Source organism: Pinus tabuliformis, chromosome 8 (genome assembly GCF_031772625.1).
Source record: "Pinus tabuliformis cultivar Carrire ecotype Pingquan chromosome 8, CPIR1, whole genome shotgun sequence".
Classification (NCBI taxonomy): domain Eukaryota; kingdom Viridiplantae; phylum Streptophyta; class Pinopsida; order Pinales; family Pinaceae; genus Pinus; species Pinus tabuliformis.
The window spans coordinates 1,738,536,708-1,738,680,886 of NC_142294.1; the positions used below are offsets into that span (position 1 = coordinate 1,738,536,708).

General features: G+C 41.2%; 1 protein-coding gene across 1 annotated transcript; it reads left to right on the forward strand.

Moving 5' to 3' along the window:
* The first annotated feature begins 22,969 nt into the window (after positions 1-22,969).
* On the forward strand, positions 22,970-73,927 carry LOC149243058 (uncharacterized). The gene is made up of 8 exons (XM_089367756.1): positions 22,970-23,517; positions 23,628-23,898; positions 25,546-25,611; positions 26,108-26,247; positions 26,397-26,434; positions 26,564-26,612; positions 44,683-44,847; positions 73,294-73,927. Exons 4-8 carry the CDS (start codon positions 26,139-26,141, stop codon positions 73,431-73,433), a joined length of 501 nt encoding a protein of 166 aa, XP_089223882.1. The 5' UTR covers positions 22,970-23,517; positions 23,628-23,898; positions 25,546-25,611; positions 26,108-26,138; the 3' UTR covers positions 73,434-73,927.
* Positions 73,928-144,179: the final 70,252 nt, after the last annotated feature.

Sequence of the window (144,179 nt, forward strand, 5' to 3'; positions counted from 1 at the left end):
ATTGTAAGATGTAGCATCTACCAAGTTCTTGGTCGGTCAGCACGCATTCCAAGCCAAGCCAACACAATTGTTTTGATTGGGGTGAGGGGTATATGGGTGCACAAGCCTTATGGTCGTCAGAGTTTTAGTTTCATCTCTAGTGTTGCTCCGCTCTCGGCAGGCCTAAACAGTACACCAACGGAGTCATGTAGGAACACAAGCATCGTGCCACTGCCAACGAGCCTGGTCAATACCCCGGCAGAGTTACTTGCATCACCTCTCTGCATAGGAAGCCTTTCTCTTCTTTCACCTTATTCATTTTCATTTTTTCAAAATTTTTCACATTTTCATTTTTTGTTTTCATTTTTCATAATTGTGCATAGTACTTATTCATTTCATAGGCAGAAGATGGATCCCAACTTATTGAGAGCAAAAGACATTATTCCTTCAGAGAAGTAGTTTGTATATACCTCTGATGTGCTTGTTAAGGTTTTCCCCCTCACCTTACTCTACTTGACTGAGCTAACAAGGATTAACCCAAAACAACCGACTAGAGTATGTGACACTAGCGAGCGTGCAAGTGTTGTGTTTTCATCAAGGCTCACTTCGATCAGAACGTATTTTCCATTGATGTATCATGGACTGAAGACAACAATTTCTTCATATAGAGGCATGACAACAGATAACCAAGTATTGATAATTGCATAAGTCATCTTGTACTTTACCCAGCTTGTTTCAAGAGTCGTGCAAAATCCATGCAAAACTATCCTATGAACGTGAACAAGAAAATGAACTACAAAACAAAGCAAAAGAAGAAGTAAATGTGTAAGCAAACAAAGAAGCAAGCAAGAAAACAAACAAGATAAGAAAGAAAACATGCATTCAAGAAAACAAACCAAAAGCAAACACTACTCCTACTCTTAAGCTAACAGGGCATGGGTCTACTCACGTGAAGTGATACTTCCATTGCAACCACCGGTGCATTGGTCGACCCATGTTGGTGAAGGCATGGTTTGCAAACAACACACTTGTGTTAACCAACAAGCATGAAAGATATAACAATGAAGACAAACACACTCCGAGTTTAAATGCATCCACAGAACATAAGTGAGTGCAAGTGCATGACATGCAATCCGTGGACTTACCATGGTGTTGTGTGACACTGCATGCAGATGTTAAGCATACGCATACTCTTGACTGTGACATGTAAGTACACAAAAGAAACAAAGACAACTTGCGTCGCACACGTGTGCTTACTATGTAAGATTCCTCCAATGCATGAGCAATGGGATCACGTAGTTTGAGTAGACTAAGCATAATCTGTGTGTGAGATTGATCTTCAATGCATACAAATGAGTGATGAGGAGCCTTGGGTGTTTCAACAATTTCCTAATCGGAAGTGAAACCAACCTCAGGATAGTGAGGACCTGACATAACCATCAGCTCGGGCTGAAGTGCCTCGACAATCTGCAAGGTTCGACTTCGTTGACAGATAGATCATCATAAACAGGTGGCTTTGAAAAATCAACTGCGATAGAATCATCATCGTGATCGAATACAGGGGTAAATAGATCACGACAACTACGATCAACAAAATCAATGATTTCATCGGCATCCTCATGATCTGATGAATCAAACAGAGGGGTAGATGAGAAACATAAAAATTCACCCTCTGTGTTTTCGGAAAAGGTAGATGAAAAATAAAGGGGATTTTAAAAGAATGATTTGTTATCTCCGTTGTCGGATGATGGACTAACATCTGGTGTGTTTTTGTGAATGATCAACAATGGGTGCATCCATAGACGGAGATACACATGTGAAAGCAAGGATGGCAAATCACCAAAGATGTCAGGGAAAATTGAAGGAGGCGCGGACAAAATGGAATCATCCTTCGTTGCGGGTTGATGTTCAGAACCCCATTCATACTCTTCATGAATGACAACGCGGGTTGGTTGTGCGACACCAACTCTGTCGATAGCCTGATCCTCGTTCAAAACATGTGTAGAGTTTGGAATGGAAGAACACAAGACAGTGCAATTCGTAGGATCAACAGAACACGAAGATGGAGGTTGAGGTAAGACATGCATGTGACAACCCATGGGCTTCACAACCAAGTCTGCACGAAAATTGAGAGAAGTGATGTTAGGATAATGTGACAATTGAACGGACGTGTGTGCATGTTCTCCTACATCACTCTACAGTGGTGAAGTTGTTCGAGGAGAGGGTGGTGGATAGTGACTTGTGACGGCGACTGTGTATGTCTGTGATTGTGCAACACCGTCACTGAAGTATGATGAGTGGGGTTTGAACTTCAAATTCTTCTTGGGATGGACATATTTGGTAAGGAAATATTCAAATATGTCCATGAGATACTGGAATTTCATTGACTTTGCGGAGCTTCAAACTGCAATATACAAAAGCAGTCCCAAAAATCCTTAGGCGATTCTTACAGAGTATTCTTTGTTTTAACAATTTTTGGTCAAGAGGTTCTGGATCAAAATGATGGAAAGTAGATTCAACGAGATAACATAACTGCTCAAGTGAGTGCACGCTGCTAGGTGGCAGACTGCAGCACCATCGTTGTGGGGATTCACAAAGTGTGTGTGTAAGTAGTAGGCTGGCCTCTTTGTAAGAGAATTCATCTACATCATCGAGAAATGCATAGAAGTATTGTAAGAACGTAGGCTAGGCCACTTTGCCTTCACCATCATATGTGAATTCTGACAAGATATCAAAAAATTCCTTTGTGACGTCGAGAGATTTGACATGTGAAAAACATCGTGGAGGGACGAGCTTGACAGTATCCATGACAGATGTGCGAAGATTTAAAATAGGATAAGAGGACACAGCTTGTCATCTGGCCCCCCTTCTAGCGCCAGAAATATTGATGGTGCTAGACCCACCAACGTGTCAGGGGATCTCCCCGGTAAGAAGTCCCAACTAGACCTTAGACCATTCGATGTAGGAGTCCCAGCAGTGGGTCGTACGATATCACCTTGACCGTGGTGGAGCATAGAGGTAAGTAAGATGTCCTTGTTGGTAGCAAGGGTGTGACATGCACAACAAGCCAAGGAAGGTGCATGAACGGTTGTAACACACAGAACTTGGGGTGAGTGTGCCCCTTGGAAACCTGTGGAAACACGCGGCTTGGAAGGGAATAATGAGCAAAGATACATCACAAACTGGAAGGCATGTGAACCAACGATCCAAAGTGATGGTTAAACCAACAACACATCTGAGTAAGATTCATACATACATATACAGAAAGAGTCTATACATACATGTGTAAGCAAACATATACATATATCATTAGAGTAACCAAGACAACTGAATAACAACATATGGATGAAACGTGTTGGTTCTATTATATTAAGAGTGAAAGATCCAATAATACAATACAACCATGACCAACCACTAGTTCCAACAATGGATCGTTAAAGTCACTGTCGCCTGCACCTCCAAAGAGATGTATTAGCTTTGCACTGTGGAGAAGTCAAGGCTCATTACAATGCACTCCAAGCTTTCTCTAAGATACTCCTATCGGAAGCTTGGTTACCCAAAAACCTCTACAATGAATTATGAGGCTCTATAAATAGCAAAGTGTGGGGTGACTCTTAACATTCCCCTTTGTGATTGTTGACCTACCCTCATGAATCTTCAACCACTCTATCACTGTTACATTCAACTGTCGACACTTGGACTTTCAATTTACAAGATGTTACATACAATCTGCACATTTACCCATGTGAGACAAAATAGGCTTAAGCAAGACATCACTAAGACTCAGCCAACTGTGGGAAGACCAACTCTTCGACATCCTCACGATGGTCGACGGTGACGAACTGATGCCAATATTGGTAGTCTATGATGGTGCCTGTGTACTCTTTGGTGACATCTTTCTGGAAACAAACTCTTGCCTCTTTGCATCCGGGTACACTAATTTGGCTCCTCTATCCAACTCATCTGATAACATGCACATCATCATCTTCAGTGTGGCCGAACCAATGACATATTGATGCATGGTGTCTGCATTGATCGCCAAGTCTGCACTGGTGGCTATGCACATCAACTCGCCAAAGTACGTGTCCAGCTCCAGTTGGACTTGATTCTTTGTCTTTGACTCGGTGAGTGTCCCAATAGATGGGATCGCATGCGTGTGCACAACAACATCCATTCTTCTAAGCACCCGTGCATGCGAAGCCTGCAAATTGGTGATGATCTACAAGAGTTCCTCGTAGTTCTGGATCTAGCTCCGGATGCGTGCCTTCAACTCTACCGCCTTGGGCTTCATCAACTTGCACAAGTGTAACGGGGCTTCCTTGTATCTCATTGTCCATGTTTGCATGCAGTCGACAACAGTATGAAGATTTGGCAAGATGCATGTTATCATAACACATCATTGTTGCCAACAGTTGAGATGGACAACTGCCTTATGCATGGTACAAAATCTGCACTGCCTCAAGGGACAATACTTCATCCAGTATTTCCTTCTTCAACTCTGCTCTGGCAGATGTTGTAACTTGTTCTCCTCCTGGCTTGGTCATCTACAACTCCTTAGCCATTCACTCATTCTTTGTTATCAAGAATCGAACACTTGAGCTAGTGTCTTCAACATATGCTCTAGTAGCATCGGCCAATGCTACTGGATGCTTGCGCACGTCAGATACGATCACTTGTTCTTCAAACTATGCAGGAGATGTGTGGAACTCTGGAGTACTCACTCTACATGATCGCACAACTCTATGCTGCGACTTTTCGAATAATATGTTTTGCATCTCTGCTTCTGGATTGTTTTCAAGGATATCAGTATCTCCTTGGTTTCTCTAGACTTTATCTGCTTCCAAATCTGGTGAAGCCAGTGGGTTGACCTCTTGGTTGTAAGGCATGAGGTCAATATCCTTCTCTAACTCTGGCTGCTCCATCTTCGTATCCATCTGCTCAAGTATCTATTCAATCTCTTGAGCGAAGTCCTACTCCTACGATTGCTCACCTTGTCTGCTTTGTTCCAGCTTCTCGGATGAGTCTACAACCTGTATGGGCACAGTTTCATCAATCTGTGCATGTTGTGCCTCCTTCTATGTTGATCCCTACTGTGCTTCCTTCTCCTATCTGCACAACTCTTGTTCTTCTCGGAGTTGCTTCTTCAAATCTTGCAACTCCTTCACTGTTTCCTCCATCCTCTGTTTATCTCTCTGCCTTTACGTGTTCCTCCTTCACATAGTCGCCTCTTTGCCTCAATCTCCAAAGCTGCTTTCTCCACAAGTGGGTCTACTTTGAACTTGCAACTTTTTTTTGCCTCTACACTGTCAACAATCTTTCTCCTACCTTTTTCACGCACAGAAATGTTACCCCCTACTGCTGCTAATGATGGTGCTCTCCTAGATGTTGCTTTGCTAACCATTTCACAACTATGTCAACCAGTTCATTGAGCTAGGAGAAGTTGTCACAATATCTCCATGGGACTTCCTTAGCCTAATGACATGCCCCGTGGACCAAGGAAATTGCACTATTGCACAGTGCTCCTTTACAAAGAAATGTGAGTTGTACGGATTGAAGCTTTTGTGGCCGAAAGTAAATCTTTGAAACTCTTCTGTCTCGACATCAACATGCTTGAGATTCAGTATCTTGTACAACATGATCCGCAATGAAAGAGTGGGCCAGGGTGCCTTCTTCTTCTGATGCAGTCTAGCTGAAAATCGTGTCGAGATGTAGTACGACACTTCTTGCATGACGAGCTTGTCCATGGAAAAATTCGGTAAAACATGCGGAGGCTTCTCTACACTATACATCCGTATGAAGGTGCCAAGAGGTGAGGCATACCAATCCGTTATGTTGATCAGTGCCTTCATTGTTGCCTTCCACATGCAAGGTGGATCCTACTCAAATATCATCTTGTACACCGAAGTGACAAAATGGTCTGACAAATGTGTGATGACTCCACAAAAGTTGCATTCGGAAAACAATCTGCAGTAAGTGTGTATAGAGGTTTCCATTGATGTCCATGCCCAACTCAAGCCTAGGAATTGTTGACGGGCACAAATTGCATCCAGAATGTATGCAGACATGTATATCTCTACTTGCTGACCCTTGGGCAGTTGTCGGGCTCCTGTCACCTGTTCCCTCCGCCTGTGAACCAACATGTCAGACCAGTTGCATGGTTTTCTTTCACTGGCCAGTTGGTCCAACGTGATCACCCAACTCTGTGGGAAGGTCTCCATGCTCTCTTGGTCTTACAAGCAACATGCAAAGATTACCAAGCACCGATATGCCTTCCGTAATATCTTCGTCTTGTAAACCTGGTTGGGTGTCATCCTGAACTTGGCTGGCTCCTTCACCCAACTCTTCAAGATATCCCTAGATTTTTCATTGTTGTTAGGTCTGTTGAAGGGTGTTTTGATTATGATCACCAGCTGCGATAAGTGGTACATCTGCTGATAGTCCTGTGCCCTAAAGGTAGAAATCTCTGTCCTGTTGACACTGCTTAACACCATCGTCTCGGGATCAATGTGTGAGACGATCCAATGTATCATTTCCACATATGGAAACGCAGGATACCTGCATGCAATCCGGTACAAGCCAAACTTATGAATATTCACATAGACCCTGTGGTCTTAAAGACCTTCCCCAAATGTGCCTAAGAATGTGTCATTGATGTCCTGCAATTTCAGCTTGATGTATTTGTCTATGAGCAGCTTGGTGTCTTTGTAAATTGACAAACTCATAAACACTTTCTCAACTGCATCTCCAGTTGCGCTTCCGTCGGTGTCCTTTGACCCTGCTCTCTTGGAGGCCATTGAACCTGAACTACTGAGAGACAGACGAACACCTGCTATACTTGGAGACATGGCGACATTCATGGCAAGCAATCTGTTAGTTGAAAACCAAATCAAACTTGAGGACTAACATGCAACATACCCGGGAGACTAATGGCAAGGATTGCGCAATTTTCATCGAGAGGCTGTGAGACTGACTATTGGAACTGCACAAAAGGCAATCCGGACTATCGGTAGGTTGGTTGACTATTGGAATTGCGTAATGCGAATCCAGGCTAACTTGTTGGGGGCTGAGATTGTGCAATGCACAATTTCAATCAGCAAGGCATGCAAGCCTAGGGATTGCATTGCACAATTTTCTGGGCCAGTAGAGCACTGCCTCTCAGAATTGCGCAAAGAAAGCTTGGAGAACAATTTTTGGCCAGTTTTGTGCATTTTCTGGGAGGAAGGCAGAGTCTTCCCTCTTAGAAATGCACAATGTTGTCCGAGCAAGGCAAGACCCAGGACAAGGTTTCCCAGACGTGCCGATGGGCGACTTAAAATATGTGAAGCTTCAAATGCATGGAAAAACTGAATGTAAGCAAGTGTGAATGATCATGCATGCAAACAACGAATGCAAGATTCAGAAAATGGGAACACATGAATGCATGTGAAACGGGTCGCCGCATCAACGACCGTTGGTGCAAAAGAGTGTCATGAATGTGACAGTAGTGAGATGCAAATGAAAACTGAAGCAGTGCTTGTACATGCTAACATGCATGCAAACGATAGAAAACGTTCATAGAAATCAAGAAGACAACACTCACACAAGGAAAAACACAAAAAGCGACAGAAATGATGCAAAAGGCATGTAAAACGAACTTACCCAGAAATAACTGAGCTAAATGTGCCAAACGCTCCTAGATGTGCTGTGGGATGTCAGAGCTCGAAGATCGATGTGAAGAATGAGCTCTGTAGTGTCGAATAAATAAGTTTGAGGCTCATGAAATGTATGCCATAAATCTAGGAAAAAGTGACACTTGGAGTGTAGTTTCTAAAACGATCTTTTCATGTAACCTTCAGCTGCTAAAAATAGATCCCTAAAATCTAGGGATGATTTTTGCATGTTGTTTATTGCTATTTCAGGAAAAGAGGCCCATTCATGCAAATCAGGTTTGCTAGGTCCCGGAGGGAACTAGTCAACCTAAAGGCACATGCAACAACCTACAAGCCTGGAAGGAAAATTTGCATAGCTTCTGGGCTGAGCTGGGCTAGCTGTCCCTGAGAGATTGCACAATTTCTAGGGTCAGCAGGTGATTGCCTCTCGGAATTGCACAATTTTAGGGCTGAGGCCCAGTGCCATGTCAGATTGCGCAGTTTTCTGTGGGAAGCTTGTCTGGCTGTTCTGCGCAATTTTGGAGCCCAGCACGCTACCCAACAAATTTGTGCAATTTCTAGAGGGAAGGTTGGTTCCCCTCCATAATTGCACAATTTCATGGGGGAGCCTGTCAGCCAACAAATAGTCTAAGTTCGGAATGGCAGCTTGTGAAGGGAGTGAAGTAAACTGACATGCATAGGTTGGCAAGCCACTGAAAATTAGCTGAAGCCTACGTACTTGACAGGGCAAGATATGTTGCTAAGGATGGTTGGAAGGGAGGCTCCAAAACAAAGTTAAGGCAAATTTTTGGAGGGTGGTTGTAGCCACTACAACACTTGGTGACGCACTGGTAGAAATCCAACTCTCTAAAGGGACCTTGTTCATGAAAAACAAGTTTAACACCTCTGGAAGTATTGTTCAGTTCTTTGTTCGTCTTGGTTTCCACACTTGCTTGATTGTAAGATGTAACATCTACCAAGCTCTTTCTCGGTCGACACACATTCCAAGCCAATCCAACACGGTTGTTTCGATTGGGGTGAGGGGTATATTGGTGCACAAGCCTTATGGTCGTCAAAGTTTTAGTTTCATCTCTAGTGTTGCTCCATTGCCAGCAAGCATAGACGGTACCCTGACGGAGTCACGTAGGAACACAAGCATCACTCAGCTTCTAGTGAGCCTGGTCAGTACCCCGGTGGAGTCACTTTCATCACCTCTCTGTGCAAGAAGCCTTTCTCTTCTTTTGCCTTATTCATTTTCATTTTTTCGAAATTTTTCACATTTTCATTTTTCGTAACTATGCATAACACTTATTTATTTCACAGGCGGAAGAGGGATCCCGACTTATTGAGAGTAGAAGAGGTTGTTCCTTTAGAGAAGTTGTTTGTATATACCTCTGACATGCTTGTTAAGGTTTTTTCCCTCACCTTACTCTACTTGACTGAGCTGACAAGGGTTAAATCAAAACAACCGACTAGAGTAGGTGACGCTAGCTAGCACACAAGCATTGTGTTTTCACCAAGGCTCACTTCGATCATAACGTATTTTCCATTGATGTATCATGGACTGAAGACAACAATTTCTTCATACAAAGGTAGGATGATAGATAACCAAGTATTGATAACTGCACAAGTCATCTTGTACTTTACCCAGCTTGTTTCAAGGGTCGTGTATGATCCATGCAAAACTATCCTACGAACGTGAACAAGCAAACAAACAACAAAACAAAGAAAACACAGAAGTAAATGCGTAAGCAAAGCGAGTAAGAAAACAAACAAGTAGACATGCATGCAAGAAAACAAACCAAAAGCAAACACTACTCCTACTCCTAGGCTCACGGTGCATGGGTCAGCTCACGTGAAGTGATACTTCCAAAGCAGCCACCGGCGCATTGGTCAACCCATGTTGGTGAAGGCATGGTTCACGAACAACACAAATGTGCGAACCAGCAAACATGAAAGATATAAAAATGAAGACACACACACTCCGAGTTTAAATGCGTCCACAGAACATAAGTGAGTGTAAGTGCATGACATGTAATCCATGGACTTACCATGGTGTTGTGTGACACTGCATGTAGATGTTAAGCATACGCATACTCTTGATTGTGACATGCAAGCAAAAAAAGGAAACAAATACAACTTGCATCGTGCATGTGTGCTTGTTGTGTAAGATTCGTCCAATGCATGAGTGATGGGATTGCGTAGTCTGAGTGGAGTAAGCATAATCTGTGTGTGAGATTGGTCTTCAATGCATACGGATGAGTGATGAGGAGCCTCAGGTATTTCAACAATTTCCTGATCGAAAGTGAAACCAACCTCAGGATAGCGAGGACCTGACATAACCATCAGCTCAAGCTGAAGTGCCTCGACAGTTTGCGAGGTTTCAACTTCGTCGATAGATAGATCATCATAAACAGGTGGCTTTGAAAAATCAACTATGATATAATCATCATCGTGATCGAATACAGGGGTAAATAAATCAGGACAACTATGATCAACAAAATCAATGATTTCATTGGCATCCTCATGATCTGATGAATCAAACAAAGGGGTAGATGAGAAGCGGAAAAATTCACCCTCTGTGTTTCAGGAAAAGGTAGAAGAAAAATCAAGTAGATTTTCAAAGAATGGTTTGTCCTCTCCGTTGTCGGACAATGGACTGACATCCAGTGTTTTCTGTGAATGATCAACAATGGGTGCATCAGTAAACGGAGATACACATGTGAAATCAAGGATGGCAAAATCACCAAAGATGTCAGGGAAACACGGAGGAGGCGTGGACAGAAGGGAATCATCCTTAGTCACGGGTTGCTATTTAGACTCCCAGTCATACTCTTCATGAATGACAGCGCATGTTGGTTGTGTGACACCAACTCTGTCGATAGTTTGATCCTCGTTCACAACATGTGTAGAGTTAGGAATGGAATAACACAAGACAATGCAATCCAGAGGATCAACGGAACACAAAGACAGAGGTTGAGGTAAGGCATGCATGGGACAACTCATGGGCTTCACAAACAAGTTTGCGCGAAAAATTGAGAGAAGTGATGTTGGGAGGATGTGACAGTTGAACGGACGTGTGTGCATGTTCTCCCACATCACTTTGCGGTGGTGGAGTTGTTTGATGAGAGGATGGTGGACAGTCACTTGTGACAGCGACTGTGTCCGTATGTGATTGTGTAGCTCCATCACCGAAGTATGCTGAGCGGGGTTTGAACTTCAACTTCTTCTTGGGATTGACAGATTTGGTAAGGCAATATTCAAATCTGTCCATGAGATACTGGAATTTCATTTGACTTTTCGGAGCTTCAAACTGCAATATACGGAAGCGGTCCCAAAAATCCTTTGGTGATTCTTGCTGATTCTTTCATTGTTTTAATAGTTTTTGGTCAAGAGGTTCTAGATCAAAATGATGGAAAGTAGATTCCATGAGATAACAGAACTGCTCAAGTGAGTGCACGTTTTTGGATGGTAGACTGCAACACCATCATTTTGGGGATTCGCGAAGTGTTTGTGCAAGCAACAAGTTGGCCTCTTCATCAGAGAAGTCAATTACATCATCGAGAAATGCATAAAAGTCTTGTAAGTACGCAGGCCAAGCCACTTCGCCTTCACCATCATACTTGAATTTCGATAAGAAATCAAAAAAATTCCTCATGTTGTCGAGAGATTCAGCATGTGAAAAACATTGCGAAGGGACGAGCTTGACAGTATCCATGACAGATGTGTGAAGATTCAAAACAGGATGAGAGGACACAACTTGTCATCTAGCCCTCCTTCTAGTGCCAAAAATGTTAAGGGTATTGGACCCACCAACCTATCAGGGGATCTCCCTGGTAAGAAGTGCCAACTAGACCTCAGATTGTTTAATGTAGGAGTCCTAGCAGTGGGTCGTATGGTATTGCCTTGACCGCGGTTGCGTGCAGAGGTAAGTAAGATATCCTTGTTGGTAGCAAGGGTGTGACATGCGCAACAAACCAAGGAAGGTGCGTGAATGGTTCTAACACACAAAAAGTGGGGTGAGTGCACCCCTTGGAAACTAGTGGAAACACGTGGCTTGGAAGGGAACAAACGAGCAAAGATGCATCACAAACTTGAAGCAAGTGAATCAACAATCCAAAGTGATGGTTAAACCAACAACACATCTCAGTAAGATTCATACATACAAATACATAAAGAGTTTATACATACATGCGTAATGTTACACATCATTTTTTCCTGTATTCCCCGTCCACAATCCTGGAGGACCTCTACAGTGAACCCTACATGCTTTCCCATCATGAAGAAACTCCCAGTATGTCCCTTTTCACGAGCAGAATAATTCCCCTTTGCATCATTTCCCAAGAATTTTCCTTTTAACTCAGTTTACAAGACTGGTGCTACTAACTAGTTTCCTCCTCACACCGATTTGCAGAGATTAAAACTAGCACTAGCGACGTATGGAGCAACTGAGTCCTTTTCCAGTCACTCCAATCCTCTTTTGGAAATTTTTTTAAATATGGAGACGAAGCTTCTAGGTCTAGAAGCTTCGTAACAGAAGTCTGGTAGATGGTTGGGTTGGATGGAGCCGAGAAAGTCAGTTTGGGCTCATTTCCCCTATTAGGATGGAACAATCCCAAGAGATAAGGCCTTCTCCCATGATGAGAGGAACCATCTCCCCTCCGTCCAAGCTATATAAACCTCTCTTTTCCCAAGCTAAACTAGTTTTGGAGTGAGTTTGAATGGTCAACAAGATATCTATAGCATGTAGCTTTCTAGTGTATGTTTGAGGGATAATAGTGTGTTTTGGTTTGGTTTGAGACTAAAGGGAAGAGGCCTTAAAACTTCCATTGTTGGGGCTATCCATGAGATGATAGCAGAAGAGTGGGAACCCAGATACGTAATGGAAAATTTTAGGGGCTAATGTTCGCCCAGTGGGCTAATTTTCATTGATTTTTCCAAAAAAAGATTCGCCAATTAACAATTTTTATAAAATATGATTCGCCCAAATTTTAGAATATAAAATTATTTTACCTTAAAAATCGCCAACATTATGTAGAGACTATATATAAAATCACTATAGATTTGAATAATTTCACAAATATATCAATACACATTTTATAGTTTGCATATTAGGGATTAGTGAGATTCGCCAATGTTTTTAAACTTCAAGAAAATTTTCCATCCTTAAAATTTTCCTTGGGACTCATCATACGTTGGAGGAGACCAGCAACATCAAGGCATTGGTTGTAATCTCTTTCTGAATTTATATGAATACAACTATTGATTGATTTCCTACATGAAGTGTTACCTTACATCTTTATGGGTTAATGTTCCTTAACCTGTTAAGTAGGTTGAATACAATATTGTATGCTATCACGTTTTTTGTTGTTTTTTGTTTGCTTGTTTCAGGGATTCGAAGGAAGGAAACAAAAGATAGTTCGAGTAAGGAAGCAGGATCATCACCAAGCGGAATAGCGTTCTAAGAGTTTGACCCTCTTATTTGATTCTAGCTTAAGGCGATTTTCCATATATTTTTTGTTTATGGCTAGACCCGCTCTCTCGGGCTAGAGGAATTGTTTTTGTTTGCATTGAGAATTTACCTGCACCACACGTAAGCAAACAGATACATATGTCATTAGAGTAACCAAGATAACTGAAATGCAATAACAACATATGCATGAAACATGATGGCTCTGTTATATTAAGAGTGAAAGATCCAATCATACAATACAACCATGACCAACCACTAGTTCCAACAGCAGAATGTTACAGTCACTGCCGCTTGCTCCTCCAAAGAGATGTACTAGCTCTGAACTGTGGAGAAGTCAAGGCTTGTTACAATACACTCCAAGATTTCTCTAAGATACTCCTACCGAAATCTTGGCTACCCAAAAGCCTCTACAATGAGTTATGATGTTCTATAAATAACAAAGTGTGGGGTGACCCTTGGCATTCCCCTTTGTGACTATTCACCTACCCTCATGACTCTTCAACTACTCTATGATTGTTACATTCAACTGTCGACACTTGGACTTTCAATTTACAAGATGTTACATGCAATCTGCACATGTACCCATGTGAGACAAAATAGGCTTGAGCAAGCCATGCAAGGCATCACTAAGACTCGAACAACTATGAGAAGACCAACTCTTTAACATCCTTGTGATGGTTGATGGTGGCGGATTGATGCCAAGCTTGGTAGTCCGTGATGGTGTCCGTGTACTCTGTGGTGACATCTTTCTGGAAATGAACTCTTGCCTCTGTTGCATCTGGGTACACTGATTTGGCTCTTTTGTCCAACTCATCTGATAATATGTGCATCATCGTCTTGAGTGTGGACGTACCAACGACATACTGATGCATAACATCTGCACTGATTGCCAAGTCTGCACTGGTGGCTATGCACATCAACTCCTCAAAGTATGTGTCCAGCTCCAGTCAGACTTGATTCTTTGTGTTTTCCTCGGTGAGTGTCCCAATAGATGGGATTGCATGCACACGCACAACAACATCCATGCTTTTGAACACTCGTGCATGTGAAGCCTACAAACATGTGATGAGCTGCGGGAGTTCCTCATAGTTCCAGATCTGATTCCGGATGCGTGCCTTCAACTCTACCGCCTTGGGCTTCATCAACATGGGCAAGTGTAATGGGGCTCCCTTGTATCTCGTTGTCCATGTTTGCATGCAGTTGACAATAGTATGCAGATTTGACAAGGTGCATGCTCTCCTAGCACATTGCTACTGCCAACCGTTGAGATGGACAGCTGCCTTATGCATGGTACCCAATCTGGAACACAACATCTCCATGACTGCCTCAAGGGACAATACTTCATCTAGTATCGCCTTCTTCAACTCTGCTCTAGTGGATGTTGTAACCTGTTTTCCTCCCTGCTTGTCTGTTTGCAACTCCTTAGCCATTCGCTCATTCTCTGCTATCAAGAAGCGAACACTTGAGCTAGTGGCTTCGACATATGCTTTGGTAGCATCGGCCAATGCTGCTAGATTCTTGCATACATCAGATACGATCGCTCATTATTCAAACTATGCAAGAGATGTGTGGACATCCAGAGTAGTCACTTTGTGTGATTGCACAACTCTATGTTATGACGCGTCGAATGATATGTTGTGCATCTATGCTTCCAGATTGTCTTCAAGGATCTCAATATCTCCTTGGTCGCTCAGGACTTGCTCTGCTTTCGGATCTGGTGAAGCCAGTGCGTTGACCTCTTGGTTGTAAGGCATGAGGTAAATATCATGCTCTGACTTTGGCTGCTCCATCTCCGTATCCATCTTCTCAAGTATCTGTTCAATCTCTTGAGCGAAGTCCTGCTCCTGTGACTGCTCACCCTGTCTACTTTGTGCCAGCTGCTCGGATGAGTCTACAACCTGTATGGGTGCAATTTTATCAATCCGTGCATGTTGCACCTCCTGCTGTCTCAATCTTGTTGCGCTTCCTTCTCCTGTCTACGCAACTCTTGTTCTTCCCGGAGTTGTTGCTTCAACTCTTGCAACTCCTTCACTGTTTCCTCCATCCTCTGTTTATCTCTCTGCCTTTACGCATTCCTCCTGTCGCGTTGTTGCCTCTTCGCCTCTATCTCCAAAGTTGCTTTCTCCACAAGTGGGTCTGCTTTGAACTTGTAGCTTTGTTCTGTTTCTGCGCTGTCAACAATATTTCTCTTTCCTTTGTCATGCGCAGGTATGTTACCCCCTACTATTGCTGATGATGGTGCTCTTCTAGATGCTACTTTGCACTACTTCGCTTACCATTCCACAACTATGTGGATCGGTTCATTGAGCCTGGAGAAGTTGTGAAAATATCTCCATGGGTCTTCCTCAGCTCAATGACACACCCTGTGGATCCAAGGAAATTGCACTCTCGCATAGTGGTCCTTTACAAATCAATGCAAGTCGTACGGATTGAAGCTTATGGGGCCGAAAGTAAATCTTTTGAACTCTTCTGTCTCGGCATCAACATGCTTGAGATTCTGTATCTCATACAACTCGATCCACAACGGAAGAGTGGGTCAGGGTGCCTTCTTCTTCTGATGCAGTCTAGCTGACAGTCTTGTCGAAATGTGGTACGACACTTCTTGCATGACGAGCTTTTCCATGGCAAACTTCGGTAAAACATGCAAAGACTTCTTCAAGTTGTACATCCGTATGAAGGTGTCAAGAGGTGAGGCATACCAATCCATTATGTTGATCAATGCCTCCATTGTTGCTTTCGACATGCAAGGTTAATCCTGCTCAAATATAATCTTGTACACCGGGGTGACAAAATGGTCTGACAAATGTGTGATGACTCTGCGGAAGCTAAATTCAGAAAACAATCTGTAGTGAGTGTGTACATAGGTTTTCGCTGATATCCATGCCCAACTCAAGCTTGGGAGCTGTGACGGGCACAGATTGCATCCAAAATGTATGCGGACATGTATATCTCTGCTTGCTGACCTTTGGGCAGCTGCTGGGCTCCTGTCACCTGTTCCTTCAGCCTGTGAGCCAACATGTTGGACCAGTTGCATGGTTTGCCTTCACTGGCCAGTTGGTCCAACGCGATCACCCAACTCTGCGGGAAGGTCTCTGTGCTCTCTTGGTCGTACAAGCGGCATGAAAAGATGACCAAGTACTGATATGCCTTTCGTAGTATCTTCGTCTTGTAAACCTAATTGGGTGTCATCCTGAAATTGGTTGGCTCCTTCACCCAACACTTCAAGATATCCCTGGAGTTTGCACTGCTGCTGGGTCTGCTGAAGGGTGTTTCCATTATGATCATCGATTGCGGTAAGTGGTACGGTACATATGCTGATAGTCCTATGCCCTGAAGGTAGAAATCTCTATCCCATTGACACTACTTACCACCATCATCTCGGGATTAGTGTGCGAGACGATCCAATGTATCATGTCTGTGCATGGAAACGCAGGATACCTGCATGAAATCTGGTACAAGCTAGACTTGTGAATATTCACATAGACCCTACGGTCTTCAAGATCTTCCCCAAATGTGCCTGAGAATGTGTCATTGATGTTCTGCTATTTCAGTTTGATGTCTTTATCTACAAGCAACTTGGTGTCTTCGTAAATTGGCAAACTCATAGACACTTGCTCAACTGCATCTTCAGTTGTGCTTCCATTAGTGTCCTTTGACCCTTCTCTCTTGGAGGCCATTGAACCTGAACTGCTGAGAGACGGACGAACACCTGCTATACCTAGAGACATGGCGACATTCATGGCAAGCAATCTGTTAGTTGAAAACCAAAGCAAACTTGAGGACTGACATGCAACATACTCGGGAGACTGATGGCAAGGATTGCACAATTTTCACCGGGAGGTCGGGAGATTGACTGCTGGAACTGCGCAAAAGGCAGTCTGAACTGTCGAGACGCTGGTTGACTGTTGGAATTGCGCAATGCACAATCCAGACTGACTTGCTAGGGGTTGATATTGCATAATGAACAATTTCTGTCAACAAGGCATGCAAGCCCAGGGACTGCATTGCGCAATTTTCTAGGCCAACAGAGCACTGCCTCTTAGAATTGTGCAGAGCAAGGTTGGAGGATAGTGTCTGGCCAGTTTTGCGCATTTTCCGGGAGGAAGGCAGAGCCTTCCCTCTCAGAAATGCTCAATGTTGTCTGGGCAAGGCAAGGCCCGGGCCAAGGTTGTCCAGACCTATCGATGGGCGACTGATAACATGTGAAGCTTCGAATGCATGGCGAAACTAAATGTAAGCAAGAGTGAATGACCATGCATGCAAACAATGAATGCAATATTCCAAAAACGAGAAAACATGCATGCGTGTGAAATGGGTCACCACATCGGTGACTGTCGGTGCAAAACAGTATCATGCATGCGACAACAATGAGATGCAAATGAAAACTGAAGCGGTGCTTGTATAGGCTAACATGGATGCAAACGACAAAAAACGTTCATAGAAATCAAGCATACAACACTCACACAAGGCAAAACACAAAAAATAACATAAATGTTGCAAAAGACATGTAAAGCAGACTTACCTGGAAATAATTGAGCTGAATGTGTCTAAGACTCCTAGATGTGCTATGGGATGTCAGAGCTCCAAGATCGATATGAAGAATGAGCTTTGTAGAGTCAAATAAATAAGTTTGAGGTTCATGACGCGCATGCCACAAATCTAGGAAAAAGCGACACTTGGAGAGTAGTTTCTGAAACGATCTTTGCATGTAAACTCCAATTGCTAAAAATAGATCCCTGAAATCTAGGGACGCCTTTTTGCATGTTGCTTTTTGCTATTTCGAGAAAAGCAACCCATGCATGCAATTCAGGTTTGCTGGGTCCCGAAGGGAACATGTCAAACTGAAGGCACATGCAACAACTTGCAAGCCTGGAAGGAAAATTTGCGCAGTTTCTGGGCTAAGTTGGGCTGGCTATCCCTGAGGGATTGCGCAATTTCTGGGGTTAGCAAGTCACTACCTCTCAGAATTGCGCAATTTCTAGGTTGAGGCCGAGTGTCAGGTCAGATTGCGCAGTTTTCTATGGGAAACTTCTCTGACTGTTTTGCGCAATTTTGGAGCTCTGCAAGCTGCCCAACAGATTTGCGCAATTTCTAGAGGGAACGTTGGTTCCCCTCCATAATTGCACAATTTTTTTGGGTAGTTTATCAGCCAACAAATAGTCTATGGCCGGAATGGCAGCATGTGAAGGGAGTGAAGCAAACTGACATGCACAGGCTGGAAAGCCACTGAAAATCAGCTGAAGCCTATGTACTTGATAGGGCAAGACATGCTGCTAAGGATGGTTGGTAGGGAGGCTCCAAAATGAAGCTAAGGAAAAATTTTGGATGGTGGTTGTAGCCGCTACAACAAAAAGATAGAGAGGGGCAGGGATAGTGATTTAGAGGAAGATTTTCCAGTTTCGAAGAGTACATTATAGAGAGGCAGAGATAGCCAAAGAGAGGCTCCGCAAGAGCTGCACAGAAGCCTCTTAGAGGTAGTTCGATTTGCAGATTCGGGAAGTCATTTCATAGTTTCGGAGGTAGGAAAATTCACAGAGGCTAGGTTAAAAATTTCCAGAGTCAGTAGCAGGTTGAAGAGGAAACTCAGTGTGAGATCTAGGTAACATGAATTTGTGCCTGCGCAGAGGATGACGCAAGGCAATTCATGGAGGGATTTCAAAGGTCAGTGTTCAATGCTGGATTGCTTGTGGGGTGAGGAAAATTCCTCACTAGATTTCTACCAGTTTTTTTCTATGTAGGATTGCCAAATTTCGGCATCCAGTTGTATTAAGAATTTCTCACAGTTGCTTAATAATAAAAACCCTCAGCTACTACACCGATTTTACCAAGTTGGGTTTTTTCCTGGGACTTTTGTCCAAAAATAACTATGTCAAATTTATTGTGTGTGTGGGCCAGTATTTTCTCAGTTTCCACTTTATTTTCTGCAAAATTTAATTGGTGAATTTTTTTTTTTTCAGAAGAAAAAGCATCATAGATTATATTAAGTCAATATAAAAAACCATGATTGGATACAAAAGGATGACTTGAGCAGCTCCAAATCAAGACATCATTGAGAAGAAGCATATAGGATGGATGACATATAACATAGCTTAATATGAAGACTGTAGAAATAAAAGCGCAGATGAATCTAGATGAAAAGGGACAAAACTCATGGGTACATATGCTTATCATTATAATCATAAGAACAGAGCAAAGACAGGCTTAGCCCGAAGATTTAGGCCTATTTGCTTGAAACAAAGTAAAAAAAAGAGCTGATACAGTGCAAAATGGACTTATAGGGAGCCTTGGAATCTCTAAAGATTTTATGGTTCTGCCACCTCCAAGCACACCAGATCATGATAATAAGAAGAGGGCGCCTTGACTCGCATTGAGTACTCCACCATTGAAAGGCTGCATGAACAGAATCAAAGACATTAAGAGGAAAATCAAATAAAATGGCAAGCTCATACTAGATTTCCTGTGTGGAGTTGCAATGAAAAAACATGTGAAGATTAGTCTCCTCTTCTGACTCCCACATCGAACACCTACTAGGTCCATGCCAATTTCTCTTCCTCAGATTATCCCATGTCAGGTTTCTATTGTTGAATACCAGCCATGCAAAAAAGATCATTCTAGGAGGGCATCCTGTTTTCCATAAAGCCATCGGGAAAATAAAGGCAGAGCTTGAAGCTTTTGAGCAGATGATATCGGAGTAGATGTCTTTAACACTGGCTGGCGCAGGAGTATTTGACATGGACCAAATTAGGTGGTCATTTAGACCCCCACGAATAATCCTGCTTGCCTATAGGGAAGCTTTGACCGCATTCCAAGTAGAAGAGAGTTCAGCCGGCAGACCAATGTCATTAGCATCCTTCCAAATGGGAATAATACCTAACCAATCCGAGATGAGTTTGTCCCAAGTGAAAACATCGATTCTGTGTAGGACAAATATAAGATCTTCTGGAAGATAGAAGCCGCAACTACAAGCGATAGGATCAAGACCAATGATGAGTCTATTTCCAGAGTGGATCCTCCATCTTAGTTTTGACAAGAAGAATTTCTCAACTTTCCTGAAGCTAAGCCAAATAGCCGATCCTTTTTTTATTCCAATTGCATCATTTCTATACCAGAACTCCAGGCATTTACCTTTCAAATATTTCTGTTTAATAGTCTCACTCCATGGCCCGTCCCTGAAAATCCCTCTCCAGAGCGATTTGCACAAAAGTGCCTTGCCAAAAATTTTCAAGTCCTTTAGTCCCCAATCCCCCAAATTCTTTGGTAATGAAATTCTGTCCATTTTAGATAGGTGAAACTTCCTCTGATCAGAACTTCCTCCCCAAATGAAGTTTGCCGTGATCGAGGTCATCTTTTGGATTATGCTTACCGGAAGGAAGAATAGATGAGCCCAGTAGACCGCCATCTGCATTAAAACAGCTTGAGAAAGTGTGACCGTGCCCGCCAAGGATAGACTCTTGAATTCCCATGCAGAGATTTTTTTGAAAAATCTCCCTGTCAACCAGAGCCAGTCATTTTTGGAGTAACCTTTTGTGGGCAAATAGACTCTTATTTAATTTATAGTTAGAAGAGTAACTTCTAATCGCTGCAATAATTCAAATTTCCCCGTAACCTCTTACATGAGGGAAGATGATTTCTAGTTGCTGCAATAATTGAATTTGTCACAGTGACCTCTTACATTATGAAAGATGACAACTAGTTTGGCATTGTTCTTCTATCCAATGCACCCATATTTTGTCTGGTAGGTACTCCATGATCTCTGCAACCATAAAATTAATGGCATGGAATTAATGAGTAGTTAGCACGTAGATCTAGATGCACATAAGAGAGAGCACGACCATTGCCCTATGATTGTGAATCTGGTTACTTATTTAAACGATTGAACGTACGTTTATTGCACTTAACATGCTATTTTACCGTGGCTATTAGTTACAGAAAATCTGCCAGATCCTTGCGCACCTGGTGATGTTAACAATACAATAAATCCAACATAATGCGACGACGCTGATGTCTCAGTGCCAATGTCAGCCCGATGAAATAATCAAACCTAAAGTTCACTTTGCAGAGTGAGATTTTTTTGTTGTACAAATTAAACTACTGAAAAAAAACAGATCATATATCACTCAAGTAGTGACATAATAATATCTATTTTCAATTACAATACAACATATTGTGGAGGAGAAAATTAAATTCCGTTTTTCAAATTTAAAATATATATATCTATATATATATTTTTGTCTAATTATTTATTTTTTATTTTTTTACCGAACTAATAGTTTTTAAGGTGTTAATCCATATATAGAGTGAAAAAAACTAGTTTAAATAACACAAATCAAAATTTCACCTCAAAATTTTCCCCTGGATTCTGGCAGGGAAAGTTCAAAAAGTCACACTTATGGCAACTCCATTTAATAACGAGTCAAAATTTTCCCCTGGATTCTGGCAGGGAAAGTTCAAAAAGTCACACTTATGGCAACTCCATTTAATAACGAGTTGTCTTTAGTGAGACTTTTTGGAAGCTTTTCCAGTAGGGTTTTCCGATCTAATTTCTCTAAAATCCGGCAAGAATTTATTGAAATCACAAATTTGATGGGTAGCCCCTACACAATCGAAGTGCCCTAAGGGTTTATCAGGGTGTTGAATCCATATATATAATAAAAAACGAGTTTAAATAACACAAATCAAAATTTCAACTCAATTTTTTCGGTCAGATTCCAGTATCGGAAAGTCCAAAAAAGCGCACTAAAAACAACTCCATTACATAATAATCGAGTTGTCTTTAGTGAGACTTTTTGGAAGTTTTTCCAGTGGGTTTTTCCGATTTAATTTCTCTAAAATCCAGCAAGAATTTATTGAAATCACAAGTTTGATGGGTATCCCCTCCACAATCGAAGTGCCTTAGGGTTTGTCAGGGTGTTGAATCCATATATATAATCAAAAAACCACTTTAAATAACACAAATCAAGATGTTGAATTGAGGCTTATGTGATCCATATCAAGTTTATGAGAAAAAAAATTTCGGTGTAAATCACATGATAATACATTTGTCGATGCGTTTGGAACCAACGAGTGTAGTTCATCGTTAGGACAAGTTGAAGAATCACATCATGGCTACATATTAAATAGGGAGAGCAGATTTTGTAAATATTCCCTAGATGTAGTATTGTTATCTCAAATCTGGTTAACTTTTTACTTATGATAACACATGATAAGTATTATAATAATATTTGTTTTAGCATAACAATATTATTATAATTAAACAATTTGAATGGTCAAATCTAGTGGTTTCTTGGTCAATTATAGCGGTTTGTCCAATTTGATCTAATATAACCGTTTTTCAATCAAACCTAGCTGTTGGAAGATCTGCTCTCCCTATTTAAATATGAAGCCATGATCTGATTCTTCAACTTGTCGTGACGATGAACCACACTCGTTGGTTCGAAACGCGTCGACAAATGTATTATCATGTGATTTACATCGAAAAACTTTTTCTCATGAACAAATCAAGATTTCAACTCAAATTTTTCCAGTATCTAAAAGTCCAAAAAATCACACTAAAAGCAACTCTATTACATAATAATATCTATTTTCCATTACCATTATTGTCCCGTCAAATTAAAATTCCATTTTTCAAATTTTTAAATATAAATTAAAAATATCTTGCGTAATTTGAAAAAGTTTCTACCAATCAATTTTAAAAATAAAAATGATACCTATCCTTGTAACCACCCCCTTTTGGGGTGACCATAATCAATCGAAAAGAATCCGTTCTTTAGTTGTGAAAGTTACATGTGTTCGTTTTGGTTTTTGAAATCCCTTTTGATCGAATCGAGTACCTGACTTCATCCTTGAACAGCTTTTACATCGCTGAAGTTTTTATAAAAATGCTGAAGAAGTGACACGACGATCTGCGCATCACCTCCATAATGTTTTTGAGCTGGCGAGGGCTCACCATGTCTCCCCAGGAGCTGAGGTGGTATGGACTGGCAAAAAAATATCCATTTTCTCATTGTGAGTGGCTTGGGAGATATGGACGGAAAAGAAAGAAAAGTGTGCTGGCCGGTATTTGCAATGCTCGGAGATGAATTTATCAATAGCATTATCAGATGAAAGGTATTTACTTTCAAACTTGTGTTATCCAAAAACAAATTGGACAGAAGCAATAAGCTGGACCAAGACTGAACACCAGGCTTATAAATTTGGGTACTGTTGGTTATTTTGTGAGTAAGAGTGGAATTGAGATCAAATTTGTAGTTGCAGAGGACTGCTGAAGCACAAAATCTTTTTAAACCTAAAGCCCTCTTATTTCAATTTCTAAACACAAACCCAAATCTCCAACTATGGCCATGAGCTTGACTTTCTCCAACATGATTGTTCATTTTCATTATCTCGACAATGCAAAGCCACAGACTTCATCGGCCCATCTGTTTCAAAAGGTTACTGGTAAGCTCTTTCACAGGACGTATCATTGAGAAAGGTTGTGATATCTCATCAATTGATGATTTTAAATGCCAGTTTCAGCTGACCTTTTAAGTATTTGATACATTTTGCAGCAAATTATGTATTTGGAAAGCTTCTGAAGCCTCTGCATATTAGAAGAATTGGGGTATGTGCTTCATACAATGACCCTAAAAGCGAAGGCGAGCCAGAGAGGCAGCTTTCAAGAACGCCTTCGGGAGATAAAGCTAAAAGATAAGCCGAGCCAGAGAGGCAGCTTTTAAGAACATCTTCCGGAGATAAAGCTTACTATACGGAAGAGTTGGAAATTCTGACCTTGCTAAAGAAGAATGTTCCTTTGACACCCAATGTTGCTGAAGAACTCAAGTAAGTTCAGGTTCTCTGAATATTTGCATTTCCTGTCACTCCCTTTTTTTTTAACTATGTGTTTATTATTGGTTGTACCTCAATAAGATGATTATATATTATTTATTTGGAAATTATAAGTTCAGATCCCCTCACATATATCCATTTTCATAAATTAATCAATTTTTTACGTTAAAAAATTCTTTATTTCATAACTTTCTGTGCTTTAATTTACTATAATTTAAATTATAATAATAATTATCCAATTTATAATCTTAATAATTATTATATATAATTAATTTGAAGAAAATTTGAATTTACCATGATTTGAGTTATAATAAAAATTATCCAATTTATAATCATAAATAATAATTATATTTATATAATATAATTAATTTGAAGAAAATAAAAGTGAAACGGGCTTGTGCGAAAGATCTTTGCTAATTAATTTAGGATCACCCTATGATCTTTTAAACTCATGTCATTTGAGTGGACAATCTGCATTTAATTGGTGATTTTTGTTGGCTAATTTACCGGGTTTTTGCATTTAATAGGTGTGTTTTTTTTTTTTTTGCATTTAATTGGTTTTTTAAACTCATGTCAGTTGAGTGGACAATCTGCATTTAATTGGTTTTTTAAACTCATGTCAGTTGAGTGGACAATCTGCATTTAATTGGTGATTTTTGTGGGCTAATTTACTGGGTTTTTGCTTTTTGCATTTAATAGGTGTATTTTTTTTTTTTTTTTTTTTGCATTTAATTGGTTTATTTTGTTGTAGTGTATTTGTGTAGGTTTTGGAAGATTTTTTTGGGATATTTTTAAATTGTTTAAAATTTTGGAATTATAAATTTGAGTTCTAAATTTTATACAATTTAAATATGGAGGAGGTTGAATTTCAAGGTGCTGAATCTATAATTTTTTGGGTTTTTGTATTTAATAAGTGTATTTTTTGCATTTAATTGGTTTATTTTGTTGTAGTTTATTTGTGTTAGATTTTGGAAATTTTTTTTGGTATATTTTTAAATTGTTTAGAATCTTATGTAGAATTTTTGGAATTATAAATTTGAGTTTTAAACTTTACCAATCCAAATATGTCACAGTTTGAAATTTCAAAGTGCTGAATCTATATAGGTAAATAAAAACTTATTTTAAAATTCCAAAAAATACAAGATTGAAATTTCAAAGTGCTGAATTTATATAGGTAAGTAAAAACTTATTTTAAAATTCCAAAAAATACCAGAGATTTTGAATCGTTGATCTAAAACAGTGCTTTACCAGTATACCCCTTCACCATCGATCGAAAACTTCTTAACTAAAAGTTTTTTAGATTTAACTGGTGTTCTTTTGTTCGCTAATAGTTTTGATCTATCGCAAGGAGTGTTTTACCAGTTTACCCTTTCACCATTAATCGAAAACTTGTTACCTAAATAAATACTTTTATATTTATGCAATAATGTAACAATGTGAATTCAACTCAATGTGAATAGATTAATATACAATAACAATGTGAATTCATCTAAATTTGAATAGACTTATGATACATTTACTACTGTAAACTAATTTTCGACCGATAATTCCACATTTGAGTTGTTTGTAGTTTCAATTGTGTGAATGGATCTGATTTTGGAATCAAAACGAACTCCTATTACTTGAATGTTTATTGCTCAGGAATAGATTTGCGGAAATTCCAGAGGAGCGATGGGATCGTTTATTTGATAAAATTTTGAAGTCAGAGTAAGTAATTTGGTGGTTTGCCATTTTACTAGAAGCAAGTTTTGCAGCAAATATAGTAGGACAGCACCTTAATCGAAGTATAGAGGAAAGGTTAAATTAACAATGAGCTTTAATTAAAGATTCTTGCACAGAAAAGTCCATCATTCATGCATCGATTATTCAAACTGCTTTTTTGGGAGGCGGGGGGAGGAGGGTGATTATTCAAACTGCTTTTTTTGGTTGGAGGTGTGGGGGGCGATTATTCTAACTGCTTTTTTCTTTGAGGGAGGCCGGGGGGCCGCGATTATTCAAACTATTTTTTTTTTTTTTTGGAGTTGGGGGAGAGCGCGATTATTTATGATCTCCGAATCCAAGTTTGGGAATGTGTTGAATATGATAGCAGGAAAAACTTTACTAGTTTGATGTTAATGGGATCACGATCCAAGTTTGGGAATGTGTTGAATATGATAGCAAGAAAAACTTTTCTAGTTTGATGTTCATGGGATCACGATTGCAGACACATTCCAAGAATTTGGGAGATAGCTGGGATGCGGTATAGAGATACAAGTGCAGACACTATTATCAACGCTGCTGTGGTGCTATACGGGGAAAGCAAGCCTCTTTCACCTGTGATTTGGAGTGGAAAGTTCAGTGGAGGTATTGTTGGCGTGAGGGATATTTTCATCTGCCTAATACTGTTATAGCAGACGTTGTTACCTCAGTACAACTCCTAACCTTGAGTAGAATCTATCTAAGTTCTAATTCTAACATTTTCTCATATGCATGGACATGGCTCATTTCAAAAGTGACTTGGCTGGCTCGTTTGACGGGCCATTTTAAAATGGTAATTCACGTCTACATTCTATTCTCATGCTTTAGAGTCTAATTATTAGATAGAATGTGGATCAATCTTTCGAAAGGTAATCTTTGCGTATGCACTTTGTCTGGGACCTAATTCATTTGTATGTGGCAGGCATTTTTCCTTGGCAAAGATGGGCAGGTATACGGTCGAATCATCTCAGGTATAGTTAAATTTACTTTCTGTATTAAGTATTTTCTTTATTTAATGCATTGCTATTGTCATTACCGTGCTAATGGATTATGCTTTTGGTATTAATATGGTTTGTTAAATAGAATTACTTTAGTTTTCCAAATTTACTCTTGAAAATATCTTAAACTACTTATTGCACATTTACAGTGAATTTGTGTAGAATTTTTTGTCCAGGTTATAATTTTATTGACTAGGATGATAGCACCACTTATAGTCTTAAGGGAATCTTTATGGTATGATGTCCCAATTAGGCTTCACATGGTTTGGGATGAGAGCCCCATCTGGTTTATCGACCTAGCTGCCATATTATGCTTTTGTGAATGTGAATATTGAATGAATGATATATGAAAGGTAAACCCAAGGTTACTTGGGAGCGAGAGCGAAAACGGGGAGCGGGAGCAGGAGCGACATTTTCAGAAGTGTTGAAGGAAATGTAACGAGGTTCAGTCTTCATAAATGTACTTTTGAATCTTGATATTTGTATTTATTCAAGAAAAGAAATATTAATTTTATTATATTGGTCAATGAGTTTCTTGTTCATTGAAATAGGTCTAGCACATGTTAAAGTGCTATAGGTGAGTCAAAAGAAATTATGGAAGACCTTAAGGGCATGTTACACTATGTATACTTATGTATTAGAGTCAAAGAATATACCTCCAAGCAAATTCAAGTCTCTTCTAAGCAATGGCACCATGAAAAGAAGCAATCTGAAGCAAAGAAGTCAAGTCGGCCTACAGTCAGCAAGTTGGCCTTCAAGTCGGCCTAAAGTAGGGGCATACCTCTATATATAGAGGCTGTCCACTCCTCCAACATCAAACTCACTCACCTCTGAAATTAGCAAAGGTAGAAGACTGAAAAAGAGTGAACGAAGGACGAAGAAGGAGCCTCTAGTTCAACAAAGAAGGAGAGACACAAATCGAAGTGAACGAGAATTGTTTCTAGAGCAAGTTGCAGTCACACGTGCGAGAAAGGGAGGGCTGCCTGCGGTGATAACAACAGAAACTCACAGTTAACATATCTCACCATTTGGGCAAGTAAACTAGGCCTATAAGGCCTCCTACTCAAGCGAAGAAGAAGGGCACTGAAGCGAAGGAGAAAAGAGCCTATAACATCAAGTAAACCTCCCACACATGCAAGAATTTAGGGCTGCCGTGTTAGTTTTTGGTAGCATCGGATGTGCTATAGCCTTGAAAATTGGTGGAGATGCTAAGGCACATGAGTTCTAAAGAACCCAGAAATCGTTTGGTGAAATTTTGCACAAATTGTATTTTATGAAAATAATTAATATTATTAATGGGGTTCCTAAGTCCAAACTTAGGTAAATTAAAATATTAATGGGTATTAATCAAAATATGGGTGAGTGTTGGCTTAAGGGGTCCTGACCCAGGTTCAAAGTTAGTTGCGCCAACCAACAAAACTCTACATTGGTGGCCCTTTCGGCAACAACCTGCGTAGCGCACGCTGCAGTTTCACCCAAAGCAGTATTGGGGGATGCTAGAACCAGGTTTCTGCATCCAGAGACTTGTGTGATGTGTATTCTGAAACCCTTATAACTCAGATCTGCCTTGGCGTAGATCTACCGTTTTTGCGGAGCTAACTACTCTAATTCAATCGAAAAGGCATTCAGATCTTCGCAAACGAACTGGATTGTACTCTTCATGCATAAAAGATACAGATTCACTACTTCTGCGCAATTAGTTGCACATCCTAAAGCTTTTATGACCTAGATCTACCGTCGCACAGATCTACCCTTCTCCGAGAGTTAACTATATTAGATCTATCTAATAATTTTGCGAAGGCCGTTTATTATACTTATCATGCCTAAACATTAAAGATCCAACAGATCCGCACAGTAAAAACACATTACTTCATAAAAAGCAGTTACAAAGCGAAGATACTTTAACTTAAGCATAAATAAAGAACAAGGCACAGAGGCATTCGATTCAACCCAAAACTGTGTTTATTAGATTCAGTGTTCAAATTACATACCCTTCTACCTTGCTCACTCAGCTGCAGGAGCTTTCCCTTTTCGCCTAAGTACAGGAACTAAAGTTTTCCTGCCTTAGCACCTTGCCCTTACTCTTGTTCTTCACAAAAAGATATATCCTCTAGACTCGCTAAGACTCAAATATTTATATCCTTTCAATTACAATACCATGGCCTGCGGCCCATGGGTGAGTCTCAAAACCCTCCTAGGACCTACCCATACAAGGGTCTAATGCCCCTCTGAATCATACTTAGTTGCACGCTCCACTTCCACATTTTGCGGAGACTTTACATTATTTACAAAATCTATTACAAAAATTCACTTTTTCTAACAAAACTTGACCCCAGGGACCCTATCCTAACAGGCCCCCAACACAAATATGGTGATTGACTCTTGAGTCACTCAGCTCGCTTCTTGACTTTTTGGCGGAGTTCACTGAACTCCATCTTCAAAACTTCAAGATTTGCAATGCTTTGTACTGCAGCCTGCTGCACCTCTTCGACCAACTTTTCCATAGTGGGCCCCTCCATCGTGAGGCGCATGGTCCTTTGGGTCTGCTGAAAATCCTTCAGCTTTTCTTGAATAGTCAGAGAAATCTGGCTTGCCTCCTCTGTCCATGGTTGAAGCCGAGCCTTCAGAACTGACTCTTTGCGTTGTAGCTCCTCAACCTGTGCTTTGTTGATTTGGGGTAGCATTAGATGTGCTCTAGCCACGAAAATTGGTGGAGAGGTTAAGGCACATGAGATCTCCAATACCTAGAAATGGTTTGGGCAGATTCTAAACAATTTGGGAGATATTAAAATAATTAATATTTGGAATTGAAACTGTGTTAGAAGGGTCCAAAAGTCATGGATCAAGCCAGAGTTAATCTTAGCTGTTGATTAGGGACATAATCTCGGTCGTTGATTTGTCAACAGGCTTGAGGGTCACATGGAGAATACACCTAGTTGATCAAGATTTCGATTTTCTAGGGCAGGGCTTGCTGAGGAAATCGAAAGAGTGATCAGAGTAGTAGCTGAGGGGTAGTGAATATAGAAGCAGAGAGGCAGAGATAGTACCGGGAGGATCAGTGTAGAAGCTGGGAGAGAGGGACGTAGAGCCAGCTAGAGGTTCACATAGAGCCAGCTAGGGCTCACGTAGAGGCAGCCAGGAGTTGCGCGGTGCATCAAAGAGCCAGCGTGGGTAACACAGAGGCTCTAAGGGCTGACGCAGTGCCTCTAGAGGCTGACGCAGGGCGAGCTAGGGTGACACTGGGCCAGAAAGGGCTGACGCAGTCCCTAGAGGCTTACGCTGGGGTTTTCGTGTGACAGATTAAAGCTGGGAGCTGGTGGGATCATCATTCGGGGTTTCAACTGAATATTTGTCTTCGAAGGAGAGGTACTACTGCTAAGATTTTTCTCTGTTCGGTGAGCCAGTATTGGCACCCAGATTGTATTCTGAAATTGCTTAATAATTAAAACCCTCATATAGTTGCACCGGTTTTCCCACATTGGGTTTTTCCGGGGACATTAATCCAAAAACAACGGTGTCACTTGTGTGCTTGTTTTGTTTCCTTCATTTGATGATCTGTAATGTGTTGAGCATGTACTCGTATTTATTTTCAGTATTTACATGGTAAATAACTTGTTAATTTAACAGAACAAGTAGGCAGAAATAAATCAGAAAAGTACATGAAGGGTTTCTAACAGTTAGACTTAGAAATTCCGGCATGCTTGTAGCAGCTTCCCTTCCTGTAAGCGCTGGATTGGCGCCAAAGTGTGCAGTCGTCCTGACCTCTTCATACTTCTGCTATGCTTCTTGGATCTCTGTACGAAACTTTTGCAGGTTTGAGTCCTCCTGCAAATTGGTCCACAACTCCATGGTGCTTTCAAAAATATGATGGCAACTTGTTACTGCAGTGTCCAATGTAGACATATGCTCCTTGATGGCTGTGCCACGCTACTCCTTGACCTCTGGCGGAGTAGTCGACTGTGATTTTTGCTGAAGTTCCGATATCTGCATCTGGAAGTCAAAAGTGACTCGGCTTATCTCATCTTTCGATTCTCTCACTGCAGCAACCAATTTCCTAATCTTTGACGCAGCTGCTGCATCCTTTGGAATGTGTAACTCTGGCCCTGACTTACACGACTGTGTAATTGCAACTGCCAGGCTTTGTTCATTGTTCAATTTGACCTCGCTGATCATTGCTAGCGCGCGCTGCTCTCTAATTTGAAGCTCATCCGAGACCCCTTGATGAAGCGCGTGGAGGGTCTAAAGTGGCAGCACAGCTAAGTTTACCCCCACACCCTTGATCCTTCCAGGTTGGGCATGGTCTTCCTCTGTGTCTGTGTGTAATGCTCCTTCTGGCAATGGAATGACTCTGAGGTCCAAATTCCGTTCCACTTGCATCGCACTCTCACTCGCTTGTGGTAGGCTCGCTTGAACTCCGCTCATCTGGCCCATGCTCGCTTGCAACCTAGCTATCTGTATCTGTAACTCATGCAGATCTTTCTACACACTGCCGAGGGATAAAGGAAACTGTTGTTCGAACTATTGCTACAGTTCTGTCGTGGTATCTTTGATATTATCCCCTATTTCGTCGAGGTCCCCCTCCATGTAATATTCCTAATTAGCTATGGCTAATTGGAATATTCAATTTTGTCCATTTTTTGCCTTTTATAGTTATTTGTAAATAAAAAGTGAGGACAGGGGAACATAACTCACTTTAGAATGAAAAGTCACTTCCTAGGTAGCACAACGTTGTGACTTAAAGGGGAGCCAAGGGGGCCAAAGGGGGACGCAGAAATGGGGCCCATGCAGACACATGGAAGGCTTGCGCAGGAGGGAAAAGCACACGTGGCAAGAGGGGAATCATGCAGGAGGAGGTGAGCCTAGGGATTGTGAGAGGCAGAGGCTATAAAATAGATAGGAGCCCCCTCATTTTGATTCATTCAGTTTATGTGCATTTTGAGCTAGTCGTTTCGACTTTCGAGCACGCTGGCTATTTAGCTAGTCTGCAGCACTGTTTAGTGCATTGAGTGTCTCCGTTCGGAGATCTCACCCTTAGCCCCGGGGGACTTTGAGTGCCTGCTTGGGCAAGGTATTTCCTTTGGTGTTTCAGCAGTAGTTTCATTAGCATTCCAGCAGTGGTTTTAGCAGCATTTTGGAGGACTGCGCAACACTGGGAGAGGGACGCAGTTCATTCTGGCAGTTGTTGGGGATGGGGGGTTTGCAGGAGGTTTTATGCTGTGTGAGTGAGCAGGGGACCAACCCTTGCCTATTGGAGGATTTTGGCTCAGTTTTCAGGTGGAGTTCCAGGCAGGATTTAGAGTGGTTTTCAGAGGCAGTGCAGAGCCTTGGAGGAACTGCGCAGATCCCCAGGAGGGTTATTTTCGGGGGTCAGTAATTTCAGGAAAGCTTCCTCGGTTTTTCTGGGTTTCTTGAGTAGAGCCCGAATCTAGAGTTTCAGCTTATTCCGAGGAGGGGAGCAGCCCCAAACCATCAGTTGTTTCCTAGTAGCAGCGGCAGCATAACAACAACATTCACGTAGGGAGGCCATTCGTTGTTATTCTGGGAGTATTTCTTCACTTTCCTTGTGCAAGTCGAGGTGCCATCTGTCTGATCACCTCTTGTACTCATTTTATTGCTCAGAATAATAAAATGGCTTAGCATTTTCTCGCTGTATTTCTTGTATCTGCTTATATTTCCGGTTTACATTATTATATGTTGTTCTTATGTTATTTTATCATTTTGGGTTATTATATCATTGCACATATTTGGTTGGAGTTTTTGCTGGGGTTTGTGGTTTATTCCGGGTTAGGAATATTACACTCCATGAGGACCATTGGGTCAATGTGCACTTACTTATCTGACTTGTGCTTTTTCTTTGGCCTAGTGGTTGTCTCCTTATGACGCTTTGAGATCCTGAAAGTGGTGCTCTCTGCGTCACCACCACCTCCTTCTTGTCTAGACTGTTCTCGCCCTTTGGTGTGCTGGGAAGCAAACTCTTCTACTTCCACGGTGGTTTCTTTGTCAGCGTGCTCCTTCTCAGCACGTTCTTTCTCAGCGCGCTCTTTTTCAGCAGCTGCCTTAGCAACAACGTCTTTCTTCTTTTGGGCAGCCTTCTTGCGTGTTGCTACTTGCTCTGCTTCCTTCTTCTTCTGCTCAGCTGTTGTCTGCGCGGAGGAGCTCTCTCCTCCTTTACTTGTTCCTGCACCAAGGTCTGTGGGCTCCCTCCACTCTGTTGGCCATAGTCCCACCACTTCCTGTACACCAGCCTGTGTAACTAAATAAGGTGTCTTGTGCCATATCTGCTTAGGATCTCGCCTTGCGCGGATTGAGACATTATGGAAATCAACCTTGAACTCTGCGTAGGCCTCCAATTGGGCAAACAAGGTTGGGGACAACCTTGGCCTCTGATTAATAATAGTGCGCAGGTCCATCTCGACTAGCACCTAAAAAATCTTAGTCTCCATGACCCTCTCCAAGTCCTTCGTCGCCCACAACAAAGCAAACTTCGCTGCCTCTGGTATATCTTCATCCTATGGAGGAAATTTGCTTGTCCTCCGGAAGTTTCCATGCAACAAGAAGAATTAGCAATAACAACCATGCATAATGAAAGGTTTTATTGTCATCCTGTGCTTCACGACAGTTCAACAAATATTCCTTGCACAGGTAGCGCACCAAGTGATATTGTACGCCCTTCGTGCACTGTGCAGCGAGCGAGATCATAGGCGCTAGAACCTCGTCCGCACGACATTTCCTCATAACTTTACACGCCAAAATTTGGGCAGCGAACTGTACTGCCTTGTCGGTGATAGAGCAGATAGAGTATTTGCGCGATTTCTTGACCAACTCGAATTCATTCTTCATTCGATCAACCAATTGCTTCTCCTTACTTTTGCCTGCAAACTCTTTGGCTGGATCTTCCCCTTGATAGGGTAGCCCGGTAATGCGATGCACTAACATATCGGTTATGGGGATGGGCTCTACCAGCCAAAGGCGCCCATCGTGCACCAGTGCGAGCAACTGGCGAACACAGATCGTGTTAATTGTGGTCCTGCTGAAGTGGGGTACACATAACATACACATCAATCCTGCTTTCTGCACTCCCGTGACCCACTTTATGGTCTCCAACCACGTGACCCCCGTTTCTTGATAGTATATCTTAGTCATATACTTGCTTGTGGCCAAATGTGGGAATTTTTCGTGATTGGCCAAATCCCAGTCATCCATCTCAACACAGGGATGCGCGCCAAGAGCGCGCCCTCGAAAGGCACTTTCTTTGGCAACAATAGGGTCGAGATAGTAAATTTGGCGTTATCGAGATCCTTGGTGACTTTCGCTTTGCCCTTTCTTGGAGGGATATACTTTGGGAGCCTTGTGAGAAGCTCACCCTCCTTTGTGTCCAACTCCTCAACTCCTCCGCGGAGTTCCTCCTCATCCAAATCTAAAGGCACATAGGGTTTCTTTGCCTTATCCATTTTACCCTTTTGCAACCTCAGTCGGGTTCTTTCTCTGCGACTGCCTCTTTGGTACAACTATTGGCTTCTTTTGCTTTTCCTTAGCAGCAGAGGGCTTTGGCCTACGTGACCTTGGCGTCGTAGGCACAACGGGCGTAGCTTCCATGCTCGTGATTTCAGGGGCTGCTGCGTCAGAGACGACAAATTTAGAACTAGCGACTTCTGCAGGATTTGTTCTGGTCATACTGTCGACAAAGGCTTTGCAAAATGTCTTAGATAAGTTAGATAGCACTGGACGCTTAAAAATTGCCTCCCAATCCTCTCGATTCATAGACGTGCAGTACTTTGTCTGGTAATAATTTCTATAAAAGAAAAGTGTTCTTCTGCAGGCCACTATGCCATATTTATAGGCGCTTTTGAATTCAAATCCGACAGTTCCCTCCATTTCTTGTTTGTAAATGCATCTTTGGTTGCAGATTTCCAAAGATTTGCGCCATAAATGTTGCCTACTTAGATGCTTCAAGTGTGCGGAACTTGGACATTTTGCCACTCAGTGTCCTCGTAAGAAGGGCAAGGAGGAGGTCTTTGACTTGAAGGTTGCTCCAGTGAAAGCTGACAAAGAAGGCGAGGATTGTGCCATGAGTGCTCATGTGCCTCTGGAGAAGAGGTGGGGCGAGATGGAGTTGTAATCGAGAGGACTACATGACAAGGGCAAGATCCTTGAGGTGCCCAAACTCTTGGATAACATACGGCTACGGGAACCCTTAACGACAGTAGCAAAATGATGGGTATCGATTGGAGCGAGGTGTGATGGAGGGACAATGACAGAGCTAGAGTGCCAAAGTCTGAGGTAGCGCAATGGATGTTGTGGCAGTGTGAGAGGCAAGAGTAGGTTGCAGCAGCGCAGTAGCAGCAGAGGGTCAACACAAATTAGCAGCAAAGGTAGCTTCAGCATCCAGACTGACCAACATGTTAGTTTTTGGGTGAAGTTTTAGTTGCTTACTTAAGAGCAACTGAGTTGTAGTGCAGCAGTTAGCAGTGGCAGTGCTATGGGCAGCATGAGGCAGCATATTGAGAGGGATCTGTAGTACAGATGTAGTAGTGATAGTGGCAGTGTTATGGGCAACAGTACAGTAGATAGAGGGCATTAGGCCAAGCATCAGTAGCACAAAGGATCGATGCAGTGGATCAGTGTAGTACCTCTGTTGAGAAGTGTCACTAGAGCACATTCCTTGCTTAGAGGGAGTGTTGATTTTGGGTAGCATCGGATGTGCTCTAGCTCCAAAATTTTGTGGAGGGGCTAGAACACATGAGATCTCCAAGACCCAGAAATCGTTTGGAGAAATTCCATCCGGATGAGGAGTTATTAAAATAATTAATATTTTAATGGGTTCCTAAGGCTAAACTTAGGAAAATAAAAATATTAATGGGTATTAATAAGAATATGGGTGAGAAATTTCTAAATCATAAGGATCAAGTCTGTTTTAATCTTATCCGTTGATTAGGGAGTTAATCGCGACCGTTGATTGATCAACAGGAAAAATATAAGAGGAGGCTTGAGGGTCAGTTGGAGGTACACTTGGGAGATTAGTCACTTCGATTTTTCTGGGGCGAGGTTTGCTGAGAAAATCGAACAAGTGATCTGTTGCAGCAGAGGGGCAGGGATAGTTGAGTTTGGAGGATCTTCTCCGGGACCTCAAAGAGAGGCAGAGAGATGCTAGAGGAGGCAACGCAGACCTAGGGAGGCTGACACTGGGCCAGGAGGGCCCACACATTGCTTGACGCAGTGCTAGTGCAGGGGTAGAGCCACCCTCCAACAGAAGTCCGAATTTAGCCAGGGAGTAGCAGGATCAGCCGAGAAGGGTGACGTCAGAACTCCAAGAGGCAGAGGAGTTAGTGCAGCGCAAACGTAGTGTCCTAGTGTGTTAAAATTGGTAACTAGGGCAAAACTTCATGTGGGTCAGCTTATTCATGGCTGATAATATTTTTATTAGATTCCTCTCGTCGAGAGGTGTAGGATTGATCTAAATATCATCCGATTCCGATAAGTATTTATGGAGATATGAATTTATTTTGATTATGGAATTATTATCAAGCCGACCTACAACTCATGTAGGCTCAGAAGCCCAATAGTCGTATCTTCAAACATCAACAGTTGTGTATAAATACAGGAGGATTTTTCCTCATTTGCACTCACTCATCTCATCACATCTCTCTCTCTCTCCTGCGCAGAAAAGAGGCTCTTCTCTACTGCGCAGAAAAGAGTCTCTCTCTCACACATGTGGAAGGAAGCTGCTGAACTTGAAGCTGCAACTGCAGATCCAAACTTTGACCAGCGTTGACCATCAAACCTCCTCTTTTGAACTGCATTGTAGGTCCATCTGGACCTCCTCTAAAGGCCGCATTTTTTGGTGGTGGAATCAAGCCGATCCGACGGTCAGTTTGCGAGATATCGTCTGCCCTAGTTTTAATGATGAAGCCACTAATGTTGATGCTACTGATCTAGGGTTTTCTATTGTTGATATAAATCAGATTTATTGTACTATTTCTCTTTGCTGAATTATTGAAGATAAAAGAAGATTTGATCAAAGGGTTTCCCCACACATTGTGGGGTTTGTCCCTGGCTAGCTGCCACATCTTGTGTCTCTTGTCTTGGCCTGTTTTCTGTTGATCATTTAATGTTTTATCTGCACTTTACTTATGCACATGTGATTGCTAATCTATGAAAAATAATAAGAAAGAAAAGTAAATTGCTCTAAGCATAGAACATACCATAACTTAACATGGTATCAGAGCTGAGGTGAAGACAAGGCCCGAGCAAGAGCAAGAGCAATCACCGAAGAGAAGATTGGCAAGGCTATCCTAAAAGAACTATGGGGTCCTCAATGCTCTTTCCTGCCGAAGACAAGCTCCGTGAGAAAGCTGACTATCATGGATGGAAGATGTCTATCAATCTAACCCTAGAAGATCAAGGAGTGTTGGACCATGTGAGAGGCAATATTGTTGAGCCTCCATCAAATGCATTTGTTGCTGCCAAGAACAAATGGAAAACCGGAGAAGTCAAAACAAAGAAGGTCATCCTGGACTCTATCAACAAGCACTTGGTGGCCTGCATCTCCAACCTGAACACCTCCAAGGAAATCTACGATAGACTGGTGAGTTTATTTAAAGTAAATGATGCAAATCAAGTTTTGTTTCTTAGAAATAAGTTGAAGGAAATTAAGAAGGGTAAAGTTGAGAGTATGCAAGCATACTTCTTAAGGATCACCGAAATCAGGAACGATCTCCTATCTATTGGGGAGACTATTACTGATAGGGAAATGGCACTCACGACTCTTGGAGGATTACCATCCGAATGGTACGTGTTCAGGACTACTCTTTTGAACAATAATGTAATTCTTGGTTTCGAGGAATTAATGGCTGGATGCATTCAAGAAGAAACAAGGGTAGAAGAGCAAGAAATGCCCATGCCTAAAGGTCCTCCTCTGCCTTTTCTTCTCATGCTAAGAAAAGAAATAATTCCGGGACTAAATCAAAAGGAAAGGTTGGACCTAAGGGTGGAAGAAAAAGACGATGTTACATCTGTGATAAAGCAGGTCACTATGCAAGGGAGTGCCCTGATAGAAAGGACTCACACCGGGACGATGATCAAAATCCCTCTGATGAAGGAATGACAAATTCAATAGCAAAGGTAAGAGGAGAGCTGGGAATCAAGGAAGAGGACAACCATTCAAGAAGTCTAGAAATTCCAGGATGTATTAATTGCACCTAACCTCAAAAGAACTTGGTGTCCATCTCGGCAATGGAAGACAAAGGCTACAAGGTAACCTTCAGCGATGGCAAGGTACATATATAGAAAAATAATGTTAAAGATGCCTTTACTCTTGGGTTTTGTGTTGATTCATTATATCAGGTCGATGGAAGTCCGCTAGGTGTCATGTCTTATGACACATCTCTTCAGTCCGAACTTTGGCATCAGAGGTTTTCCCACCTTCATTACAAATCTCTACCCAGTGTAAGACAAATGGTGATAGGGATGCACGAATTCCGAGTGGAGAAAGAAGGTGTATGTCCAGGATGTGCCGAAGGAAAGCTCAAAAGGGGACCATTCCCCTCAAGCCAAAGCAAGACCTCTGATATATTACAGTTGGTTCACTCAGGCATATCTGAGGCTGGCATTAAGAGGGAGACTACTACACCACATACTCCTGAGTAGAATGGTGTGGCAAAAAGGAAGAACCATACGATTGTGGAAGCTGTCTCTATGGGTAGATGATGTAACAATGCCTGATATGGAGGAACCCATGGATCCTATTTATCCACCTGCGCCTTCCTCTTCTAGGAAGAGGCCTTCATGGATTAGGGGGATACTTGATGATGGTGAAGGAAATGCTGCACCCCGAGGAACCTTCCGTGAAAGTAAGAAACCTAATAGGTATCAGGGATACCTGACCATCATGAGCACGATCATACAAAATGAGGCTTCATCATTCTCAGATGTCGTCGAGCATAAAGTATGGAAAGATGCTATGACCAAAGAATGAGTCTATTATGGAGAATGACGTCTGGGAAGTAGTTCCCAGACCCCAGGACAAGACAATTGTCAATTCTAAATGGCTTTACAAGATAAAGCATGCAGTAGATGGAAGTATGGAAAAGTATAAGGCTTGTTTTGTTGCTCGTGGTTTCTCCCAAAAGGAAGGTATAGACTATGATGTGATATTTGCACCTATTGCCAGATATATGACCATCCGCTCGATCATAGCCCTTGCGGCTTCACAAGGATGGAACCTACATCAGATGGATGTCAAGACCACGTTCTTGCACTGTTCGATCAAAGAAGAGGTGTATGTGGAGCAACCCAAAGGATTTGAGATTTATGATCGAAAATCTCATGTATGCAGGTTGAAGAAGGCTCTCTATGGGCTAAAGCAAGCACCCCGAGCATGGTATGAGAGGATCGATAGCTACTTGATGAAGCTGGGATTCACTAGGAGTGAAGCCAATCCTAACCTTTACTTTAAGGTTGAAGATGAGAAGCCTCTCATATTGGTGTTGTATGTGGATGACCTCTTTCTAATAGGTGTAGACCCTCTCATTCACAAATGTAAGAGGGAGTTGGCTTCTGTATTTGAAATGAAGGACCAAGGACTTGAAGTGTGGCAAAAGCCAAGGGAAATTTTCTTATCTCAAGGAAAATATGTGGTGAAGATTCTAGAAAGATTTGGTATGGTGGACTGCAAACCTATGACTACCTCGAGGATCTTAGCTTTCAGAAGTTATATGGTAGTGATGTTGGACCAGATTTTGGAAATGCCTCTGAGTTTCATAAACTCATTCGCGTTGATGTTCTTGGTGAGCCTCTGTCCGAACATATGTTTTGCAGTTAGCATTGTGAGCTCATATTTGGTTGAGCCTCACTGGATTGATGCCAAGAATCTTCTGAGATGTCTTCAAGGCACAATCTCTCATGTATTAAGATACACTGCCGGAGATGTGAGACTACTTGGATACACTGATGCTGATTGGGCAGGCAATGTGGAGGATTGTAAGAGCACTTCCGGGTGCTGTTTATCCTTGGGATCTGCTTCGATATCCTGGATGAGCAAGAAGCAAAAGTCGGTGGCTTTGAGCACTGCCGAAGCAGAGTATATTGCTGCTAGCATGGCTTCCTGTGAGGCAGTTTGGTTGTGAAAGCTCTCCAGTGAGTTGTTTGGATTTACATTGGATACCACCGTGATCCTATGTGACAACCAGGGTGGGATTCATTTGTCAGAGAATCTCGTATTTCATGATCGCTCCAAGCATATCGATATCAGGTACCATTATATTTGAGATATGGCGCATGGGGAGCTATTAGTCTCCAACATATCGGTACAGATGAACAAGTCGCCAACATTCTGACAAAGCCCCTAGGGAAAGTAAAATTCTTGACTTTCCGAGAACAACTTGGTGTTGTTCAAAGACTCTCTGATGAGGTCCTGTATGATGCATTGATCTCTGGGAGCTCCGGGGGTGCGGGGTACTTCTTGGAGCGACATATGACCACAGGATGATTCACTATCCCCTGGTGGTATACATGTACACCCCATGGCGACTATGTAGCAGGATGATTGGTTCTTCTGTGAGGTCTGGATGATGTGTTCTCCATGACGACTATGTAGCAGGATGATTGGTTCTCCTGTGAGGTCTGGATGATGTGTTCTCCATGACAATTATGTAGTAGGATGATTAGTTCTCCTATGAGGCTTGGATGATGTGTTCTCCATGGCGATTGTGTAGCAAGATGATTAGTTCTCTTGTGAGGACGGGATTGATTAAGTTCTCCTGTCAAGGCATCCTACCCATGCAGTCTGGGACTCATGGGAAGTACCTCTCATTTGATCAATGAGTAGGGAAATGAAGTTAGGGACCATAGTAATACCGATGGACGCATCGTTGTATCTACTGTACTCCCTACGTTAGGATGACCTTCATTGTTCTGGGATCAATGATACTGGTCTGGGACTAGTGGTAGGAGTTGTACCCACTATGACGCTGACTTCGGGTCGGTTGAGACTGGTCTGGGACCAGTGGTACATACTCTGAGACTGACCTCGTGTCAGTGCAGTACTAGTCTGGGACCAGTGAGAGTGGTACATACTATGACACTGACTTCAGGTCGGTTGATACTGGTTTGGGACCAGTGGTACACTCTATGAGACTGAGATACTGGTCTGGGACTAGTGGTAAGAGTGGTACCTACTATGACGCTGACTTCGGCTCGGTTGAGACTGGTCTGGGACTAGTGGTACACACTCTGAGATTGATTTTGAGTTAGTGGAGGATGATACTGGTTTGGGACTAGTGGTAGGAGTTGTACTCACTATGACGCTGACTTCAGGTTGGTTGAGACTGGTCTGGGACCAGTGGTACATACTCTAAGACTGACTTTGAGTCAGTATGATACATCCTCGATCATTTCTTCTTCTTCATAATTCAGACAAAAGCAGAGCAGTACAGATCAGTACAGGGCAGAACAAGACAAAGCAGAACAGGCAGAATAGAGCAGAGCAGGACAAGGGTCAGGCTGTATAGGGCAGTGCATTTTATGGATGAATAGTAGCGACCGACAGACAGATTGCAAATGAAGTTCTCCCTAGTTGAGAGGGAGCGTTAAAATTGGAAACTAGGGCCAAACGTCATGTGGGTCATCTTATTCATGGCTGATAATATTTTTATTAGATTCCTCTCATCGAGAGGTGTAGGATTGATCTAAATATGATCCGATTCCGATAAGTATTTATGGAGATATGAATTTATTTTGATTATGGAATTATTATCAAGCCGACCTACAACTCATGTAGGCTCAGAAGCCCAACAGTCGCATCTATTCAAACATCAACAATTGTGTATAAATACAGGAGGACTTTTCCTCATTTGCACTCACTCATCTCATCACATCTCTCTCTCTCTCCTACGCAGAAAAGAGGCTCTTCTCTACTGTGCAGAAAAGAGTCTCTCTCTCACACATGTGGAAGGAAGCTGCTGAACCTGAAGCTGCAACTGCAGATCCAAACTTTGACCAGCGTTGACCATCAAACCTCCTCTTCTGAACTGCGTTGTAGGTCCATCTGGACCTCCTCTGAAGGCCACATTTTTTGGTGGTGGAATCAAGCCGATCCGATGGTCGGTTTGCGAGATATCGTCTGCCCTAGTTTTGATGATGAAGCTGCTAATGCTGATGCTGCTGATCTAGGGTTTGCTACTGCTGATATAAATCAGATTTATTGTACTATTTCTCTCTGCTGAATTATTGAAGATAAAAGAAGATTTGATCAAAGGGTTTCCCCACACATTGTGGGGTTTGTCCTTGGCTAGCCGCCACATCTTGTGTCTCTTGTCTTGGCTTGTTTTCTGTTGATCGTTTAATGTTCTATCTACACTTTACTTATGCACATGTGATTGCTAATCTATGAATAATAATAAGAAAGAAAAGTAAATTGCTCTAAGCATAGAACATACCATAACTTAACACAGTGTGCTCCACGGAGCCCCACACAACTACTGCGAAGGGGTAGCACAGTTGTAGCCGGGAATAGTTTGTCCAATTGCCGGAACGGAGAGATTTTGCTGGGTGAAGTGGGGTAATCTCACTTAGGTTTCTGGCAGTATATTTTTTATCTCTGTAACTAGATTTTCGAGAGGGCATCCAGAGTTGTATTCAGAACTACTGCTTAATAATAGAAAACCCTCAGAGTTGCTGCACCGATTTTCCCGCATTGCGTTCTTCCGGGGATGTTTGTCCAAGAATAACAGTGTCCCTTATGTATTTGTCTCATTCTATTTTTAGTTCATGATCTGTATGTATGTGTAGTATGCAATAGTGTTTCATCACTGTTTAATACTTAAATAACTTGTTGAATGTAAAAAAAAGTAGGAGATGATACCAGTGTTGCAGTAGGATTTCTGATGTGTAGATTCAAAATTTTTTACACTATATCTTCATTCATACAACTATTCATCAAAAGCAACTACAACGTCCATGAAATGAACCCAACAATGCTTATACTCAAGATCTTGATTCTGAAGCCTGTAATGAACTTTTACTATCTGTGGTCAACTTCCGTACACTGCAGTCACTAAGCGAAATCTTCGGACAACTAAAATTCCATCATTTAGGTCCCGACCACATGGAGGAGGAGTCATGCATGTGATTGGGAAGCTCCCAATCGCTCTTTGGAGCCTACAAGCGAGCGACTGCAGTTTACAATTGAGATTTTGAAACCGTAGATGTCGATTGCATAGAGAACGAGCTGTGCATGCGACTAGGATGCTTCGGTCACACGAATGAGCCTAGTAGCGAGCGACTGTAGTCAAGATCTCTTTGTCTTGTGCCTGCATCTAAGGCCCAAAACCCTAAAACAAATGTGAGCTTCAAACCCTGCAATTTCATCTTCGAGTGAACTTGTTCCTTCGCGAATGAGTGTCAGACCTGTGTGAGCCAAAAACCAAGATAGAAGAGTGTCTCATAATGATATCAAAATGAGGTAGAGGTCACTTGTATTTATAGCCTTCCAAGGGTGTCCACTTTGCTTTAAGGGCTGACCTTATCAAATATGCACATGTGGGCTTTTCTTCATAAGTACACTTTCCTTATCCGTTCTGAGTGATCTTTAAGTCGATTTTGGTCCTCTCGAAAAGAGGAATTCAATGCAATCATCGTCTCCATCAAATGAGCTGTCCAAGGTGGAATTTGACCGCAGTTGCATATTTTAACATTACAGACCAAAATATCTGAAGTTTTTATGAAGAATTGTGACTAGCCGAAAATCTGAAGCAGATTACAATTTGTATCACTGCCGAAATTTCTCTTAAGTAGGTAATAGAACAGTGAACTGATCTTTGCAGCTTGATTGAAGTTTGAAGAATCTTAACTTTGACATTGACTAGAGAGGAGGGCTGACTTGGAGGAAGTGTTTGGTCTTGGGTTGGATATCTCATTTTGACTTGATTCAATAAGAAGATGATTGTTGGGTTTTCCCCATCTATGGGGTTTTTCCTTGGCTTGAAAGATAATTGTTGGGTTTTCCCTATCTATGGGGTTTTTCCTTGGCTTTAAAGCCTAAATTTTGTGTCTCTTGCTTCTTTGTGATCTTGGAAGAATAATTTATGTAATTGCTTGATGAAGAAAGAACAATAAGTAACTAAAGAAAGAAGACTAACTCTCACAAGTAATTACCACGTATGAAAATCTATTTTGTCTTTGAATTTCTAACATTATGCACATTTGGTAGCTCTTCTTCATACTATTTATATCCTTGGCGAACATCCTTTCTTGAGCATCCACATCAGGATTTATATGTAACAAAGGCCTAAATCTGGTATGTAGTCATCATAAATGCAATAAACCTTATTGATTGACAAATTCTTTCACATTGCTTGTATCTAATATAGTTATGATTCCCATGTGCAATAACCACATTTCTGAATGATGAAGATCCAAAATGCATCATCCGACACCACATGCATTTCTTGTTGGTTTATGTTGCTTCCACAAACTAAAGAAATCCTTTAGTTCATCTCCTTGATCTCAAATTTCCATGTATCATTATGATAATAATATATCTCATTTGCAATAGTTGAGTAGGATATATTGTTTCGTGGAACTGGTGCTTGAGCAGGTTTGCATGCTCCTAGAGGTAGTGCCCTAGAAATGAAGCTAAAAAAGAAGACAGAAACTAAGATATCTCAAAACCGAAATCAGTTCTATGGGGGTGGACAAGTTTTGACTCAGATTTTGTAGTTCTGTTTTTTAAAGGAGATACCTTAACCTTTTTTTTTGGTCTATGTGTCTTGGATGGTTGCTAAAGTGTGTTGTTTCATGTGATTGGGGCTAGGTTTAAGTCCTAGGGAGTAGATAATCCCTATTTGTGGCTTCTTAGTCAAAGCGATCCTTCTAGAGTGTTGTAAACTAGCTACATCCCATTGCATTACTTCCAGTTTGAGGAGTGGTATGTTTGCCACACAGGGACAATAGGAAGCATCTTGTCAAAAGAACTTACTTTTAAAAATATTTTTCAATTCTTTTTGAAATACTATGCGTGTTTACATTTTCAATGCATACTTTGCAGGTAAATCCATTGTGAGGAGCATTTCAAACAAAGTCAGGCCATTGTATTTCGCTGTAAAGAATCCTACTGAGGTCCCAGATATTGTACAGCCTTGTGATTTGACCTTTCAATTTGGGGATGGGCAACGGAAACTTCTTGCTCTTCCTGAAGGCTTCCCAAAGCCAGGTAAAAATATCAATTTAAATTTATTTAGTTTTATTTCAATTGGTTGCTTCCCGTTTCAAAAATTGCCTTTTATTTTCCTAATTGCAGCAAACAAGGGCTTTAGATTCAAGTCAATTTTTTTTAATTCTATTTAATGCTGGATTTGGCTATTCAAGAAGTAAACTTTTCACTCATTTCTTATTTAAAAGTTGGTCTATGGTATTTTTAACTTTGTGGAGTTCAGCTTCTTGTTAACTATTTTTAGTTTCAAAATTTCATTGATTCATGTATTGCAACTACCAACTATATGCCATAATAATATCTTTATCCTTTCCCTCCCACTATAATGCATTGAGAGGTGAAACTATGCAGATGTTACCAAGAAATGAACATTGACCACAATTTCAGTACAAAGTTCCTATTTTGTTTCAATGTTCAGATTGCATTTATAGTTTTTATAGAAAAGAGTATGAAGGAGAATTCCGAGGAAAGTACAGTAATTTATATGCTTCTCATGATTTAAAATAATTTCAAAGGACAAAGACAGCCAAATGAATTGAGAAATAATTTGATGATGATGCAGGCTGGTAGTCAACTTGTTGCTTTTAGTGGATCCATAAAGAGGTTTTGTCAGACAATTTGCAAAACACTAACTTTAGGCAAATCAAGTACTTGAATAGAACATAAAATCATTTGAAGAAAATAATAGAGCCTAAAAGTTTTTATTCTTCATTGATAGCAATGAGTGAAACATCCCCTATTTGTCTCTTCTCAGTTTTTGATTGTAAGGATTTTGCGCTAGACTCGGTATCTCATGTCGAGCTTTTGGCATTTTTTGTATTTGTTAAAATTGGCAACTAGGGCCAAATTCCATGTGGGTCATCTTATTTATGGCAGCTGATATTTTTCTTGGATCCCTCTCATCGAGAGGTGTAGGATTGATCTAAAGATCATCCGATTCCGATAAGTATTCATGGAGTTATGAATTTATTTGTGTTATAAGACAATTCGTCAAGGTCGGCCAGCCACCAAATAAACCCCACATGTGCTCAACGTTTTAGTATAAAAGGAGATGACTTGAGAGTCATTTCCTAGACACACTTCTATCTTGATTTCTCTCCACTTGTCTTGGGTTTTAGTGGAAGAGAAACTAGGAGTGGAAGCCCTAGACGTTGGAGGAAAGAAGTCTAAGGGTAGCCCTAAACACTGTCTAAAGGGAGCCCTAAATGCTGTCCAAAAGGCAACCCTAAATGCAGTCTAAGGACAGCCCTAAACGCTGTCTAATGGAAGCCCTAAATGCAGTCTAAAAGGAGCCATAACGCTAACCTACGGTGTCCTAGATGCAGGCCTAATACGGCTGAAAAGGTGGGCAGTAGGTAACCCTCAAAACAGGGGCAGCATGAGAGTTTCTGGCCTCTATCTATATGGAACAACCTACTGGCTTTATACAAACAGACTCCAGCTTTGTATGTTGGCTTAAAAAATCCGTTTATGGTCTCAAGCAAGCCCCTCGGGCTTGGTATGCCAAAATGGATAGCTTTCTTTTAGAAACTAATTTTTCTAGGTGTCATTCTGACAATATTGTCTACACCAAGAAAGTGGGCAAGTCTCTTATCATTATTGTTCTTTATGTTGATGATCTTATCCTTACTGGTAGTGATCCCAGCCTTATAAACCATGTGAAGTCCAGTCTTAAAAAGAAGTTTGAAATGACAGACTTAGGACACTTGCATTATTTTCTTGGTTTTCAAGTCTAGCAATCCAAGGAAGGTATTTCCCTTTCCTAGTCCAAGTATGCCTGTGATCTTCTACGCCATTTTCACACGGAAGACTGTAAGCCATCCCCTTCTCCCTTTCAGTTTGGAGCCAAACTTTCAGTCACTTGTACTTAACCCTGAAGTTGACGCTACGTTATACCGTCAAGTTGTAGGAAAACTTTTGTATCTGACCCATACCCGTCCTGGCCTTTCCTTTGCTGTTGGCCTTATTGCTCGGTTTATGCAAAACCTACATGAAAGTCATTGGAAAGTAGCTAAAAGAATACTTCATTATGTTCGAGGTACAGTTCAGTTTGGGATTCATCATTACAGTGCAGAAGCATCTCCTCTATTGGTTGGTTTCACTGATTCCGATTGTGCTGGTGACCCTAATGATCGGAAGTCTACTGCAGGTTATGTGTTCACTCTTGGTTCAGGACCTATTACATGGGCTTGTAAGAAACAAAGTGCCATTTCTTTTTCTTCAGCAGAAGCAGAGTATCGTGGTGTCGTAGAAGTTAGTAAGGAAGCCCTGTGACTTCGTTAGATCTTGTCAGAGTTTGGCTTTCAACAACAACATCCGACTACACTTTGGTGTGATAATCAAAGTGTCATTCAACTATGCAAAGGTCCAGTCGTACATCAGAGCAGCAAACACATTGAACTGCACATGCTCTTCATCAGAAAGCTCCTTCATGACCATGTTCTTGAAGTGCGATATTGTTCAATAGATGATCAAGTTGCAGACATCTTTACAAAGGCTCTCACAGAGGCGAAGTTTACTAAACTTCGATTTATGGTTTGAGTTTAGGAAGTTGTCACTAAGGGGGGATATGCTTTAATGCCTCCTTCCTTCTCCTATTGTGTCATATTTGTACATCCTTCAATCCTATCCCAAGTTGTTCTTAAGGGGGGATGTTAGGATATTCCGACACACATGAAATAGTTAAGTATAACTTGTTCTAGTGTAGAGTTAGGTAAAGTGTGTTTCTTTACTATGTACTTTTGTAACTTACAATTTGCGGTCACGATATGTAGTGATCCGACGGTTCATTCTCTGCTTGGTATTACCGACACTTGATTCGTGGCTTAACACCCGATTGGTCCATGATCTCTATTTAAAGAGCATGGAGGGTCATTTGTAGTGTAACCATTCATGAGAGAAGCTTATGTAAATTTTCATTCTTTTATTAATAAATTTCCTGAAGTGGCCGCGTTGGCTCAGGCCGTGGATTGTTTCCCTCTTTGAGGGTTTTAACCATGTCAAGAATACTGGTGTATTGATCTTTGATATGTTTGTGAGCGGTGTCTTTTGGTGTTCTGTCTGAGGAACTTACCCTGTGAATTCCTACACATCTCTATCAATGTTAATTTCCTCCCATGATTCACCGCACACCATATTAGTTAAATCCTGTCTCACCTTCACTAGCCGCCTAAAGGTGAGGTAATAACTGGCAAATCTTGTTTTTGCAAGTTTAAGCAACTGCAACTTGGAGTAAGTGCCATAGAAGTAGTTCACCCTTGTATGCTTTGTGATGAATTTAATGAGTTGCTTCCCTCTCCTATAAATCTCATTAATCCACCCACATTCTTTATGCTTCACAATATCATGCATCAAGAGGTTCAATGTGTGAACTAGGCACCCAGACCAAAAGATGTGGGGATGAGTACACTCAATAACTTTTCCTGCTGCCTTTCAATTTGCTGCATTATCTGTGATCACTTGAAACACATTATTCAGACCAACATATCTGGTTGGTTGCAATAGGAGATTTGCAATGTTTTGGGAAGATGCACTAATGGAGGAGTCATGACATGTAATAAATACTGCACCACTAGCAGAAACACCAAGAACATTTATCAAATTTTGGTTTTTAATATTTTTCCACCCATCTCATACAATGGATAGCCCGCAATCTACCCACTTATTTGTAAAACGTGTCAAAGCTCTTTGAACCTTTGCTTTTTCTCTTTCTAATGACACTGTTTTAGCTTTCTCATAGTTGGGGGACTTGTATTCTTTTGGGGCTTCATTGATGGTCTTTACCATTTCATGCCAATAGGGAGAGCGAAGCACATTGAATGGTACATTGCAAGCACAAAGAAATCGGACTATCTTTCCATCCACATCATCCCTCCCAGCAACATTCAGGAAATCCCCTATTGTTCTTTTACCTCTAGAGCTTGCAGAAGTACCATGAGGAGATGAGCTACCAAATCTAGAGGTTGCACTTGATTCAGAATGAGTTTTTTGTTTCTTGCTTTTTTGTTGTGCAACCTCCTCTATTTGGATGTATTTTTTTCTTTGTTTAGCTGAAATGTTTGGACAAATTTGTATCCCTTTGAGACTTTCTGACTCTTTGGAGACCTTTCTCCCACTGTTGCATCACCTCTACATCCCTCTGCGTGGCTCTGCGTGGCTCTGAGTGACTCTGTGTCCCTCGGCGTTAGCCTGCGTGAGGGCTACGTCTCTCCTCTGGACTATGTCTCTCTCTGCACTGTACCTGCGTCACCTCCTCCTCAGTCACTGACTATTGTTGATGCCCTCCTCTTCCTCCACCCTATAACTCTCCCTCTGAAATCGATCTCCTTCTCTTGAGAATCCATTTTCCTTGAGATACTGAGTATCTGCCGGTGTGTCTCCAAATGATCCTCAAGTCTTCTCTTATACTTTTTCTGTTGATGAATCAATGGCTAAGATTAAGTCTCTAATCAACGGCTAAGATTAAAACATACTTGATCCTCATTTCTTAGAAGCTTCTCACCCTTATCTTTATTAATATCCATTAATATTTTTATTTTCCTAAGTTTAGACTTAGGAACCAATTAAAAATAATAATTATTTAATAACTCCTCATCCGGGTAGAATTTCTCAAAATGATTTATGGGTCTTGGAGATTTGATGTGCCTTAGCCTTTCCTCCAAATTTCAAGGCTAGAGCACATCCGATGCTACCAAAAATCAACACTCCCTCTTAGCGAGGAATGTGCTCTAGCAATGCTTCACCATAGAAGCATCACACTAATCTTTTGCATCGATACCTATGCTGATGCTAGGCCTATTGCCTCACATCCCCTGCACTACTGCTTCCTGTCAACATGCTGCCCATAGCACTATCACTGCTAATTGCTGCACTGCAACTCAGACACTTATCCATTTCTGCTACTGAAATGGATTCTTCACCATCCCTATCTTCTCCTTGAAATAAACAAACTTTGTTCTTCCTAGAGCCTTGGTGAGGATGTCTGCCACCTGTTCTCTTGTAGGAGTGTACCTCAAATTGTACTGCTCTTCGTTGGACATAGTTTCTGACAAAGTGACACTTGATATCAATGTGCTTCGACCGATCATGAAATACTGGATTCTCAGAGAGCTTGATGCAACTCTGATTATCACATAGAATCCTGGTCGCTTCCATCCTTTTCCGTAATAGATTCACAAGCAATTTCCTAAGCCATATCGCTTCACATGAAGCCGTGCTAGCTGCCATATATTCTGCTTTAGTTGAGCTTAGAGCCATGGATTTTTGTTTCCTACTACACCAGGAGGTCATTCTTGATCCAATGTTGAAACAATACCCAGTTGTACTTTTTCGATCTACTAAACTTCCAGCCCAATCTGCGTCAGTGAACCCACTCAACTTGATGTCATTTCCTTGGGTGTACAATATTCCATTCTCGACTGTTCCTTGTATATACCTTAGAACATGTTTGGCTGCTTCCTAGTGTGCCCTCTTGGGTTCCACTATGAACTGAGTGAGAGTGTTGACAGTGTAACAAATGTCTGGCCTGGTATTGACCAGATACATCAGGGACCCTATAAGCTGCCTGTACAAGGTGGGATCAACGTTTTTACTTTTGATGCATCAACCTTCTTCCAGTTGGTGATCATTGGAGTAGCCATAGGTCTACAACCCTGCATCCTGAATCTCTTCAAGATCTCTGTAGCATATCTCCCTTATGTAAGGAAGATCTCACCCTTCTGCTGCCAAACTTCGAACCCCAGGAAATAATGTATCCGTCTCAAATCCTTCATGTCGAATTCTGTGACTAGGTTCTTCTTGCAGTCTTTGATGAGCTTGGATGATCCTGTTAGGAAAAGATCATCCACATGTAACACTAGGATTAGAGGTTCATTCTCTACGATAAGATAGTAGAGATTAGGGTCTGTGTCACTCTTGACGAACCCCATCTTCTGCAAGTAGGCATCAATTACACCGTTCCATGCTCTAGGTGCTTGTTTAAGCCCGTACAAGGCTTTATTTAATCTGAATACATGAGATTTCTTCTCATGTGTCTCAAACCCTCTGGCTATTCAATGTATACTTCCTCTTCTATTACCCCGTTCAAGAATGCCATCTTGACATCCATCTGGTGAATCTCACACCCCATCTCTGTTGCAAGAGATATCACGGTTCTAATAGAAGTATACCTGGCTATTGGGGCGAAGGATTCTTTGTAGTCTATCCTTTCCTTCTGAGCATACCCCTTAGCCACAAATTTGGCTTTGTATTTCTTCACATTGCCGTCTGCAACATATTTGACCTTGTAGATCCATCTCTAACCTACCACTGATCTGTCCTGAGGCCTAGGTACCACTTCCCAGACATCATTGACCATTATAGAACTGTATTCCTTGACCATAGCATCTACCCATATTTGATGTTGAACGACCTCCTAAAAACTAGAAGGTTCCCCAACCTAAGCTACTAGGGCTTGGTATCTATCTGGCTGTCTATGCTCCCTTTTATTATTACTAGGTGCACCAATGAAGTCCTCTGCATCCTGTAGAATCTGTCAGAATTCCCAGCTTGTTCTTCCATTAGTAGTTGTTGAATTTTCTAAGTCTATTCGTTAGAAAATTAATCTGTACTCTGCTGGTTTATTTCTTCTACTTGTAAATTATGAACAAGTTATTTAAGACATTTAAATAACGAAATAAACATAATACAATCACAACATCTAGAGATCATCAACTGAAAGAAAGCAAGCACACAAGTGACACTGTTATTTTTGGACAAATGTTCCCGGAAAAACCCAATGCGGGAAAATCGGTGCAGCGATTTTGAGGGTTTATTATTATACAATATTTCCTTAAGTACAACAGGGTGCCTAACCGGCTCTCGATAGAGAAAAATACACGGCAACAGTACCTCTATATTCCGAAACAGGTATTTAGAAAACGTGTACCACGAAACCCTCTCTGACGACTCTAAAGCTCAATGCTGGCCCTTCTGGCCTCTGCGTCAGCCTCCTTCTGCATTGTGTCAGCCCTAGGACCCTTTGTGTCAACCCTCTAAGGCACTGCGCAACCTCTGGGACCCTTTGCGTCACTCCCTCTGCCTTTTGCGTGGATGACGCAGTCCCTTTGGGCTTTGCGCTGTCTCAGCTGGGCTCTACGTGGCTTGCTCTGGCTGCTGCTCTCGCTCTCTACTTCTGTGCTAGTCTCTTGGCACTCTCTTTACCTCTTTGTCCCTTGCTATTGATCACTGATTCAACTTTGCTTAGCAACCCTGCTCTAGCAAAATGAATGACTGATCACTCTCGTGTATCTTCCAATTGACCCTCAAGCCTCTTATATTTTTCTCGTCGGGAATTCAACGGCTGAGATTACATCTCTAATCAACGACTGAGATTAGATTTGGCCTGATCCATGACTTTTGGAACTTTCTAACCCTATTTTATATTAATACCCATTAATATTTTATTTTTCCTAATTTTAGACTTAGGAACTCCATTAAAAATATCAATTATTTTAATATCTCCCAAATCGGGTATAATCTATCCAAACCATTTTTGGGTCTTGGAGATCTCATGTGCTTTAGCCTCTCCACCAATTTTCACGGGTAGAACACATCTGATGCTACCCCAAATCAACAATCCCTCTTAGCGAGGACTGTGCTCTCACTGAGCATCACTCTGATTATTCGGCACCGGTACTTGTGCTGCTAATGCTAGGCTTCCCTGCCTAACATCCTCTGCACTGCTGCATCTTGTACTGCTACCCATGGCCCTGCCACTGCCACTGCTGCATCCGTACGACAAATCCCTCTACATCTGTGCTGCTGCTGGTCCATCCTCCCAACACTGCATTTGCACTGCATCCCCCTTTCATCATGTTGCATCGTGCTACTGAACTGCAACTTAGTTACTGAGAAGTAAGTAACTGATCCACCCAACACCTGACATCCTTGTTAGGCTAGAAACACTCCCGATACTGAAGCTCTTTCTGCTGCTAACAAGTGCTCCCTCTACTGACCTATGCGCTGCTGCAACAACTCCCTGCATCGCGCACCGCTGCAACCCTATTTGTGCCATCCTGCACTGCTGCAACATTCTTGTGCCTCTCGCACAGTTGCAGCCTGCTAGCCTCGCACTACCTGGGGACTCCTACACTGTAGCACTCTCTGCTGCTTCATCCGCATCCGTCTCTACCCACATCCGCCAGTCCTGCTACTCTCTCTTCGGGGCTCCCGTAGCAAGGTATAATCCAAGAGGTTGGGTACCTCAAGGATCTTGCCCCTCATCGCCTGTAGTCTTCCTGAATACAACTCGATGTCTCCCCACCTCTTCTCTAGAGGTACATGAGCACTCATGGCACAATCGTCATCCTCCTCGACTTCTTTCTCTGCCGTCGCTGGCGCCGCCTTAGAGTCAAAAGCCTTTCCCTTGTTCTTATTCTTGGGACAGTGGTTCGCATAGTGACCCAGTTCTCCACAGCGGAAGCACTTGACCTTGGAGAGGTCCTTCTTCCTCTTCTCCTGCTTTCCCACAGATGCCAGAGCTGCATCCTCTTCCTCTTCCTTCTTAATCCAAACTCCTTTGTTGCTACTGCCTGTCTTGCTCAACTGTCTGATCTCCTCTTGGCAAAGAGTCGCCCATAGTTCTTCCCAATCTGGAAGACTTGCCCTACCCAGTACGCTTTGGACAAATGTGTCCCACTCCTCAGAGACTGTGTTAAGTGTGGTCCTCACCCTCAACTCCTGATCCGACGTGGCTCCGATTGAAGTCAGTTGGTCCCTGATCTCCTTCAATCGACTGAGGAAGTGATCTATTTGCTCCCCCTTCTGCATTTAGTATGACCTTAGCTGATTCTCAACGAGCATCTTCCTCTGCACAGAAGTATGCTAGTACGACGTCTTCAAGGTATCCCACATTTCTTTTGCTGTCTCCTTCTCGGCAATATGTTGGACCACATGATCCTTGACCCCATCAAGGATGATGCATTTTGCCTTGGCCATTACCTCCTCGTACCTTTCATTAGCTACCGGGACAACTGGGATAGTCATTACGCTTAAGGCAAAGCCTTTGATGCGATGTCTGTTTACAATGGACAGGATCCTGGCCTTCCAGACCACAAATTTTGACGCTCTGTCCAGCCTATCCTGATCCCTCAGCCCATTCACGACCATCTATCTGCTCTTCTCTGTTGACTCCTTCGAGTCTCTCTACTTCCCGCCTAGAAGTTCTTGGTTCGACTCTTGCTGAGTCTCTCTACTTCCTGTTTAGAAGTTCTCGGTTCGACTCCTCTGAGTCTCTCTACTTCCTATCTGGAAGTTCTCTTCTAGACTCGCTCTGAGTCTTGATTTCCCTCCTGGAAATCCTTCTGCCAACTGTCAAGTTGCCCCTCTCCGATCATTTGTGCAACTGCAACACTGATCCAGATTCCTTGGCTAGATCCGCCTCGGCAACAACCCCCTCTACCTTGGTTTTTCCCTGTTAGGTACTGTTCTGACCACAGTACCCCACCAGCTTCGTTCCCGCAAACTGCCCACATCGTCCTTCGCCCCAGCTACTGAAGAATTGAGCCACTTGGCTCTGCACAATCCCGACATCGGTAAAACAACTCCCTTAGCCAATTGAGTTAGCCCTCCTCGCGTTTGCGTGGCTCTGCATGACCCTGTTTCTGCCCTCCTTAGCCTCTGCGCTGGCTTCTCTCAGGCCAAGACTGATGACGCAGTCCCTCTGCATTAACCCTTCCTCTGTCGCTTTCTGCAAGGATCAGCTCTGTCACTCTGGACAGTTGAATCTGCTGCAAATGCTTTGCTCCACTAATGCCTTCAACTTTCCTATGATCTGCAACCACACTCTGATGCCATGTTGAATTTTCTAAGTCTATCTTTAGAAAATTAATCTGTATTTTGCTGGTTTATTTCTTCTACTTGTAGATTCTAAACAAGTTATTTAAGACATTTAAATAACGAAATAAACGCAATACAGTCACAACATTTACAGATCATCAGCTGAAAGAAAACAAAACGCAAGTGACACCATTATTTTTGGACAAATGTCCTTGGAAAAACCCAATGTGGGAAAACCGGTGCAACTATTATGAGGGCTTATAATTATGCAGTATTTCCTTGAGTACAACTGGGTGCCTAATCGGCTCACCCGACAGAGAAAAATACACGACAACGATACCTCTATATTCAGAAACAGGTATTCAGAAAACCTGTCCTATGAAACCCTCTCTGGCGACTCTGAAGTTCAGCACTGGCCCTTCTGGCCTCTGGGTCAGCCTCCTGCTGCATTGTGTCAGCCCTCTGAGGCACTGCGCAGCCTCTGGGACCCTCTGCGTCACTCCCTTTGCCTTCTGCGTGGATGATGCAGTCTCTCTGGGCTCTGCGCTTTCTCAGCTGGGCTCTGCGTGGTTTGCTCTAGCTGCTTCTCTTGCTGTCTTCTTTTGCGTTGGTTTCTTGGCACTTTCTCTACCTCTTTGCCCAGTACTCACTGCCCCTTGCTGCTAATCATTGATTCAACTTTGCTTAGCAACCCTTCTCTAGCAAAATGAATGACCAATCACTCTGGTGTTTCTTCCAATTGATCCTCAAGCTTCCTCTTATACTTTTCTCATTGGTCCTTCAACGACCGAGATTACATTTCTAATCAACGGCTAAGATTATATTTGGCTTGATCCATGACTTTTGGAACCTTCTAACCCTGTTTTATATTAATACCCATTAATATTTTATTTTTCCTACGTTTAGACTTAAGAACTCCATTAAAAATATCAATTATTGTAATATCTCCCAAACCGGGTACCTGTCCAAACCATTTTTGGGTCTTGGAGATCTCATGTGCTTTAGCCTCTCCACCAATTTTCATGGCTAGAGCACATTTGATGCTACCGCAACTCAACAGTGGGCACATCTATCAACTCTTCCTTTTCTTGAGATTGCTCCTGTTTTGAAGCTTTGTCTTCTGGAGAATTTCTGGTACTAGTTTCTACTGGTCGAATTGGTTGGACCAACGTCTCGTCTTTCGACTTCTCCTCGGAAGGCATTTCGCAAGATTTCCTGAAAGCTTTGTCCTTCATGAACTTTACATCCCGCCAAACTACTACCTTCCTATTCCCACAAGATATCCTTTCTCAACAGTTTGATCTACTTTCTCTCTTTTCTTCAGGTATACGACAATACGCTAAACTCCCAAATATCCTGAAATGACTAACTTCAGGTGTCTTCCCAGTGAAGACCCTTTCCAGAGTGATTTTGCCCAATGCCCTATGTGGAGTCCTGTTCTAGACATAAACTGTTGTGCTGTATGCTTCTACCCACAGGAATTTGGGCATATCCTGATCATACAACATTGCCCTAGCTGCTTCCACAATAGTCCTATTATTCCTTTCTGGTATCCCATTCTACTTCGGATTGTAGGGAGTTGTGCACTCTCTTCTGATGCTTGTCAACATACTCTCCACCATTGTCTAAGCGCAACACTTTTATCTTCTCTCGTGTTAGATTCTCCACAAGAGCCTTGAACTCTTTGAATCGACCAAAAACCTCATCCTTGGTTTTTTAGAAAGTAGATCTAAGTCTTCTTGGAATGGTCATCGATGAAGGTGACGAAGTATTCGACACCACTAAGTGCTTTTGCAGACATCAGTCTGTAGATGTCTGAGTGTATCAATCCTAGCACCCTCTTAGCTCTATTGTTACTTTTGGAAAACGCTGCTTTGGCATACTTGCCCAGAGCGCACCCTTTGCATACATCATTTCGTTTGGTACTAAGTTCTGAAACTCCTAATACTGTTTTACTAAGAATTCTCAGAGCCCCATGGTGTAAGTGTCCCATCCTCCTGTGCCATAGTTCATTCAAATCTTTGTCTCCATTGCTGCCTATTAGTGCCATTGGTGATTCTAGCTGTAATCTGTACAACCTGTTACTTCTGATTCCAACTCGGGTGTTTGACATATACTTTCTCCTTAATGAAGAAAACTTCATAGCCCTTGTTTTAAAGTTGAGATACAGAGAGTAAGTTCATCCCCAATCCTGGCACATGCAGCACATTGGTTGTTAAAGCTGCTCTCCTGCTTTGGTTTGAAATATTACAGTACCTCTTCCTATTGGGGTACACTTTGCCTTATTTCACATGGTGATCTGAAAATTCATTCTTTCTTCTTGATAATATGAAAAACATCATCGAATTCCTGCCATATGCCAGGAAGCTCCACTGTCTATATACCAAACCTCAGAGGAGGCAAAGCTTGCTAGGCAAGTGACTTCTTCTTCCAATCTGGAAGCTAACATAGAATAATCATGATCTAGGTCCCTTGTGCATTCTTCTAGAAATTTGTGTGAGTCCCTTTGAGTTGATGCCTCTGCATCATGCTCTTGACCCATAGTCGATTTTTCTCTCTTGTTGCCGGATCTCTGCTCTGATACCATGTGAAAATTTCTAAACTGAAATTCTACAGTAGCAACTGATTTATTTCACCTACTTATTCTTCACAATAAGTTATTTATGAAATCCCTTCAGCAAATATTAAAACAAATTCTACTGCAGTTATCACACAATTATACAGCGAAAATATATGCACAAGAACCAATCACATCAACACAATTGTTTTTGGACAATTGTCCTCGGAAAAACCCAATGCGGGAAAACGGTGCAGCAAATGGGTGTTTTATTAATATTCAGCAACAATCACTTTTACAAGTAATGATTTTACAAAGAAATTGAAAGAAAACACCCGAGACTTTCCCTTTGAGACTTTCTGACACTTTGGAGACCCTTCTCCCACTGTTGTGTCACCTTTGCATCACTCAGCATGGCTCAGCGTGGTTCTGAGTGGCTCTGCGTCCCTCTACGTCAGCCTACGTGAGGGCTACGTCTCCCCTATGGACTGCGTCTCTCACTGCGCTGTCTCTCATTGTCCTTGCGTCACCTCCTCCTCAGTCACTGACTACTGCTGATGCCCTCCTCTTCCTCCACCCTGCAACTCTCCCTCTGAAATCAATCTCCTTCTCTTGAGAATCTATTTTCCTTGAGATACTGAGTATCTGCCGGTGTGTCTCCAAATGATCCTCAAGTCTTCTTTTATATTTTTCCTGTTGATGAATCAACGACCGAGATAAAGTCTCTAATCAATAGCTAAAATTAAAACAAACTTGATCCTCATCTCTTAGAAGCTTCTCACAATTTCTTTATTAATACCCATTAATATTTTTATTTTCCTAAGTCTAAGTCTTCTTTTATACTTTTCCTGTTGATGAATCGACGACCGAGATTAAGTCTCTAATCAACGGCTAAGATTAAAACAGACTTGATCCTCATCTCTTAGAAGCTTCTCACACTTATCTTTATTAATACCCATTAATATTTTTATTTTCTTAAGTTTAGACTTGGGAACCCATTAAAAATATTAATTATTTTAATAACTCCTCATCTGGGTGGAATTTCTCAAAACGGTTTTGGGTCTTGGAGATCTCTTGTGCCTTAGCCTTTCCCCCAAATTTTAGGGCTAGAGCACATCCGATGCTACCAAAGAGAACCACTCTAGCTAAATCGAACTGCCCTTTAGAGGCTTCTGCGCAGCTCCTGTGTCAACCTCACTTTGGTACTTTTTCCTCTCTGCAAATGCACTTGTTGGATCTGGAAAACTTGCTCTAGCCTCATTGCCCATACCCCTCACTATCTTTGCCTCCTCTCGAAGTTCAAACTCTCTGACAACTGACCGCTGCTACTCTGAAAAATCGAATTCTCCAAGTGTCTTTGATGTATCTTCTCCAAGTGCCCATCGACTTCCTTTTATAATCCATTGTTGGAGCACCAATGACCAAGATTAAATCTTAATTAATGGCTAGGATCATCTTAGAGTCAACCAGTGTGAGTTTCTAGATGATTCACGCCTTGACTTAATTAATTATGATTAATTAACCATATTCCCTAAGTTTAGACTTAGGAAATATTTAAAAATCGGCTAATAATCTAATTAAGCCATCTCTAGGTGGAATTTCTGAAAACGATTTCTAATTTTTGGAGATCTCATGTATTCTAGCCTCTCCATTAAATTTCGTGGCTAGAACATATTTGATGCTAGGGGTGTATCCTTCAAGTGATAGGGGCCATGGGAATAATGATGAGGTCGATAGGCAAAGTGATGTTGTAGGGTATGAGGTGGAGGGGCGATCTTGGGTCACATGTCAAGGTACAGGGGTAGCTAATAAAGGGGAAGCCCACACTTGGGTATATAATGTATAGGAGGGAGCAATCGTGGTACATGAGTCACCTTGGCCTTGATTTTTCCACCCTTCTTCATTTTCGTTTTTCCTTTTATGATTTTTCTTTGGTTAACTGCTCAGAGCTCAAGGAGTAAGAGTATGATATGTAAGGTATAGCAGTGGATACCCCTTTTAAGGTGGGGTGGTTCATTTACCATTAGGAGTTGGGACAATCATGGGTTCCTGAATGATAAAAGAGGCTCATCTAGGTCCTATAGGAACCAGGGTAATGGCCATGAGAATGGGGTAGAGCTCATGCATTGGCTTTTGTCCACATGCTAAATGTATTTGTCCCGGCCATCTTTTGCATTTTGTGGTACATTTTCCTATTGAATGTGGTCCATTATTCTTTTGCTTTTATTTTCAGCTGTATCAACCACTAGGACATTGTTCCAGGCCCGACCTAATGTGTGGGAAAGGGAAAGGGGAAGGATAACCATATGTGGACCCAATGGAGGAATGTGGATCTGGGTGGGAGGAATGATGAATGGGGTTATAATGAGCAGAATGGGAGTGATATATGTGGATGGGGGAGCGGGACCATGCAACCAAAATCAGGGTTTACCATGAAGTACCATCCTTAAAGCCCAAAGGTCAGATAAGAGATCCCACGAGACTAGGGTCTAAGGTTAACATTCAAAAGAGGTCTAGGGGACAAGAGCACATACCTAGCCCACTCTTTTTGCTGAATCCCCCATTAATCCATGCCCAAAGGTTTCCATGATAAGTAAACTACAATACTGAATTAGCAAATGACAAGGCATACCTTTAGGTTTGGGAGGCCTACCTTCAAACATTCAAACATACGATCATGACAGATGGGTGAGGGACCACATGGATGGCTCAAGTGGCAGAGAAGTGGCACAATGAGCTAGTTGGTTGTTGCAAGGGGTTGTTGGCTGCCGGCTGAGGACCATCTTCTAGAAAAACAATTGTGGGGATATCACCCACAAAATGGTGGGTAACAAGGTTTTTCCTTGGTCATTGACCAAATATTATGTCTCTTATCTCTTTGATGTCTTTCATTGTGTATTTGTATAGTTGTTCTATCTACTATTTCTCTAATATTGGTTAACTAAAGAAGTGAAATTGTATTTTGATGCTATTGGAAATTGTTGAAGTAATAGTGGGAACGTAGAACAACTCTTGATGAAAAATTAACACCTCTGGCCCTCTAGAGAATTTCGCCGACCTCTGGAAGTTGAATCGATCCCCTTCTCAGCGAAATCGATCTGCCACTCTGAAGCTGCCTGTGCAGCCTCTAGTGGAATAACTTTGCCTCTTGTTGCTGCCTCTCCAGAACTAGAAATCTTCCTTCGGACTCACTGTCTCTACCATCTCATTGTCTTTATGTCCCCTCTGGCTTGAACTCTCTTTGTTGAATCACTGCAACTGGGAATCTCTATCTCTATCAAGGAACTCGACCTCTGAGTGTATCTAGCTCCAACCCTATCAACCTCCTTTTATAATCTCTTGTTGGCTCACCAACGACCATGATTAAATCCTCGTTAATGACTAAGATCATCTTTGAGTTGATCCATGTGAGTTTATAGACAAATCTCACCTTTCTCAATTATTTCCTGTTAATTAATCACTTTTCCTAAGTCAGATTTAGGAAATATTTAATTATTGATTAATTAACTTAATTGAGTCATCTCTAGGTGTTTTCTCCTGAAACCTTTTATGGGTTCTAGAGTTCTAGTGTTTCCAAGCCTCTTTGAGCAAAGTCAAGACCATCAGACCTGTCTGATGCTACTCAGTCATCAAAAACTAATACTCCCTCTTAGCGAGGAAGGTGTTCTAGACGATCTCATAACATCCTCCTAAACACGTTGTTGATGTCTGACAGCTGTGACAATCTGCCACTGCCCACCAAGCCACTGTGTAACTCTGATTCATTTGCTACCTTGAGTTGAACCATCCTGCCTATGGTCTGTTGCTGACAATGTACTGTACAACTTGTATTGCTGCTAACTTTGCTCTACGCTACAACTGGTCTAATGTTGTTGTTGTTGTTGCAACTACTACAATTGAGAACAAATATCTAAATCAACTATCTTATGAACTGCAACTGTCTCTTGAAAATTTGATTGCTACCAGTCTCTGCACTGTCCACTGAGAATGTCTACGCTGCAAGTCCTCTGCGCTCAACCTCTGATTGCAACTAGTATTGCAATTGTCCCTCAAGAACTAATTGCATCATTTGACATTGATCCATCTGCTACTGAATATTGTGGGCCCCTGTAGCAAGGGTAATGGTCCAAGAGGAAACATTTGCCCTGTTGCCGCTCAATCTTGCACCTGCAGCAGGAGACAAGGAAAGCTCCCTAGAGACAACCTCTGGGTTGATTGCAGACAAGTGCCTAGGACATCTTAAATGGAGTAGTGCTTGTAAGGTTATATGTGAGGGTTTGCAACACTCCAGTTGTCACGTAAAAGGTAATAGGAGGGGCTTGGTTCAATAAGCCTTCAATGAGGTAGATTCAGGCGAACTCACGGATCCAAATGTTGGGGGTATATTGGGGCAATCTCAAAGAGAAGTGGCTTCTTCTTCTGGTGGTTGACACGTGGAAATGAGACAACTTAAAAATGAATTTGTGGAAATGATGGAGAGAAGGAAAGGAAGGAGGGAAATAGATACATTGGGCTATGACAAACATAATCCTAAGCGACAATGTTCCAGCATAAAGCGGAATACAATGGATAGGGCTGTAAACAACACAGAATCCTAAACCACAGTTTTCCGGTGAAATGATAGAAATAGAGGAGTGCAAAAGAAGGTTTCAAATCAAACATGACATGGGTATCATTCACTTCTAAAGCTAACGTAGATCTGAGCTAACACAGGCCCTACAGGTTGATCAAATACACAAGTAAATCTGTAATTTTACAGTTATTGCAATACTAATGAATAACAAATGTAGGTCTATGACAAGCACAGGTATTGTCTTCTATGAGCAGCTAAGATAAATCCATAGATCAAAGAGGAACCGACTGCATTCATTATACTATGTCAAAGGAAGAAAAAAACACAAGTTAAATGAGATTACCAAGAGGAACATGCTGCACATTAATCATGTTTGGAATCAATAGGGAAATACCATTTATCTCAAAGGGCCCAATAACTAGTCCATACACTCAGCAATGATATCAGTGAAGCCCCCATGAACAAGCAAATTAGAACCAAATGGCGTCTTAGAGTTCGGCCCTTGCGGGTTAGAATATCCAGAGCGTCTGTTATAGGTTGCTTCCCCCTATTTATAAGAAGAGGGGAAGAGATTTGAGTTACAATCAAAATATCTCAGAGCCAGGGCTCCAGCTGCCATGCTAGACTAGCTGTGTCGGACTGTGTCAGGCTCTGCTACCCCAAAAAGATTACATTCGGGATTGAATCATGAATTAATGAATAGAGAGAGAGTGGAGAGAGGAAGGAGGAGGTGTCCCCTTGCTGTTTCAGTGGAGGTCTGGGATTGAGCCACGTCCCTGCTGTTGTCAGGGTCTTTTCTGCTGCTGAGGCGGTTCACTGCTGCTCGGCCAACTTCTGTTGATTTTGCCTTTAAATGCCTGAGTGAAATGTTCGGTGGAGAAGGGATGGGGTGTTTCTGGGCAGTGCTACGCTGTGCATAGGAGCGAGACTCCATGCTGAGCCATCATGTCTCTGTTCGACCTCCCATACTGTTATTTACGCACTGCCCCTCTTTTCTATTAATTATTACAGCTGTTGGCCCATTCGCCCGTTAAATCTCTGCAATAACACTCTCGGTGCACGACGATTGTGGGTCTTTTATCATTAAAAAAGACAAATAGGAAGGCACTTTTGATTTCCCCCTTAGCCCATATGCTTTCAGCCACTTTTGTAACTTTTCGCATATGACCGAGGCTTAGCCCTTTGAGCGCTAAGGCTTTCAATAGCGGCGCGGAGGCCTTTTTCCTTTGTTATGCCAAATATCACATCTCGACAAGTTATAGTGTGTTGCCTGTGGCATTTCCCTTTATCCTTGCGATCACTGATCTGCGAGATTGGGCCCACCAAAGATATTGCAATTGCAACCATGAAGAGGGGGACCCTTACCTTCTTTCTCAGCACTAGACCACTGTCTGGCCGTGGGGGGCTTTATAGGCCAGATCACATAATATATCGCATTCGGGGGCTTTTTCCTTATTGGAATCGCATCCAGGGAGGAGTATCAGTGGAAGAAAGAGCTTTCACTTCGCGCAATCGCCGATTGCCGATACCTTGGGGTGACGTCATCACTGCCACATATCACCCTGTGAGTGTTGACACTTGGCACCCGGAAATGGCCCCATAAGACCCATGAAAATGTTGAAACCAGGTGACATGTGTCCTCTGCCACGTCACTGCTGACGTCAGCTGCTTTGTCAGCTCAGAGGACCAACCAGAGGCTGCCACATGGTCCCCTGGAGGAGAGAGAAAAGGGCATGCCCGACCCTATTTTTTCAAGCATTTCTTTGTTAGCGAATTTCCGCCTTTCCTTGGACTTTTTGTGAAAATTCTATCACTATAGCAACTGATTTACTTTTCCTACTTATTCCACAATAAGTTATTTATGAAATTACTTCAATAAACATTAAAATAAATATTGCTGCAGATATCACACCGTAATACAGAAACAAACATATGCACAAGAATCAACACATTGACACAATTATTTTGGACAACAGTCCCCGGAAAAACCCAATGTGGGAAAATCGGTGCAACAAGGGAGGTTTTTATTATTCAACAATTCTTCAGTACAACAGGGTGCCAAACTGGCTTACCCACAGAGAGAAAAATTCTCCAACACTTCTCCCAATCCCAGTGTCAGCCTGGCTGACCTCTGCGTGGCTCTCAGACCCTCTGCGTCAGCCCCTGCTTGACTGCGTCAACCCTGGACCTCTCTGCATCACCCACACAGGCCCAGTTAATGACTGCACAGTGTCCAGCTGCCGCTCATGCCTCTGTGCTGATCTCTAGTCGCTGACCCCGTCTCTTTGTTCCGTATTTGCTGTCCCCTGACTGCTCACCAGACCACTGGTTCAATTTCTCAGCTAACTCCGCTCCAGAAATTGAACTGACTGGTCTCACTCAATATATTATCCAAGTGACCCTCAAGCCTCCTCTTATACTTTTCTCGTTAACAAATCAACGACCGATATTAAGTCCCTAATCAACGACTAAGATTAGATCTGGCTTCATCCATGACTTTTAGACCATTCTAAGAAACACTCCTCTCGATATTCTGAGAAACACTCCCTGATTCCAGTCATATGCCACGAGGCTCGATTGTCTATATACCATACTTCTGATGATGCAACACTAGTCATACACGCCACTTCTTCTTCTAGCTTGGAAGCCAACATAGAGAAATCGAAATCTCTTTCTCTTGTGCAATCTTCTGAAAATCTATGTGAATCCCCTGATGTGGATGCCTCTGCATCATGGTCTCGACCCATAATTGATTTTCCCTTTCTGTCTCTAATTACTTGCTCTGATACCATGTGAAAATTCTATCACTGCAGCAACTGATTTACTTTTCCTACTTATTCCACAATAAGTTATTTATGAAATTACTTCAATAAACATTAAAATAAATATTGTTGCAGATATCACACCATAATATAGAAACAAACATATGCACAAGAATCAACACATGACACAATTATTTTGGACAACAGTCCCTGGAAAAACTCAATGTGGGAAAATCGGTGCAGCAAGGGAGGTTTTTATTATTCAGCAATTCTTCAGTACAAGAGGGTGCCAAACTGGCTTACCCATATATAGAAAAATTCTCTAGCACTTCTCCCAATCCCAGCGTCAACCTGTCTGACCTTTGCGTGGCTCTCAGGCCCTCTACGTTAGCCCTGGACCTCTCTGCATCACCCATGCAGTCCCAGTTAATGACTGCGCAGTCTCCTGCTACCTTTGCGTTTGCCTGAAATGTCTTGCGTCTGCCTCTCCTGCCTCTGCGCTGATCTCTAGTGGCCGACCTCGTCTCTCTGTTCCGTACTTTCTGTCTCTTGACTGCTCACCAGACCACTAGTTCAATTTCTCAGCTAACCTCACTCCAGAAATTGATCTGACTTGTCTCCCTAAGTATATTCTCCTAGTGACCCTCAAGCCTTCTCTTATACTTTTCTCGTTGAGAAATCAATGACCGAGATTAAGTCCCTAATCAACGACTAAGATTAGATCTGGCTTGATCCATGACTTTTGGACCATTCTAACACAGTTTTATATTAATTCACATTAATATTTTAATTTCCTAAAGTTTAGACTTAGGGACTCCATTAAAAATATTAATTATTTTAATATCTCCCAAATTGTTTAGAATTTCCCCAAACGATTTCTGGGTATTGTAGATCTCATGTGCTTTAGCTTCTCCACAAATTTTCGTGGCTAGAGCACATCTAATGCTACCCCAAATCAACACTTTTGTACTAAATCACAATATCGGCCCTTGCATGGTCTTTTAAGTTTGGAGATCGACTGATACGACTATCTTGCAGGATGCGGGTTGCCGGGTTGTAAGACTGCGGGAATGCGGAGATGCGGGATACCGCCACGTGGAGGAGAGAGAAGGTGCAGGCTCGACCCTTGTTTTGTTGGCCTTTTCCTTTGTAAACAGTTTTCTCAGCATCCACGACGATACAACACTAGTGCAAATCGGCCCCCCACAAGGTCTTTAGAGTTAAAACCCTGCTGATCCACCAATATGTGGGATGCGACGTCGTGGATAGTGCAGGATGCAGGGACCTGTGGGACTGCAAGGAACTGGTGCGGGGACCTATGGGGTCGTCAGGATGCGGGACTGCGGGATTCACTGTGCCCGGGTCCCCGACCTCCAATTGCGATTTACCGTCCATACTTAGCCATTTTCTTGGTTTGCTGAGCTATCTGTAGGAATTCTTCAAAATGCTTTATCTTCTGCTCCAAGAGTCCATTTTTTCACTTCTATATACCGCTAGAAAGCTATTTCCGAGCATGATGCAACAGAGAGGGTCTGGTCTAGCTTTGATAGCTTATGTGGCCCAAAAATTAGCATCAAACTTCATTGCTATTAGGCATTTGAAGCAATTGATGATTGATAAAGCAGTGAGTGTCAACATGCCCGATGCTCTCCTCGAAAGATCCTGCCCAACTTTGTGCAACTCTGGAGTCTATGGCTTAATGTCTCCCCACCTCTCTCCTGGAGTTATAGTTGCATGCAAAGCGAAGTCTTCCTCCAACTTGGAGGACAACTGGTCAATTTTTTCTGAAGCTGTTGCTTGCTCCTGCTTCTCCTTGTCCTTCTTCCTCTGAGGAGAGGTGGGAGGCCCTCAAGAAATTGTACTAGCATATTTCTGTGCAGAGAAGAATGTTACTTGAGAATCGGTTGAGGTCATATCAGATGAAGAAGGGAGAACCGATAGATACCTTCCTCGGAGGATTGAATGAGATCTGAGATCAATTGACTGCTATAGAAGCCACGCCGGATCGAGATTTGATGGTGAGGACGACCCTAGATGTAGTCTCAGAAGACTGGCAGGTATTTGTCCAGAGTATACTGGGCAGAGGGATACTTCCACCTTGGGATGAGATGTGGGTGGCTCTTCGACAGGAAGAGATCAGATGGCAGTTGAAGACAGGTAGCAGCAGCAAGGGGATCAAAGTCAACCAAGAGGAGGAAGATGTTGCCCTAGCATCTGAGGGAAAATAGGAAAGAAGAAGAAGAAGGATATCTCCAAGATCAAGTGCTTCCACTATGGGGAGCTAGGTCATTATGCGACCCAATGTCCAAGGAAGGAGTAAGGGAGAGTCTTCCGAGACTAAGGCAGTGCCAACACGGCCAGAGAAGGAATTTTGACAGACGATGACTGTGCCATGAGTGCACATGCGCCACTTGAGCAGAAGTGGGGAGACATCGAGCTGTAGTCAGGAGGACTACAGGTGATGTGGGCAGGATCCTCGAGGTACCCAACCTCTTGGATTATACCTTGTTACAGGAGCCCCGAAGAGTAGCAGGACTGGCTGATGTGGGTAGAAACGGATGCGGATGGAGCAGCAGAGAGAGCTATAGTGCAGGAGTCCCTAGACAATGCGAGGCTAGCATGTTGCAGCAATGCGAGAGGCACAGGAGTATTGCACCAGTGCAGGATGGCACAGAGAGGTGTGCAACGGTGCGAGATGCAGCAAGTTGTTGTAGTAGCACAGAGGTCAGAGAGGGAGCACTTGTCAGCGGCATAGGGAGCTTCAACATCAGTGGGTGTCTCTAGCCCAACGGAGAGGTCAGATTGGGAGATCAGTTACTTACTTCTCAGTAACTGATTTGCAGTGCAGTAGTGAGCAGCACGATGCAACATGATGAGAGGAGGTGCAGTGCTGGGTGAAAGGACAACAACAACATGGATGCAGAGGGAGTTGTCGTATAGATGCAGCAGTGGTAGTGGTAGAACCATGGGCAACAGTACAGGATGCAAAAGTGCAAAGGATGTTGGGCAGGAAGGCCTAGCATCAACACAGGTACCGATGCCGAATGATCAGAGTAATACTCAGTGAGGAGTATTTCTAGAGCACAGTCCTCGCTAAGAGGGAGTGTTGATTTGGGGTAGCATCGGATGTGCTCTAGCCACGAAATTTGGTGGAGAGGTTGGGGCACATGAGATCTCCAATGCCCAGAAAGGGTTTGGGAAGATTCTAAACAGTTTAGGAGATACTAAAATAATTAATATTTTGAATGGAGTCCCTAAGTCTAAACTTAAGGAAAATAAAATATTAATGTGTATTAAAATGAAACAGTGTTAGAATGGCCCAAAAGACATGGATCAAACCAGATCTAATCTTAGCTGTTGATTAGGGACTTAGTCTCAGCCGTTCATATGTCAACAGGAAAAGTATAAGAGGAGGCTTGAGGGTCACTTGGAGAACACACCAGAGTCATCAGTCATTCTATTCTCTAGAGCAGGGTTTGCTAAGAGATATAGAATTAGTGATCGGGAGTTGCAACTGAGGGGCATTAGGTACAAAGAGACAGAGAGGCAAAGATAGTGCCGTGAGAGCAACGCAGTAGCCAGGGAGTGTGATGTAGAGCCAGCCAGGGCTCACGCAGGGCCCCGTAGAGCCAGCCGGGAGTTGCGCAGAGCCTCAGAGAGGCCACCGTTGCTGATGCAGAGGGCTGACATAGGGCCTTGTAAGGCTTACGCAGATCCATCTGGGGTGATGCAGGGCCAACGCTGGGCAGAGTGGGGCTGACGCAATCCAGAGAGAGGCTGACGCTAGGTTTCTGGGGCAGATTGGTGTTGAGGAGCTGCCGGAAGGATTATCCGAGGTTTCAGCCAGGAGATTTGTCAGAAGTTGAGAGGTACTACTGCCAAGGAAATTCTCTGTTGGGTAGGCCAGTTTCGACACCCAAATTGTACTATGATATTGCTTAACAAGAAAACTCTCAGATAGCTGCACCAGTTTTCCGACATTGGGTTTTTCCGGGGACATTGGTCAAAAAATAATGGTGTCATATGGTGTGATTATTTCTATTTTCTTTAGTTGTTGATCTGTAATATGTTGAGCATGCACTAGTGTTTATTTTCAATATTTACATTGCAAATAACTTGTTAAGTAAAAGAACAAGTAGGCAGGAATAAATCAGATAAAGTGCATGGAGGGTTTCTAACTAAGTAAACTTAGAAACTTCAACATTAATGGGTATTAATATAAAACTTGGTGAGAATGTTCTAAATGACAAGGATCAAGCCAAATCTAATATTAGTCATTGATTAGGGACTTAATCTCGGCTGTTGAAGACTGAACAGTAAAAGTATAAGAGAAGGCTTGAGGGTCAGTTGGAGACACACCAAATTGATCAGACAGTTCGCTTTTCTGGAGCGGGGTTTGCTGAGAGAATCGAATTAGTGATCTGTTGCAGCGAGGGGCGGTTTGGTAAAAGGCCGAGAATACATATCAGAGAGGCAGAGACACTGCCAGAGAGACAACGCAGAGCCTGGGAAGGCTGACGCAGAGGTAGCTGGGACTGACACAGAGGCTGAGGAGGCCAACGTAGGTGACGTAGACGGTTAGAAGGTTGACGCAGAGAGCCAAGAGGCTAATGCAGAGGCAACAATAATTGAGTAGAGGCAACGATAGCCGCGCAGAGCTGACGCAGGGCTGAAGAGGCAGCACTGAGGTATTTTTGTGGGGTAGACTGGGAGCTTAGAGGCAGACGCAGAGCCGTAGAGGGTGGCACAGTCCCTAGAGGGTGTCACAGAGCAGTGAGAAGCTTGGAGAAGTTGTTGTGGGATCAATCATCCAATGGCTGATCAACCAGAATATCTGTCTCCGAGGAGAGGTACTACTGCCAAGGAAATTCTATGTTGGGTAAGCCATTTCTAACACCCTAGTTGTATTCAGAAACTGCATAATAATAAAACCCTCATATCTGTTGCACTGGTTTTCTGGCATTGGGTTTTTCTGGGGACGATTGCCCAAAAATAACGGTGTCCCTTGTGTGTTGTCTTAGTTATTTCAGTTGTTGATTTGTATATGTGTGAAGGCTACATTTGTGTTTATTTTCGGTATTTATATTTATAAATAACTTGTTTATTGAATGAACGCAGTATGGATTTCTAACGTGTCAGACTTAGAAATTTCCACATTTGTGACCAAACTTGAAAGGGAAAAAGGTGGTGGAAGCTACAAGTTTTTGTGCCCTCATGGTTGTCATGAAGGAAAACCATATAGTTGTTCATATACCCATGTGAGGAGGCATCTTTGTGGGGTGTTGGATAGTGATGACAAAAAGGGTGTCGCGGGCATAACAATTTGCTCAAAGGTTTCAGTTGAACAAAGAAGAAAATACATCCCAATAGAAGTGGTTGCACAATATAAAAACAAGAAACAAAAAGCTCATTCTAAATCAAGTGTAACCTCTAGATTTGGTAGCTCATCTCTTCATGGTACTTCTGCGACCTATAGAAGTATAAAAACAATAGGGGATTTCCTAAATGTTGCTGGGAGGAATGATGTGGATGAAAAGATAGTCTAGTGTCTTTGTGCTTGCGATGTACCATTCAATGCGCTTCGCTTTCCCTATTGGCATGATATGGTTAAGGCCATCAATGAAGCCCCAAAAGGATACAAGATCCCAACTATGAGAAAGTTAGAACAATGTTATTAGAAAGAGAAAAAAAGGAAGGTTCAAAGAGTGAGCTTTGACACGTTATACAAATGAATGGGTGGATTGTGGGGTCCCTATTGTATCAGATGGGTGGACAAATGTTAGAAACCAACATTTAATAAATGTTCGTGGTGTTTCTACTAGTGGTGCATTGTTTATTACATGTTATGACTCCTCCTCTGTCAGTGCAACTTCCCAAAACATCGCAAATCTCCTATTGCAATCAATCAAAGATGTTGGTCCTAATAATGTTGTTTAAGTGATCACTGATAATGCAACAAATTGTAAGGCAGTAGGAAAAATTGAGTGTACTCATCCACTCAATATTTGGTCCGGGTGCTTGGTGAACACATTGAACCTTTTGATGTGTGATATTGTGAAGCATAAAGAATATGGATGGATTAATGAGCTTTACAAGAGAGGGAAACAACTCATTAAATTTATCACAGGGCATACAAGGGTAAACTTCTTTTATGGCACTTACTCCAAGTTGCAGTTGCTTAAACTTGCAAAAACAAGATTTGCTAGTTATTATCTCACCTTTAGGTGGCTAGTGAAGGTGAGACAAACTTTAACTAATATGGTGACCTTTGAATCATGGGAAGACATTAACACTATTAAAGATGGTGCTAATGTAGCCAAGGACTCTATTATTGACAGTGACTTTTGGTCACAGATTAAATATGTTTTACAATTCACCAAACCAATTTATTACATGATCAAGTTTGCAGATTCAGATTGGCCAATAATTGGGGAGGTGTATGAGCAAATGGATAACATGTTGGGGCACATTAAAAACATTGTTGAGCCTAGAGATATCACCTTGTACAATTATATTCGTGCAAAGGTGGAAAAACGATTAGATATGTTAAACATTCCATTGTCTCCCTTAGCATATGTTCCGACACCTAAATACTGTCATCCATCATGGCTTTCAACACCAACACCTAGGGGGGGGGGGGGGTAGGATAAAACCACACCTAGATCCAGAGGTTCTAAATGGTTATATGAAAGCATTAGATAAATTAGTCCTTGATGAAGAGGAGCCTGCCATGCTATGGAAACATTTGAGCAACTATACGCTTAGCACTAGTCCATTTGGGAGCATGGATGCAATTAGAGATCGAGAGAATTTATCTTCTCTTGAGTGGTGGAACATGGATGGAGGTGCTACTCCACTTCTACAAACTTTCGTATTGCGGGTGCTAGCACAGATGGTAAACACTTCTTCTGTAGAGAGGTGTTAGAGCTCTTATTTTTCCACTCACAGTGTTAAAAGGAACAAGTTGAGTTTAGACCAGGAAAAGAGCTTGGTTTGTGTTCACTACAACTTGTGATTGTTGTCCCATTACTTTGATGATGCAAAGAGTAATAAAGACCTTAAGGTTTGGGAAAAAAATCTAGAGGAGCCCAATTTGGAGGATGGAGTGTTGAGATTGGAGCAATTGGAAGATGCTCTTATCCAGGATGATGATGAACTAGTTGAGATGCCACCCCCATCTAGTCCCTTCGTTCCTAGGTTCCATGCTTCAACACCAACACAGGGACTTCATCTTCATCAGTTCCACTGCCACAACTTCCAGAGCCACCATTTTCACCATCTTCTTCATTGCCACCACGTGGAGGTTCACGGCCTGTTCGTGGTGGAAGGAAGGGAGATTAGTAGATATATTCATAGTTTACTACTTTTGTCATTGATTAGACTTGTAGCCTTGTTGTGAATTTGAACTTTTTTGTCTTACTCTTCCTAGTCAGTGTGTACTTAAGTCTTCGTGGTGGTCAAGTGGCCTATTTTGTAAACATTATTATTTTAATTTTGGACATGACTCATGTTGATAGTGGCTCACTTGCTAAATAAGTTACTTGAATGTTTGATGATTTTATCTTCTAAATGTTTTATGTTTTATGATATGCTTAAAAATTTGATATATGTTTGTAATTGCTAGAATCTAGATGCTTGACATTCAAATAATCAGTCATTAATGTACAATGGAATCATGGATGCCATATCTATCTTGATTTATGTAAAAATATGCATGTTTTTATGTCTTCCACAACTAATTTGATATTTGGGATGTTGTTTTAATATAAATGCAAATATATATATATAGTACATGCTTCCAAGACACTTCACTTCCTAGATTTCTGAGAAATTATGCTTTTGTGACCTCGCTTCCAAAAAACGTCCCCGTTTCATGCAACGTTGATTTGGGAATGCAACTGGTTGATCAGACTCTGGGTCCAAAAAGTTTTTAGTACCATCCATCTCATTGGCCTTTGATTCTTTTGCAACAGGAGATGCATAAGAACTTTTAATGGAGGTGCTTCCAAGTTCAATCTAGGGGAAATGTCAACTTTCAAAGCTGATTTAGCAACACGTCATAGATAGAGAAGAGTTATTCAATATAGTTACTGACTCTCTGAGGATTGGGGCTAAGGCCGACGTATTCACCCGTGTTGGTTATTCTGAACAAGACACATTATGAACAGTGCTTAGCTCTTTGATGTAACATTTGAAGTAAATCTCATGTTTTTCAATGTATTGTAAGAAAGATGTTTAAAAAGAAAAGATATGTTTGCATTTAATTGTAAGCAATAGATCTGTCAATAAGAAATCTTTATATTTCCTGTTAATTAGTCAGCTTCTTATGTGTTTTTTTGTTGTTGTTGTTTCAGGTTTCTCACTTTTTACATTCCTTCATTATTCAACATTCTTTTTAATTTTAGTAGTATCCAAATTGCTTGTCAGATGGTCCATTTGCCCTTCCTTGTTAGTCACTTTCCAGGCTTGAAATTGCTTTAACTATTTAGAGAGCTTGAATCTCATATTTAATGCAGTGAGTACATAATTATGTTATGGTAGTTTTGCTAATTTATGGCCTCACTGGAAATGGTATTGCATGTTTGGGTTCTTAATCTGAAGTAAAGAAACTCACATAGCATCGTATTGTTCTGTTTAATCCTATGGAATACATTTGCATGTACTTAAAGCATCATTTCCACTCAATTACGTTTGAATTCTGAATAACAGCTTGCTATGGTTTTTGTCTTGTTATGCAGCGAAGCACCCACGTACTTTTGATGGCCAACTAGTTCATATACGCTTTGCTGGGCCGAATGTTCTGGTGGGTCAAGCAATGAAGCTTGAGAAAGTTTGGGGGGAGTTTGTACTCGTCAAAGATTCTGCGGCGAAAAAATAGCATGCTAGGTACAATGTGAACAACTGTGTATATTTTGAATACCCACGAACGAACTTTTAATGTACATACTACATATACTACTGGATTAGCGTTTAGTATCAACTGGACCTCATAGGAATTCACGGGATTCAAAAATAATTCATCAGATCATTGTAGACCGAGTTTAAGGTCGGTCAATTATGCCTGGCAAAAAGTCTTATATCAAGTATCATCTTTTTATTTATTGACACATGTATGGGCAACATGGGCAATATCCTTTTACGCCCATTTTGCGTATGCCAGGCTGATGAAGATTGTTCAATGCCTGGCTTTGCATGGTGCTGGAGATACACCGAATGCTAAATATCGCATCACAGTAGTTTTATCTCTCAGGGAGATATACTTGTTTTCAAATATGCATTTGTTTTGGGTCTTTCAATGTATTATGTATTGTGTCCTATTCAAAACAAATTCATCCAAGTATGCCAGTGGGCTTTTTAATCTACTGTTCCGGCATTTTGCCCTCTTCTGATACACAAATTTCTTCTGGTTTCATATTTTTCGAGATGCACGAGTATGCGTTTGCACTTTGATGGCATGCTAGAAACATGGGCGAATAACAAACCTGGAGTTATGTTTGAGCCTAGATCTTCGCCAGCTCAAGATTCAAACATTTGGCACTTCCTCAATTTCTTTTTTCTTCTTCACAGAGTTTGCACTTTTGCTCGACCTCACATATAAATCCTGTTATGATTCATCAAAACTTTTTGTGTAGGCTTTGCCATCATGTAAAGTTACTGAATTCAGGTTCTGGTATTTGAAATTGGATGATGTTGGCAGCAATTGAAATGTTTCATAGTAGTTTAGATGTTCCCATTAAAAATTCCACTTCAAGGACAATTGCCCTCAATTTCTATTCAATCTGAATCAGGTAACTGATGCTATCAGTAACCAGTAATCACTCGAAACCCTATCGTGCTACCACAATTTACAATTTTCTTTTTGCGATGTCTCTTTTACTATCATTATGACGGTCAGAGTCTAGACAAACAACTACATTAAAGAATGGTAGGCAAACTATAGACGAGATTTGAATCTTGATTTTATCGTAATAAGTATCCTCTACTTCACCCATAGTCCAATGGATAAAAGCCTAACAAAACAAAACTAACTCTAACATGTCAATTCCAAAACAAGGTCAACGATGAAATCCTCCTTTGTTATCTAATAGTTAAAGCCATTTCTCTTTCACCATCCACCCACTGTCTTTATAGTCATGGATTGACATATTTAATTAAAGGCACACTTCAAGAGTGCAAAAGTGTTAATTTTAGTTATGTTCTATGCTTAGAGCAATTTATTTCAATTTTCATAGTTAGTTCAATATCTTTTCCAAATTAGCAATCACATCAACATTAAAGTAAATTGCAGATAGAACATAAACATAGATCGCAGAAGACAAGCCAAGACAAGAGGACACAAGATGTGGCGCTAGCCAAGGACAAACCCCAATGTGGGGAAACCCTTGATCAATTCTTCTTATATGTTCTTCAATAGTTCAGAAGAGAGAGAGATAGTACATTTACAACAGAAGTCAACACTTTGACTTATCTTAAATAAGAGCATAGATCATCTTTAAGAGGATGAACTCAGTTGAAGACATGCTGCTTCAACTGATTCTCCCAAATGACTCCATCAGCCATCATAGTGTTGCACCTCGTCATCATGTTGCACCTCACTGTGCTGCATCGTGTTGTACTCATCATCACTATGTTGGACCTCACTACCATGCTACACACATCATACTGTTGTACCATGATTGCTTGCTCTCCCATGCAAGCACCATGTCCTTGTTGTCCGATCTACCATGCTCCACCATGATTACATTTGTTGCTGCCCCATCGTTTAGCATTGTTGTGCCATGTCATAGCTTGTTGTCCCAAGTACTAAGCTCCAATAAGCACCATGTCCTGCTGTATCACTTACCATGCCATTGTCCCTTGCAACACCATGTTGCTGTTCCTTGCAACACCATGCTATTGTACCGCTGTTTAGCATTGTTACTACTGTCCCAATGTGCTTTTGTTGCAACATGTCATTGCTGCTCCTATGATTGCTTGCTGTCCCATTTGTGTTTGCAGCACCGTGCTTGCTGTTGTCCCAATGTAACCTACAACAACCCAACAATCATGCCCCAAAACATACCTTGAACAACCTTAATGAATTGTGGACTAGTCAAGGTATATGGCTGCCTCCTCATGCTGCCATTTTGAGCATATGGCAGCCCCTAACACGTCCACACTGGCTTGTTTTGGAGTGGCTAGGCTTGTGGCCTACCACAGACCACTGCTGCATACTAACAACCTTCTGAAACAACCTTACCTTACCTTTTGTTGCCCTCAAACAATTCGTAATTCTCCTTTCCAACTCGACCTCCCTGCAAGTATGAACATACCTCATTTAGAATAGTGTATGGCAGTGAATGACTGCGTCTAGGGTATTCTAGGACAACAGCATTAGGCCTGCGTTTAGGCCTCTCCATACAATGTTATGTTCCTTCTTTTACTTAGCCTAGGAGCTTGCCCTCTCGACCCTAGAACCTTGGCCCTCCATCCATCAATTCAGTCACTTGAAGTGGCCTGCGGCTAGGGCATCATGGACCTGCGGCTAGGGCATCATGTAACCCTCCTTGACTACGGCTAGGTATCCTTTTAGGACTGCGGCTAGGTAGGCTTTTAGGACTGCGGCTAGGGCAACTTGTTTAGCCTCCTTCATAGTTGTGTTAACACTCCTTCCATGATTGCGTTAATGGTAAGGACATCTTCTTTAGGTCAGTGTATAGGTCCCTTCCATAACTGCAGTTTGATCTCCATTAGGGTAACGTAGATCAACCTCCTTCCCTCTTGCATTTAGGGCTTCCTCTCCTAGATTTCTCTTCCACTAAAACCCAAAGCGAGTGGAGAGAAATCAAGAGTGAAGTGTGTGTGAAATGACTCTCAAGTCATCTCCTTTTATACTAAAACGTTGAGCACATGTGGGGGTTATTTGGTTGTTGGTCGACCTTGATGAATTGTCTTATAACACAAATAAATTCATAACTCCATGAATACTTATCGGAATCGGATGATCTTTAGATCAATCCTACACCTCTCGATGATAGGAGTCCTAGAAAAATATCAGTTGCCATAAATAAGATAACCCACATGGAGTTTGGTCTTAGTTTCCAATTTTAACACTCCCTCTCAACTAGGGAGAACTCCATTTGCTGATCCATCTGCCAGACTGTACTATCTATGCCATCAATTCCCTACATTGCTCTGCTCTACTGAACCATGAAGAAGAAGAATTGGTCGAGAATGTCTCATACCATTCTCTACTGGCCCGAAGTTAGTTTCATATGAAGAGAGTGTGTCATACCACTCTTACTGATCCCATATCAGTTCCAAGAGAGTGAGTCATATCACTCTTACTAACCCAAAGTCAGTTTCATTGATCCCAGATCAACATCAAAAGAGTGTCTCAAACAACTCATACTGATCCCAGATCAGTTTCATTGATCCCAGATCAATGGAGGTCATCCTAGCACGGGGAGTACAATAGATACAATGATGCATCCATCTATAGTACTACTATTGTCCCTAACCCCATTTCCCTACTCATTGGCCAGATGAGAGGTACTTCCCATGAGTTTGAGACTGCATGGGTAGGATGCCTCGACAGGTGAACCACTCATCATGTCCATAAGTCGCCACGGGGTATCACAGGGAACCGCTGAACCATTCACCCTGTACACAATGCACCATTAGGGGAGGGCGAGTCGCCCTGTGGTCGCTTGTTGCTCCAAGAAGTACCCCAGGCCCCTCGAAGCTCCCAGAGTTCAATGTGTGCATCATGCAGGGCCCTCATAAGAAGGTCTCTTAACGACTCCAAGTCGTTTGGGAAATTCACAAATTTGACCTTTCCCTGGGGCTAGAATCTATGCCACCTGTACATTAGTCTCAATGTGATGGAGCCTTCTCGCCCATCGATGTACCATATCCCAGATAAGGTAGTATCTGATGTCTATATGCTAGAGCAATCATAGAATAAGAGTTTTCTCAACAATTGAATCCCCCCTAGTTGACACAGAAGATCACGGTGGTATCCATGATGTGTACAAACAACTCACTGAAGAGCTTTCACAACTAGGTAGCTTCACACGAGATCATACTCGTAGCTATGTATTCGGTCCAAGCGGTGCTCAAAGCAACTATCTTCAACTCCCTGCTTGTTATGAAACTAGCTCACAAAAAGATAGAAAAGATAAATCAACGCCTTAGAAATAAGCCTCTTCGACGGGGTAACCTCCTTTACATTACACAAATGAACAATTCTTAGATGATACAAATGACAAGACCTCTTTTCTATATAGGATTCTAAGGGGTCATATTATAATAAGAGCCGACATAACAATAATAATCTAACAGCACAATAATAACAATAGTGGGTTTCTATGGGGCACAATAATAACAATATGGGGACTACATGGGCACAACAATATAATGAGGGGGTTGTACTAATAACAATAAGGGGTTACACTAGTAGTATAGGGACCTAACATGCCCCTTTCCTTCAAAAGGTGTTGTCGTCGAAGCTTGAGTAGTTCTTGATGCTTTTGTACAAAATTCTTGTCCTCCCATGTGGAATCTTCAGCGGGTAAGTTCTTCCACTTGATGAGATACTCTGAAATTGATCGATTTCTTATCTGTCGGGTTCTTGTTTTTGTGAATGCTCCAGGTTCCAATATGATTTTTCCTTCCTTGTAAAGTTCTAGCAATATTATTTGAACTGGGATATTCTGCAACTTTTGAATGAGTGGCCACACTTCTTCGTCTTTTTTCCATTCATCCCTTGCTTCGTGTATCCAATCTGGTTGGATAATAGAAATAGCACAAAACAATGCTTCCACATCCTCATCCTTTCTTGAGAGTGCATCTGCAACAACATTTTGCTTCCCTTTTTTATGGATGATTTCAAAGTCATAACCCAACATATTTGTGACCCATTTTTTTTGTTCTTCTAAGGATAATCTTTGTTCTAAAAAGTATTTAAGACTATCATTATCCATTTTTACCTTGAAGTGTCTTCCAATTAGGTAAGGTCGCCATTTCGTAAGTGCATGTAATATTGCCAACATTTCCTTCTCATAAATTGCTTGCTTAAGATGTAGCTGTAAAAAGACTCAATTGCCTACATCAAAACTTCTTTCATTGTGATGTTGATCTTCCTATTGTTTCATTCGATTTTGCACCAAAGTGGCATTGTCCTTTACTTCCTCCTCTTCATAATCTATGTAAAATAATTTCTTCTCAGCACACGTATGACCTTTAGTGTATTTTTTTTTTCACTGTGATGTTGATTTTTCTGTTTTTTCATTCGATTCTACACCAAAGTGCTGTTATCCTTTAAAAGTGGGAGAACTTGTTGTTGATGCTCGATGTGATCTTTCACTGCTTGAATATTTTTCTTTTTGATATCTCCTTCTATCTTGAGGGTTTGAGGAGTGGTAACTTCTTCCAATGCATTACAAGACATGGTCAGATCTTGATGTTTGACGTAATCTTTCATTTCTTGAACATTTTTCTTCTTGATATTTCTTATCCTGATAGTTTGAGGAGTGGTAATTCTGGCCAATAAATTACAAGATGTGGTCAGATTCATTTCTTCTTTCTCGATGTGATCTTTCACTTCTTGAACCTTTTTCTTTTTGATGTGTCCTTCTATCTTGAGAGTTTGAGGAGTGGTAATTCTTGCCAATGCATTACAATATATGGTCAGATTTATTTCTTGTTTCTCTGGGGTTGGCTCCTGATGTGTATCATTTTCTTTTGATGTTTCTTGATACTTTTCTTCTTGATATTTCATGGCTGTAACCTTCTTCTTCTTGATATGTCCTTCTATCTTGAGAGTTTGAGGAGTGGTAATTCCCGCCATTGCAATACAAGATATGGTTGCATTTATTTATTCTTTCTCTAAGGTTGGTTCCCAGTGTATATCCTCTTCTTTTGACGTTCCTTGATCCTTTTCGTTATTAGGAGGCCTTTCTTGTAGCAGCTTTGTCCCACCTTCCTTCAAACCTTCCAAGTCTTTCTTCAAATCTTCCATGCCTTTCTTCCAATATGCTTTCATACCATTGATATCAGCTTCCATGGCATAGATAATACTATTTATCTTTTGCTTCTCTATAATATCATTTAACCTTATATTCAATTTTTGAAAGTCCTCAGTGTGCTTTTCCATTGAACCCTTTTGTTTGAGATTTATCAATTGGATAAAGAAGGTGTTGCTCTTGGTATCCTCATAATGTGCTATCATTTCCTTCATGAAAATTGACCATGTGACAAGTGGTTTACGAGAAAAAAGCCCTTTATACCATAAAAATTGATTTGGTTCTAAATATTAGATGCAATACATACCTTTTGTAACATTGGTACGCCATGTAGATCAAAATATCTCTCCATTTGTAGTATCCAATTTATCGGATCCTTGCCATCAAACTTCCTCATATTGACTTTTCTTGATTTTAGGAGCGCGATCTTGAAACGACTATAACTCTGTAAGTTTGGATCTTCTAATTTTGAAATTGCGACCTGCAATAGCCCTTTGCGTCCTCTTTCCAATGCCACCAGTCTGATCAAAATTGGATTTTCCAAGAAAGAGTTATGCACAATCTCTCAACATGACCTGATTATATACCTTTTCAGAAGAGCGAACTTGTAGGAAGTGCCATGTATCAGTGTTTAGACCTTCGGATCTAAAAAATATACACAAGAAACTAAAGTCCATCCTATTTCCGTAACTTCTTACGAAATTTCAATCTAATGCTCAGAGAGACAGTTATCACGATTTTCCCCAGGTCACCTGTTTGGGATGTAGTTCGGTAGCTTGCCAAAACCCTAAATTTCTTGAACTGTATCTCCACAAATATAGTGAAACAAGATCTGAAATTCGGGCCCGAGCTTCAACAAGTTTTTGGCTCAAAAAATTTCAGAGTCTAAAACTTTGTGTAAAAATAATTATAGCGAAAATTCCATGATGACCTATTTGAGATGGAATTCTGGAGCTTGCAAAAAACCCTAACTTCCTTAGAACATATATCCGAAAATATAGCGAGACAAGATCTGAAATTCGGACGCGAGATTTAGTGCAATTTCGGCTCAAATAATTTTTTTTTAGCTTCTGAAACGTCGTATAACAAAATTTATAGCGAAAATGCCACGATGACCTGTTTGGAGCAGCGAAAACCCTAGAATCCAAAGCCCTAATACCAAATGTTATGAAACCATCTCACAAAAAGATAAATCAACGCCTTAGAAATAAGCCTCTTCGAGGGGGCAACCTCCTTTACATTACACAAATGAACAATTCTTAGATGATACAAATGACAAGACCTCCTTTTTATATATAGGATTCTAAGGGGTCATAATATAATTAGAGCCGACATAACAATAATAATCTAAGGGCACAATAATAACAATAGTGGGCTTATATGGGGCACAATAATAACAATATGGGGACTACATGGGCACAACAATATAATAAGGGGGTTATGCTAATAACAATAAGGGGTTACACTAGTAGTATAGGGACCTAACACTGCTCATCCAAGATATTGAGCAGAAATGAAAGAGAACCAACACCTATAAGTGCTCTTGCAATCGTTCACACTGCCTGCCCAATCAACATTTGAATAATCATGTAACTTCATATTTCCAGCGGCTTGTCTCAATCCATGAGAGATTATGCCCCGAAGGTATCTTATAAGATTTTTGGCACCAATCCTGTGAGGCTCAACCATATATGAGTTCATCATGCTGACTGCAAAACATATATCCAGACGAAAGTTCACCAAGAACATCAACGCGAATGAGTTTATGAAACTCAGAGGCATTTCCCAAGTCTGGTCTAACATTATTACCAAATAACTTTTGAATGTTAAGGTCCTTCATATAGTCACGGTCTTGTAGTTTACCATTCCAAATTCGGAATCCAACTCCCTCTTACTTTTGCAAATGAGAGGGTCTGCACCTGTCAGAAAGAGGTCGTCCTTAGAAGGTGTCAGTATGAGAGGTCTATCATCCACAACCTTCAAGCAATGGTTTGGATCGACTTCACTCCTAGTGAATCTCAGCTTCATCAGACAACTATCAATCTTCTCATGTTAAGCCCAGGGTGTTTACTTCAAGCCATGGAGGGCTTTCTTCCACTTGCATACATGAGATTCCCGATCACAAATCTCAAACCCCTTGGGTTGTTCCAAACCTGTGGACCTGCTACATGAGGGGAATGGTCCCCTTGTAAGATTTTCCTTCTGTACATCTCAAACATGTACCTTCATGCTCCTTTTGAATTCAGGCATCCCTGCCACCATCTGACTGACATCGAGTAGGACCCCATAATAAGTAGACCTATGGTGCTATAGATGAGATGTGACAAAAGCATCTTTGAAAAATCAATTTTCAAACATGTACTTTTCCATCGATGAATGCCACCCTGTAACCTTTGACTTCCATTATCAAAATGGACACCAGGTTCTTCTTGCGATTAAGTACATAAAAGAGATTCTTGTAAATGAATCGAGTTACCCTCATTCTATTGACGGGTAACATTCCCTACACCCTTTCCGAGATAGGTGGCATTGACTCCAAATATAATCCCACGTTTGTTTCCATCTCTACCAAATTAGAGCACCCTTCTATCCGATGAAGTGCTTTGAAGCACTACAATCAATAAGCAAGATTCCCAAAGAGTCTGAAGGAGAGGGCCAATACAAGATAACGCTTTTTTATCTTATTAGAAACAACATTTGATTCTTCATGCCTGGGGTTTCTTTCGAAGAGTCAGTTATTTCCTTGATGACCAACATTCCTTCGATCATGGAAGATGTCCTTGGAATGATTGTTATCATCATCAAGTGATGTGTCCCTTCCATTCAGACACTCCTCAGCATAATGTCCGAAATTATTACAAACAAGGCTTCTGCCTTTCCTTCCACCCTTAGATATGGACTTCCCAATGAAGTGATCTTTAGGTAGGCCATCATAAGCTTCCGTTGCACCATTTTGATAATATTCTCTTCTTCGATTTCACCCTTGGTGAATTTGAAGAGGGATGATGAATCCACTGATTCTATTGTCCTTTCCCAACTATCTTTGGTGATTTCTCGTTCACCATTTTACCACTTACCATGTTGCTATCCCTTGCAACACCATGCAACTCTACTACTGTTTAGCATTGCTACTGCTGTCCCAATGTGCTTTTCCTGCCACATGTCATTGCTGCTCCTATGATTGCTTGCTGTCACATTGGTGTTTGTAGCACCGTGCTTGCCGCTGTCCCATTATAACCTACAACAACCCAACAATCATGCCTCAAAATATACATTAAACAACCTTAATGAACTGCAGCCTAGTCAAGGTAGATGGTTGCCTCCTCATGCTGCCGTTTTGAGCATATGGCAGCCCCTAACACTTTCATGCTGGCCTGTTTTGGAGTGGCTAGGCTTGTGTCCTACCACAAACCTCTGCTGCATACTAACAACCATATGAAACAGTGTTACCTTACCTTTTGTTGCCCTCAAACAATCCGTAATCCTCCTTTCCAAACTCGGCCTCCCTGCGAGTATGAACATACCTCATTTAGAATAGCGTATGGCAGTGAATGACTGCATCTAAGGTATTCTAGGACAGAAGCATTAGGTATGCGTTTAGGCCTCTCCATACATCGTTATGTTCCTCTTTAATTAGCTTAGGAGCTTGCCCTCTCGGCCCTAGAACCTTGGCCCTCCATCCATCAATTTAGTCACTTGAAGTGGCTTGCGGCTAGGGCATCATGGACCTGCGGCTAGGGCATCATGTAACCCTCCTTGACCTGCAGCTATGTATCTTTTTAGGACTGTGGCTAGGTAGGATTTTCAGACTGCGACTAGGGCAACTTGTTTGGCCTTCTTCATAGCTACGTTAACACTCCTTCCATGACTACGTTAATGGTAAGGACATCTTCTTTAGGTCAGTGTATAGTTCCCTTCCATAACTGTGGTTTGATCTCCATTAGGGCAACGTAGATCAGCCTCCTTCCCTCCTATTTTTAGGGCTTCCTCTCCTAGATTTTTCTTCCACTAAAACCCAAAGCAAGTGGAGAGAAATCAAGAGTGTAGTGTGTGTGAAATGACTCTCAAGTCATCTCGTTTTATACTAAAACATTGAGCACATGTGGGGGTTATTTGGTTGCTAGCCGACTTTGACGAATTGTCTTATAACACAAATAAATTCATAACTCCATTAATATTTATCAAAATCGGATGATCTTTAGATCAATCCTACACCTCTCGACGAGAGGAGTCTAAGAAAAAATATCAGCTGCCATAAATAATATGAACCACGTGGAGTTTGGCCCTAGTTGTCAATTTTAACAAAAAGAGAAAAAATTAAGAGTCTGAAACAAATTGCTTTCCTGTGAATGCTTGGTATGAAGAGGAATGCAAAAAGGCAAAGAGAATGTGGAAAGAGTCAAACAAGGATAACATAAATCTCAAAGCTTACAAGTATATATTAAGAAAGAAAAAGGTTGATTTCATGGTTTCAAGGAGGGAAGCACTAATCTTCCTTGGGAAAAATAATCCCAAATTATTTTGGAAGTAGCACCAACCAAGAAAGATGCAAACTGAAAATAATATTACAACTTCTAAATGGTTTGACTATGCTAGACAACTCTATGAGTAGGATCCCAAGGTTGACTCTCCCCCCTTGGTCAACACTAATACTGAACTCTCCATGGTACAAAAGGTAGAGATGGGTATCAATAAGGTGGGTATTGGAAAAACAAAAGGCTTAGCTGAACTCCAAGCATAACATCTAAAGGGGGGTTTAGAGATTCTTGCATCTCACATTACAAAAATTTTCATACAATAGGGGTTCCCCATAGGTTGGACTAGTTTGGAAATACCTCTTTTCAAGAGCGGTGACGTCAATAATCCCTCCAATTATAAGACCATAATGATAAACCCTTTGTTTGCAAAGCTATTTGGAAGCATGCTAGAAAATAAAATCAGCAAGTTGGCAGAAGAAAGAGATAAGCGTGCTAAAGGACAAGCAAGTTTTAGACCTAAACATTCCACAATTGATCACTGTATAACTTTAAGGCACATCATTGAATAAGTTTGGGAGAAAAATGAAGAAGTCTTTTGTTGTTTTGTTGATTTTAGAAAAGCATTGACACAGTTCCTAGGGATAAGATTTAGTACAGAATGGAGGAACTCAAGATTTATAAACATTTGAGAGCAGTTGTGCATACGCTGTATGAAGAGGTGAAAGTCAAAATTAAAACTTCAACATGCATTTCTGAAAGTTTTAGAAGCAATATCGTGGTCAAGCAAGGTTGTCCACTATCTCCTACCCTCTTTGGTTTATACATTGACAAGCTTGAGTGGTTAATTTCACAAGGGGGTGATGGTATCTATTTGGGCAATTTTGTTATAAGACTTCTTTTTGTATGCAAATGACCTTATTCTGATTGCTAAATCTGCTCTTGGTTTGCAAGAGCATTTACTATCTCTTGAGCATTTTGGTAGAAGGGTGGGGATGCAAATCAATATTAGCAAAATGAAAGTAGTAATTTTCTCTAAAAGTAGAAAACATAACCAACATAAGTTCTACTTTGAAGGCAACATTCTAGAAAAAGTTGCAGATTACAAATACGTTAGAATTGACTTCAACAAAAGTCTACGTTGGGATGGTTGTAGAAAGAAAAAAACTTTGGCAGGTTGGAAAGAATTTTATGCTTTTCAAAATAGGTATAGAGAGGCAAAGTTATGGGATTGAAAAACCACTCAAACTCTTTTTGGGCTTCTAGTGATTCCAATGATTCTTTATGATTGTGAACTGTGGGCCAGTAGTACATATGACATGTAGTGGAAACAAATTGAGAAAATTCATTAAAGTTTGATTACAAAAAAATTCAAAATTAAAAGTGCAGTTCCTTATGCTATCTTGTTAAGTGAAACAAGGGTTTTTCCTATTAAAGCAATTACTATGGTGCGAGTCATAAGGTATTTAAAAAGAATTGAGCAAATGGAAGAGGGCAGATGACCTAAGGTTGTCTTTAATGACATACTGTACAAAAGAAAAAAGACTTGGATGCAACAAAATAGCAAATGTTTTAGTAAATGGGGTATTTTCTTGAACATGTCCCATTAACAGTAAAGAGATAAAAGCGTTTGTTATGGATAAGTTCGACAAGCGTACTTGGGATAGGGAGCTAGGGAGAAAGAAAAAATACTATATTGAAGTGTTTAACCCCACTCATAGTTATCAACAAAAAGCGTACATAGAGACCAATATTCTTGGAGAGCCAAAATTCTTATTGCTCAGTTAAGGACTAATTTTCATCAACTTCGTTGTGAAACAAGGCATTGGAAAAGGCTAAAAGAAGTGTAGGAGGAAAGAGTATGTATTTTTTGTTCTTCTGGAAAAGTGGAAACAAAAAAGCATTTCATTTTAGAATGTGAGGCCTTCAAAGACAACAGGGAAATTTATGTAGGTATTTTGACAGCGAGCTCTTGGGATAATCTATTTAGCGAGGGGTTTTTCAAAAAGTTGTGAGCGCTTATTGTGAGGCTTCACAGGAAAAGGGATGAAGAAGCAATCTGTCTCATATGCTATCTTTAGCCTTGTGGACGTTAAATTTTATTTATTTATTTATTTCTTTCTCTCTTTCCCTCTCTAACTTACTATTAAACGTGTACTATCTGTTAAATTTTATGACTGTTCTATGTTGTATCAATTACTTCAGCCCAATTTACTTCTTTATTAACAATGCATCCAATTATTAGCAGTATAACCAATCATAAACATAATTAAAGAAAGAACAATATATGCAGTGGCAAAGAAGACAACAACACAACCATAAGAGACAACAGATTGGTCCAAGACCAACGAAAAACCCCACAAGGGGGAAACCCTTTCAAATCTTCTTCTTTAATAGATCGTCATAAAAAGTTTTTAACAAAGAGTACAATGAGCCCAATAGATATGTTTGCAATGGATATTTACAAATTAGATCTGCAGATCAACATATCTATATAACAGCAGCGAGAAACCCAGATCCACCAGATCATTGAAGCCAACTACAGCCAAAATGTCAAACCCTAGATCTGAACCTCAGACGCTCTCATCAAAACTGACTGCATGCGTCCAAAACTCCATGGACGCTCTCTCAAACAGTGTGTGAGGGTGTTTGTGACTGCTCGGATGCTCTCAGGAATACTATGTGCATGCGCCCACGGTAAAATACACCAAAAACCATTGGATGCTTTCTTACAGTCACTCTGAGTGTGTTGGAAATACTAAGAGGGGGGGTGAATCAGTGTTCCTTAGCAGTTAGCACTTTTAAATCTTTTTAGAGCATTAATTAATCTTCAATTATTATTAATGTTTATGCAGTAATAACAGTAATAAAAGAACACAGTAAGCACAAGAATTTTAGATGGAAAAACCCCTCCAGGTCAAAAACCACCTAACGTTTTTCTAATAAACTTTTTAATCTTCAGCCCCAACTGAAATGAAAGTTACAACTTCCTAGAATTCTAGAAAAGCATTCTTCTCTAGCTCCCATTGGAAGGACGCCCCAATGCCCCGGTTTCTTCAGTTGTCAACTGAATGGATGCCCTAACATCCTAGAACAACCTATCATCTTGAAGTGTTCATAGACTCCAACCTGTAGGCGACTTCATGCACTAGCCTAACACCTCCCTGCCACCCTATAATGACTGGAATGAGATAAGAGTGTGGATTCCCGTACCAGGGACAATGATCCGCGATACAATATGATTTACAATGATTTTGACCGAACACCCAATCACACTATGACCTGCAACTAACCATCACATCATCCCAACAAAGACTCCTATACTTTCCAATAATGCCTTTTTGACTCTAGGCAGATTGACTCTTTCACAATAATGACTCTTCCAATGATGACACTTTTACGAATGACTCTTTTACAACTTTACAATGATGACTCTTGGCCTTGACACTTCTTCATAATATACAAATAGCTGTCATGTCTTCGAAGGATGTCCTGCTGCAATGCTTGCTTTGATTTAGTACATCTTCTCTTGAATTCTTGCTTGAAGTTGTACTTGAATCTTCTTCTACTTGCACCCAAATTTTCCCGGTGAAACCAATCCCAAAATAAAACAAAATACCCTTTAACTTACCTCTGCCTGCAAAACACATGTAAGTGCATAATAATGAATAAGTACAAATTGAAATTACAATGCATACCTGAAGTGTGCTTGTCACTTTTGTTGTTGACTTGTTGTAACAGTAGACAAAGACTCCCACTCTTGATATATGCCTGGACTTTATGCAAGGCTATATCCAAAACTGACCTAAAGATATGTACAATAAAAACTGATGAAAAACCCTAGACTTGTGATGGACCAAGTTCTAAGTACAACAATAGAGACCATTCTATCATCTATGACAAGACAAGTAACATGAACTTACAACATCATATATATTTAGCAGACTTGGTATAGCATCAAGAATATGTAACATCAAATGTGTAGTATCAATAATAGGACATCCAAAATGTGGTATCAAAACTAACTGTGACATATAGAGACATAGAGATATAACCAAGACCTTGTATATACTTACGTTGTCCTGCAAAAACATATGTCAGAGATGATACTCATATTTCAAATGTAAACACTAATCATACATACCTTGTTGTAGGAGACTTACCCTTGACTGTTGATGTGTGGTCCTTACTGCAATGATCCTTGAATAAATGCTTTTTCTTGCCTTCTAGGAGCTCGATATTGAATCTGTTGTATCTATGTAATTTCGGATCTCCAGGGTCTGAAATTTCGTCTTGTGGTAGCCCTTTGAGTCCTCTTTCCAACTCCATAGGTTTGATCAAGATTGGATTCTTCAAGAAAGAGTTATGCCCAATCTCCCACGATGACCTGATTATAGATTGGTTTAGTAGAGCGAACTTGTACGAAGTACCACATGTCACTGTTTGTGACCTTAGGCCCTAAAAATGATACTCAACAAACTACAGTCCATTGTCGTTATGTGACTATTTACGAAATTTGAATCCAATACTAAGAGAGAAAGTTATGACGATTTTCCCAACGTCACCTGTTTGACATGTTATTTGGGAGCTTGCAAAAATCCTAACTTCCTCAAATCATATCTCCAAAAATATAGCGAACCAAGATCTGAAATTCTGTCACACGGTTCATCAAGCTTTCGGCTCAATTTGGTTTTAATTTCAGTTTCTGAAGCTTCACAGAAAAAAGGTTATAGCGAAAATTCCACGATGACTTGTTTGAAGCCACAAAATCCCTCCTAGAGGAGGATATGAGGGTCACTATTTATATGAATGCCTTGAGTTGAGAGGATCCTCAACAAGTGAACGTTGGAGGGAATTTAAGAGCAAAAAAAACCTTATTAATTATTGACTATTCAAAGAACACAATCGATTATGATTGTCATGCCACAACCCCATAGGGTTTAGCCCACTAACTGGGGTTACTAACTTCAAGCACGAATATCTCTCAAACCGTGAAGAATTACATGGCGTGCCATATATCAACAGAAACATCTCGATGAGTAGAATCCATATAAAAGATCCTTGGCTCAGAATAGAGTAATTTGTCAAGTCAAAATGCCCATGCAAGATCGGGGTAGCCCCTGGTGCTGCTTGGGTTGACATCAATGACAACCACTAATCAACATGTGTGCGTTCGAGACGACCTGGACACTCTCAGGACCATTCTGTGCAAGCATTCAAGGGCTAATGTAACCCAATCTATCTCCGAACCTGTGGACGCTCCCATAAGCCTGTGTGCCAACATCTAGGGCTCTTTAGACACTATCTTGTCCACTGTGTGCCAGCGTATAGGGCTCTTTAGACACCGTCTTTCCCACTGTGTGCCAGCATCCAGAAATAAGAAAACCTTAAGTCAGAGCGAGCCTCACGCCTGTGATTTCGGACCCTTGCATGAACTCCTTTTGTCGAACTTGTGTGAACCAAGACAAAAGAGAAGAATAGAAGATGGCTTGATCATTGTGATGAAATGAGCTTGAGGTCGCTTCTATTTATAGGCTTTCCTAAGGGTCCACTTGGGGTTGAGGCTGACCTAAGAAGTTACACATGTGGTTAGGGCCGACCCATTCCATAATACATGTATGAATAAAATAATTCAAAACTTAACTTCCTCTTGACCAAATTGGGTGATCTTTAGGTCGATTTTGGTCCTCTCAAAAAGAGGAATTTAATGCAAGCATCATCTTGGTCATCTGAGCTATCCAATGTGGAATTTGACCCTAGTTTCAAAAATTAACACTCCCTCTCAACTAGGAAGAATTCCACTTGCCAATATATGTTAGTTGATCTTCACATCATCCTGTCATGTTGTCGTAATGATTTGACCATTTCTACTCAACTCTACATACTGAAAATTTCTCAGATCTAAAAGAAGAAGAATTAGGGAGCAATAGCTTCCACCCATATCGAGCAATAGGATAACTCATCATACAGGGGAGCACATCTTTGACCCTAGAATCTCATTGGGGAGCTCATCCTCAACCCAAAATCTCAAAAGGGGAGTACCATCTCAACCCAATCCTATTTCCTACCGATCTTCCCATCAATGAATCTCAATATTCATGTGGTAGAACACCTGCATCATAATCGACTTGGGTTGTACACCCCAAGTACACCCTCAACTGTTTGGCAAAATGAGGAGTGGTATTCCCAATAAGCTCTACTTGCGGGTATGATGCCCACTGGGGTATACCCTGTAAAGACCAGACATGGGGGCAACATTCTCTGACCCTATGAAGATAGGGGAGCAACATCTTCAACCCTATGGGTAATTGATAGGGGAGTAACCTATTTTCCAAAGATCCCTCAATCCCAGGAGTGCTCTATCTTAATTCCTCACCCTGGGAGTTCAAACAGGGTAGTAAGAGTTGGCTCAGTGTTGATCAGGTGCTCAAGTCCAAGGTGTTGTAAAAATGCTCAAAATTCAAAGTACTCAGAACTGGTTCACAGCTGAACGAATGGAAAGTGCTCGTCCTCCCGATTCCGGCGCCGCAAACGGTTCGGAAAACGGTCGCCGCATGAGGGAGATATGGCCAAAACAATATTTTGCCCAAAACATTAGAAAATTGGAATTTAAAAAAAAAAAATTAAAAAAAGAATATTTCGAGGAATATTCCTTGGAATATTCCAGGGAATATTCCCTCTTCAACAGCCAATCAAAATCCGCCACGTGGCAGGCCCGGAGGGCGCCACGTGGCCTTGTGTGACATCATCAAAATTCATGGGCGGATGTATTAAAATTTTGTTTGGTCGGGTGGGGGATCGAACCCCCGACCTATGTTCTATCAGCCAAGCGCCTCACCATTAAGCCACAGGAGCGGGACGTGACAGAAAGGGCAGCGAAATTATATTTAAATGTTAAATTGGTTAAGGCGGGAAAACTAAGGGGGCCAGCCCCCATACCCATATGACTGTGACAACAAAACCGTGGGCTATCCACTAACCGCTAGCCAAAACAGCCGGGCACGCACTCCGAGGCAAACATTAAATGTAACAGCAGTCAGTTGGCAGTTTAGTTGGCGGTCCCGCCATATTTGGCGGGGCTAACTGGACTTTCACTAAAGTTAGCTGGAGTTCTTTTAGGGGAAACTGGCAGTGTGGAGTAAATGGCCATAACTTTGGCCCAGAAAGTCAGTTTTGGACGAATTTTTTTTTGATTTTGGGTATTTTCGACCTTCTGAAGCCATTGGTGCAGGTCTTACAGCAATCAGAGGTCATTTGCATACGTTTTGGAGCCGTGAAAGTTCTAGGAGCCACCAGGGGCCAGTATTGGGAAGACTGTACAGGGTTGTAGGTATCCATTGGAGGTGATCCAATAGTCAATCCTGAAGGATTCATGTGTTCTGAATCCATTTCTACCATCTATTTCTCCTGTAGATGCTTCTATTCAGCTGTATTTTCAATTTGAGCATTTAATAAAAACAAGAACAAGCCCATTTGGAGGCTTTGGACCCAGCAGACGTAGCCCTGGAGGGGGTGAACTGCTTTATCAACTTCTTGTGCATATGTGGTTGGTTTATTTTTCAGAAAAAATTCGTTTTTATGTGTTAAACAGTAAAAGGAAATAATTCTGCTATGCTTAAATGGGTTGTAATCAGCTGAAAAATTCATGTGTTTCATTTCTGCCAGACATGGGAAGCTTTTAAATATGTTTATTTCTGAATTGAATACCTTGAAAACGAATTTCAAGTAGTTTCATATTCGGATCAAGTTGGTATCAGAGCTCAGGGTTTTTGTGCAAAGATTTTCTAACTGTCTTGCAAGTATTGATGCTTACCAGGTTGAAATTTAAAAGAGGGGAAGGACAGTTGACTAGAGAACGAGAGAATCCTCAGTCAAGGAAGGCCAGAGAGCCATCACCTCCACCTTCAATTTCACCCTCAAGAGTCTCAGCAGAAGCTTCAAGGATGTCTGAACATGGAGGAGAAATTCCTATAGAGACAGATCCAAGAGAAGAAGAAAGAGTCTTCAGAAAGGCTTTCTTAGATCTCACTGAAATGGTGAGGATATTGTACCAAGAAAGAAATGAGAAATTGGCTGGAGAAGGGTCCAAACATCCACCTGAAGGAGAACGCTCTTCAGGAGGTAAGAAGGATGATGATCATTCCAGGAAAGGACATGGAGGTAATGGTGATCCACCACCCCCATCTTCACCTTCTTCCTCTTCATCCTCGTCTTCTTCTGTTCATAAGCATAGATCCTCTGGAAAAAGTCCTTTTTTAAAGCTTGATGTAAAATTCGAATTACCTATGTTTAATGGTGAAGTGAATGCAGAAAAGCTTGACAACTGGATTAGGCAGTTGGAAGTTTACTTGAGGATCCAAAATATACATGATGATGCCACAAAGATTCAGTTGGCTTCTTTGAGAATGGATGGAGCAGCCTTGGTCTGGTGGGAGGCCAAGACTAAAGAGGAGATCAAGAAATTTGGTAAGGTTACCTTAACATGGCCTGAATTTCTGTTAGCCATTAGAAAGCAATTTTATCCTCTTGCTCACATGCAGAAAGCCATTATGAACTGGCAAAATTTCAGACAACTTAAGGGTCAGAGTGTCCAAGACTACACCCAAGAATTCAGGAGAAGAGCTCTCTTGTTAGGGGTAGATTTACAGTCCCAAGACACCTTGCTGAAATACATTGGTGGCTTGCATAGCTACCTTAGACACACCATCTTGATGTTTAACCCTACTAGCCTGGACGAGGTTTGTGTCCAAGCTACCCATTTAGAGGCACGAGGAAAAAACACATTTGAAGAGGGTAGAAACAAGCCCCCCAAGGGGAAAAGCAAAGAGAAAACCTCCAAGGGAAAGGGCAAAAAGAATGCATCTATCAAACAGGAGAGTGAGAAAGTGATATGTAAACACTGTTCTAAACCAGGCCATGAGGAGAAAAACTGTTGGAAATTATATCCTGAAAAAAGACCTCAATTTAACAAATCCAAAGGGAAACAAAAAACTGCTGCTACTACATCTACACCACAAGATTTAGGGGAAGATTCAGGTGATGAAACCAAAATTGCAGCCATGGGTTTGAAAAACTTGAAGGGAAAAGAAATTGAAACCCAAGCCAGAACTAGTACCTCAAACTGCCATGTACAAGCTCCTAAAGAGGAAGAAAGAATTGAACTGTTTCATGTGAGGGTGATTTCAAAACATACTAAGATTGACACACTTTTTGATAGTGGGTCACAAGCAAATCTTATATCAGAGGACTTGGTCAAGCAGCTTAAACTTGAGACCGTTCCACATCCGAAGCTATATCCACTTGGATGGATTTGCAAGGATGCAAATTTACAAGTTTCAAGAAAGTGCACATTGCGCTTTGCAATTACTGCACATTTTATTGATACAGTTGAACTTGATGTGGTACCTTTTGATATAGCAGGAATTGTTTTGGGAAGTCCTTATTTGTTTGACAGAAAAGCTATCTTTTATAGCCATGAAAACAAATATCATCTGTTCAAAGATGGCAAGGAGTTCATTGTTAGAGCTCATCACAAGAAGACAAATATAGCGATGGTGAATGCAGGACAGGTAAAAAGGCTGGTCAATTCAAGTAAGAATTTTGTTCTTCTTATGATTAAGCCCAAGGTTGATGTGAATCATGAGTCATTTGAAAATTGTGATCCAAAACTTAAATCAGATCTGTATGATGTAGTTGATGCATATCATGAGATGTTTCAGGAGCCAACAGGTTTGCCTCCTAAGAGGGAGATTCAGCATGAAATCCATTTGCATCCAGATTGTCCTCTTCCAAACATAGGCATGTACCGCATGTCTATTATGGAGAATGCTGAAATAAAGAAGCAAATCAAGGACTTGTTGGACAAGGGTTTCATAAGGCCAAGTACTTCGCCATGTGGGTCACCGATTGTATTGATTCCAAAGAAAGATGCCACTTGGCGTATGTGTGTTGATTTCAGGGCCTTGAACAAGATAACGGTAAAGAATCGTTACCCACTCCCAAGGATAGATGATTTGCTAGACCAGCTGAAAGATGCTCGATATTTCACTAAGTTAGACTTGCGTAGTGGATATCATCAAGTAAGAATTGAAGAAAGTGACATTTGGAAGACAGCCTTTAAAACCAAACAAGGACTCTTTGAGTGGCTTGTGATGCCGTTTGGTTTGTGCAATGCACCTGCAACTTTCATGCGGGTAATGGATGATGTATTGCGTCCTTTTCTTGATGATTTCGTTATTGTCTACTTAGATGACATCTTAATTTTCAGCAAGTCTAGAGAAGATCATGTCATGCATGTTAGAAAAGTACTTGATGTTTTGAAGAAGAATCAGTTATTTCTTAAAATGTCAGAGTGTGAATTTGGAAAGACTTCTTTGGTTTATTTGGGACACATAGTAGGAGGAGGTGCTTTGAGAATTGATCCTGCTAAGATTGAGGCTATTGTGAAGTGGCCTACTCCCAAATCCATAACAGAGGTAAGAAGTTTTTTGGGTGCAGCTCAATATTGGAGGAAGTTTATCTCTAACTTCTCTTCTATAGCAGCTCCTATGCATGCAGTGACAAGTGTGAAGCATGCTTTCCAATGGGGAGGCAAGCAGCAAAAAGCTTTCGAATCTTTGAAAGAGAAGATTAGTTCAGCTCCAGTCCTTGCATTACCGGATTTGAGACAGCCATTTGAGATACAAACGGATGCTAGTGATTATGCTATGGGTGCAGTTCTTCTACAGCATGGTAAGCCTATTGCATTTCATTCTGAAACTTTTAATGGTGCTGTTGTAAATTATCCTACATATGATAAGGAGTTGTATGCGTTGGTACAAAGCGTCAAAAAGTGGAAACACTATTTGATGGGCAAAGAAATTGTTATACATACCGACCATCAACCCTTACAGTACTTGCAATCACAAAGCAAGTTACAACAGTCATGACACTTCAGATGGATGGGCTTCTTGCAACAGTTCCATTTGGTAATAAGGTATAAGAAAGGTACTTTGAATAAGGTTGCTGATATGCTTTCAAGGCCTATTATTGGTGCTGTTACTTTACTTAAGAATGATTCCATTGTACATGATAGTTACATAGAACAATATGCATCTGATGATGACTTTAAAGATGTGTATGCTAACTTGAGTAAAGGGAATCATGTAGAGGAAAATGATTATCACATGCATAACAATTTGCTGTTTCATTTGGGCAAGTTGTGTATACCACAGGGGGAGAGGATAAATGTCATGAGAGAAGCTCATTCTTCTCTTATTGTTGGCCACTTTGGTGTGAGCAAAACAGTTGCACATCTACAGAGGTATTGCTATTGGCCTCGCATGGTAGATTCTGTTTCAAGGTTCATAATGTGCTACAAGCAAGCCTAGCAATAGGAAGCTTGGTTTGTATACTCCTTTGCCGGTACCTTCTAGACCATGGGAGAGCATCTCTATGGATTTTGTAGGAGGTTTGCCAACATCTAGAAAGCAGCATGATTATTTATATGTAGTAGTTGATCGTTTCAGCAAAATGTGTATACTTATGCCTTGTAAGAAAACTATAACTGCTGAACAAACTACTGAATTATTTTTTCATCATGTATGGATTCACTTTGGTTTGCCTACTTCCATTATTAGTGACAGGGATTCCAGATTTGTGGGAAATTTTTGGTCCAACCTATGGGAGATGATGGACACCAAGTTGAAGAAAAGCACTGCTTTCCATCCGCAAACAGAGGGGCAAACAGAAGTTGTGAACAGAACCATTGTGCATCTCTTGAGAGGTTATTGCAGCAAGCATCCCAAGCTTTGGGATGAACATTTGCACTACATACAACATGCTTACAATCGTGCCAAGCACTCCTCCACCAACACCTCACCGTTTGAAGCTTGTTTTGGTTACTTGCCAAAATCACCTCTTGATTTCATTCTTGAGAAAGATGTCGCCATTGAGGGACATAGTGACATTGACAAAGCTCGTTCATTCATTGAAAGAATTCAGCAAATACATCAGCAAATTCAAGAACAACTTGAGAAGAGTCAAGGCAAGTACAAGGAAAGGCACGACAAGCATAGAGTCGATCACAAGTTTCAAGAAGGGGATGAGGTATGGCTGTAAATTAGTAAGGAAAGGATGCAAGGAGAAGGTAAAAAGCTGAAGCCTATTCGTTATGGTCCATTCAAAATCCTCAAGAAGGTTGGAAATAATGCTTTTCAATTAGATTTGCCTTCCTACATGCAAATGTATTTTGTTGTCAATGTGGAGAACTTACGTTTGTATGAACCTCCTTTGATTGTTGATCATGAAAGTGTTGTTCAGCTACCATCTATAGAAGATTTCTCGCCAAAATTTTTAGATGAGCTGAAAGAAGATACAATCCTTGACAGAAGGACACGCACTTCAAGGAGGGGTAGTGTAGATTATGTTCGGGTTGGTTTCAAAGGTAGCAAACCGAACAAGGAAAAGTGGATGGAGGTGGACAGAGTGAGGGAGCTGTACCCTCACCTCTTTAACAGGTAATTGAAGGCTTTTGGGGTCCAAAAGCTTCCCAATGGGGAGGCGTGATCAGGTGCTCAAGTCCTAGGTGTTGTAAAAATGCTCAAAATTCAAAGTACTCAGAACTGGTTCACAGCTGAACGAATGGAAAGTGCTCATCCTCCTGATTTCGGCGCCGCAAACGGTTCGAAAAACGGTCGCCGTATGAGGGAGATATGGCCAAAACAATATTTTGCCCAAAACATTAGAAAATTGGAATTTAAAAAAAAAAATTAAAAAAAGAATATTTCGAGGAATATTCCTTGGAATATTCCAAGGAATATTCCCTCTGTAGCAGCCAATCAAAATCCACCACGTGGCAGGCCCGGAGGGCGCCACGTGGCCTTGTGTGACGTCATCAAAATTCATGGGCGGATGTATTAAAATTTTGTTTGGTCGGGTGGGGGATCGAACCCCCGACCTATGTTCTATCAGCCAAGCGCCTCACCATTAAGCCACAGGAGCGGGACATGAAAGAAAGGGCAGCGAAATTATATTTAAATGTTAAATTGGTTAAGGCGGGAAAACTAAGGGGGCCAGCCCCTAAGGGCCAGCCCCCATACCCATATGACCGTGACAACAGAACCGTGGGCTATCCACTAACCGCCAGCCAAAACAGCCGGGCACGCACTCCGAGGCAAACATTAAATGTAACAGCAGTCAGCTGGCAGTTTAGTTGGCGGTGGTGCCAAATTTGGCGGTCCCGCCATATTTGGCGGGGCTAACTGGACTTTCACTAAAGTTAGCTGGAGTTCTTTTAGGGGAAACTGGCAGTCTGGAGTAAATGGCCATAACTTTGGCCCAGAAAGTCGGTTTTGGACGAATTGTTTTTTGATTTTCGGTATTTTCGACCTTCTGAAGCCATTGGTGCAGGTCTTACAGCCATCAGAGGTCATTTGCATACGTTTTGGAGCCGTGAAAGTTCTAGGAGCCACCAGGGGCCAGTATTGGGAACACTGTACAGGGTTGCAGGTATCCATTGGAGGTGATCCAATAGTCAATCCTGAAGGATTCATGTGTTCTGAATCCATTTCTACCATCTATTTCTCCTGTATATGCTTCTATTCAGCTGTATTTTCAATTTGAGCATTTAATAAAAACAAGGACAAGCCCATTTGGAGGCTTTGGACCCAGCAGACGTAGCCCTGGAGGGGGTGAATTGCTTTATCAACTTCTTGTGCATATGTGGTTGGTTTATTTTGCAGAACAAATTCGTTTTTATGTGTTAAACAGTAAAAGGAAATAATTCTGCTATGCTTAAATGGGTTGTAATCAGCTGAAAAATTCATGTGTTTCATTTCTGCCAGACATGGGAAGCTTTTAAATATGTTTATTTCTGAATTGAATACCTTGAAAACGAATTTCAAGTAGTTTCATATTCAGATCAAGTGTTCTCGATCAACGCTGCCCCTTATCCATAGTGGCCACACCCATCAGTCTAAGCTACTCTCTGAAGACCAAGAAATTTTATTTTGGTAATGCTATTGTGAGAATATCTGCAATCTGTTCATCTTTCGATATGTGATGGAGCCCGATGACTCTTCTCTACACCATGTCTCGAATCTCAGTGTGCTTGAACTTGTCATGGAACACAAGATTATATGCCAAATAGACCCCACTCTTGTTGTCATAGTATATCACTATAGTGTCTAGGACCTGCTCAAATAGCTCCCCAAAGAGCTTTCTCAACCAAATTGCTTTGTAAATAGCCATGCTAGCGGCTATGTATTCTACTTCGATGGTGCTCAATGCTACAAAATTTTGTTTCGTGCTCATCCATCATGGAAGATCGAAGGTTAAAACAACATCCAGATGTACTCTTCCCTTCGATAACATTTTAGGCCTAGTCAACATCAGTGTACCCATGAAGTTGAACATCTCCGACAGAATATCTCAGTCCGACTATGATTGACCCATGCAAATATATCAATATATATTTGGTAGCTATCCAATGTGCTTGGAGAGGCTCGGTCATGAATTGACTCAATGTTTTTATTGCATATCATATATTTGGACAGGTGTTCACAAGGAACATCAAAGCCCCAATTAGTTGTCTATACTTGGATGGATTTTCCAAATCGGGTCCTACAGCTTCTTCACACAACTTCTTGAATTTCATTACCATCAGTGTAACCATGGATTTGCATTCATTCATTCCAAATATTTCCAGAAACTTCACAACGTATTTTCCTTCTGAAAGGAAAATCTTGTTAGGCCTTTGCTACACCTCAAGGCCTAAAAATTAGTGCATGAGACCAAGGTATTTCATCTCAAATTCATAGGCTAGCTTCCTCTTATACTTGATCATTAGAGGCTCACTACTTGTCAAGAATAGATCGTCAACATATAAAACCAAAATCAATGGCATATCTTGGACTACCTTGAAGTAGAGGTTGGGATCGACATTGCTTCTTGTGAATCCCAACTTCACTAAGTAACTATCAATGCATGCATACCAAGCTCGGGGAGCTTGCTTTAAACCATACAATGACTTTTTCAACCTGCAAATATGTGTTCTTCAATCTTCCACTTCAAATCCCTGTGGTTGTTCAACATATACTTCTTCCTGTAACATGCCATGAATGAATGTGGTCTTTACATCCACATGATAAAGAGTCCATCCTTGACTCGCAACAAGGGAAACTATAGAATGGATTCTTGTATATTGAGCCACGGGAGAAAATATGTCATCATAATCTTCTCCCTCTTTCTGAGAGGATCCTCAAGCTACGAACCTTGCTTTATATTTCTCAATGCTGCCATCAATTCCATGTTTGATCTTGAATAACCACTTTGAAGTCACAATAGACTTCCCATTCAGTCTAGGTACAACATCCCATACATAATTTTTCACAATCGATTCATATTCCTCGATTATAACATCCTTCCAAACTTTTTCTTTTACTGATTCTTTGAATGAGGTTAGTTCGGCTTGAATCATAGTGCGCATCGCTGCAACATATCCATGATACCTGCATGGTTGCTTCCTTTCTGTGAATGGTCCATGAATGAGAACATTTATTTCAGCATTCTGTAGAGTATCGTGGAGCCAAAGTGGTCTCTTCCTAGTAGGAGGATCACTTGGAGGAGGATCTAATGGATCCATGGGCTCCATAGGATCATCAACCATATCGGACTCGGGCACAGAAGGACCATCTAGAATATCCAAGTCATCATTTTATTCCTTGGGAGGAGGAGGCGGAGGCGGAGGAAGATCTCTTGCTTTTCTAAGAGCAGTATCTTTATCGAATGTTACGTCCCTGCTAATTTAGACCTTCCTATGACCAAGAATATATTCTATATGATTTAGAATTTTCACAATAATGCACAAAGCTACCTTTTCTTCCTGTAGCTTCCAATTTGTTCCTTTTGTAATTCGATACATGAAAATATATGGGGCATCCAAATACACAAAGATGGCTAATATCAGGATTGATGCCTGTGAATATTTAATCAGGGGTCTTGTTCTCTAATGCTTGATGAGGCACCTTGTTTTGAACATATATAACGGTAGATGTAGCTTCGGCCCAAAGGAACTTTAGCACCCTTCGATCATGGAGCATAGCACAAGAAACTTCTAATATAGAATTGTTCTTCCTTTCAGCTAGACCATTATGTTCAAGAGTATATGGCATGAATGTTTCCTTCTTGATCCCTTCTTTCTTGCAAAATACTATGAATTCGTTTGACATGTATTCCCCTCCATTATTGGGCCTGAAGACTTTGATTCTCTTTCCTGATTGATTTTCGATCAAGGCTTGAATTCATTAAACATTTCAAAGGCTTCATCCTTGTGTTTAAGGTAGTATATCCATGTCTTTCTTGAGAAGTGGTCAATAAAGGTAATGTAGTAGAGATGGCCACCAACTGAATGCACAGGCATTGGACCACATATATCACAATGAACAAGATGGAGGATGTCATTTGTCTTGTTCTTACTAGAGGGAAATGGTCCCCTTGTTTTATTTCCATTCGCACAACCTGGATAAACTCCATCATGATGAGCTTGAACATCGGGGATACCTGAGACCAATTTCTTCAACTTCGAAAGTGCATCATAGTGTAGACGAGTCAGCCTGTGGTGCCATAACTCGCTCATATGATTGTTATTATGGACCAATGCTAGAAGTGGTCTTCCAGTGACTTTATAGAGTCTTTCAATTCTCGATCCTAATGTGAATGCATCTCTAATGGGTGAATCAATAGACCAAGTCAAAAAATTTCCTTTGATGAAGGCGACCCTCATCCCTTTATCTTCCAATGTGGATATAGATACCAGATTCTTCATGAATCCCAATACATACATAACATCATGAATCAGTGATAGACCCAAAGCCTTTGACGGGATGAGTGGAGTTGTCTCCAAGAATTACCTTCATCTTAGTCTCCCTCTCTACCAGATTAGAGAGGACTCCCTTATATCCAGAGAATGATGGGTGGCCCCACTATCAACCAACCATCCCATGAAACCGGTGGTGAAGAACTAGTAAGGGAAGAATAAGAATGTATTTAGATTTATTTACATTAGTACTTTCATACCTGGGAACCCTTTACTTCTTTTGAGGAGGATGGTCTTCTTCACGATCGCTTAAGGAGTCTCTTCTTCTTCTTTCACATCTTCTATCACGGTTATTCCTTTGATTGTCTTTTCTTCTTTTGTTATTGTTGTTGCTTCTGGTGTTGTAACGTGGCCTATTTCTCTTCTTGGGACAATCACGAGCATAATGACCTTTCTTGTGGCAATTGAAGCATTCAATATGAGATAACGATATGTCATTCCTTCCTTTTGTGTTTTGAGAAGGAGGCTTCCTTGATGGACCTCCTTTTTCTTTCTTCCTTTTGTCATGAGTAATATATGCAGTGGCCTCTCCCTCTTCATGCTTTTGAATCCTTCCTCTTGATACCATCCTTGATTCTTCTTGAGTAAGCTTCCCAACAATTTCATCAAATGACGGACGAACATTGTTGTTGTTGATTGTAGTAATGAAGGTTTCACAAATAGGAGGGAGACCTCTAAGAGTCACAACTACTAACTCCCTGTCAGACACATTTTCTCCAACTCTCTACGATTGATCTCTAAGGCAAGAGATCCTCATAATGTATGATTGAACAACTTATCCTTTGTTCATATTGGTTTCCTTGAGTTGATTTTTGAAGGTGATGATCTCATTCAAGTTGTTGATTTCATACATGTCAACTATCTTGTCATACATATCTTCGGACTTTCTTAAATTCTCAACATATGCAAGTAAATTATCTTGTAAACCATTAGCTATAATTTGCTTTGCTTTGGACTCACCTTTCTTGTACCTGTTCTTGAAGGAAGCGAAAGCATTTTCTGGGGGCTCGGGCATCCTTCCTTAAATGTATTCCACTCATCACTATTGTCAGCTATGATCTTCAATCAGACTTTCCATGTGTTAGTGTCCATTAGTCACAGTGATCAAATTTACTCTTTCATGTTGTTTATAGAGTCTTAGGTCAAATTATTATATTTTCAAATAAAATTTGACATCTTTCTTGGTTGTCAAATGGTCCTAAGTCATTGTCTAGGTGTCATTGCTACTCCCTCCACTTATTCAAGGTCACAAACAACCATCATGGTCATGTCATCATTTCCTGTTATAGGTCATCAAATGAGTTAGTTGGTCACCATTTAGGTCATGGTCTAGAGTATGCATTTGATGGTCATCATTATATTAGTCATCAATATCAATTAGGGAGTCATGTCATCCATTATGGTCATCATCATGGGAGTTAGCAATTAGGGAATAAAGTTTCTCAAAAATAATTTCCTATTGAAGAAATAATGTTGCAGTACCAATCACATCATCAACCTCTACTTCAAAGTACACATGAGGTCATCATTCCACTCCTTTCCCATATACCCTGATTGCAACTGCTCTTTTGCTGTGCTTTTAGAAAATCCATGTGTTTTGTCGTTTTCACCACCTTTTTTCCTATCCCTCTTCAAAATTCCACTTCTATCCTATCCCTAACACCCACCCCTACTCCCTAAAATTTCCCTAGAATTTTCCCTCACCCCCATCCTCCTCATCTCACTCTTCCAAAACCGTTGCACTTCTAAGATTGTCACTGCAGTTTTTCCCCTGCCTCACCTTCTCGTGGGTAGCACTTCCTTATATCATTGATTGCATTCCATGTCAATTCAAAGGGTAAGTCTACATCTCCTGCACCTTGGAAACATTAAAAACCAAAAAGAAGTTAAAAGAAGGAGGTGATTGCAATGATTTTTAAGGTTTTGAGGTCATTTGCTACACACAGGAAAATTTTACTTCAAAATCAGTTTATGTAGTAATGGAGATGAATTTTACAAAATTAAAAGATGTTTTTGTCAATCACAGACCAAAGAACAAAAACCTCCTTCAGTTTATGCACATGTGTTATGATTTTGGAGCTATGCAGCAAGGTTTGATGCCTATTTTTGCAAAATTATTTAATAACTTGTTTTAATAATTCTTTTGTGGCATGTATTCTGAGAAAATGGAAATGAATTTCCAAAAACTGAGAATTTTGTTTCTCCAAAACAACCTTATCTACAAAAACCTCTCCCAGTTTTGTAACAGATGTTATGGTTAAAGAGATATTAGCTCATCTTTGAGCCCTATTTTTTTGCTGCGCTGCTGGAGAATTCGCTGTGTTTTTGGATAGTCAATTTTAAAACCAAGTTCAAAGAGGTTAAAAGGAGGGTTTTTCATGGTTTATTGGCTCCATGGTGTAGAGGACATCCTCAAATTTCAATTCATGTCTTCAACAACAACAAATGTATCAGGGAAGGTCTCCAAATTAGCTTTCAAACATTTGTTGCGCTTCTGCGAAAGTTGTTGCGTTTCTGGCTAATTTGCTTCATTTTAGCGACCAACTTCAAGCTTGGATTCTAAACAAATGGGAATGTATTTTTGAAAAATTGAGGCGTTTGTTTGTCATAACATACCCAAAAACAACAACCTCTCTCAGTTTTTTGATATACTCTATGGTTCGGGAAATATTCAATCATCTTAGAGGCCTATTTTTTCAAAAAATAAGACACTCTGTTTTTCTTGTTTTAGTCATGTTTTCTCGGCGTGTTTTCCTAACAACTGGAAGTGAAGTTTTGAAAAAAAAGTGAGGTTTTTATTAAAGACATATTCAAAAACAAAAAACTCTCTCATTTGTGACACATGATTTACTTTCATGGAGTTACAGGTGGCACTTTGAGACCCATTTTTCACAATTTCGCGAGGCCAAAATTGTTGACAGGGTTCTAGAACTCTTGAAATTTGACCTATTGGACCTCCAACTTGGCATGGTTGACCTAAAATATATTTGGATAATGAAGTTTGAGGATTTTTCTCTGAATCCCATGATTATCTCTTCAGTTATCATATTTTTAGTTAGTAAAAAACCAAACCCTAGATAGTAGGATATGGGAAAATTTTGCAAATATTTTATTCCTAAAGTATTGTAACTTCTCCTTATGTTTGGAAAAGGAAGGATTTCGACCTCCTTAAGTTTAGATGATGTATTTTGTATATATTTTATGACTGGAAGAGAGAGAGGGGTTGGATACTTGAAGCTCATACATTTTGAACTAGTGTACTTGATTTTGGCAGAAATAATATACAGTTGCAGCTATTTTTATGGAATTCATGTGTTGTGGTCAGTGGCATTGTTTTCTTCAGTATTTCCTATGCATTTGATTATTAGATGTTTTCAGTAGCTATCCATGTTTCTTCTCATGATTATCTCTTAAGTGTTAAACAAAATACATTGTCTAAATGCTTTGTTTTGTTTGAGATTATCATATAAGTGTTTTATCCTCTAAACAAGTGAATTCATTATGCTCACTTAACTCCTTCTCTATGATTTCCTCCTCACCATATTACAATGACATATCACTTTGTGTCACTGATTACACTTACCTTGCCGCATTCTATGTCTGCAACTGATCTTTTGACCTACTTGGACTAGTTCCTAGACCCTGTGCTTCTTACCCAACAAACCCTAATCAAAACCCTACTGAGCTGATAACTAGCCTAAAACCCTAATATTATCCATTTACTTCCATTGGTTGTGAGTTTGATTTATAGAGAGCCCTCTCTGATTTGGTAGTGCTAGTTGTCGAGTCAAAAGCTGTTCTGTGGTTACCTCTTTGGTTTCCTTTCTCATCCTTGGGAAACTAAGGAGTGCTAACACCATGCAACAAAGTTTGATGCATCACCCAATTTTTCATGTTTCTTAAAGGTAGAGGATGACATCTTGACCTTGACTAGTCAATCTGCTTTCTGAAAAATGAGGGCTTCAATGCTTGTCTTTTTTTGGGCTTGTCCTTCACCTAAGCTCTAATACCATGTTAATTTTCTCCTTGTTGTTTATTTTGAGTAGCATCGGATGTACTCTGGCTCCGACATTTTGTGGAGGGGCTAGAATACATGAGATCCCCAAGACCCAGAAACCATTTGGTGAAATTCCACCCGATTTGTGTTTTATCAAGATAAATAATATTTTTAATGGGGTTCCTAAGTCTAAACTTAGGAAAATAAAAGTATTAATGGGTATTAATAAAAATATGGGTGAGAAAATTCTATGAGATGAGGATCAAGTCTGTTTTAATATTAGCCGTTGATTAGGGAATTAATATCGACCGTTGATTCATCGACAGGAAAAATATAAGAGGAGGCTTGAGGGTCAGTTGGAGACACACTGAGTTGATAAGTCAGTTCGATTTTTCTGGGGCAAGGTTTGCTGAGAAAATCGAATCAGTGATCTGAGTAGCAGTGAGAGGGGAAGAAACAGAGATTTGGATTGGAGAGGAAGTTCTGAGCCAAAGAGTATGTGACAGAGAGGAAGCTTGAGCATCAGAAAGGAAACACAAAGGCCTACGTAGCCTAGGAGGGGCTCACGCAAAGTTGATGCAGGCTAGGAGGGGCTCTTGCAGTGGTAGTGCAAAGTATTCGTTAGTAGTCCAAGATTTTTCTAGAGAAGCGAGGTTCTGATCCAGGAGGGCTGATCAACAGTCTTCATCCAACAAATCAATCGAGCAGAAGAGGAGACACAGTTCTCTAGAGGCAAGACGCTGGTCCACACAGTGATTGTGTAGGGACTTCATAGTGTTTGCTGGGAGGGTGTCAGATCACTCATTGGATCAACCATGACTTGGGGAGTGATGTAAACCCTCGAATGCATTTCTTGTTGTCGTGATTTCTCTGTAAGGTTAGCCGGTGTGAGAGGCAACCTATTGTACTCAGATTCCGCTTGATTAATAATACAAACTCTCTATCTCTTGCACTAGATTTCCCGCATTGGGTTTTTCTGGGGTCCAAAAATATCAGTGTCCCTTGTGTGTTTGTCTCATCTATTGTTTCATTTTATGATGTGTATGTCAGTGTAGTCTGTAGTAGTGTTTTTCATCACTGCTTATAAATTTAATAACTTGTTGAATGAAATAACAAGTAGGAGATGCTAAACTTGTGACTGAAGTAGGATTTCTGTTTGTAAAGATTAAGAAATTTTCACATGGTATCAGAGGGATTGAAGAGCATAGGACACTGAAGCCATCAGCCAAGAAGATCCAGTAAATCTACTGCAGAGAGGCAGCTGTCTTGAGTGACATTGTTGTTTCAGATCCAAAGAAGCACTTGAAGGGGTGACATAGTGCAAGAGGAGTGACGCAGAAGCTCACGCAGTGCCTGCATCAACTTTCTGAGCCGGGAGGAGGTGACACAGTAGTCGAGAGGAGCCCACACAGTGACTTTGTCAGCTCTCTGGGCCAGTGCAAAGCCCGAGGGGCTCAGATCTTTCAGTTGTTGGGGCAGTAGGAGTAGTGCAGATTAGATCTGTGGTGCTGGTGGGACGCTGTTGATGTTGTTATAGAACACTATCTGAGGAGACAAAAATGAGGTAGAGGGAGTAACTTCCTTAACATATTTCCTGCCAAATAAATCTAGGTCCGGGTTGCTAAGCAATAGCAAAGGAGGATTGGAGAGGAGTGATTCGACATTGTTTGGTGGAAGGATTTTCGTGAAGGAAATCAGGACTCAGAGGAAGTCTAGAGGGAACTTGTTCCTTAGAGGATTTCTAGTGCCCAAGAAATCTAGATCCAAGTTTTGGTGGGTAGTAGTGAAAGAGGGAGAAAAGGACCTTCGATACTCATTTTAGCAGAGATGACAGTTAATGGACTGAGGGATCGGGACAGATTGGATGGAGCATCCAAATTTTTCATCTGGAAGGCCAGGATCCTGGTAGTCTTGGACAAGAATCACATAAAGGATTATGATTTGAAGATGGTTGTTGTTTCGGTCGATGTTGATCCTCTCAAGAAATATGAGGAGGCTCAAGTGAAGGTGAAGTGCATGATCTTGGACAGGGTCAAGGATCATGTGGTCCCACATATTGCTAAAATGGACACAACAAGGGAAATGTGGGAGGCCTTGACCACCTTGTACGAGGGAACTTTCGTTCAACAAAATATGTTGCTTGAGAATTAGCTAAAACAATACTAGATGCAGAAGGGAGAATAAATTGATCCCTTCCTTCGTAGGTTGCAAGGGATTCAAGACCATCTGACTTCCGTGGGGTCTACACCAGATCCTGAATTCATGGTTAGGACTACCCTAAAGGCAATCACAAAAGACTAGGAGACCATTATCCAGAGCATCTTGGGTAGGGCTTCTCTCCCTAGTTGGGAGGAGATGTGGGAAGCTCTTCGACAAGAAGAGATCAAACGATTAACCAAGGTGGGAAGTAGCGACAAAGGAGTCAAATCCAAGAAGGAGGAAGAGAAGGATGTGACTCTAGCATCAACAGGACAAGGGAAACAAAATAGGAAAAGGAAAGACATATCCAAGGTCATATGCTTCAGATGTGGGGAACTGGGACATTTCACCACTCAGTGCCCTCAAAAGAAGGGCAAGGAAGAGAAGTCTAACACAAAGGCTGCTCTAGTGAAAGCTAACCAAGAGGGCAATGATGACGATTGTGCCATGAGTGCTCATGCATCTCTAGAGAAGAGGTGGGGTGACATTGCGCTGTAGTTGGGAGGACTACACAGAAAAGGGCAGGATACTTGAGGTGCCCAAACTCTTGGATCACATACGTCTATGGGAGCCCTTAATGACAATAGCATAATGACGGGAGTTAGTTGGTGCGAGGGATGATGGAGAAGCAATGACAGAGCTAGAGTGCCAAAGTCTGAAGCAACGCAGTAGAATGTTGTAGTAGTGCGGGATGCATAGAGCAGATACAATAGCAACACAATAGCATCAGAGGATCAACATAAATTAGCAGCAAAGGTATCTTCAACATCATAGGGTATCCAGACTAACCAACATGTCAGTGTTTGGGTTGGCTTTTTCAGTTGCTTACTTCTCAGCAATTGAGTTGCAGTGCAGCTGTTAGCAGTGGCAATGCTATGGGCAACATGATGCAACATATTGAGAGGGAGCTGCAGTATAGATGCAACAGTGGTAGTGGCAGTGTCATGGGCAGCAATACATAATGCAACAGTGTAGTGGATGAAGGACAACATGCCAAGCATCAACAACATAGAGGATCGATGCCGTGGATCAATGTGATGCTTCCATTGGGAAGTATTTCTAGAGCACATTCCTCGTTAAGAGGGAGTGTTGATTTTGGGTAGTATCAGATGTGCTCTAGCTCTAAAATTTTTTGGAGGGGATAGAATACATGAGATCTCCAAGACCCAAAAATTGTTTCGTGAAATTCGACCCAGATTGTGAATTATTAAAATAATTAAGATTTTTAATGGGGTTCCTAACTCTAAACTTAGGAAAATAAAAATATTAATGGGTATTAATAAAAATATGGGTGAGAAGCTTCTAAGAGACGAGGATCAAGTCTGTTTTAATCTTAGCCATTGATTAGGGACTTAATCTCAGTCGTTTATTTATAAACAAGAAAATTATAAGAGGAGGCTTGAGGGTCAGTTGGAGACACAATGATTTGATTAGTCGGTTCTATTTTTTTGGGGCGAGGTTTTCTAAGAAAACAGAACCAGTGATCTGAGCAGCAGTGAGAGGGGCAGAAGCAGAGATTTGGATTAGAGAGGAAGATTCGAGCCAAAGAGTACGTGACGGATGTTATAGACATTTTTGTGCCTTATAGCTTTGAGCATGAAATGTCCATAATCCAAGGGATCCAAAGTCCCTAAAGATGTTGTTACAACTCCTAAAGGAACAAGGTCAACCAATGACAGCTTCTCCCAGAAGTTCTCCACCAAAAACCACTCAGAACTAGTCAAATCAGGATCAATTCAGAAGCTCCACTAGCTGCCTGCGTTGTAAAGCACCCAAATACATTGGCTAGGTGCGTTGCAACGCACTTGAATGCACTACCCATGTGTGTTGAGCGGGAAATGACAAGTGGCAGAGTCATTCAACGAGGTGGAAAGACCATGGAAGCTTCCAGAATCTTCTCCAATGACGCTTGCCTCACTGAATTCGACCAAGTGATGAGTAAGAGGCTCTCAGTCTCCAAGTGGAAGCAAGAACTGACAGAGAGAAGCCACAAGTCAAAACATAAGCTGACTCATCCTCTCTGCTTACATCTATATATGGATCCCTCATCCCAGAGATCCAGAGGCTGGAATTTTGTACTTTGCAGAGCTGTTGGTTTGAGATTGAGATTAGTACATTGGGTGATTTATGCTTTGTTGGAGGAGAGGAAGGGATTCCTTTGCTGGGAGGTAGATGCTGGATCGGGACTCACTTGGTTGTATCTCCTCTTGGACCTTCTTATTCTATCAATAAACTATTTGAGTTTCTCCTACATGCTGTGTACCAATGATGTTTTGTTATATTTGCATGTTTAGCTTAATTTGATCCTGAGCTTTTTATGAATGTATATCTGTATCTTCGTGTAGTTTCTCTCTCTTGTGATCTTGCAGGAATTTGGTGAAGCTGGGTTAGTAAGGGAGCAGGGAGCTGGGAGCTATTGAAGAGAGGAGAGATTGGATCAACAAACTAGCGAAAGACACAGGTTAGTTACATCCTTTCTCCTCATTTGCATTTCATAAAGAAGAATACTTAAGTAGTTTTCCTTGTTTGTTGCTAAGGCACTATCACACCTTAGAGTGGGATAGGGGCGTCCTGAATAGATACTTTTCCCAACAACAAATTGGCGACTCCGCTGGGGATCGTATCTAGTTAGTTTATTTGTGTTTCTATTGTTGTTCTTCTCATAAACTCAGGAGTGCTGAATCGAATTGCATTTGCCATTTACAAATGCAAAGTAGAGATCTGCCACTCTAGTCCACTCACTGGGCCTGTTTATGATTTGAACAGCTGATCCACAAATGCCCTAACTGCCCTTTGTGATAGCTCTTAGTCCTCCTTTAAATCATCCTTCTAATTGTACCTTATTGATAGCTTTTACCCAGCCAAAAACCTCAGATCAAACTGCAAACTGTGACCCAGAACCCGGAGACAATTCTTGTTTCTGCTTCAGCGCAGGCTCTGTGAAGAGACTCTGCATTTCAACGCAGGTCCCGAGAGGGCTACCTGCGCTGTAATTCAGTTTCTCTGTGCAACAGGTGCGCTGATCAGCCTTTGCCCTGTGCAGCTGTGGTTCTTTGCATCCTTGTGTTCAATTTTATCTCTGATTTTTGCAGCCTGTTATCAGTGTGTGTACCTATCTGAAAACCCCATTTCTCTGCCTTAATTCTGCCTCAGTTGTATAAAAGAAACTGTATTTGTTTTTGTGTATTTGTTACATCATTTGCAGTTTCCCATTACAAAAGTAAACTAGTCATACTGTCACCCTTAGATCTAGACCTATCGTAAGTGTCGTTTTGATCTTAGGAGTAAATTTGTTTGCTGTTGACAGTTGATTGCGCTTTTAATTTTGTCTTTTGGTTTGAATTTATGAATTTCTAGTGTTGAAACAAGTGTTTACTTCAAAATCATAAAGTGTCGTAATCGTCTTTTTGATTTCAAAAAGAAACTTGTTTGTGTTTTCACTTGAAATCGAATTCAAATTTGTACAACAACTTTCTTTTTAGGCATCAATATTAAGAAAGTGAAAACAAATACATGCATTTGTGCATTTCCATATTGATAGTTTGTATGGTTTGATTTAGGAAAAGTGCATTTACAGTGTGCTCTTTTCTCTTTGAGAAAAGTTTGTGTTTTCTTTTCCCCTTGTAGCTAGGATTTTCATTGTTGAAAGGAGATAAAATCTTGCTTATCATCTTTAGACTGCATTTAGGAATTGTATGTACATCTCGTGGTGATCCAAAAAGGAAAACTTCTAAGAAAGATCAACCTAAAATAAATTGAATGAACTTAACAATGCTTTGTAACTTAACGCACAACATAGAGGTCTAGGCTAGAGACGTGTTCCGGCGTCGTAAAACCTGGTTACTGTCGGCCTCACTGATGGTTGGGTGATTCCTCCTGAGAGACGATAAGTGCCAGTGCAGATTGTGCTCCCACGTACCGTCGAGTATAATAATATTGGGAGACCCCTATAGGCATAAAACCTTTATCCATAGGAAGCCGTGTCGGCCGCCCTACTGATCGCAATGCACTGAACACAACATTCGGGAAGATTGACCGCCCGTACCTTAAAAAGTATTCTGCGGTTTTGCGATTGGTTTGGCACACCCTCTACCTAGAACTCCAGAGCAGTCCCTTTCGTTCCTTTTCAGACTCGAAAAGGTCCATCTGAGCACTTGTCACTTCAGGCTCATTAAAAATCGAAGGAGACTAGAGTCATCTTTTGCTTTTTCTCGACTCTTTAAAATTGAAAAAGCAAGTTGTGTCCAAGCATTGTTAAAATTTATTTTAAACGGAATATTCACACCCTTTTTCCTGCGTTGATCTTTAGGTTGAGAAAATGGAGCCTACCAACCAAGGAATTCCCCTTGGTGGAAATCCTAGTCCCTTCTCCTCTTGGGGAGATGTTGGTGCGCCCCATATGGCCACATTGTCGCTTCCACGACTGACAATTGGTTTGCCGGTCTGGCTCTTCTCAACCAATGTCGTTCAGAACACCACTATTCCTGAACAGTCGAATCAGCAGTTAGACCGGTCCAGAGTTACCCACCAACCTTCTACTTCCTCTCCTCCTTCCTCTTCGCTTGACGGGACTAAGGCTAAAAACCAAGTTCCTAAGGAGAAGAAGGAAAAGAATAAGAAAGAGAAGAAGAAGAAGGAGCCAAAAGCGACTGGGGGCAAACGAGTGTCGTCTAATGAAAATCCACACATGGCACTGACCATGCCTAAATCGCCATGTGTCATTTGCAAGGGAGACCACTTTCACAGAGATTGTCCCTGCATCCCTCGGATACTAAGGGACTGGTCTCCCCGTTTGCACAATCCGGTGGCGTCAACCTCTGATAGCCATGTTGAAAGCACACCGTCAACTAGCGAAAGTGAAGTCCCAGGACAAAAAGGGAGAGCTAGATCTCCCTGTAGACTGTGCGAAGGCAACCACGCTATCCACCGTTGTCCCTTCTTAGACGAAGCTAAAAGAGTTTTGGATGATCGTCCGGTTTCACTGTTACGACTCCCTCCTAGATATAAAAAACTCTTGCCGAGTCCTTCATTAGTTGAAAATCCAGCTGGCCCACTCAAGTGGTCAGCTGAAGCGCCAGTCATTGAAGATGAACCAGCTAAATCCATACTCGATGAAAGTCAAAAGGTCGAGGCGGTAGTTGACCCGGTCTTGCCTTCAAAGGTTTTATCTTCGAATGATACAGTCACTGAGGAGAATAAGGATGACACCGTCCAAATTCTCTTCATCAAGACAGACTCCGATGAACACAGGGGAAACCCACCCATTCCTTTATCGTAGGAAGGAAGTTCTTCAGAGCGATACTCGGTCGTTTACTCAGTCCCACCACCAAGCAACCTAGTTGTATCCTTCGACTGGAACCAACTAGGCAGACACCGTTTACCAGCAAGCATACCATTCAGAATTATCGTCCAAATATACAGAATGGTTATGGCTAGCACCATCATTGATGAGGGGGCATCTGTGAGTATCCTTTCCTCTACTGCTTGGAAAGCGCTTGGTTCGCCATCGCTTTTGCCTGAAATGAGAAATCTGACAGGCTTTGATAAAGGAACCAGTCGACCTTTAGGGATCCTCCCCAATGTGCCCTTAACATTGAAAGGGAAGACCGTTCAAATGAACGTGATGGTCGTTCAAGGACCCTTGGATTATAACCTACTCCTTGGACGAGACTATATTTATTGCATGGGAGACATCATCTCCTCACTCTTTAGAGTAATGTGTTTTCCGCACGAAGGAAGAGTGGTCAAGCTCGTGGACCAACTTTCATTTCCCGGATCACGCATCGCAAATAGTCATATACCATCCCTAAATGGTCTCTTCACGCAAGAAATGTCTCAACCCACGGTCCGTCCTCCCGATGAGCGCGAGTAATTCGGAGGGATATGACTGGAACCCAGGGGGCATGCGTCCTAGTCTGCTTCAGCAGGAAAACTTTGGGTATGGGGTAGGTTTCCGCGGGAGAATATGACTAGTCTGTACCCCGTCCGTCTTGGAAGAGGGGTTATTCTAGAATAAGATTCTTTTTTCAAAGTTATGTGTTTGGTGCTCATTGTCACTCACCTTTGTCTATCTCGGTAGACATCGCCGAAGAAATGTTTTGTTTGAAAGATTAACAGAACAATCTTTGGGTGACCTGAAAGAGGTAGGCCTCTCTCGGTAAAACAAATGTTTTGGCGGAAGTGAAGTAGAGGTAACATTGAAACTCTGTTTTATACCTGGGGGCATGCAAACCTTTTGGAGTGCAAACAAAGGGCGGCTATTTATTTTTAAAATTTTTAGGTCCTCCCTTTAAACCCGTAGGTCTAATCCTTTAAACTCGTAGGATTAGTCGTTTCCGAACTTTCATAACAAAAGGATGCGGGGCATAGCTTTGTAAGGCGCAAGCTCCATAAAAAATGGCATCTTACATGAGACATTCTTATTATATGACTAGATAATCGAGCAGTTTTAGAACATAGTTCATGTTCGTTAAAAAATAAACATAAGACCGAGAAAGTGTTTCAACCCGCGTTTAAGCTCGTTAAAAAATGAACTATCCTCCGGTAAATAACCACCGTGAATGTAACATTATCAGCCATTAAAGCCTTGGTCATGTTTGCACCGTCACCTCCACTTTTCCATTGGCCGATCATTCACCTCCATATGATTGTTTACCCATTTTGAGGAACAGTTGCGAAGAGTGATTTCACTAGCCATCCTTGTGACTCTGCCGTGCTTGGAAAATTCCAACCCTTACCTGGAATCAGCTGCTATCCATTGTATCACTCGTTCCTCAAAAGACGAGTCTTCTTTAAGCTCTTTTCATCTGACTCGTAAAATATGAAAAGATTGCCGAGTTTTGGCCTTCCATCTCGTTAAAGCGACCGGAAGTGCTATCCCTCCTCTAGATTTTAATCTTTTTGGACCTGAGGGATTATTGCACAAAAAGATCGAGCGCTTGTTTTGTTCGGCTTGTTAAAACTATCGAAAATTCATCCCTTCTGTATTGTTTTATACTTTTTCGGACTTAAGGGATTAGATGACGAAAAAGGACTTCCGAAGTTAACTTTATGTACCTTTTCAGACTCTCTAAAAATGAAAAGGACCGAGTTATCTTTGTCGTTAGACTCGTTAAAAACATTAAATAGCGACAAACTTGTCTTTAGACGAGAACGAGTTTCACTATCGCTAGGCTCGTTAAAACATAGCGATGGGTTTGCCCGAAGAGAAAATTATAGAACAAGCATATGTTATCCTCCTCAAGCTTGACAAAAATAAAGAGGTACTGGTCAGCAATGACTGGGGAAAAATTGGGAAGAAACTCAAAGAACCTTTATTGGTAGCAAGTCGCTCTTGAACATGACACTTCCACTCCGTGCCTGAGTCGGGTTGGATTGTTTCATTCACCGGTCACATCACCATGGTCTCGCCATACCATCCACCTTTGGGGTAAATGCTACCAATCCATCATATAAGTGTCGCCGATATGTTCAAGAGAAGTCATCCAGAGAATTCAACCGTGTCCCATCCACTACCATACATTATACTTCATTCTTTCATGACCGCCACCCTGAACCATATATCATCAGATCGTTTTCACCTCCATCAAAATCATTTTCTCCGTTCCGTGTCACTGATGTGGGATACATCAAGGCCCTCCTTTGACGGATCGCTTCTTGTCGACATCAGCTCATTATCCAAGAAGTTGATCTAGGAACACCCCCTTCAGTACTTTGAAGCTTGCATGCCTCAATGGCAAGTTTCTCACTTCCGAAAACAGGTATACATCAATGACCTTCGACCGAAATATTTTGCGTGGTGTTCGACGCCAAGTCCTTTATTCACACCACGTGAATTGTACTGCAGTACCTTGAGGGTCATTACCATTATCGGTGATTCCTCTCGCGCTTGTTAACAGTTTACATCATTGACTGGTAATCAAGCGATGTCTTTCCATGTTTGACTTCGAAACATTTCTCACATGGATCGACTTGTACTTAGAGTGAAGATCGGACGAGATTGAAGACCTCAGATCTAGTTTCATCCATCCGGGCTGCGATATATATTCAGGAAAAATAAAGACATTGACATGTACAGCATTGCATAATAGATGATCATCCTACCAAAAGGATGATGATTTCATCAGAATCATCAGTCTACCATCAGACGATTGTCTGTCATATGTACATAAAAATGAATTTATAAAGCTGAGCATGGGAATGCCCGCCTCAGCTAGATCATGAAAACAGTATGAAAAATAATGTATTGTATTGTATCTTATTACAGGTCTCCTCCCAGCATTGAATGAACTTCGGATCCTCATAATAAAGCATTTCACCCGATAAATGGCCTCATACTTTAGGGGGCAACTGTTATAGACATTTTTGTGCCTTACAGCTTTGAGCATGAAATGTCCATAATCCAAGGGATCCAAAGTCCCTAAAGATGTTGTTACAGCTCCTAAAGGAACAAGGTCAACCAATGACAGCTTCTCCCAGAAGTTCTCCACCAAAAACTACTCAGAACTAGTCAAATCAGGGTCAATTCAGAAGCTCCACTAGTTGCCTGCATTGCAAAGCACCCAAATACACTGGCTAGGTGCGTTGCAACGCACTTGAATGCACTACCCAGGTGCGTTGAGCGGGAAATGACAAGTGGCAGAGTCATTCAACGAGGTGGAAAGACCATGGAAGCTTCCAGAATCTTCTCCAATGACACTTGCCTCACTGAATTCGACCAAGTGATGAGTAAGAGGCTCTCAGTCTCCAAGTGGAAGCAAGAACTGACAGAGAGAAGCCACAAGTCAAAACATAAGCTGACTCATCCTCTCTGCTTACATCTATATATGGATCCCTCATCCCAGAGATCCAGAGGCTGAAATTTTGTACTTTGCAGAGAATTGTTGTTGGTTTGAGATTGAGATTAGTACATTGGGTGATTTATGCTTTGTTGGAGGAGAGGAAGGGATTCCTTTGCTGGGAGGTAGATGCTGGATCGGGACTCACTTGGTTGTATCTCCTCTTGGACCTTCTTATTCTATCAATAAACTATTTGAGTTTCTCCTACATGCTGTGTACCAATGATGTTTTGTTATATTTGCATGTTTAGCTTAATCTGATCCTGAGCTTTTTATGAATGTATATCTGTATCTTCGTGTAATTTCTCTCTCTTGCGATCTTGCAGGAATTCGGTGAAGCTGGGCCGGTAAGGGAGCAGGGAGCTGGGAGCTATTGAAGTGAGGAGAGATTGGATCAACAAACTAGCGAAAGACACAGGTTAGTTACATCCTTTCTCCTCATTTGCATTTCATAAAGAAGAATACTCAAGTAGTTTTCCTTGTTTGTTTCTAAGGCACTATCACACCTTAGAGTGGGATAGGGGCGTTTTAAATAGATACTTTTCCCAACAACAACAGAGAGGCAACTTGAACACCAGGAAGGCAACGCAGAGGCCTACACAACCCAGGAGGGGCTCACGCAGAGCTGACACAGGCTAGGAGGGGCTCTTGCAATGGCAATACAGAGTATTCATTTGTAGTCCAAGATTTTGTTGGAGAAGTGAGGTTGTGAGTCGGGAGGGATAATCAACAGTCTTCATCCAGCAAATCGATCCAACAGAAGAGGAGACACAATTCTCTAGAGGCAAGACATTGACCCATGCAGTGATTGCATAGGGACTTCACAGTGTTTGCCGGGAGGGTCTCAAATCACTCATTGAATCAGTTGTGACTTGGGGAGCGAGGTAAACCCTCAAATTCATTTTTTGTTGCCGTGATTTTTGTGTAAGGTTAGCTGGTGTGAAAGGCAACCTGTTGTACTCAGATTCTTCTTACTTAGTAATACAAATCTTCTATCCGCTGCATTGGTTTTTGTAGAAATTTCTCATTTCCCACCCCGGTTTTCAGTTTCACCTTATTTCTCCAAAATAATTAAATGCCCTTTCCCATATCCATACATTCGACAACTGGAAAATAAATTTTGCTGAAAACAAATTTTTTTAAAATATTACAGAATGCTGAAAATGCAGAAATAAATATCAGCACATACAAACAGCCATTCAACACATTTAAACACAATGATTTTTGGTCAAGGTGACCCTGGAAAAACCCCCTACAACTCTTGGGGAAATCCAGTTCGAAAGCTCCTTCTTATTTCTGGAAAATGCTTTTTACAGTGAGTGTTATCAGGAAATCTAGTGTCCACTCGGAGTTGCTAGTCCCACTAAGACTAGTAGCTATCCTAGAAACAAACAAACCAAAACCACTTTCGTTTTCTTTTATGAGAAGTAGATAAGAGTGGAATGAAGGACACCAACCTTAGTCTTGCGTTTGGTTCCTTGCTCGTTTCCTCTCCCTTTTGACAGATCCTTGCCGCTTCTCCTTCGTCTACCCAGATTCAAAGAGAACCTGTGGAATCAAAGCAGCATAATACTATCGAAGAACAAAGATCTACAATCATAAACAATATAGGACCAGATATATATTGACCACACAAATGCATATATCATCAAACATACAAGAATGTGGAGGAGAACTCGAATAGCTTTATTAATAATCAAGAATAGCAAAGAGGGTTACAACCAATTTTTCTGACCCAGCATCATCCTCCAGCATGAAAGCCCTTCTTTCACCTCATGAAAAGCTTAGATAACCTAACACTATGATATTTCAACAAGAAACCAACAACACTTCCTTACAAGATACAAAATTCCAACCTTTGGATCTCTTGGACGAGGGGATCCATATATAGATGATTGCAGGGGGGTGAGTCAGCTTCTGGGATTTTGATTAGTGTCCTCTCTCTGATAGTTCTTGATTCCACTTGGAGATTGATGATCTCTTACTCATCCCTGGGTGAATTCAGAGAGGCAAGTGTCATAGGAGAAGTTTCTGGAAGATTCTATGATCATCCACCTCGAAAACTATCTCTGCCATTTGTCCACTCTTGCTCATTGCATCCTACAGAAGGGCTTTTCAGTATGCATTGCACCCTTTTATACTGGGCAGATGGGATGCATCGCACCCTTAGCACTGAGCAACCTGTATGGTCCAGTTTTGACCAGTGCTGAGCAGTTTCCTGTGGAGAACTTTCGGGAGATGATGTAATCAGCTGACCTTGTTCCTTTAGGGTATGAAACAACACTTTTAGGGACTTAGGAGCCCTCGGTTCATAGACATGTATGATTCGGGTTGCAGTGCCCAAAAATGTCTATAACAGTGGCCCCCTAAAGCATGAGGTCGTTAATCTTTTGATGTCGGGTGAAATGCTTTATTATGAGGATCTGAAGTTTTTTCGAGCTGGAAGGCGACCTGTAATAAGATACAATACAATACATTATCTTCATAATACTTTTCATGATCTAGTTGAGGCGGGCATTCCCATGTTGAGCTTTATAAATTCATTTTCATGTACATAAGATAGACAACTGTCTGTGCGGGAGACTGATGATTCTGATAGAGTCATCATCCTTTGATTCGGATGATCATCTGTGCAGCAACAATGTACATTTGATGTCCTTATTTTCCTGAATATATCGCAGCTTGGATGGATGAAACTAGATCTAGGGTCTTCAAGCTCGTTCAATCTTCACTCGGAGTACAAGTCGATCCATGTGAAAGATGTTATGGAGTTGAACATGGAAATACATTGCTTGATTACCAGCCAATGATGTAAGTTGTTAACAGGTGCGAGAGGAATCACTGATAATGTTGATGACCCTCAAGGTACTACAGTACAATTCGCATGGTGTGAAAAGGGACTTGGCGTCGAACACCACGCAAAATCTTTTGGTCGAAGGCCAATGATGTAAACTTGTCGTCGGAAGTGAGAAACTTGCCATTGAGGCATGCAAGCTTCAAAGTACTGAAAGGGTTGTTCTTAAGTCGACTTCTTGGATAATGAGATAATGTCAACAAGAAGCGACCCGTCGTAGGAGGGCCTTAATGAATCCCACATCTACGACATGGAACGAAGTAAATGATTTTGGAGGTGAAAACGATCTGATGATACAGGGTTCAGGGTGGCGGTCATGAAAGAATGGAGCGTGAATGTATTTGAGACACAGGTGAATTCTCTGAGCGACTTCTCTTGAACATACCAACGACACTGAGATGAATTGGTAGCGTTAACCCCAAATATGGATGATGTGGTGGACCAATGGTGATATGACCGGTAAACGAAACAACCCAACCGAACTCGGATGCAGAGTGAAAGTGTCATGTTCAAGAGCGACTTGCTACCAATAAAGTTTCTTCAAGTTTTCTTCCCAATTTTTCCCCAGTCATTGCTGACTAGTACCTCTTTATTTTTTTCAAGCTTGAGGAGGATAACATATGCTTGTTCTATAATTTGCCCTTTGGGCAAACCCGTCGCTATGTTTTAATGAGCCTAGCGACAGTGAAACTTGTTCTTGTCTGTATGGACAAGTTTGTCGCTATTCGGTTTTAACGAGTTTAACGACAAAGATAACTCGGTCCTTTTCAATTTTAGAGAGTCTGAAAGGGACATAAAGGAAACTCCAATAATCCTTTTTTGTCATATAATCCCTTAAGTCTAAAAAAGTATAAAACAATACGAAAGGGACGAATTTTCGGTAATTTTAACGAGCTGAACAAAACAAGTTCTCAATCTTTTTGTGTAATAATCCCTCAGGTCCAAAAAGATTAAAATATAGAGGAAGGATAACACTTCCGGTCGCTTTAACGAGCTGGAGAGACCAATTGCTCGGCAATATTTTCATATTTTACGAGTTAGTTGAAAAGAGCTTAAAGGAGACTCGTTTTTTGAGGAACGAGTGATAATTTCGGGTAGCAGCTGATTCCAGGTAAGGTTTGGAATTTTCCAATCACGACAGTGTCACAAGGATGGCTAACATGATCACTCTTCGCAACTGTTCCTCAAAAGGGGTAAACAATCAAATGGAGGTGAATGATTGGCTAAAACAGAGTGGAGGTGATGATGAGAACACGACTAGGGCTCAAAAGCTGATGATAATGCATTCACAATGGTTATTTACCGGAAATTGGTTCATTTTTTAATGAGCTTAAACTCTGGGGGAACGTTTGCTCATTGCTTATGTTTAATTTTTAACGAGCTTGAACTCCACATAAAAACTGCTCGTGCCAGTCGTATAATATGGATATCTCATCTAAGATGCCATTTTTTTATGGAGCTTGCACCTTTCAAAGCTTTGCCACAGATCCTTTCTTTATGCAAGTTAGGAACAACCAATCCTATGAGTTTAAAGGGTTGAGAAACTACAAACTAAGAAAATAAATGGTTGCTCTTCGCTTGCATGCAAAAAGGTTTGCATGCCCCGAGGCATAGCGAAGAGTTTCCAGGTTACCATATGAAAGCTCTCCATCCACGTTGCAGACAAAATGCTTCCTTGGCGATGTCCACTGAAATAGACAAAGGTGAGTGGCGCGATCGCCTCCACTCACATAACTTTGACGAGGGAATCTTATTCCAGTGTAATCCCATTTTCCTAAATAGATGGGTGTGTCAAACTAGTCATATATCCTCCGCGGAAACCTACTCTATACCCAAGGTTTTCCTGCCGAAATAGACCAGGGTGCATGCCCCCTGGGTTTCAGTCATGTCCTCCCAAATCACTCGCGCTCATCAGGTGGACGGACTGGAGATTGATCAGACATTCCTTGTGTGAAAAGAGCATTTAGGGATGGTATTTGAATATTTGCTATGTGTGAGCCGGGAAACGACAGCTGGTCTACGAGCTTGACCACTTTGCCTTCATGCGGAAAACACATTACTCTAAATAGTGAGGAGACAATGGCTCCCATGCAATAAATATAGTCACGTCCAAGGAGTAGATTATAATCCAGAGGTCCTTGGACTACCATTACGTTCATGTGAACGGTTTTCCTTCTCGATGTTATCGGCACATTGGGAAGGATCCCTAATGGTCGACTGGTTCCTTTGTCAAAACTTGTCAGATTTCTCATCTCAGGCAGAAGCGATGGCGAACCAAGCGCTTTCTAAGTAGTTGAGGAAAGGATACTCACAGAAGCCCCTTCATCTATGATGGTGCCGGCCATGACCATTCTGTATACTTGTGCAATGATTCAGAATGGTACACTAGTCGATAAACGGGGTTAGCGTAGTAGGTTCCAATCGAAGGAAACAACTAGGTTGCTTGGAGGTGGGACCGAATAGACGGCCGAATATGACTCTGACGAAATTCCTTCCTGCGGTAAAGGAACGGGTAGACTTCCCCCATTTTCATCGGAGTCGGTGTTTACGAAAAGAATTTGAACGATGTCGTTCTCATTCTCTTCAGTGATTGTGTCATCTGAAGATGGGCCTTCCGAAGGCAAGACCGGGTCGATTGCCGCCTCAACCTTTTGACTTTCGTCTGGTATGGATTCAGCGGGTTTATCTTTAATAACAGATGCTTCGACCGACCACAATGGCGTGTCGGTTGGATTTTCAACTAGCATCGGACTTGGCAAGAGTTTCTTATATCCAGGAGAAAGCCGTAGCGGTGAAGTCGGACGGTCATCTAAAACTCTTTTAGCTTCGTCTAGGAAGGGAAAACAGTGGACGGCGTGATCGCCTTCACACTTTTTACAAGGAAATTTACATTTCCTTTTTTGTCAAAATGCTTCTTTTCACTAGTTGATGGTGTACTTTCAACATGGTCTTCAGAGGTTGATGACACCAGGTTGTGCAAATGAGGAGACTAGTCCCTTAAGATCCGAGGGATGCAGGGACAATCTCGGTGATAGTGGTCTCCTTTGCAAATGACACATGGAGATTTGGGCTTGGATGGTACAGTGTGTGGATTTTCACTAGACGATGCCTGGTTACTCTTTTTCGCCTTTGGCTCCTTTTTCTTCTTCTCTTTCTTCTCCTTCCCTTTCTTCTTCTTCTCAGTTACTTGATTTTTAGTTTTACCGACTTTATCAAGCGAAGAGGAAGGAGGAGAAGGAGAATTGGATGAAGTAGAAGGTTGGGGGGTAACTTTAGTATCATCTAATTGCTGACTTGATTGCTCAGGAATCACAGTGTTCTGAACAATAGAGGTCGAGAAGAGCCATACGGGCAAGCCGATTATCAATCTTGGAAGTGACAATGTGGCCATATGGGGTGCACCAACATCTCCCCAAGAGGAGAAGGAACGAGGATTTCCTCCAAGGGGAAACCCTTGGTTGGTGGTGTTAGCACCTAAATATGCCTTAGGCTAAAGGAAGACAAAAATTAGGGTAACCACAAACCACGCTCAGTCTGGTAGCTAGCCCTACCAGAGCAGGAGAGGGCTCTCTCTGAGTCACGCTCAGAGAATAGATAATCGAAAACGGTCTGAGATGACTTACAATAAAATATTTACCTTAGGCTAGTAAGTTAATAGGGATTCGGGAAACAATTTTCATGAATTACCGAGCTTCTGGGATGTTATGGGACTGGCGCTCAGCAAAGAACAGAGAATTTAATACAAAGGCACATATTATTCCGTGAGGCAAGGTAGGCGGAAAATGTAACAATTTAGTTTGAGGTACCGCGACATGAATAGATTGCCGAAGAAAGTGAAAAGGGCATAGTGACATGAATCCTTTTCAATAGAAGAATAACATTGAACATGAAATTTTCCCACAGGCAGAGCAATAAAATTGAATTCTACCTAATCTCACTCAGAAAATTTCACTGGAAATGAACATGAATTGAATTATGAAACATAACAAAATACATATGAAAACACAAGAGACACATTTGCTACACTCACAATCACAAGAATCTCATGAAATAGAGCCGCTGCCTTTCATTACTTCTCTGTCAAAGATACACAGTGAAGAAAACAAAGTTTCTTTCCCACAGTCTCCTAGAAGTTACAAGCCAACCAACCCTTTGTAAATAGCTTGGATACAATATATAGAATGTGTAAGGAAGAGATAGAATGCCCAAGGGTTGGAGAGTTACTCGAATCATTACAAAAATGGGGATGGAAAGCCAACTATCAACTATAGGTGCAGCGCTGCAAACATGACATTTGGCTTGGGTGACCGTTTGCCTTCCTTCGCTACTTGGATAGAAGCCAATCTGGAGAAAAAACAATTTAAATGCCACCTTTGGTGCCAAAAAACCGAAGTGTAGATGAGCGGGCCCACTTGGAGAAGTCGCGAACCGAATTTCGTGAAATGGAAGCAAATTGGCAATTTTTCCTCTGTGCACTGCGCCATTTTCTCTGTGCGTCGTGCTACTTTGGGGTCTGTTTTGGCGCACTTCCAGGTGTCTAAAATGTGCCCAAGTGGGCTTGTTGGAAAGCTTGTCCTGTCGACTTTCTAACCCCACTGGAATTTTTGAATTTGGTGCTCATTTGCTCTTCCAAATCTTCATTCTCCCAAGACTGCTTCCTGTGTGTCAAAAAAGTGGCAGAGAGGCCATTTTTGGGTGTTTTTTGACCTTTTGGAGACTCAGATCTTGTCAAAATTTCTTGCCCAGACACCAGTAGTTGTGATTTTCCATGCTGAATCCAAAAATGCAAGCCATTCCTCATTTGGAGCTCTAGAATTTTAGGGTCGCGCCAGTGGCGCGGCGCACAGGGAGAAAAAACCTGTTTGTGCACAAAAATTTGTCAAATGACCAAAAATGCCCCAAAAATGCTCCAAATTTCTTGCCCAAACACCAGTGGTCATGATTTTTTATGCTGAATCCAAAAATGTAAACCTTTCTTCATTTGGAGCTCTAGATTTTTAGCGTCGCACCAGTGCGCGGTGCATAGGGAAGTGGCGCGGCGCACTCGGCTCGAGGCGTGGTGCATATAGCCTGTGCGTAGCAGTTTTTGCAGGAGACTTTTGGAGGCCTTCCCGGTGTCCAAATTGGGCACAGGATAGCTCGTTTGAAAGGTATTTGAGTCTAATTTTTCAACCCAACTAGAATGTTTCAATTTGGAGTTCATTTGCCCTGTCAAAAATCAAATCTCCCAAGACTGTTCAAAATGTGCCGAATGAGGCTGCCTAAAGGTAGAGTTATGTTACAGTCAACTTTTGAATGCCTTCCTCAACTCCAAATTAAGCTCATGATACCGCATTGGAAAGATCTTGGTGTCTAGTTATCATTTGACTCATCAAGAAAGTCATTTGGCCAACTGAGCTAGGATAAAATTTGATTTTCCCAAGGTCATTTCAGAGATGCATCATTTCTCCCGAGGCGACTATATTTTTTACATTTCTCCAAAACCATGACACCTGTGTAAAAAGTGAAGGAGGTTTTTCTTCCTTGGCATGTTGTGGACAAAAAAATCTCTTAGGTTTCCCAAATTCATCTTTTATTTCTCAGAAACTTTGTTTGAGTGAAACCTATCCCGATGTGTGGAACAAGGGATTTATCGAAATGAAGCGAAATGAAGGGGATAGGGAGTTTTTAAATTCTTGAGGAAATTTTGGGAAGTATGGAGGATGTTAGGAAGTAGGGGAAAGTGAATCTCAGAAATTTAGTGAGGGGAAGGGGTCCAAAAAGGCAAAACACAGGTTTAACCTAGAAAATTGCCAGGTTGTAGCAAGAAACTAGGGTTTGTGCGAAAATGAGGAATTTGGGGGATCTCAGTGATGGGAAATGTTTGATAAGGTACTTTAAGGATAGGGGAAGGTGTATGAACATCATGATACAAGTTTTGCCAATGATTTGGCCGTCTAAGAGAAATTGCCTTCAAAACCATAGGAGAGGGAAATGACCTTACCTAGGCGCAACTGAAGCATGAACAAGGTGTAAAATGACCTAGTGGGACTTGACATGATAATGACAACTCTCTAAATGATGTTACACTCAGCTGAACGGTGACATGGACCGACATTTGGACAACTTTGACAAGGGTAAAATCGAACCCTATACCTAATGCCTAGTGACCAAATTTTGCTTGAAGACTCACTGAAATGACAAAATTTGACCTTGACACCTTAAAATCACTTTGTAAGAGCATGTTTGATCACTAGAGGAAGGCTGCAAAGACTGACACTAACATTGGCTCCAATAGGGATGGCGGCTCCTTGGAGGTGCCAAGAACTGCAGATCTTTGGGTGAGCAGACAGTGCCTTCGTCCATTGGGCTATGGAGTCCATTATTCTGAAAAACCAACATGACTCAATTTATTGACTGAAACTTGACCGAAACTGACTAAATGTGAACTTAAATGACTGAAAAACTTGACTCTATGCAAAAGGAAATGACTCATGACTGACTTAACTAAAACAAGAACTGACAAAACTTATTCAATGGCAGCAGTCCATCAAGATTCGAGGGTTTCAGATCATGATGACAGCCACCTGCGTATTAATGCAATATGTACAATCATGTGAAATGTGCCTTCCAATGTAACCAATCAAGTAGATGCCTCCTTGATTGATTCTCTGGATCAGATCTTCTGGTCAACAATAGATATTGGTAACTAGGCCTCTAAAAGCATAATTGACCATGATCTCCTTCATCACTGAATACTGTAATAATGACCTTCACTGCTGACTGTAACAGATTTGCCATTGGATCATGAAAAACATGAAGATTTACCTCCTACTGAGGAACACGATGTATTTTTCTTTTGATTCTGATCTTCCTTCATAAATAAGAGTAGGTTCCTCGTCTTCAAACAATTCTGAACAAGTAGATGAGCAGATTTCCTCTTCAAAGAACATTTCAAAACATGAAACATAAGAAGAAGAATATGAAATGGCATCGTGAATGGTCTGATCTTCAATAATCTGAACATCTTGCAGGTTATGTTCATATGGTATGACAGCCAGATTCTCATTACATTCATTAATCATAAGAAAAGAAATTTCAGATGTTTCGTGAAACTCAAGCATGACATTTCGGTCATCTATCATAAATTCATCCAGAGAAAATTTTTCACCTACTTGAACAGAGATATCCTCTTGCTGTTCATGAATTGACTGGATTACCTTGTTAGGAAGGTTGTGTTCTGAGGAGATGAGGGTAGTTAGGTCTGTAACTCTGTCTTCTTCATTTGAGGCAGCCTCAACAATGCCATTCTCTTCTATGAGATCCGGAACAACATGTTTTTCCTCATCACAATCTGTTTCTCGATCTAGTTTATCATCATCATTTTCTGAGATTGGAACATCATTTTCCTGCGTATCCTCATTTATTTCAACCAAATCTGAAATAAAACTTCTTCTTTCCTCATTTTCGGCCATATGGAACTCTTCAACCTGTTGATCTATTTCATGTAATTCATGTTGACTGTCAAGATGCAAAATTCCTTCATTTTCCACTGTACAAAGATCTTGATTCTGCTGCAAATTTTCCTGAGCATCTTGATGGGACTCCTCTAGTTTCTCTTCATGTTGCTAAAATGGATTCTCATACAAGGCTTCCATGATCTCATCATCCATAAAATTATCATCCTCATAGTATTTTTCAAGGCTCTCAATGAAAGTAGAAGCATGTTTGCAACAGTCATGAACTAGATTTAATGATGGATAAGAGTCTTTATATCTTTCAATGAACAGGGCATGAAAATCCTTTAGACAGTAAATACAAGCAGGCGGCAAACTTTCATACCAAGATCGTGCTTCATCTTCTAGGGTAGCCATAAACATTTTCATCAAACAATCTTCAGGAAAATTGATCTTTAATCTATGCACATGGATGTGAAATTTCACCAGATGAAGAGCAGCGTCATTACCTTCCACATTTCTGAACAGAGGCAAATTCTTTGACCACCTACCTTGGGAATTTTATTTGGAAAACCTGGGATGTGATCTCAGCTCATGGGAGCGTATCTTCTTTCAATCTGATCCATCTTGAAAATGTCAAAGCTGCCGATCTCTCTGCAGTGGAGTCACCATGAAGCACCAGTTGCTGAATTCTTCAGTGAAAGGAGTCGCCAGGTGAATGATTTCAGCCGTCTTCCTATGTCTGATCGTTGTTCACCATCAACAATCAGCTCTGAACTTGAGATATGTACTGGGGCAAAACAATCTTCAAGCAAACCATTTTCGTCCCCAGTGGAGTCGCCACTATGTTAGCACCTAAATCTGCCTCAGGCTGAAGGAAGGCAAAAATTAGGGTAACCACAAACCACGCTCAGTCTGGTAGCTAGCCCTACCAGAGCAGGAGAGGGCTCTCTCCAAGTCACGCTTAGAGAATAGATAATAAAAAACGGTCTGAGATGACTTACAATGAAATATTTACCTTAGGCTAGTAAGTGAATAGGGATTCGGGAAACAATTTTCATGAATGACCGAGCTTCTGGGATGTTATGGGACCGACGCTCAGTAAAGAACATAGAATTTAATACAAAGGCACAGATTATTCCGTGAGGCAAGGTAGGCGGAAGAAAGTGAAAAGGGCATAGTGACATGAATCCTTTTCAATAGAAGAATAACACTGAACATGAAATTTTCCCACAGGCAGAACAATAAAATTGAATTTTACCTAATCTCACTCAGAAAAATTCACTGGAAATGAACATGAATTGAATTATGAAACATAACGAAATACATATGAAAACATAAGAGACACATTTGCTACACTCACAACCACAAGAATCTCATGAAACAGAGCCGCTGCCTTTCATTAATTCTCTGTCAAAAATACACAGTGAAGAAAACAAAGTTTCTTTCCCACAGTCTCCCAGAAGTTACAAGCCAACCAACCCTTTGCAAATAGCTTGCATACAATATACAGAATGTGTAAGGAAGAGATAGAATACCCAAGGGTTGGGGAGTTACTCAAATCATTACAAAAATGGAGATGGAGAGCCAACCATCAGCTACAGGTGCAGCGCTGCAAACATGACATTTGGCTTGGGTGACTGTTTGCCTTCCTTCGCCACTTGGATAGAAACCAATCTGGAGAAAAAACACTTTAAATGCCGCCTTTTGTGCCAAAAAACTGAAGTGTAGATGAGCGGGCCGACTTGGAGAAGTCGCGAACCGAAATTTCGTGAAACGGAAGCAAATTGGCAATTTTTCCTCTCTGTGCCGCGCCATTTTATCTGTGCGTCGCGCTACTTTGGGGCCTATTTTGGGGGACTTCCATGTGTCCAAAATGTGACCAAGCGGGCTTGTTGGAAATTTTGTCCTGTCTACTTTCTAACCCCGCTGGAATTTTTGAATTTGGTGCTCATTTTCCCCTCCAAATCTTCATTCTCCCAAGACTGCTTCCTGTGTGTCAAAAAAGTGGCAGAGAGGCCATTTTTGGGTGTTTTTTGACCTTTTGGAGACTCAGATCTTGTCAAAATTTCTTGCTCGGACACCAATAATCGTGATTTTACATGATTAGTCAAAAAATGCAAGCCATTCTTCATTTGGAGCTCTAAAATTTTAGGGTCGCGCCAGTGGCGCGGCGCACAGGGAGAAAAAAACTGTTTGTGCACAAAAATTTGTCAAATGACAAAAAATGCCCCAAAAATGCTCCAAATTTCTGGCTCAAACACCAGTGGTCATGATTTTTTATGATGAATCCAAAAATGTAAACCTTTCTTCATTTGGAGCTCTATATTTTAGCGTCGCGCTAGTGCGCGACGCACAAGAAGTGGCGCGGCGCACTGGGCTTGAGGCGCGGCGCATATAGACTGTCCGTAGCGGTTTTTGCAGGAGAATTTTGGAGGCCTTCCCCGTGTCAAAATTGGGAGCAGGATAGCGCGTTGGAAAGATATTTGAGTTTAATTTCCAACCTGACTGGAATTTTTTAATTTGGAGTTCATTTGACCTATCAAAAATCAAATCTCCCAAGACTGGTCAAAATGTTCCGAATGAGGCTGCCTAAAGGCAGAGTGTTGTTAAAGTCAACTTTTGAATGCCTTCCTCAACTTCAAATTAAGCTCATGATAGCTCATTGGAAAGCTCTTGGTGTATAGTTATCATTTGACTCATCAAGAAAGTCATTTGGCCATCTGAGCTAGGCGAAAATTTGATTTTCCCAAAGTCACTTCAGAGGTACATCATTTCTCCCGAGGTGACTATATTTTTGATGTTTCTCCGAAACCATGACACCTGTGTAAAAAGTGAAGGAGGGTTTTCTTCCTTGGCATGTTTTGGACAAAAACCTCTCTCAGGTTTCCCAAATTCATCTTTTATTTCTCAGAAACCTCATTTGCGTGAAACCTATCCCGATGTGTGGAACAAGGGATTTGTCGAAATGAAGCGAAATGAAGGGGATAGGGAGTTTCTAAATTCTTGAAGAAATTTTGGGAAGTAGGGAGGGATATTAGGAAGTAGGGGAAAGTGAAATCTCAGAAATTGAGTGAGGGGAAGGGGTCCAAAAAGGCAAAACACAGGTCCAACCTAGAAAATTGCCAGGTTGTAGCAAGAAACTAGGGTTTGTGCGAAAATGAGGAATTTGGGGGATCTCAGTGATGGGAAATGTTTGATAAGGTACTTTAAGGATAGGGGAAGGTGTATGAACATCAGGATACAAGTTTTGCCGATGATTTGACCGTCCAAGAGAAATTGCCTTCAAAACCATAGGAGAGGGAAATGACCTTACCTAGGCGCAACTGAAGCATGAACAAGGTGTAAAATGACCCAGTGGGACTGGACATGATAATGAAAACTCTCTGAATGATGGTACACTTAGCTGAACGGTAACAGGGACCGAAATTTGGACAACTTTGACAAGGGTAAAATCAAACCCTAGACCTAATGCCTAGTGACCAAATTTTTCTTGAAGACTCACTGAAATGACAAAATTTGACCTTGACACCTTAAGATCACTTTGTAAGAGCATGTTTTATCACTAGAGGAAGGCTGCAAAGACTGACACTAACAGGTGGGTTCCATTTTTCTCAACCTAAGACCAACGCGGGAAAGGTGGTGTTATTCCGATTAAAATAAATTTTAGACGCTTTGTCACAACTTGTTTTTTCAATTTTTAAGAGTCAAGAAAAAACAAAAGATGACTCTAGTCGCCTTCGATTTTTAATGAGCCTGAAGTGACAAGTGCTCAAATGGACCTTTTCCTTTAAGGAGTCTAAAAAGGAATGAAAGGGACTACTATGGAAATTTAGACAGAGGGATTACCAAACCAATCGAAAAACTGCATAATACTTTTTATGGTACGGCAATCAATCTTCCCGAATGTTGTTTTCAGTGCATTGCGATCGATAGGGCGGCAGACACGACTTCCTATGGATAAAGGATATATCCTATTGTGTTCTCCCAATATATACTCGACGGTACGTGGGAGCACAAGTCCGTACTGGCACTTGTTGTCTCAAAGAGGAGGAATCACCCAACCAACAGTGAAAGTGATAGTTACTAGGCTTTACGATGCCGGAATACGTCTCTAGCCTAGACTTCTAGATGTTGTGAGTTAGGTTCCAAAGCATTTTTAGGTTTATTAAATTTATTAACAGTTGATCTTTCTTAAGAAATTTGCCTTTCAGGTTCACCACGTGATGTAGATGTATAATTCCTAAAATGCAACCTTATATTATAAACAATCGTTTAATCTTTTTTTTGCAATGAAAATTATAGCTACTAAAGAAAGGCAGACGGTATTCTTTCAACATAGAGAAAAGAGCACACACTAGATGCACTGTCCTAAATCAAACTAACAAGCAGTCTAAATGAAAATGCACATGCATGTATTTGTTTTCAGCTTTCTTATTGTGTGAATGATAAGAAGAATGCTAAGTACAAATCTGAATTATCTTTTCAAAGTGACAGTACTAACAAATTTCTCTTCAAAACGAAAGGAAGATAATGACGACACTTTGCTATTTTGAATTGAAAACTGCTTCCGACACTTGAAAAACTACTAATTCAAATCAAATACAAGAGTAACTATATAATCGACCATCAAGAACAATAGAATTATTTTCTTTGACTGAAAACGACACTTGCGACACTTTCAAATCAAGAAATGACAGTTCGGTTATGCTACTACTTTGTAAAAGAGAACTGAAAATGGCGCAAAATACATAAAAACATTCATAGTTCTTTGCACAATGGAGGCGGAATGATGGAAAGGAAGGGGGTTTCCACAGTGGTATACTGATCACAGACAACAAAACTCCTGAATAGAGCTAAAGAGAGTGAACATAGAAACCAAAAACTGAGAGCAGAAGAGGTCTTGTCTGCTCAGCGCACCTGTAACACAGGGAAAGTGAGATGCAGTGCACCCACTGCACATGGGAAGTGCGATGCATCCAGATTTCCAAGAGGAGAAGGTGCGATGATCCAGGGACGAGACTTCAACTGGGTTCCGGGTCACAGTTTGCAGCTCAATTCAGGGATTTAGGCCAAGCAAGTGATGTTCAGTAAATATAAATCACAGGCGCTGATCTAATGAGGTTACTAGAGCCACCACTAGGGCAATTAGAAAGTTTGCAAATCGATTGTTCAATTTATAAACAAAACCTGGAGATAGACTGAAGCAGCATTGATCTACTTTACACTTGCATAGAAAATGCAGTTCGAAGGCTAGCTGGCTTGACTTCAGGCTCCATCTGTAAGTTTATAAAACAAACAAATATAGACAAGAAAGCAATCTATTCACTCTCTAGTGGAGTCGCCATTTTGTTATCAGGAAATCTAGTGTCCACTCGGAGCTGCTAGGTCCACTAAGACTGGTAGCTATCTTAGAAACAAACAAACCAAAACCACTTTCGTTTTCATTTATGAGAAGTAGATAGGAGTGGAATGAAGGACACCAGCCTCAGTCTTGTGCTTGGTTCCTTGCTCGGTTCCTCTCCCTTCTGACAGATCCTTGCCGCTTCTCCTTCGTCTACCCAGCTTCAAAGAGCACCTGTGGAATCAAAGCAACATAATACTATTGAAAAACAGAGATATACGATCATAAACAATATAGGACCAGATATATATTGACCACACAAATATATATATCATTAAACATACAAGAATGTGGAGGAAAACTCGAATAACTTTATTAATAATCAAGAATAGCAAAGAGGATTACAACCAATTGTTCTGACCCAACATCATCCTCCAGCATAAAAGCCCTTCTTTCACCTCATGAAAAGCTTAGATCACCCAACACTATGATATTCCAACAAGAAACCAACAACACTTCCTTAGAAGATACAAAATTCCAACCTTTGGATCTCTTGGATGAGGGATCCATATATAGATGATTGCAGGGGGGTGAGTCAGCTTCTGGGATTTTGATTAGTGTCCTCTCTCTGATAGTTCTTGATTCCACTTGGAGATTGATGATCTCTTACTCATCTCTGGGCGAATTCAGAGAGGCAATTGTCATAGGAGAAGTTTCTGGAAGATTCTATGATCATCCACCTCGCAAATTGTCTCTGCCATTTGTCCACTCTCGCTCATTGCACCCTACAGAAGGGATTTTCAGCATGCGTTGCACCCTTTTATACTGGGCAGGTGGGATGCATCGCACCCTTAACACTGAGCAACCTGTATGGTCCAGTTTTGACCAGTTCTGAGCAGTTTCCCGTGGAGAACTTCCGGGAGATGATGTAATTAGCTGACCTTGTTCCTTTAGGGTATGAAACAACACTTTTAGGGACTTAGGAGCCCTTGGTTTATAGACATGTATGATTGGGGTTGCAGTGCCCAAAAATGTCTATAACAGTGAGAGAAATATTCAACAAAAAAATCAGCAAGCAAACTTTTACAACTTATCTCGTTTTCCATGCCTCATAGCCAACTGGAAAAAACTTGCAAACATCAAAACATAACAGAAATAAATGCTGTATGGCCTCCTCGATTTTTGTGCCCAAATTTCAGCCTTAAATGCTGCTGTACAGACTGCCTAGAAAAGCGTGCAGGATGCCATAAATGTTGTTGTATGGTTTTCCTCGATTTCTGTATAGAAAGACAGCAATACAGCTGTACAGATTTCTGCCTAGAAAAGCATGCCAAGGTATAGCCACTTGTTGTACGGCCTCCCTTGAAAAACGTGCCAGCAAACTTCATATTTTCTGCTCCTCGATTTCTGTGCTAACTTGCTATACGACCTCCTTAGAATCTGAACCAAAACTGCTGTATGGCCTTTCTAGAAAATCGTGCCCAAAATCTACCTTTCACTATGTGCTAACTCAGCTGTACGGACTTGCTGAAACGCTGCCTTGGAATGTGTACCAAGCTGCTGCCTCCTTCTCCTCAATGTCCAGAAATCTCCCTTGCTCTCTTGCTCTCCTTCTCTCAATCTGCTCATGAAAGAATTAATGACCTTTTCCTCCTTTCCCTCCTTTAATCTAACCCTAAGTGACTTTTGGGGAATCCCTAAATCCAATGGCTGAAATAGATTGAGATCTAGGGCTGAGATTAAATGCTCATTTAAATCTCACTTTCTATTTTTTAATTCACCCCACTTTAATAAAGACCCACTTAGTCATTTATGTCCAAAGTCACTTTTCTTTTTTAATTTTACATTGACTTTATTAAAGTCACTTTAAAATTAGACTTTAGTAACTTTATCACTTAAAGTCATTTTTAAATTAGATTTGACTTTATAAAAATTATAAAGTCACTTTAGGAGAAAAAGTAAATTCTTTGGACACTTTTCCCTAGGCCAAATATTAAAGCCTTAGGGAACCACGTGTCCTTCGGTACCAAATTTCAACACTCCCTCTTACCGAGGAAGGTGTTCCTCACCACACCCATCTTGTCTCTGAAGTAGACATGCTTGCCCCGTGGTAAGGCTTTGGTAAGAATATCTGTAACATGCTCATCAGTGGGAATATACTCAAGCTTCATAGCTCCCTTCTAAACATAGTCTCTGATGAAATGATATTTGATCCCGATATGCTTTGACATGTCATGAAATACTAGATTCTCCGTGAGTTTAATGCAACTCTGATTATCACAGTAAATCATTGAAGGTCTCAACGGCTGACCAAATAAACCAAACAACATCTTGCGAAGCCAGATGGCTTCACAACTAGCTAGACTGGCTGCCATATACTCTGCTTCCACTGAACTCAATTATACTGACTGCTGCTTCCAGTTGAACCATGACACGACTGCCGAACCCAACCCAAAACAACACCTTGAAGTGCTCTTCCTATCAGAAGCACAACCTGCCCAATCAGAATCAGTATAACCTTCCAATCTAACTCCATCCCCCTGCCTGTAGTCCAGACCATAATCCACTGTCCCCTGCAAATATCGCAAAATGTGTTTTGCAGCCACCCAGTGAACCTTCCTAGGCTCACACATAAACTGACTCATCGTGTTCACTGCAAAACAAATATCCGGTCTAGTGTTGACCAAATACATCAAGGAACTAATCAACTGCCTGTACAATGTGGGATCCACCAACTCGGAATCCGAAGCATGAATCTTCTTCCAGTTGGTGATCATTGGTGTCGACATGGGTTTACAATCCTCCATGTGGAATCTACCAAGGATGTCTACAATATAATTCCCCTGCCCCAGGAAGAAATGCCCCTCCTCCTGCCACACCTCAAAACCCAAAAAGTAATGCATCAACCCAATGTCCTTTATCTCAAACTCCGCCACAAGATCTCTCTTGCAATGCTCTATGAGTCTCTCTGTACCTGTAATGACTAAGTCATCCACATACAACACCAGAATGAGAGGCTCCTCACCTATCACAATATAGTAAAGGTTCGGATCTGCCTCACTCTTTGTGAAACCCATCCCCTGCAAGTATGTATCTATCGTAGAGTACCAAGCTCTGGGAGCTTGCTTCAGGCCATAAAGGGCCTTCTTCAGTCTGCACACATGGGACTCCTTCGCATGCACCTCAAAGCCCTGTGGCTGCTCAATGTACACCTCCTCCTGTATGAAGCCATTGAGAAATGCAGTATTCACATCCATCTGGTGGATCTTCCAACCCATCTCTGCTGCTATCGATATAATGGAGCGGATCGAAGTATATCGAGCCACGGGAGCGAAGGTCTCCTCATAATCAACTCCCTCTACCTAGGAGAACCCTCTAGCCACAAACCTCGCTTTGAATTTCTCAATGTTGCCATCTGCAACATGCTTTACCTTGTAAAGCCATCTAGAAGTAACCACGGATTTGCCCTCAGGCCTCAGCACCACCTCCCAAACATCATTCTTCATGATAGAAGAATACTCCTCATGCATGGCCTCTCTCCAGAATTGCTGGCTAGTTTCCTCCTCATAGCTAGAAGGCTCAGAGTCAAGGATGCTGGTAGCCATTGCCATATAGCTACAAAACCTCTCAGGTGGTCTACTCTCTTTGACCGGCCTCTTAGGCTCAGCAATAGATGTGGCATCCTCAAGGTGTCCTGAAGCCACTTGGGCTTCCTCTTCCCTGAGCATACTTCTCCCATTGGAGAATGAAACTCCTCCTCCTCATCATTATCAGGAGCCTGAACTCCTGACTATCTGTCTGCTGTCGTCCTGCCTGCACCTGAACCTGTAGAAGCTGAGGTACCATGTGAACTGTCCATCAGTGGACTCCCTAGTGAAATGCTCTGTGGACTGCTCTGCATGCTGCCCGGAGTACCACCCCTCTGGCTTGGCGAGCCACTGCTCATTGACGGACCTGACATCCTCATAGATGTACCTCCGGATCCTCTTGATCCCTGCCCACTGGATCCTTGCGACTGACTCAACTGCTGTTGAGGGTCTGGTTGATCCAAATACTCTAACTCCTGTGACCTCCGAAAGGCCCTGTCCTCCTCGAACTTCACATCCCACCTGACAACAACTTTCCTCTGTGCAGGAATGTAAATCCGAAAGGTCTTTGAGGTCTCACTGTAGCCCACAAAGATACCCTTCTCTGTGGTGGGCTCTAGTTTGGTCCTCTTTTCTTTGGGTATGTAGGAGTATGTAATGCACCAAAGATACGAAGATGACCAATATCAGGCTTATTCCCAGAAAAAGCCTCCTCCAGAGTCATGTGCCCCAAGGCACGATGCAGACTCCTGTTCTGCAAATAAACAGCTGTGTTGCAGGCCTCTGCCCACAAGAACAATGGCAACCCCTGATCATGTAACATGGCTTTGGCAGCCCCTTCGATGGATCTGTTCTTCCTCTCCACAACCCCATTTTGTTGGGGGTTGTAAGGAACAATGAACTCCCTCCTATTGCCTGCCTCCGCACAATAGTCAGCGAAATATCCAAGGGTGTACTCTCCCCCATTGTCCGACCTCAGGGACTTGATCGTCCGACCTGTCTGTGTCTCCACAAGAGATCTAAACTCCTGAAACCGCTTGAAGACCTCACTCTTGGTCTTCAAGAAATAAATCCAGGTCCTCCTGGAGTGATCATCAATGAATAAAACATAGTACTCATATCCACTCAAGGAAACATGAGACATCTGAACGCTCACATCGGAATGAATCAAATCAAGTATCCCAGTCGCTCTGTTGTCACGGCTGGGAAAAGGGGATTTGGAAAACTTACCCATCGCACATCCTCTGCAAGTATCAAAGTGATCAGTACTGAAATCTGGCACACTTGTAGTGATCTCCCGCAAGGTCCTCAAGGCTCCATGATACATATGCCCCATCCTGCGGTGCCAAATCTCACACAGCTCAGAACTGCTAGCTCTGCTGTCGGCTACTGCTCAATGCCAAAAGGGGTTGGAATGCAAACTTGTACACCTTTGCATGGCGTACACCTATCACTCTAGATGAATCAACTGGAGTGCCCTTGGGATACATCAACACCTGTCCTCCCCTGAACAGTACCTCATATCCTCTGTCCCCCAAAGCTAAGACGGATATGAGGTTCTTCCTCATCCCTGGCACATAAATAACATCTGACACCTTCAAGGGAGGTTTGGACTCCCTCTGAAATGTAAGTGTCCCCACATCGACCGCTCTAACAACTCTGTCATCACCGAGTACTACCTCTATATCAGTGCCACTCTCCGAAAGCTCTGAGAAGTACTTACGGACTCCTGTCATGTGACGTGAAGCCCCACTGTCCACATACTAGATACCCGAAGATGCTCTGCTAATCGAGGGAAAGCATGCTCCCTCTGAACCTGTGTGGCAGGTGATCCCTCACTAGAGGACTCACACGCAGTGAACCCAAACTCCCGGTCAAAATGATCTGCAAAGTCCTCAACCTCTGCTGAAGCTGCTAAGTTCTGGTTCTTCCCCTTCTTCTTCTTCTTCTCTGGACACACAACTGCATAGTGTCCCATCTTTTGACAATTCCAACACTTCACCTTGGAATAGTCCTTCTGTGTGTTACCTTGTTTACCTTTACCTTTGCCTTTGCCCCCACCATTTCTTGTGGAAGTCTGCTTCTTCCCTTTGCTTTTCTTGCCTCCTGCCAACAGTGCTACATCCTCATCCTGCTCAACTGGCTTGGCTGCCCCAAGTTGACCTTTCCTGATCTCTGTCTGAATGCAATCATCTCAAAACCTCTCCCATGTGGGAAGGGTCTCACGTGCACAAACCCCATCAGAAAAGTTCATCCATGAATGGGGGAGGCCATTCACTACAATCCGCACCAACTCAGTGGGTGGAATGACCTCTCCAACTGCTGCCAACTCATCTCTCACATTAGTAATCTTTGTGAGATATCCAGCTGCACTATCATTACCCATCTTAATGGTCTTCAGCTTCTCCTTCAGGACCATTTTCCGGTTCTCATTGGTACTCTGGTGGAGATTGGACAATGCTGTCCACATCTCATGGGAATTTCTCTTTCCTCTCCCATGAAGAATGCAATGGTCTTTGACTCCATCTAGAATCAGTCTCTTACCCTTATTCTTTCTATTATAAGCGGGCAACTGAGTAGCATCAGTAGGCACAACAACAAGGCTCTGTTTGGTATGCACCATAATGTCCGAGACTTCTGCCTCCTCAAAGATACTTTGCATTCTCTCCTTCCAAACGCTGTAATTAGTATGCCCATCCAACCTATCCTCCACCCTCAATTCCAATGACATCCAACTGTCCTAACTGAAAAATAGAACTGTTGTAGTAAAGATAAAACTGCTGTTTGTGAAAAATCAGCTTGCTGGAATTTTCTGAGTGAAAAGTCAACAGGCTGTAATTTTCCTCCTTGCTGTCCCAAACTGCACTTCAGCACTCAAGCTCTTATACCATGTAGAAATTTCTCATTTCCTACCCTGGTTTTCAGTTTCACCTTATTTCTCCAAAATAGTTAAATGCCCTTTCCCATACCCATACATTCAATAACTGGAAAATAAATTTTTCTGAAAACACAAATTCTGGAAATATTACAGAATGCTGAAAATGCAGAAATAAATATCAGCACATAAAAAAAGCGATTCAACACATTTAAACACAGTGATTTTTGGTCAAGGTGACCCTGGAAAAACCCCCTACAACTCTTGGGGAAAACCAATTCAAAAGCTCCTTCTTATTTCTGGAAATTTTTTTTTACAATGAGAGAAATATTCAGCAAAAAATCAGCAAGCAAACTTTTACAACTTATCTCGTTTTCTGTGCCTCAAAGCCAACTGGAAAAAACTTGCAAACAACAGAATAGAACAACAATAAATGCTGTACGGCCTCCTCGATTTTTGTGCCTAAATTTCAACCTTAAATGCTACTGTACAGACTGCCTAGAAAAGCATGCAGGCTGCCATAAATGTTGCTGTATGGTTTTCCTCGATTTCTGTATAGAAAAAATTGCAGTATAGCTGTACGGATTTCTGCCTAGAAAAGCGTGCCAAGGTATATCCACTTGCTGTACGATCTCCCTTGAAAAACGTGCCAACAAACTTCAGATTTTCTGCTCCTCGATTTCTGTGCTAACTTGCTGTACGACCTCTTTGGTATCTGAACCAAAACTGCTGTACGACCTTTCTAGAAAATCGTGCCCAAAATCTTCCTTTCACTATGTGCTAACTCAGCTGTACGGACTTGCTGAAACGCTGCCTTGGAATGTGTGCCAAGCTGCTGCCTCCTTCTCCTCATTGTCCAGAAATCTCTCTCTTGCTCTCCTTCTCTCAATCTGCTCATGAAAGAATTAATGACCTTTTCCTCCTTTCCCTCCTTTAATCTAGCCCTAAGTGACTTTTGGGGAATTCCTAAATCTAATCGCTGAAATAGATTGAGATTTAGGGCTGACATTAAATGCTCACTTAAATCTCACTTTCTATTTTTTAATTCACCCCACTTTAATAAAGACACACTTAGTCATTTATGTCCAAAGTTACTTTTCCTTTCTAATTTTACATTGACTTTATTAAAGTCACTTTAAAATTAGACTTTAGTAACTTTATCACTTAAAGTCACTTTTAAATTAGATTTGACTTTATAAAAATTATAAAGTCACTTTAGGAGAAAAATTAAATTCTTTGGACACTTTTCCCTAGGCCAAAGATCAAAGCCTTAGGGAACCACCTGTCCTCCGATACCAAATTTCAATAGTTTTCCCGCATTGGGTTTTTCCGGGGACGTGTTGTCCAAAAATAACGGTGTCCCTTGTGTGTTTGTCTCATCTATTGTTTCATTTTATGATCTGTATGTCAGTGTAGTCTGCAATAGTTTTTTTCATCATTGTTTATAAATTAAATAACTTGTTGAATGAAATAACAAGTAGGAGATGCTAAACCAGTGACTGCAGTAGGATTTATGTTTGTAAAGATTCATAATTTTTCACAATTGTTCTATGTTGTATCAATTACTTTATCCCAGTTTACTCCTTCATTAACAATGCATGCAATTATTAGCAGTATAACCAATCATAAATGTAACTGAAGAAAGAACAATATATTTAGAGACAAAGAAGACAACAACATAACCTTAAGAGACAACTGATTGTTCCAAGACTAGTGAAAAACCCCACAAGGGGGAAACCCTTTCAAATCTTCTTCTTTAATAGATCATCATAAAAGGTCTTTAGTGGAGAGTACAATGAGCCCAATACATATGTTTTCAATAGATATTTACAAATCAGATCTATAGATCTATATAATAGCAAAGAGAAACCCAGATCCACGATATCACTGAAGTCAATTTAAGCCAAAATGTAAAACCCTATATCTGAACCCTGGACGCTCTCATTAAAACTGATTACGTGCATCTGAAACTCCCTCAATGCTCTCTTAGACATTGTGTGAGGGTGTTTGTGACTGCTCAAACGCTCTTAGGAAGAGTATGTGCATGTGTTTGGGGTAAAACAAACCAAAAACCCCTGGACACTCCCTTACAATTACCGTGCGTGCATCCAGGATGGCGTGGACGCTCTTAGGACCAATCTGTGCAAGTGTCAGGGGACTAATGCAACCCAATCTGTCTTTGAACCCTTAGATGCTCCCATAAGCCTATGTGCTAGCTTTTAGGGCTCTCTGGACATTGTCTTGTCCACTGTATGCTAGCGTCCATGGAATAAAATGCCTAGTTCTGTGCCAACGTCCAGAAACCAAAAAACCCTAAGTCAGAGCGAGCCTCACGCCTGTGATTTTAGACCCTTGCGCGAACTCCTTCTGTTTAACCTATGTGAGCCAAGACAAAAGAGAAGAATAGAAGATGGCTAAATATTTGGGATGAAATGAACTTGAGTTCACTTCTATTTACATGCTTTCCTGGGGATCCACTTGGGGTTGAGGCCGACCTAAGCAGTTACACATGTGGTTAGGGGCAACCAATTCCACAATACATGTATGAATACAATAATTCAAAACTTAACTTCCGCTTTACCAAATTGGGTGATCTTTAGGTTGATTTTGGTCCTCTCGAAAAGAGATAATTTAATGCAAGCATCATCTCGGTCATTTGAGTTGTCCAATGTGGAGTTTTACCCTAGTTGCAAAAATTAACACTATCAACCCTGCTTGTCTAAGCCATTATCGCAATTCTATATGTTTTTCTTCCTCTAAACTTTAATGAGCTTACTATCAAATTCACATGTACATGTCATTACATTCACATTATAGATTTTTCTTTTTCTAAATTTTAATGAGTTTTGTTCCATTGAGAGACATTCTACAATTTAGTATGGGGAAGATGTTGTAGTGGGGCTATAAAATCAATTAGATGTTAAATAAAAAAATAATAATGAGAAAAAAAATGTCCATTCAATTAAAAAAGTAATAAAAAGAAAAAGATATTAAAAATAATAAGTTGGCTCGATTCAATTTCTTATATTAATTTTATTTTTTTAATAATAAAACTAACAACTTTTTCTTAGGAAAATTCATAATATACCATATCATATTAAAAAAAAATAAATAATGACCATACATATTTGTAACCATGATATGAACTCTATATTTAAATTTAATTAAAAAAATATAAAAACTGAATGCTTACAATAAATTATTTTACAAAGATGTATACATATATAATTTATGCTATACATTTCACATTAAAAAATCAAGTTATAAAACATGTAAAAGAAAAAGGTCACCACACACACACACATATTTATAACCATGACATTTCATAATATTATGTTATAATAAACTATTTTTCAAAGTTATATATATATATATAGATATATATATATATATATATATATATATAGATATATATACATCTTAATTTTGAATATATCAAGTGTCGAGAGGGATGAAATCTTGTGACGTGCAAACATTTCCTCAAGTTTTGTATTCAAAAAGATGATTGCATCTTGATAGATTTGATCTCTCTCGATGCTTGGTAGATTCAGGGTTAATATGGAAATATGTTGGTGATAAAACCATTTGTCTTAATGCATTTTAATCGGTGAGATAGCTCTTAAAGAGAGAAACACTAATCATTAGCACTTTCCTTTTGTTAAGTTACTTCGATAGAGGTCATTCTTTTGTGAGAATGGATGTCGACTTGAACTTAAGTTCATTGACATATTTGTGTTTGTAGAGATTCTTTTGTTAAAATGAACGTAAACTTGCACTTAGTCTCAATGAAATATTTGTGCTTGTAGGGGAATTGAACCTCGATGGATGACATAACATGCCATGATACTCACCATTAAACTATGGCACCATTTGCTTTCATGGGAATTTTAGTTTTACTTTTTCTAAACCTTTCTGCTTATGGGATGCTTGAAATCAACAGGGTATCCTTAAGCGCAATATTCCTAATTGAAAAATCAACATTACTAACAAAACAATGTACAAGGAACAACAAAATAGATAAAGAATCACAACCCAAATCAAAACAAAATAGACACCAACAAAATATTATGAGTTATTTTATTAATATATTGGGAACAGGTACATAATGAGTTGAAATGATAGAACATGGGCTTACCAAGCAAGCTATGCAAGGCCCAAATGATAAATCTCGAACCGATATGGGGAAATGACTCAGAACAAGAAATGTGCATTGCCAAAAAATAACATGCAACTAGCTGTTGGTTGAAATGATGTCCTCAGGGTCAAATACTTAGAATGTTTTGAAATGTTAGCCCCTAAATCCTCTCACAAAACCACAAAAACCTAGAAATGTTTTGGGCTAAATCTATATGATAAAGAAGCCCTCTAAAAGGGTACAAGTGTCTCTTTGGCTAGCTATATGAATTACTAGAATTATTCCCTATATACTCCTCAAAAAAATTTGAAACTTCAACTATGGCCTCTCCTCCAAATACCCACAAAAAACAGAAAAGGGTTTGGCTTCCCTTCAAGTGACAAGAGATCCTGCCAACAAGTACATACAACCCAACTAACTGGCTGAGCATGCTTCTGTGAGGAAACTCACCTGCTAGAGAAGCCCTTCAATTCTTGGTCCAAGGACTCCTCTCAAATTAGAAATATTAGCCTTTTAAGACCAACACATAGACTCCTTGCCTCCCCCAATAGTTATGCTATAATGCCTGCAAAACCTTTGCCCATCGTGCTCCTTCTGAACCTACTGATGGAATCTAGCCAAAAATCTATCTTCTTCAAGCTCTGCTAGCTGTGCGAGCCTCTCTTCTAAAGCTCTGTGGTCCTCCAATCCTGTAAAAGACGCTATGCGTAGACTAGGCACAATGTACTCCATAGGCATCACAACCTCTATGCCATAGACCAACCTAAAAGGTGTTTGACCAGTAATATTCTTACAAGTAGTTCGGTAAGCCCATAATATTGCTGGTATGCACATGTCCCAATCATTCCTCTACACATTGAAAATGTTTGTCAGCGCACCCTCCAATATTTTATTAAACGCCTCAGCCGTCCCATTCGCTTGAGGATGATATGGCTTACTCTTATGATGATAAACTTGGAATTCTTCCGTCAGCGCGCTGATCGTTTCATTAAGGAAATGCGTATCGCAATTGCTTATCAAGACCTTCGAGAAATCAAACCTGGTCAACACATATTCAAATAAAATTTTCGTTGTTGTTGCTCCTGTACAATCCTTCATAAGTTGTGCCTCTACCCATATGGTCAAATATTCAATCGCAGTGATGATATACCGTGCACCCGTCTTCTTTCCTGGAGGCTGAATCGGTCCTACAAAATCAATTTCCCATTTCTCAAATGGATGCAATGATACTTGCGGATTCAAAGGCAGCTCATCCCTCCGTGATGGCCTACCAGTTCTATGACATGCATAACACGCCCTACAATATGCTTTGGAATCCTTATGCAACATTGGCCACCACAACCCAATGCATAAAATATTATGTGTTGTTACTTTTCCTGCAATATGGCCTCCCACAGCTCCTCCATGAGCTTCAGCGAGGACACTGTTTCATTCAAAATTAGGCAATAGTGTTGTAGTATCTTGTCTAATCCCATTTTATACAAATGGCCCGCATTAATAGAAAATTCTGCTACACACACGACTAATTCCTTTTTCTATTGACTAGTGTATCCCTCTGGAGTTGTTCCGGTAGTCAGAAAGTGGATAATGTCTGCAAAGTGATTATCTGCTACATGAACCGCAAAAAGTTGCGTGTCAAGCAACCCTTCCTCCAAATTGGTAGGCTCCTCTCCTATTTCAATGCGCGACAGATGGTCTGGCCCTACATTCAATTGCTTTGGCTTCACTATTACTTCGAAATCATACTCCTGAAACAACAACAACCATGTGCATATTTCCCCCCCAACACAAGCTTGTTGACTAGGTACTTTAATGCATAATGGTATGTACACACCTTAAAGTGTCCATCTAGCAGGTAATGTCTGAACTTCTAGGGCACATACACCATAGCCAACCCTTCGCGCTCTGTCGTCGAATAATTATTTTCAGCCCTAGACAACTTCCTGATTGCAAACGCTATAGGGTGATCCAATTCTCCTTCATCGACCTTTGTCAACACTGCTCCCATCACAATACATGAAGCAT

What these genes read in the sequence shown, in the direction of transcription:
- LOC149243058 (XM_089367756.1), top strand. Translation starts at nt 26,139, where the DNA reads ATGCGGTATAGAGATACAAGTGCAGACACTATTATCAACGCTGCTGTG. An exon ending in GAGTGGAAAGTTCAGTGGAG is followed by an intron (nt 26,248 to 26,396) that starts GTATTGTTGGCG and finishes TCATTTCAAAAG; the next exon opens with TGACTTGGCTGGCTCGTTTG. An exon ending in TGACGGGCCATTTTAAAATG is followed by an intron (nt 26,435 to 26,563) that starts GTAATTCACGTC and finishes TGTATGTGGCAG; the next exon opens with GCATTTTTCCTTGGCAAAGA.